This window comes from Anomaloglossus baeobatrachus, chromosome 1, assembly GCF_048569485.1.
Source record: "Anomaloglossus baeobatrachus isolate aAnoBae1 chromosome 1, aAnoBae1.hap1, whole genome shotgun sequence".
In the NCBI taxonomy this organism is placed as follows: domain Eukaryota; kingdom Metazoa; phylum Chordata; class Amphibia; order Anura; family Aromobatidae; genus Anomaloglossus; species Anomaloglossus baeobatrachus.
The window spans coordinates 746,859,537-747,003,715 of record NC_134353.1 but is presented as its reverse complement, the minus strand read 5'-3'; the positions used below and the strand labels follow the sequence as shown (position 1 = coordinate 747,003,715).

The following is a 144,179-nucleotide window of genomic DNA, read 5'->3' as shown; positions in this document are numbered from 1 at the left end:
GGGTGTTTTTTATGCACCCCGTTAATGCGATCGCCGGTATACACCGTATACCGGCGACAACATAAAAAAAAAAAAAAAAGGCTGGTAAAATCTATTTATTTCTCATCTGACGTGATCAAACATGTCAGATGAGAAATAAATGTGAACCCTTAGTGCCCCCAAAGCCCCCGGTACCGGAGAAATCCATCCAACCCCCCCCCCCCCCCCCCCCCGGAAAATCCAAGATGGCGCCGACGCGCGCTGAAAACTCCCGCCGCCGCCGGCTCTGCATTCATTTCCCTCCGATCTGAAATGATCAAACATTTCAGATCGGAGGGAAATGTCCCCCTCCTGACCTCTCCTCCGGTACACCGGAGCTCTTTGGTCCCTGGAGCCCCCTCCAGTTCTTCAGAGCCCCCCTCCGGAGCGTGCAAGATGGCGCCGACGCGCGCTGAAAACTGCCGCCGCCGGCTCTGCATTCATTTCCCTCCGATCTGAAATGATCAAACATTTCAGATCGGAGGGAAATGTCCTCCCCCTGACCCCTCCTCCGGTCCACCGGAGTCCTCTGGTCACCGGAGCCCCCTCCGGGTCTCCAGAGCCACCCCCCTCCCCCGCATTCATTCTGCTCTTTCTGCCGCATGTGACACGTCACATGCGGCAGAAAGGTGTCCCCAGGTCCCCCCAGGTCCCACTAGGTCACCCCCCATCACCCCCCCCAGCCCCCGGTCATACGTTACCTGTCTGGTGATCCGTCCCGCGATCACGCCGCCTCCTTCTTGAATGCTGACGGCGCATGCGCAGACAGCGGCTGTCAGCTGGATTCCTCCCCCGGTCCACAGTGGAGCAGCCTGTGCATCAGCGACGTCAGTCTTGCAGGGACGCTGACGTCGCTGATGCACAGGCTGCTCCACTGTGGACCGGGGGAGAGTGAGTGCAGTAATCAGCAGTCTCTCCATGTGAGGAGTGTGGTCCTCACATGGAGAGACTGCTGTTCCAGAAAATGGGGGGTACGTTCTGTGAGCGTGCCCCTCATATTCTGGAATGAGGTTACTGCAGGTCACTCTGCCCTAAGTTGGACCGGGGCAGTGTGAGTGCAGTATTCTCAGATTACTGCACCCACACTGCTCATGGAGAGCTTGCTCTTCCAGAAAATGGGGGATACGTTCCCTGAACGTGCCCCCCATATTCTAGAAGATCCAGAGTCGGCGTGGGACCTCACGGATTACAGCGGATTACAGCGACCGTAATTTCTTTATTTTCAATAAATTGGGGAAAGAGGAATGTTTCGGGGAGTTTTTTTTTCAAATAAATTTTTTTTTTGTCTTTTTTTTTTTGTCTATTACTTGACTGGGTTAGTGATGTCGGGTATCTGTTTAGATGCCGTGACATCACTAACCCCAGGGCTTGATGCCAGGTGACATTACAGCTGGTATCAACCCCATATATTACCCCGTCTGCCACCGCACCAGGGCGCGGGATGAGCTGGGGCAAAGCGCCAGGATTGGCGCATCTAATGGATGCGCCACTTCTGGGGCGGCTGCGGCCTGCTATTTTTAGGCTGGGAAGAGTCCAATAACCATGGCTCTTCCCACCCTGAGAATACCAGACCCCAGCTGTCCGCTTCACCTTGGCTGGTGATCTAATTTGGGGGGGACCCCACGTTTTTTTTTTTTTAAAAAAAACGCCTGGGGAGCCCTCCAAATTGATCACCAGCCAAGGTGAAGCTGTCAGCTGTGGTTTGCAGGCTACAGCTGTCTGCTTTACCCTAGCTGGCTATCAAAAATGGGGGGGACCCCACGTCGTTTATTTTAATTATTATTTTTTTGGGGGTCTAAATACAAGGCTAGGCACCCTTTAGTGCCACATGAAAGGCACTAAAGGGCGCCAGCTTAGAATATGCAGGGGGTGGGACGTTATATATGTTTGACATTTATCCATTCATCCATTGTAGCATTTTAGGCTGTGCGCCCACAATCGGGATTTGCAGCGTTTTGGGCGCAGAGTGTTTTCCCTGTGTCCATAACGCTGCATTGTGCAGTAGAAGCACAGTGGAAGGATTTTTAGAAATCCCATGCCCAATGTGCTTGCCCAATGTGCTTCTTTTCTCCGCCACATAAACTGACCTGTGGCGCAGCTTCCCGAGCCTCAGCATGTCAATTTATGCTGCGGAGATGAGTGTTCTCTGCAGGTAGCATAGAGCTCCACAGCGGCCTGAACCCAAATCGTGGGCATGGGCAGCTGCGTTCTCCTGTGGACAACACTCACATCTCTGCAGGAGGCTGACACTGTGTACTAGACGCCGTGTCACTGGCTCATGGCCACATAGCCTAAAAGTGAGACATTGGTTGCTACAGCAACATTTTTGTGAAGTACCTGTGGATTCAAAATGCTTATTATACTCCTGAATAAAATCCAGTTTCCAAAATGGGGTCACTTGTGGGGGTTTCTAATGTATAGGTACCCAAGGGGCCCTGCAAATGTGACATGGTGCCCGCAATTTATTTCAACTTTTCCAGAATTCAAATGGTGCTGCTTCCATTCCAAGCCCTCCCATTTATCCAAACAGAGGTTTTTGGCCACATGTGGGGTATCCCTGTGCTCATAAGACATTGGATAACAACCTGTTGGGTCCACGGTTTGTTGTTGTCTCTTGAAAAAGTGAGAAATTTGATGCTGAAGCAACATTTTTGTGAAAAAAATGAAAATTTTCAATATGGCAACCTAAGCTTATCAAATTCTGTGAAGTATTCGTGGATTCATACTGCTCACTATACACCTAGATAAAAGCCTTGAGGTGTCTTGTTTCCAGAATGGAGTCACTTGTGGGGGACCGCCACTGTTTAGGCACCTCAGGGGCTCTCCAAATGCAACCTGGCGTCCGCTATTGATTCCAGCCAATTTTGCAGTCAAATGGCACTCCTTCCCTTCCGAGCCCTGCCATGCGCCCAAACAGTTGATTTCCACCACATATAAGGTATCGCCAAACTCAGGAGAAATTGCACAATAAATGTTATGCTGAATTTTTTCCTTTTACTCTTGTAAAAAAAAAAGCTACCTGGTTGAAATAACAATTTTGTGGTAAAATTTTTTTTTTTTTTTTTTCATGGCTCAACGTTATAAAATTCTGTGAAGCACCTGGGGGTTCAGGGTACTCACCAAACATCTAGATAAATTCCTTGAGGGGCCTAGTTTCCAAAATGGGGTCACTTGTGTGGGGTTTCTGCTGTTTAGGTACCTTAGGGGTCCTCCAAATGTGACATGGTGCCCGCAATCTTTTTCAGCCAAATTTCCTTTCCAAAATTCAAATATTGCTCCTTTCGTTCCAAGCCCTCCCATTTGTCCAAACAAAGGTTTCAGACCACATGTGAGGTATCACCGCGCTCATAAAAAAGTGGTTAACAAACCTTGAGGTCAAATTTTTGGAATTACCTCTTGAAAAAGTGAGAAAATTGATGCTAAAGCAACATTTTTGAGAAAATTATTAAAATTTTCAATATGACAACGTAACGTTAACAAAATCTGTGAAGTACCTGTGGATCTAAAATGCTCACTATACCCCTAGATAGAAGCCTTGAGGGGTCTAGTTTCCAAAATGGTGTCACTTGTGAGGGGTTTCTTCTGTTTAGGTACCTTAGCGGACCTGTAAATGCAACATGGTGCCCGCAATCTATTTCAGCCAAATTTGCTTTCCAAAATTCAAATATTGCTCCTTCTGTTCCGAGCCCTCCCATTTGTCCAAACAGAGGTTTCTGACCACATGTGGGGTATCGGCGCACTCATAAGAAAGTGGGGAACAAGTTTTGGGGTCCATTTTGTTGTGTTAGGTCTTCTAAAAGTGAATAAATTTGGGTTAGAGCAACATTTTTAGGTAAAATTTAATTTTTGCTTTTTTTCATTCCACATTGCTTTTGTTCATGTGAAGCACCTGAAGGGTTAATAAACTTCTTGAATGTGGTTTTGAGTACTTTGGGGGGTGCAGTTTTTATAATGGTGTCACTTTTGGGTATTTTCTGTCATCTAGGCCTATTGAAGTCACTTCAAATGTGATGTGGTCCCTAAAAAAATGGTTTTGTAAATTTTGATGTAAAAATGAGAAATCGCTGATAAACTTTGAACCCCTCTAACTTCCTAACAAAAAAAATTTTGTTTCCAAAATTGTGCTGATGTAAAGTAGACATGTGGGAAATGTTATTTATTAACTATTTTGTGTCACAGAAATCTCTGGTTTAACGGTATAAAAATTCAAAAGTTGAAAATTGCTAAATTTTAAAAATTTTTGCCAATATTCAATTTTTTTCTTCAATAAACGCAAAAAATATTGTCCTAAATTTGGTACTAACATGAAGTCCAATATGTGACGAAAAAACAATCTCAGAATCACCGGGATCCGTTGAAGCGTTCCAGAGTTATAACCTCATGAAGTGACACTGGTCAGAATTGCAAAATTTGGTCTGGTCATTAAGGTGAAAATTAGCTCCGTCACTAAGGGGTTAAACATCCCATGTTTTGCTTTGTGAATGTTGATGAATATGCATTTATGAGACAGTTGAGTTTTTTTTACTCATTTTATTGCTACAATCTAGTGGAAATCAGTGTGTAAAGCACTAATAAATGCTAACAAAATAAATTAATTTTAGTTTTGCTGTTCTTGCTCTTTTTAAATCCTCTTCTTATTGATACCTGTAGGTGTCACTCTCTCCATAGTAATTGAGTTCTGTGATACATAGGTGAATTTAAGGTGCAATATCTTATTTACAACAGGCACCAAATATTTTATTAGATGGGTAAGTTCAGATGATGCCAGGAGGCACTAACTAGCCATAGGGAAATCACAACGAGACTTAGCATGCATTATACGTGTATCTACAATGCTTCAGGTGTCACACACGCTTCAGTGGAAAATTACTTGTCTAAAAAAAAATGACTGGAGAAAGCAGGCTTGTCATATCTTATATCATGATTGTATATTTTTAGACAGCGTGAAGGAATGTGTCAGGGTAAGATTTCCACCATCCAAGCTAAAGTCATGTATGTAAAACAACAGCTCCAGGAACTTCTGTATAAACCCTCTATTAAGAAACTTGAAAGAAAGCCCTTATCAGGATCAAGTAGTATATAACAAATGAGAAAAAAAAAGTCTCAATATCAAATCCTTCAAAGGCCACGTTCACATCAGGTTTTTGGTGAGTTTTTTACCTCAGTAGTTGTAAGCCAAAATCAGGAGTGGGACAATCAGAGGAAAAGTATAATACAAACTAGGGCATCACATATGCATTTATTACCCCCTCCTGGTTTTGGCTACAAATACTGATGTAAAAAAACTCACCAAATACTCAAGGTGTGGACATGTACTTACTAAGGGTATCTGCACACCACGTTTTTTTAGAAGGGTGAACCTACTGAGTTTCTGAAGCAGATGAATATTTAAGAAACGCTGTCAATTTTTGGTACAACTGTGCTCAAAAGTTTACATACCCAGGTAGATTTTAGCTTTCTTGGCCTTTTTTCAGAGAATATGAATGATAACACAAAATCTTTTTTTCCACTCATGGTTAATGGTTGGGTGAAGCCATTTATTGGCAAACTACTGTGTTTTCTCTTTTTAAATCGTAATGACAACAAAAAAAAATCCAAATGACCCTGATCAAAAGTTCACATACCCGAGTTCTTAATACTGTGTGTTGCCCCCTTTAACATCAATGACAGCTTGAAGTCTTTTGTGGTAGTTTTGAATGAGGCTCTTTATTTTCTCAGATGGTAAAGCTGCCCATTCATCTAGGCAAAAAGCCTCCAGTTCCTGTAAATTCCTGGGCTTTCTTGCATGAACTGCACGCTTGAGTTCTCCCCAGAGTTGCTCAATGATATTGAGGTCAGAAGACTGAGATGGCCACTCCAGAACCTTCATTTTGTTCTGTTGTAGCCAATGACAAGTTGACTTGGCCTTGTGTTTTGAACACAACTGTAATTTCCTGACAGCTTTTTCAATATTTTTGACTGTTTGTTTTGAGGGGTGCCTTTTTTACCATGCTTTTTTTTAACTGAAGTTAAAAACAAAGAAGTAGCAGTTGTTGAAGCAAGAGTGTTGGCAAAACGCTCAGATACCAAAGCATCTTTTTAGCCTTCCCATTGACAACTATTATAAAGTATAGATTATCTTCAGAGTGGAAAATACCTAACGGATGTGTGCCAGCCGGGCTGCTCGGATCCGGATCCGTGGTGGCTCGAAAGGGGTCTGGACCTGGGGGTCGTGCGGCCACTCAAATGAAGGGGGTATTTACAGGGGATTGTTTTAAAGTTCGTGACGCCACCCATGGTATGTGGTAATGTGGAGTACCACCGCTGCAGTTGGGAGTACCCGGGGCGATGGAGTGGGGTAGCCAGGTGTTAGAACCCTTCACGGGTAGGGGAAATGCCCGGGACTCGTTGATGGTGACTAGGAAGTGCCGTTGGGTGCGAAGGGGGTCACTTTCGTGCTCACTCAGTCCAGTAAACTGACACCGACAGCTGGATAAACCAAAGTTCTGGATACCGCTGCCGCTGAGGGGAGCTTAGTTCGGATTCCGTCCCCAATGGTGCTGTCTGGTGATCCGTGACCTTCCTCCTGGCACTGAGTTCACTTCTCTGTTGGTACGGGAGTATGGAACTATTCGGGTCTCACTCCCCAGTATGGCTAACTGTGGGAGTTTGCTCTCAGGGTTCACGCTTGGGATTTTCTGGTTCGTTTTTGTGGAAAGTCCTATCCCCCTCGTTGTGCTAGTACCCCGATTTTGGTGTGGGTGGAGAGCGGATCTTGAAGGCTCTGTTCTTGTCAGGTAAATTGTCAGATTGCCTGACCTAGGGTCCACGTACCCCGTCGTGCCCTGGTCCCAGCCCGGTGATAGTACAAGACCGCCGGCTGTCCTCCTCGACAGTTCCGTGGCCCTTGTCACGATTCCCTGCGACCGGGGGTCCAGCTCCTACCAGGTCCAGACCACTGTCTGCTAGCTAGGTGTCTCCAAGGAGCCCGGCTCCTGACCTCCTCTCTCCTTCACTTCCCACACTCCACTCTCTACTCTCTGACTGACACTTCTGACCTCCCCTTACCAACCCCCCAAGTGGGCGACCCTATTCCACTCAGGCCGTCCACTGGTATGTCTGGTGGGTGTGGTGCAGAGTGTACCTTGGAACTTTAATCAGCAGATGTAGGCAACACCATGTAGTTGGGGACCCACAACCAAGGAGGAGGCAGATATTGCACGGAAGGGCAGGTTGTGCAATACCCTGTGACGACCCGATAGTTCAGGGGCGTCACAGATGATCAGATCACTTATTTTAACCGCTTGGTCAGTGAGTCCACTCCATTGGATGAAAAGCAACCCCACACATGAATGGTCTCAGGATGCTTTACTGTTGGCTTGACAGAACTCATATTATTGCTCACTTGTTCTTCCTTGGGAAATCATTCTTTCTGATGTCCCAAACAGACATCACAAATAAAAACTTAACCCCAGTCCTCTGCAGTTCATTCTCTGTACTTCCTGAAAAATGTAAGTTTGTAAGAAGAACAGGAACTGGACTGCAGAGGACTGAAATTATGATTGTCAGAAGAGAAGGCGAGTGCTACCATGAGTCCTGTCAAGCAATCAGTAAAGCCTCCGGAGAACATTTTTGGCGCCCCTGAGGCTCAGTCGCCACAGGGTATTGCTTCTCACTTAAGGTGTAGTACTCATCCAGGGTAAGGAAGAGGTTAACCACTGACAACACACACACAGCCAGGTGCTTTCCCTCTGGAACTGAACTGGGCTAAAGGTGGTCACCATAACAAGGGGTTTTTCCCAGCCACCAGTGAGTCACCAGGAAGGTGGGGGCAGCACAGGGGAAGTGAGAGACTCAGAACAACACGGATGCTGTGGAGAGTGCTTTAGAGCTTCCACAGTTAGGACAGGGCAGACTGGAAGGAGCAGAGGATGACCAGTGGAGCTGTGGGACATAGGAGCAACAGGGTAGCTGGAGGTAGAGCTCAATAGTTCCCTCTGCACTGGCGCAGTTCAGGGTGCAGAGCCCTAGGGTGGCGTACACTCCATGTTGTGCCACCAGATTCTGCAGGACGGGGATTTCATATCTCTCTGGCCACCAAAGATCCCAAGGCACAGCAGCACAAAGAGTCAGGAGTCAGGACCACGGTCGGCCGACGTTTTATTCACGATGCCTGCGAATGGGACAGGAACTTTAACACCGATCAGGGGTCCCCAAGCACTTCAGGTCACGGGGATCCACACAGAAAGCGCAAGGAAGGAAGGTCTCACACTCCACACCGGTGGTGGCTTCTGAGGTACCCGGGATCAGCTGGGGCCCATTACAGCGGAAACCAGCACTCCAAGGGTGACAACTGAACTGTGAGTAAAAGATCTTGAACCGTAACCACTATGTCAGCCCATTATTGCCTCGATCATCATCCTCCCCGGGGCCTAGCTTCACCTGCGGGAAGCTGAACTATCCTAGCTGCGACACCATCCGCCCCAGAGGACAGCGACCGCGGCGGCGGCTAATCCCTGGCCGCATATCTCAGGTGGCGTCACAAGACAAGCACAACTCCTATCATCCTCATCATCACCTATCCTCATCCCATCTCCATCCCCCTTTTAGTGTACACCTCGGGGCCATGGAGCAGGGATCTCTAAACTGGCTCTCGGACTATGGACCCTGCTCTCTCCCTTATCACAGAGGTAGGCTTGATGGTAGTCAGGTCTGGACCGCCAGCGTGACACTAACTCCTGTCCGAACCCTGAACTAACACACCCTCTCTTCTACCCCAGGAGAGGGCCGGGACTGGAGAATCAAACCCCACAAATACCACAGACAGGGGAAAAACAAAACACATGCACAATGCAATCGACACAGGGGAGAGACAATACGAACCCAGGAGGAAATAAACTACAGGGAGGAAATAAACAGGAATATTTCCACACAAAACAAAGAAGCACACAATAGATCACCAGGTTCTGGATCACTGCAATGGGACCGGTATTCACTGCAGCAAAGTTGAACTATTATTGGCACTGAATAGCAGGTTCTGGGTTCTTGTATAGGAAGGAGAAGGCTGAGATTGGTAATTAGCAACCTGAGCTCCTAGCAGAGTTCCCCAGGTCAACAGGAATTAACTTTTTCACGACTGAGGAACAGTGCACATGAAACAGTCAACGCCAAACTCAGGCTGAACAACTAGGAGACATCAGGTTGCTTGTCAGACTTTGCAGTGTGAACAGAGCCTGATCCTGCCATGGCACCAAATGAATGTGGAACCGAACACTGCATGACAGGAGAATTTTGGTGATGAACAAGTGACTGCAGCTAATCTAAAGGGCCATTTACACGCTGCAACATCGCTAACGATATATCGTCGGGGTCACGGTGTTTGTGACGCACATCCGGCGTCGTTAGCGACATCACAGCGTGTGACAGGCTGGAGCGACCTTAAACAACCACAAAAGAGGCAAAAATTGTTTGTCTGTAAGAGGTCGTTTATTTACCAAAAATCGTTGTCTGGTCAGTAGCGGTGTTGTTCCTCGTTCCTGCGGCATCACACATCGCTATGTGTGACACCGCAGGAGCGATGAACATCTCCTTACCTCTGTCCACCAGCAATGAGAAAAGGAAGGAGGTGGGCGGTATGTTCCAGCCACTCATCTCCGCCCCTCCTCTGCTATTGGATGGCTGCTGTGTGACGTCGCTGTGACGCCGCACGAACCGCCCCCTTAGAAAGTAGGCGGTTCGCCGGCAACAGCGACGTCGCAGGGAAAGTAAGGGGTACTTTACACGCTGCGACATTGCTGCCGATATATCGTCGGGGTCACGTCGTTAGAGACGCACATCCGGCACCGGTAGCAACATCGCAGCGTGTAAAACAAATGACAAACGATCAACGAGCGCAAAAACGTGCAAAATCGTTGCTCGTTGACACGTCGTTCATTGCCATAGTATCGGTGCTGCTGCAGGTACGATGTTGTTTGTCGTTCCTACGGCAGCACACATCGCTATGTGTGATGCCGCTAGAACGACAAACATCTCCTTACCTCCGTCCACCAGAATAGGAGGAAGGAAGGAGGAGGGCGACATATTCCGGCCGCTCATCTCCTCCCCTCCTTTTCTATTGGGCGGCGGTTCAGTGACGCTACTGTGACGTCGCTGTGAGGCTGAACGAACCGCCACCTCAGAAAGGAGGTGGTTCGCCGGTCACAGCGACGTCGCAGAGCAGCTATGTGCGTGTGACGCTGCCGTAGTGATAATGTTCGCTACGGCAGCGATCACCACATATTGGCCGTGCGACGGGGCGGGTGCTATCGCGCTCAACATCGCTAGCTATTGCTAGCGATGTTGCAGTGTGTAAAGTACCCCTAAGTCCGTGTGACGGGTGTTAGCGATGTTGTGCGCCACGGGCAGCGATTTGCCCGTGATGCACAACCGACGGGGCCGGGTACGCTCGCTAGCGATATCTGTACCGATATCGCAGTGTGTAAAGTACCCTTTAGTCGATGCTGTTACTGGCAGATCCCATACAGCCGGTTTGTGAGACATGTGGAGTAAGTTCAGCTCCTGAGCAAGTCCATACATGTGGACCCTCATATGGACATGCAAGAAAATAAGGATTCCACAACTCCATTTAAAAACTTTATTTATGGAACTGTTTAGCCTACATTTTTCTAGTATGTACTGTTAATCATTGCCACAACTCTTACGGGTACTTTTGCACGCTGCGACATAGCTACTGCGATATCGTCGGGGTCAAATCGAAAGTGACGCACATCCGGCGCTGGTAACGACGTCGCAACGTGTAAAGCCTAGATGCGCTGATAAACGATCGCAAAAGCGTAGAAAATTGGTGATCTGTGTAGCGTCGGTCATTTTCATAATGTCGCACCAATAGGAGATACGATGTTGTTCTTTGTTCCTCGTTCCTGCGGCAGCACACATCGCTGTGTGTGAAGCCGCAGGAGCGAGGAACATCTCCTTACCTGCCTCCACCGGCTGTGCGGAAGGAAGGAGGTGGGCGGGATGTTTACGTCCCGCTCATCTCCGCCCCTCCGCTTCTATTGGCCGCCTGCCGTGTGACGTCGCTGTGATGCCGCACGACCCGCCCCCTTAGGAAGGAGGCGGGTCGCCGGCCAGAGCGACATCGCAGGGCAGGTAAGTGCGCTGGAAGCTGCCATAGTGATAATGTTCGCTACGGCAGCTATCACAAGATATCGCATGTGCGACGGGGGCGGGTACTATCGCGCTCGACATCGCTAGCCGATACTAGCGATGTCGCAACGTGCAAAGTACCCCTTACTGTATGGTAAAAACAATCTTATAACACATATCGCCCTCTGGGCTGGGACAATCAGTAAAAGACAGCACAGGTTAAAATCATTAATACATTAATCACATCTGCAAATGATAGACATAACATACTATAAATAAACTTTTTATTAAAGATCTATGAATCTACATATATATCTTTGTACTATAAACAATTACAGTATATAGCAGATAATGTCTGTAATTTAGTCAGGTGAATACAAAATAAACAGTATAGATAACTTACAGCAGGTAGTAGAGATGTATTTTGGAATCCAAGGCACTGAAACGCCTTTCAATTATCCCCAAAACTTTATTGATCCCAACATACAAAAAAAAAGTGCAGATAGCAACGTTTCAGGACATTTGTCAAGCCATTAAACAAATACATAAGGTCACAACTCAATATATGGTGCTTGATATGGGGGTTTGATTGTAGATCACTCAGTCAACCCTCCCACAGGGCTGGTCTCCGTATTCTTGACAACACTAGATACAAATTAAAATCACAATTAAAACATATTCAACATGCATGATGCAACACTGGCGCATCTTCAGAAATTACTTATATCATCGCACATCATATTCATCTTTTCCCACCCCACAATCTCCTTCCAACCAATAAGTCTCCATATTTGGATAGCCATACCCTTTAATATGTTAATAGCCCATGTGGGACATATTTTTCGGGGAGGGTTTTTGTTTTTTTTTCATTCTCTATTAGTGCATATATCAGCATATGCCTTCCGGATTAGGCCAGTCACAGGGCAGATGCGCCATCAAGCATACCTCCCAACCATCCCGGATACAGCGGGACAGGCCCGGTTTTATAGTCCAGTCCCGTTCTCACGCCCGGGAGCTCTGTAATCCCGCAGTGTAGTGAGAGGCAGCTGCCACGCCCCCGCACTCTGCCGACCACGCCCCCTCCGGATGCAGGCCACACTTTCTGGATGCCTTCCATGGCATCTATGCTGCTGGGCACGCCGCTTTGCTGTCGTCCACGCCCCCTCTGAATGCTGGACACATACACTCCTTGGGATGCCTTCCTTGTGCCCTCCTGCTGCTCGCTCTATGCTGGCCACGCCCCCTTTGCCTGCCTCTTCTGCCCAGGATTCTCACATGTGACCGGCTCTCCACAGCGGCTGCTTCATTTGTTCTGCAACTGAGGTAAGAGCAGCAGCAGGGAGAGAGCAGTGTGAGTGCAGGAGGACAGTGCAGAGTGAGTGCAGGAGGGGAGAGCAGAGTGAGTGCAGGAGGGGAGAGCAGAGTGAGTGCAGGAGGGGAGAGCAGAGTGAGTGCAGGAGGATAGTGCAGAGTGAGTGCAGGAGGACAGTGCAGAGTGAGTGCAGGAGGACAGTGCAGAGTGAGTGCAGGAGGACAGTGCAGAGTGAGTGCAGGAGGACAGTGCAGAGTGAGTGCAGGAGGACAGTGCAGAGTGAGTGTAGGAGGACAGTGCAGAGTGAGTGCAGGAGGGGGAGCAGTCTGCCTGCAGGAGGACAGTGCAGAGTGAGTGCAGGAGGAGGGAGCAGTGTGCCTGCAGGAGGACAGTGCAGAGTGAGTACAGAAGGGGGGAGCAGGGGAGAGTACAGCACTTGTCTTCTCAGGTCCCCCTGTACCTGCAATAGAAAAAAGCGAAACAGAGGGGACTCAGAGAAAGCAGCCAGAGGAGCCCTCAGTGCCCCCCCAGTGCTGCCATCCTGTGCCTTCAGTGCTGCCATCCTGTGCCCTCAGTTCCCCCCAGTGCTGCCAGCCTGTGCGCTCAACACCCTTCCCCCCAGTACTGCCAGCCTGTGCCCTCAGCGCCCCGCCGCAGTGCTGCCAGCCTGTGCCCTAAGCGCCCCCCCCGCAGTGCTACCAGCTTATGCCCTCAGCACCCTCCAGTGCTGCCAGCTTGGGCCCTGAGCGTCTTCCACCGCTGCCAGCCTGTGCCCTAAGCATCCCTAGGGCCAGTATGTATGCCCCACAGGCCACCACTGTCAGTATGTAGGCTCCACAGGCCCTAGTAATGTGTATGCCCCCCCACTGACCCCAGTAATGTTTATGCCCCTAGTAATGTGTATGCCCCCCCCACGGACCCCAGTAATATGTATGCCCCCTCCACTGACCCCAGTAATGTTTATTCCCCTAGTAATGTGTATGCCCCCCCCACAGACCCCAGTAATGTGTATGCCCCCCCCACAGACCCCAGTAATATGTATGCCCCCCCCCACTGACCCCAGTAATGTGTAGGCCACCCGAGTAACATGGATGCCCCCAGTGATGTCTATGCACCCCCAGTAATAATATGTATACCCCCTGGTGACCCCAGTAACATATATGCCCCACCCAATGCTGTCTATGCCCCCTGTGCTGTATTTGCCCCCAGCCATCACGCAGTGCGGCCTGCAGAGCCACATACCCTGGAGGAGCTGGACGGAGACAAGCGGGGGAGGTGAGTAAGGCTGCTGCCGACTTCCCCATATTAATACCTCTAATGTGTCTGTGTGTATGATGTGTGTATGACTGTGTGTAGATTTACGTCTGTTTATGTGAATTTTGTGAATTTTTCTTCAAATATATGTGTGTACTAGCTGTACTATCGTCGGTCGGTCTCCCCCCCTCTCTCATACTCACAGCTCACTGGCGTCTCGCTGCACAGCGTTCACACTGCTCCGGCGGCTTTTCCTCTTTTGAAAATGCCGGCCGCTCATTATTCCATCTCATATTCCCTGCTTTCCCCGCCCACCAGCACCTATGATTGGTTACAGTCAGACACGCCCCCACGCTGAGTGACAGCTGTCTCACTGCAACCAATTACAGCCGCCGGTGGGCAGGCCTATATTGTGGAGTAAAATAAATAAATAATTAAAAAAAACGGCGTGCGGTATCCCCCCCCAATTTTGATACCAGCCAGGGTAAAGCCACACGGCTCAAGGCTGGAATTCTCAGGATGGGGAGCTCCACGTTATGGGGAGCCCCCCAGCCTAACTATCAGCCAGCAGCCGCGCGGAATTGCCAAATCCATTAGATGTGCCAGTCCTGGGACTCTACCCGGCTCATCCCGAATTGACCTGGTGCGATGGCAATCGGGATAATAAGGAGTTAATGGCAGCCCATAGCTGCCACTAAGTCCTAGGTTAATCATGGCAGGCGTCTCCCTGAGATAACTTCCATGATTAACCTGGAAGTTAAAGAAAATAAACACACACATCCAAAAAATCCTTTTATTTGGAATAAAAGACAAAAAAAACCCACCCTCACCACTTTATTAATCCCCAAATACCCTCCAGGTCCGACGTAATCCACATGAGGTTCCGCGACGCATCCAGCTCTGCTACATGAAGCTGACAGGAGCGGCCACAGACCAGACCGCTCTCTATCAGCTCCACGCAGCAACTGAAGTGAGCCGCACGATCAGCGATGACGTCACTCAGGTTACCCGCGGCCACCGCTGGATCCTCCAACTGTTACAGCAAGTTGCCCGAGTGACTGAAGTGAGCAGCGCGATCAGCGATGACATCACGGGTGAGTTGCGGTCTCAGATGAAGGACTCCAGCTGGCCGCGGGTAACTTGAGTGATGGCACCGCTGATCGCGCTGCTCACTTCAGTCACTCAGGGGATTTGCGGTCACCGGTGAGTCCTTCACCGGTTGACCGCTAACCAGGACGCGACAGACAGAGCCGCGGGGTGACAATGAAGTCGGGTGAAGTTCATCCGAGTTCATTCTCATCGCGCGACTCTGTCTGTGTCTGCTGTCAGCGGGCATGTAGCAGAGCTGAAATGACGGGGGAACGCACTGCCAAAAATGCATGCAAATGCATCCAAAATGCATGCGTTTTGGATGCATTTTTTTTTTACAAATACAGTGTTTACATTTGTCCAGTCTGCCAGAGGGTGTGTTCTTTTCCGCACTGCGCACATACCAAGCTGAGGTCACACTGGCATATCACATGTGATGCGATATGCTAATGACCCTCGGCTCCTGCTGTGCTATGAGCGTGATCCATTACACTGTGATCTGATCCTGCCGTCGGATCACAGCTGAGGAGGAGAGGGAGGGATTAAGGATGTCAGGCGTTCAGTTGGGATGAGCCCTGGGCCTTGCTGTCTTTTTAAAGGCGACTGGATCAGCGGACGAGAGCACCCACTGACCCCTGTGCCTCTACAATTGGAACAATCAAAACAGTAAGTCGCCCATATTCACTAATTCCTCCCATTAACCAAAAGCACAGTATTACAGATATTTTATCTAATAGAGCGGATCTGTCATGAAGTCTGCATATTTGTACATGGGGCAGATTTAGGGAACAGATCTGCTTTAAAACAGAATTTTGTGGTCTAAAATATTCTAGTTTAATGTAACACGGCCAAGTTTGCATTTATATTTTCATTTACTACTTAGAAATAAATCTCTGTATATTTTTTTAATTATTGTTTCTAAAACAATGATTGTCATTGCTGACTGGGCGTGGTTATAGGCGTGGGCATGGGCGTGGCCTAAAAATTTGCCGCGGCGCGCTCTGCGCACCGCGTACTTTGTCCCTCTTTCTATTCTTTCAAAGTTGGGAGATATGCATCAAGTACTTCCTGGTCGCAGCCGTCATATGATCCAATGTAAGGTTGGCATGTCACCCGGTCATGTGAATACCAGCGTGTCATTACTTGACCACACCCCTTGCATCAGATGACGCAGGGAGCGTCACATAAACCACCTCACATAGTCGCGTTACCTCATTGCAGTAGTATCACGCGATCGGTCACGTGACAGCTGCATCATTGCGGATCGAAAAGTCACGTGAACACCACATCAAAATAGTCGGCCTAGCAACATTAATGCAGGATCGTCATGTGAGCAACGTCACCTGGCCGCACTAGTGTCATGTGACCGATCACCTGACAGCCACGCTGCCGCGGACCCATAAGTCACTTGACTGCCACATTATAATGATCAGAGGTCCTAATGGAATCCAGCGAGTCACATAACCGAGGCACAGGCAGAAATACAACAACACTCTGTTTACTGAAAGGTATGGGGGAAGGGTTCTAAGTTAATACATTGTGTTCAGCTACTTTCCCAAAACTACCACACCTATCATTCATATACACTGAACTGTACTCATGGATCAGTGTGTTAGTTCCAGAGTTCCTCCAAGGCATGTATTACAACCAACAGGAACAAATTTACCACCTGCACTAATCCTCTGACACAGGAGTAGATGAAGTGTAAATTACATGAATATATGTTCGTGAGAATGTAACGGGGTGCCAGGGGTGTCTCGGGGGTTGTAGTCGTGGCCCCTTCTGTTAGGCTTACCCCTGGTGCCGCCGTCACTTTGGGGACAGGAGATGACTTGGTGGGGCAGAGTGTGGTGGTGCAGATGCCGTCGTCAGTTGTACAGAGACTCTGCAGACATGGATCAATTGAACCAGCAGGCATTTTATTAAACACTTCTTCACAGAGGCACAACACTTCAGATAACTTCACACTTCTTGGCTGAGGGGAAAAAAACCTGTTCCTGACGTCTCCTCCAGTGGGGATGTGCCCAGCTAATCTACTTCACCTGGCTCCCACTACGGCTACCCACAGACCGGACCCACACCGGTACTGCTTCACACTTGAGGTTCCGCCTTCTCCTCTTCTCTCCGGCTTTCCTATTCACCCAGCTCCCACACTCTGCCCCTTCTCTGCTTCTTCTCTCCCGTCCCGGACACAACTGCCTTCTGGATCTAACTTTTTTCTTTACAACTCTCCTTCTCCCTCCCCTTTCTGCTGCCGGCTCCTCCTTTCCTCTGCCCTGTTTCTGTGGAGACAGCCGTCCCACCCGGCCACTAGGGGAACCCCTAAAAACAGTGCATAAAACAATAAAACATTTTTATTAAATAACATTAACATTCCGGGGAAACTGTACCTCATTGTAAGGGGTCTGCCCACCCCTTACAGGAATCTCAGGAGCTACGCACCAATTTACAACTTCATAGCTCTAACTTTACAAAGACATGTAAACTCAAGAGGTGTATATATACAGTGTGTCCACCCATATCCTGTCCACCGCCATTAACTTGAGAACGGCAGCAGCTATAGGCATAGAAGTGGTGTCCAGGTATAGTAAAGTAGCCATGCGCTACGCAATGAAACCACCTATAGCGCCACCTGGTAGAAAACAACAAAGTTAGCATTTTTTATCTTGAAAACGAAACGAGATAGAGAAAAAAAGTGAATTAAAAAATAGTAGGGCATCATCAATTCAATACGAATCGACACCTTGCATACAGAAATGCTATGATATGAAACCCATGACCCCCCCAAAACCTTGAATGCTGGTCACGCATATGGCGCTCATTTAACTTTGATGCTCAAAGTGGCCACCGTCAGCTGCAATACACATCTGGACTCTCTACAGCATACTGTATCTTGCTGCACGTTGTGCAATATGTTAGATGACACGTTTGCACAAGCATCTGTGATACGTCGTCGTAGGTCCTGCAATGTTGGTGGAGGGGTCGCATACACCTGCTGTTTGATGTCACCTCACAGAAAGAAGTCCAATGGGGTCAGGTCAACGTGGAGGCCACTCCACGCAGCCACCATACCCAATGACTTGTAGGAAGGTTTCCATGAAGTATCGCTTCACGTCTGCAGCCTTGTGAGTTTTACACGTTCTAATCATAGCATTTCTGTATGCAAGGTGTCGATTCGTATTGAATTGATGATTCCCTACAACTTTGTAATTCACTTTTTTCTCTATCTCGTTCCGTTTTCTAGATAAAAATGCTATATCCGTTGTTTTCCACCAAGTGGCGCAATAGGTGGTTTCATTGCGTAGCGCATGGCTACTTTACTATACCTAGACACCACTTCTATGGCTATAGATGACGCCGTTCTCAAGTTAATGGCAGTGGACAGGATATGGGTGGACACACTGTACATATATACACTTAAGCAGGGTGGATACCCAATATCTGAGGTAAAGGCATCATTGATTCTGTGACAGTTTATCACAGGCCTGTGGAGAGTCCCAACTGCAGCCACTTCCAGAATCTTCAGTGCCAAAAGAAAACAACATATACAAAAAGAGTCCGTTATTTATCTGCTGTAAGCTTCTTATAGCCCTCAGCCAAAAGATCACAAAACAGTTTTGCAGAGTTCAGGAATCAGAGTCCTTATGCCGAATGCCTTCTCCTCACAAGCCTGTAAAAAGTCCCTTCTTTGCCTGGCAAGAGTCCATCTGCTTCTTTCTAAGAGAGCTCCTGGCCACTCAGCATCCGACCTCCACCTCAGCTAGAAGAGATCTCCACAAAATCTTCAAGTCTTTGCAACACTCCAGGATGCTCTGCAGCTTCCCAGGCATTTCTTCTGCACAGCACCTCCCTCTGTCTGTGGTCCCCACCACTCTCTGGGAGAAAGCCTCTGGGTCCTAGTGCTCTCAGTGCCCTTTATACATACATAGTGTCACAGACAGGAAGAGGAGACATGTCAATAGCTGCAGAACCTTGCACACTCTTCCATGCCACCCCACTTGAGGTTGGCGCTCTCAACACACCTCCCCACTCAAAGTCATCTTGCGCATAGCACTGCGGCACTACTCCCACCATGGTCCAGATTGACCTCCTGGAGCCAGATACGGGATCGCCAGTCTTGAAGGCATCAGGATTTTCACTAGCGACTTCACCAGGAGGAGCCGATGAGGATGCTCCCTCCTGAGGTATCATACTCTAAGGTACATCATCCTGGTCGGACACCTATTATTGCTCAACGTTCCAAGAAGGAAGCATTGGGCATGCAACGTTTTCTCCACACGATGGCACACTTATTACGTGGGAAGGGTAGATGGGCACTGAGAAGGGCACCTCACACCACTCGATATCACTAGGGGGTCTCACCCCTTGAAAAATGGGCTCTGACCTCTTAAAACTGAGAACTGCATCCTCAAACGGACATCGCTGCAACCTGTTATGATGGAGATTACGGCTTTGCCCCCCAGTTTACAGTGGCTCTACTTCTCCAGGATTTCAGGACCTACATGAGTTTCCTCAACATACAGCGTTGCCTCCCACATGTCACTCAATTTGCCCGAACGCCGCTTGGCCCTCAATGCCAACAACATATATTTGGTAGTGACGTGTTCAGAAATACCAGATCAAAATATAAAATAAATTAATCTGATCGGTAGAGGGCATAACTAGAAAAAAATCAAAATGCCAGAATACAGTTATTTCGGTTATTGTTGATAGGTAAAAATGGTAAGGCACAAAAATGTGTCATTTTAGAAAACCTAATACAAGACTTTAGCTCAGGTCCATCTCCATAAAGCTTGTCGACAGAGGAAATCATGAAGTGCTCTAAACTTTCCTGGTAGACTGCTGTGCTGACTTTGGTCTTGATAAAACACAGTGGACTTACACCAGAAGATCACATGGCTCACCAAACCATCACTGATTTTGGAAACTTCACACTAGACCTCAAGCAGCTTGGATTGTGGCCTCTCCAATCTTCCTCCAGACTCTGTCATCTTGATTTCCAAATGAAATGCAAAATTTACTTTCATATAAAAATAAAACCTTGGACCACTGAGCAACAGTCCAGTTCTTTTTCTCCTTGGCCCAGGTAAGACGCTTCTGGCATTGTCTATTGGTCATGAGTGGCTTGACACAAGGAATGTGACACTTGTAGCCATGTCCTGGATATGTCACTGAGTGCTGGCTTCTGAATCACTGACTCCAGCAGCAGTCTACTCCTTGTGAATCTCCCCCCAATTTTTGAATGGCCTTTTCTTAACAATCCTATCAAGGCTGTGGTTATCCTGGTTGCTTGTGCACCTTTTTCTACCACACTTTTTCCTTCCACTCAATGTTCCATTAATATGCTTGTATACAGCACCCTAAACAGCCAGCTTCTTTAGCAATGACGTGTTGTGGCTTAACCTCCTTGTGTTGTGTCTAAATGACTGCCGTCTAGACATCTGTCAAGTCAGCAGTCTTCTCCATGATTGGGTAGCCTACTGAACCAAACAAAGGGACCATTTTAAATGGTTACGAAGCCTTTGCAGGAGTTTTGTGGTAATTATTCTAATTTTCTGATTGAATGACTTTTGGGTTTTCATTTGCTGTAAGCCATAATCATCAACATTAACAGAAATAAATACTTGAAATAGATTACTCTGTAATGGTGTTTCCCTTTTTGTATTGAATTATTGAAATAAATTAACTTTTTGATGATATTTATTGAGATGCACTTGTACTTTATGCTTACAATAGACTAAGGGTTAATCAGTATACAAATGTACAGTATATTTATTGGCAGCAGTGATTAACAAACTTGTTTAAAGAGAAGATACTCTCTGTTGCAGGATTGTTTGCAGTGTAAACAGCTACAGCAAAGAATTTATTATGCTTAAGCTGGGTTCACACATAGCGACAGCGACAACGACGTCGCTGTTACGTCACCATTTTCTTTGACGTAACAGCGACCTTGTATGTTGCTGTTATGATCGCTGCTTAGCTGTCAAACACAGCGACGCAGCAGCGATCATAATGTCTCTACATGTGCAGAGAGAAGGGAGCCACACACACTGCCTAGCGCTGGCTCCCTGCTCTCCTAGCTACAGTACACATCGGGTTAATTACCCGATGTGTACTGCCTGCAGCTACATGTGCAAAGAGCAGGGAGCCACGCACACTGCTTAGCGCTGGCTCCCTGCACTCCTAGCTACAGTACACATCGGGTTAATTAACCCGATGTGTACTACAGCTACATGTGCAGAGAGCAGGGAGCCAGCACTGGCAGCGTGAAAGCGGCGAAGGCTGGTAACGAAGGTAAATATCGGGTAACCACCTTGGTTACCCGATATTTACCCTGGTTACAGCTTACCGCAGCTGCCAGACACCGGCTCCTGCTCTCTGCTCGCTTCATTTCGTTGCTCTCTCGCTGTCACACACAGCGATCTGTGCGTCACAGCGGGAGAGCAACAATAAAAAATGAACCAGGGCTGTGTGTAACGAGCAGCGATCTCACAGCAGGGGCCAGATCGCTGCTCAGTGTCACACACAGCGAGATCGCTAATGAGGTCACTGCTGCGTCACAAAAACCGTGACTCAGCAGCGATCTCAGCAGCGATCTCGCTGTGTGTGAAGCACCCCTTACAGCAGATGGTTAGCTGCAGGTGTAAGCCTGTGAGTAAATGCAGATTGGATGCATTTTGCATGCATTTTTGACAGTGCGGTCTCACAGCAATTCAGCTCTGCTACATGCCCGCTGACAGCAGACACAGACAGAGTTGCGCGATGGGAATGAACTCAGATGAACTTCACCTGACTTCATTATCATCCCGCGGCTCTGTCTGTGTGTCGCGTCCTGATTAGCGGTCACCCGTGAAGTCCTCACGTGTGACCGCAAATCTCCTGAGTGACTGAAGTGAGCAGCGTGGTCAGCGGTGCCATCACTCAGGTTACCCACAGCCACGGCTGGAGCCCTCCACCTGAGAGCGGTGGCCGCGGATAACCTGAGTGACGTCTGTAGCCGCTCCTGTCAGCTTCATGTAGCAGAGCTGAAAGCGTTGTGGCACCTCGTGTGGATTACGTCGGACCTGGAGGGGTGTTTGGGGATTAATAAACTGTTGAAAGAGGGTGTTTTTTTTTGTCTTTTATTCCAAATAAAGGATTTTTTTGATGTGTGTGTTTATTTTCTTTAACTTACAGGTTAATCATGGAAGGTATCTCGAGGAGACGCCTACCATGATTAACCTAGGATTGAGTGGCAGCTATGGGCTGCCATTCACTCCTTATTACCCCGATTGCCACCGCACCAGGGCAATTCAGGATGAGCCGGGTAGAGTCCCGGGACTGTCGCATCTAATGGATGCAGCAATTCCAGGCGGGTGCTGGCTGATATTGTTAGGCTGGGGGGCTCCCCATAACGTGGAGCTCCCCATCCTGAGAATACCAGCCTTCAGCCGTGTGGCTTTACCTTGGCTGGTATCAAAATTGGGGGGGACCGCACGTCGTTTTTTTTAATTATTTATTTTACTGCACAATATAGACCCGCCTACCGTCGGCTGTGATTGGTTGCAGTGAGACAGCTGTCACTCAGCGTGGGGGCGTGTATGACTGCAACCAATCATAGGCGCCGGTGGGCGGTGAAAGCAGTGAATACGAGATGGAATAATGAGCGGCCAGCATTTTCAAAAGAGGAAAAGCCGCCGGAGCTTTGTGACAGCTGTGCAACGCCACGCAGGTGATCGGTGAGTATGAAAGAGAGAGGGAGAGACCGACCAACGGGCAGAGAGATAAACAGACAGAGCGACCAACTGACAGAGAAAGAGACCGACCAATAGACAGAGACAGATTGACCGACATCGATAGAGGGAGATTGACCTATATCGACAGAGAGAGACTGAAAGACCTGCATTTTGTTTGTCAAAAAAGCATGCGGAACGCAACAAAAATGCAGTCCAAGTGCATTTTGGTTGCGTTTTGACCCACATCATTGCTTTCAATGGGTGGAGAGCGCAGCTACAAAATAAGTGACATGCTATTTTTTTTCCGCATCAATTTTTGGCATCCAAAACGCTGCGTTTAAAAAAAGAAGAGTGCGCATTGAATTTTCAGACTTCTATAGACTTTGCTGGGGAAGCAGAACGCATGCAATTTGGCACTGAAACGCTGCAGGTTAAAACGCAGCGTTAACGCGGGGAAAAAATGCAACGTGCACACAAAGCCTACCTCCTGTGCCTTTCTTTTGCCGATTCATTGTACCGTCTATATTTAACTTGGCCTTAGAGACACACAGTCAGATTCAGGGACTTGTATGAGACTTTTGAAGTCGGTTATACGGGCATTGAGGATGTGATATCCGGATAGTTGCAGGATTCTTGGAGCACCTTAGCACACATCTGCTTACATCTCCCGGCTAGCCATCCCTCCTCCCATTGTGATATTTAATGACAACCGTGATCTCACTGCTGAGGATCCATTACTGTGAGCACAACAGAAATAGCTGTGATTACTCATACCCCAATGGAGATCAAAGCTTAAAGGTAAGTGGGCAGCACAACTGAGTTTAGAAATGTCACATTACAAACCCCTCTATCAGCTCTCTTCTCATAGCACTGTCACCTCTGCTGTACTGCTGCCCGCCCTGTTATGATCCGGAACCATGGAAGACCACCACAAATCATTGTCAAAAAGGTGACAAGAGCATTGGCAACTAATCTGGCCGCCATCCCCTTACTAACCAACACAACTAGAAGTAGCCGAGGGGTGAACTAACATCCTGTGCACCGCGAACCCAGCCGGAGAACTAACTATCCTAAAGGTAGGAAAGATGAATAACTCTCTGCCTCAGAAAATAGACAAGAATAGCAAGCCCCCCACATTCAAAGACTGCGGTGATATAGGAAAAACACAATACACAGGTAGATGACAGGATTAGCAAAAGGTGAGGCCCCCGCTGACTAAAATAGGAAAGGGCAGGAAAGGGACTGATGGTTGCCAGAGAAAAACCCTGCAAAATACCAACTTCCTGATAGTACAAAAAGGCCCTCAGATAGCTCGATCTGAACTCTGTCCTATACCAGGTGCCCATGTCATACCAATGAACAGAAAACAAGAATTATAACAAATTCAACAAGCCACAAACACATGGACCCAAAGGAGCTATACTCCACACAGAACTGCAGGGAGTTCCTCAACAATCCACTGAGGGAGAAAATCCCTGGAAGGAAATAAACTGAAACCAACCACAACAAATGACAAACCCAGATAAGCAAAAGAACCAGACAATAAATAAAGAGCAAGCACTTATCTGGAGTAGATATGGTGTAGAGCAGGATTAAGCAGGGTAGAGATAAGGTGGCTTTACACATTGCAACATCGCAAACGACATCGCTGTAACGTCACCGGTTTTGTGACGTAATAGCGACCTCCCCAGCGACATTGCAGTGTGTGAAACACATCAGCGACCTGGCCCCTGCTGTGAAGTTGCTGATCGCTACAAATCGTTCAGGACCATTCTTTGGTCCTTTGTTTCTCGCTGTGCAGCATGATCGCTAGAAAGTTTCAGTGTGTAAAGGGGACTTAAAACACTGGAAACGAGTGATGTGTCACAATATCTGTCAATCACTATTCTCTGTCAGTCGGTCTCTCCCTCACGGTCTCTATTCTCTCTCTGTCGGTCCGTCACTATCACTGTCCCTCTCTCACAGTCTGTCGGTCATTTTCCCCTCCTCTCTCATACTCACCGATCCTGCGGAGCTGCACGGCATTCACACTGCTGCAGCGGCTTTTACTATTTTGAAAAAGCCGGCCGCTCGTTAAACAATTTCGTATTCCCTACTTTCCCCGCCCACAGGCGCCTATGATTGGTTGCAGTGAGACACGCCCCCACGCTGAGTGACAGGTGTCTCACTGCACCCAATCATAGCAGCCGGTGGGCGGGTCTATACTGTGCAGTGAAATAAATAATTAAATAATTTAAAAAACCGGCGTGCCCCCCCCCCCATTTTAATACCAGCCAGATAAAGCCATACGGCTGAAGGCTGGTATTCTCAGGATGGGGAGCGCCACGTTATGGGGAGCCCCCCAGCCTAACAATATCAGTCAGCAGCCACCCAGAATTGCCGCATACATTATATGCGACAGTTCTGGGACTGTACCCGGCTCTTCCCGATTTGCCCTGGTGTGTTGGCAAATCGGGGTAATAAGGAGTTATTGGCAGCCCATAGCTGACAATAAGTCCTAGATTAATCATGTCAGGCGTCTCCCCGAGAAACCTTCCATGATTAATCTGTAAATTACAGTAAATAAACACACACACCCGAAAAAATCCTTTATTAGAAATAAAAAACACTAACAAATTCCCTCATCACCAATTTAATCAGCCCCAAAAAGCCCTCCTTGTCCGGCGTAATCCACGGACCTCCAGCGTCGCTTCCAGCTCAGCTGCATGCAGGTGACAGGAGCAGCAGAAGACACCACTGCTCCTGTCACCTCCACGCAGCTAATGAAGACAGTCGTGTGATCGGCTGAGCTGTCACTGAGGTTACCCGCTGTCACTGGATCCAGCGGTGGCCGCGAGTAACCTCAGTGACAGCTCAGCTGATCGCGCTACTCACCGCCGCTTCGGTCAGCTCCACGCAGCAACTGAGGTGAGTCGCGCGATCAGCTGAGCTGTCACTGAGGTTACCCGCGGCCACCGCTGGATCCAGTGACAGCGGGTAACCTCAGTGACAGCTCAGCCGATCGCGCGGCTGTCTTCATTAGCTGCGTGGAGGTGACAGGAGCGGCGGTGTCTTCTGCTGCTCCTGTCACCTGCATGCAACTGAGCTGGAAGCGACGCTGGAGGTCCGTGGATTACGCCGGACATGGAGGGCTTTTTGGGGCTGATTAAATTGGTGATGAGGGAATTTGTTTGTGTTTTTTATTTCTAATAAATGATTTTTTCAGTTGTGTGTGTTTATTTACTGTAATTTACAGATTAATCATGGAAGGTTTCTTGGGGAGACGCCTGACATGATTAATCTAGGACTTATTGGCAGCTATGGGCTGCCAATAACTCCTTATTACCCCGATTTGCCAACGCACCAGGGCAAATCGGGAAGAGCCGGGTACAGTCCCAGAACTGTCGCATATAATGTATGCGGCAATTCTGGGCGGCTGCTGACTGATTTTGTTAGGCTGGGGGGCTCCCCATAACGTGGCGCTCCCCATCCTGAGAATACCAGTCTTCAGCCGTATGGCTTTAACTGGCTGGTATTAAAATTGGGGGGGACCGCACGCCGTTTTTTTAAATTATTTAATTATTTATTTCACTGCACAGTATAGACCCGCCCACCGGCTGCTGTGATTGGGTGCAGTGAGACACCTGTCACTTAGCGTGGGGACGTGTCTCACTGCAACCAATCATAGGCGCCTGTGGGCAGGGAAAGTAGGGAATACAAAATTGTTTAATGAGCGGCCGGCTTTTTCAAAATAGTAAAAGCCGCCGCAGCAGTGTGAACGCCGTGCAGCACCGCGTCGGGGATTGGGGATCGGTGAGTATGAGAGAGGAGGGGAAAATGACCGACAGACTGTGAGAGAGGGACAGAGATAGTGACGGACCGACAGAGAGAGAATAGAGACCGAGAGGGAGAGACCGACTGACAGAGAATAGTGATTGACAGATATTGTGACACATCACTTGTTTCCAGTGTTTGACTAGCTAGGTCGTTCTGCAGGTCCGGATCGCTGTTGCGTCGTTGGCCAGGTTTGCCTGTTTGACAGCTCACCAGAGACTCACCATAGACTTTGTAGCGATCCCGGCCAGGTTGGGATCGCTGGTGGGATCGCTGAAAGTCTCAGTGTGTAAAGGGGCCTATACAAAGAACAACTGACATCCGGCCACAGCCTGCAATCAGACCAGGACTTAAATAAGCAGAGAGTTAGCAAAGGAAACACCCACTGCACAACACACCTGGTCTCTGTCCAAACCATTCCTGGCCACCAGAGGGAGCCTCCCAGCAGCCAAAACATAACTAACATTCACAACACCGCCCATTGCCTGTCTAGAGAAAAGACAAAGGGGTCAGTAATCACACTTACGTGTGCAACTTGCCCGATGTCCGTATTGACACCTTTCTCATCTCTGGTCAGGCAGTGTGGGAGAAGGGGCCTACAGAGTTTTCTCCTTTCCCCAGTGAAAACTCCCTGATAAAAATTAAATTCAAGTGGGCATTAACTCATTAGCTACCAAATACGTTGATTGCAAATATCTCCACAACTGACACAACACAACACATTTTATTCTGAACCCGCACACATCATGTGTGCAGATCAATATTAAAAATTTGGTGAAAGATCCTCCTTCTTGATGACAGGTTATATCTAATGCCTTGTAAATATTTTGTACCCTTCTCCTGGCTGACAACTTTCAACAATGAAATCCCTTTGCTGTCTTCTGTGAGGTTTATGGTCCATGACTTTTGCTGTAAAGTGCATCTAAAAAATGTTAAGAAAATCCTAATGACCGTTACATTGTATGTTTATCAGAATCACTATGAATATTGGCAGCTGTGTACTGACTACTATTTAACATAAGTGTTCAATCAACTCATCTCCTCCTCACATTACACCTCACCACTTGTGCATTTTACCCCATCCCATCTGCTCCCCAACGTCACCACCACGCTTATCCCGGCCCTAACCAATTTCTTCAACCTATTAACTCAGGTACCTTTCCTTCTGCTTTCAAACATGCCACAATCAGGCCAATCCTGAAAAAGCATTCACTCGACCAGAGTTCTACATCCAGCTATCGCCCCATGTTACTGCTCCTGTTCGCTTCCTTGAACAGCATGTCCATGCTGCACTTTCCTGCCACCTCCCATCCAATTCACGCTTTGACAACCTACAATTCACTAACTCTGCCCTGACCAAAATTACTAATGACTTACTTATTGCCAAAGCTAACAGACAATTCTTTAAACTCCTCGTTCTAGACCTGTTCTCTGCCTTCAACAGTCGATCACTCCCTCCAACTACAAATCCTCTCTTCCATTGGTATCAAAGACTCTTTCCTCTCCTGGGTCCTCTCATACCTTTCCAACTGCATATTTAGTATCTTCCATTCCCACACTACTGCCACATTCCGCCCTCTTTCTGTTGGTGTCCCTCAAGGTTCTATCTTAGAACTCCTACACTTCAGTACCATCTATACGCTCATGACACTCAGATGTACCTCTCTGGCCTAGACGTCACCTCTCTGCTGTCCAGGTTGTCTATCAGTAATATCGTCCTTCTCATCTTACTAAAGCTCAATGTTGTCAGAACTGAACTCATTATCTTTTCTCAATCTCACCCAATTAACCTACTCGAACTATCATAATAAACAACATCACGCTTTTCCCTGTATCAGAAATCCGATGCCTCAGAGTAATCCTCGACTCTGCCCTCGCCTTCAAACCATACATCCAAACTCATGCCACCTTCTTTTCCTCAACCCAGAATCTACTAAATGCTAGAGCATGCTCTCCATCTCCCGCTTCGACTACTGCAATATCCTCCTCTGTAGCCTTCTTGCTAACACTCTTGCACCTCTCCAGTCCATCTTTAAAGGTGTTGTCCACTACTAGGATAACACCTTCTGATTTCACTCGTTTGCCTAAGTTAAAATAAAAGACGCTCAAGCTTGTCAAACCACATTATGTTACATTTTGTTATTTTTAACAAATTTATTTCAGTCTGCATCACAATGAATTTGTACAGATTATGGGTGACATTAAAATGTGGAAGAAGTTCAGAAATTATACTTATGATTTTTTTTTACATGATATGGGATGTGTAGAAGTTTTATATCCACTGTATTTGTGGGCAAACTTGAATCTGTGGTCAACTCCATTCAGCATTGCGTTTAATTCTATAAGACATTGTTTTGTGCTAGAACCCAATTTTACTTCAAGACCGTATTTTCTATATCATGGAAGGCATAAACCACTCATAAAATGTCTCAGAGTCAGAATGAAAATGGTAAAATTACTTGACAATCTACAAAAGGTTATATTTTCAATCTCGTCATAAAAAATGTACAGCATGTAACCATGAAGATACTGGTGATGTTTTTGAATCCACCTCTAATGGCGCACAATACTAGATCAGGTCCATGATCAATTGTAACTCTACATATGAAATAACATGTCCTTTAAAAGAATAAAAATCTAAAAAAAACTTATCATGGAAGTAATAATTCTAACTCTAGTAATCCCTCAGCTGTTTTAAAACATTTTCTTTAGTAACATAAGGTGACACGTTGAGCTTCCATTAGACTGACATTGAAAGGGTTAGTTTTTCATTTAGAGGTGGAAGATAGAAAGCATTTTTTTGTAAAGTGAGACAGATTGCTGTTTTTTTTCTTTCTACGAATAGTTTCCAGCCCGTCAAAATAACAGCTATGACACTATTGGTGGTATGAAGTATATGCATTTATTCATAGCTTTTTTTATCAAGTTTTATTGGTTAAATAGTAGGTTATCTGCATAAATGAATATTGCATTAATGTTTTAACCTGTACACAATATTTTAGTAATTGATCCAGCCCAGGGTGTGATAGGTGTTATAAAAGGAGTTTTTTTCTCATAATGATTGGAGCCACGATTAAGAATATTTTATATTTATAAATGTTCCATGAATAAAGCTGCAAGTTTTTAAAGTTTGGAAACAGTGTTGGAATCTTTTTACTTTAAATACAAATGCAAGACCGGTGAGCTGGCAATATACTAATTTTTAACCTGGCATGGACACATACAGTGCCTACAAGTAGTATTCAACCCCCTGCAGATTTAGCAGGTTTGATAAGATGCAAATAAGTTAGAGCCTGCAAACTTCAAACAAGAGCAGGATTTATTAACAGATGCATAAATCTTACAAACCAACAAGTTATGTTGCTCAGTTAAATTTTAATAAATTTTCAACATAAAAGTGTGGGTCAATTATTATTCAACCCCTAGGTTTAATATTTTGTGGAATAACCCTTGTTTGCAATTACAGCTAATAATCGTCTTTTATAAGACCTGATCAGGCCGGCACAGGTTTCTGGAGTTATCTTGGCCCACTCCTCCATGCAGATCTTCTCCAAGTTATCTAGGTTCTTTGGGTGTCTCATGTGGACTTTAATCTTGAGCTCCTTCCACAAGTTTTCAATTGGGTTAAGGTCAGGAGACTGACTAGGCCACTGCAACACCTTGATTTTTTCCCTCTTGAACCAGGCCTTGGTTTTCTTGGCTGTGTGCTTTGGGTCGTTGTCTGTTGGAAGATGAAATGACGACCCATCTTAAGATCCTTGATGGAGGAGCGGAGGTTCTTGGCCAAAATCTCCAGGTAGGCCGTGCTATCCATCTTCCCATGGATGCGGACCAGATGGCCAGGCCCCTTGGCTGAGAAACAGCCCCACAGCATGATGCTGCCACCACCATGCTTGACGGTAGGGATGGTATTCTTGGGGTCGTATGCAGTGCCATCCAGTCTCCAAACGTCACGTGTGTGGTTGGCACCAAAGATCTCGATCTTGGTCTCATCAGACCAGAGAACCTTGAACCAGTCTGTCTCAGAGTCCTCCAAGTGATCATGAGCAAACTGTAGACGAGCCTTGACATGACGCTTTGAAAGTAAAGGTACCTTACGGGCTCGTCTGGAACGGAGTCCGTTGCGGTGGAGTACGTTACTTATGGTATTGACTGAAACCAATGTCCCCACTGCCATGAGATCTTCCCGGAGCTGCTTCCTTGTTGTCCTTGGGTTAGCCTTGACTCTTCGGACAAGCCTGGCCTCGGCACGGGAGGAAACTTTCAAAGGCTGTCCAGGCCGCGGAAGGCTAACAGTAGTTCCATAAGCCTTCCACTTCCGGATGATGCTCCCAACAGTGGAGACAGGTAGGCCCAACTCCTTGGAAAGGGTTTTGTACCCCTTGCCAGCCTTGTGACCCTCCACGATCTTGTCTCAGATGGCCTTGGAATGCTCCTTTGTCTTTCCCATGTTGACCATGTATGAGTGCTGTTCACAAGTTTGGGGAGGGTCTTAATTAGTCAGAAAAGGCTGGAAAAAGAGATAATTAATCCAAACATGTGAAGCTCATTGTTCTTTGTGCCTGAAATACTTCTTACTACTTTAGGGGAACCAAACAGAATTCTGGTGGTTTGAGGGGTTGAATAATAAATGACCCTCTGAATAAACTTTTCACAATTTAAAAAAAAAAAAAAAACAAAAAAAAAAAAAAAAAACAACATTCTTTTTTGCTGCAGTGCATTTCACACTTCCAGGCTGATCTACAGTCCAAATGTCACAATGCCAAGTTAATTCTGAATGTGTAAACCTGCTAAATCTGCAGGGGGTTGAATACTACTTGTAGGCACTGTAAATTGGACATAATTTCAAACAAAAACCCCAAAAATAGTCGGGGTAAAATTGTTGGCACATTTTCAAAATTGTGGGTAAAAAAAAACCTTTGTGTAAAGCATGTGATGCTAGTTCTAATTCACTTGTGGCAAGTAACAAGTTTGAGCAATATGAAAATAACACCTAAAACCAGATTAAAAGGGGAGAAGTTGACTCAATCTTTAAATTGTGTCTGTGTGTGCCACACTAAGCACAGAGAACAGAAAGAGAACTAAGGACCTGAGAACCCAAATTGTTGAAAAATTATCTATAATATCAAGGATATGTCCATTTCCAGAGATCTTGATGTTGCTATTTTATCCAGTGTGCAACATAATCAAGAAGTTTACCACCTAAGGTACTGTAGACAAATCTCAATGGATGTGGACGGCAGAGAAAAATTTAAGAATGGGTGCTGCCGCAGGATAGTCCGGATGGTGGAAAAGCAGTCTAAAGGCCCTGTCACACACAGATAAATCTGTGGTTGCAGTGAAATTGTGGACAATCAGTGCCAGGTTTGTGGCCGTGTACAAATGGAACAATATGTCCATGATTTCACTGCAACCACAGCTCTGCCAAAGATTTATCTCTGTGTGTGACGGGGCCTTAAGGGGTACTTCTCACATAGCGAGACCGCTGCTGACTCACAGGTTTTGTGACGTACCAGTGACCTCATCAGCGATCTCGCGGTGTGTGACACTAAGCTGTGACCTGGCCCCTGCTGTGAAATTGCTGATCGTTACACACTGTTCTGGTTCATTTTTTGCTCGTTGGTCTCCCGCTGTGCAGCACACATCGACGTGTTTGACTGCGGGAGACCAACGAGCACCGACTGTGTAAGCAGCGTACGCTGGTAACCAGGGTAAATATCGGGTAACTAAGCAAAGCGCTTTGCTTAGTAACCCGATGTGTACCCTAGCTACGTATACAGGGAGTCAGCGCTGGCAGCCTGTAAGCGGTATACGCTGGTAACCAGGGTAAATATCGGGTAACCAAGCAAAGCGCTTTGCTTAGTTACCCGATATTTACTCTGGTTACCAAGCGCAGCATCGTCACACGAGTCGCTGGTGGCTGGTCGCTGGTGAGATCTGCCTGATTGACAGCTCACCAGCGACCATGTAGCGACATACCAGCGATCCAGACCAGGTCGTATAGTGGTCGGAATCGCTGGTACGTAGTTTAGTGAGACGGTACCCTAAATCAAGTTCCAAAGAAATTCCAATTGTCCTGCAGGCTCGGCCATCAGTGTCAGCTCACATTATCCGTTGACATTTGAAGGAAACAAAATGCTACGGCAAGAGACCCAGGAGAATCCCACTGTTGAACGAGAGAAAAAAAAAAGCTAGACTGTAGTTTGCCAAAATGTATGCAAGTAAGCCAAAATCCTTCTGTGAAAGAGTTTTGTGGACAGATGAGACTAAGATGGAACTTTTTTGGTAAAATGCATTTTGCTGTTTTGTGAAAACAGCATGAGGCCTACAAAGAACAGAACACCGTTCCTGCAGTCAAATATAGTGAAGGTTCAAAAAGGTTTCAGGGTTGTTTTGTTGCCTCTGGCACTTGGTGACTTGACACTGGGCGAGTACTGTATTTTCCAGATAATAAGACACTTTTCCCCCCCAAAAACTAGGGGTGTGTCTTATAATCCGAATATGGCTTACCAGAACGGTGGTGGTGGAGTGGGGTCAGAGGAGGCAGGGTTGGCGATACTGAGGGCTCAAAGGAGGGGGTGTCACTGCAGTAGAGCAGCTCAGGAGGGTCACAGGATGGAGAGTCGGCAATGTGGCTGGTTCCATTGAATAGCCTGAGGTTGATGAGATGGACTTCAAGAAAATGGCTTTGGAGTCCATTTTCTTGAAATAAATCTCGTCAACTGCGGGCGATTCAATGGAGCCCACAGTGTCAAGGCAGATCAATGGCGCCTGCCACCATGACACCCCCAAGCCCGCAAAGTCAGAAAGCTAGGTTTGTATCCTAGGTCATGGGTCTTCAGGCAGGATAATGACCCAAAACACACTTCAAGAAGTCCCCAGAGATGGAAACAAAGTGCTGGAGAGTTCTGAAGTGACCAGCAACAGTTCTAAGTCACATTGTGCACATGTTTAGAGATCTTAAAATTGCTGTTGTGAGAAGGCAACTTCAAATATGAGAGACCTGGAGCTGTTTGCCGAAGGAGAGCGGTCCAAAATTCCAGTTGAGAAGTGTAAAAAGCTTGTTGATTATTATAGGAAGAAATTGATTGTAGTTATTTATTCAAAAAGGGTGTGCAACCAAATATTGAGTTGAGGGTGCCAACAATTTTGACTCCATTTTTGGAGTTTGGGTGACATTATGTCCATATTGCCTTTTTTTCAGGGTTTTTTTGTGTTGTTCCAAAACACACAAAGGAAATAAACGTGTATAACAAAACATGTGTAATTGCAATACATTTCTGGGAGAAATACTTCATTTTCTGGAACAATTTCATCAATGACACACCAAATTGTTTTACATGTAGATTTAGAAAAACATTTGCAAACAATTATAATAATGTATTAGGTTTGTAATTCACTTATTATGTTTTGTTTTTTTTAGTTTGTATGTAGCATTATCTGTAGTTTGTTTTATATTTTACTATAGTTTATTGAAACATCTGCCCTCATAAAAAAACCGCTACTGACGTGCATTTCTGAACAATGCTCACTATTTAAAAAAAAAAAAAACCAAAAACAATCGTCCCAAAAGGGGTTGTTCACATCTTTATAGATAGTTAATTGAGAAAGTCACTTGTTTTCACAAGCACTTTTAACCCCTTAAGGACGAAGCCAGTTTTGTACTTAATGACCAGGCCATTTTTTGCAATTCTGACCAGTGTCACTTTATGAGGTCATAACTCTGGAACGCTTCAACGGATCCCGGTGATTCTGACATTGTTTTTTCGTGACATATTGTACTTCATGATAGTTATAAATTTAGAACGATATTTTTTGCTTTTATTTGTGAAAAAATCGGAAATTTGATGAAAATTTTGAAAATTTTGCAATTTTCAAACTTTTAATTTTTATGCCCTTAACCCAGAGAGTTATGTCACACAAAACAGTTAATAAATAACATTTCCCACATGTCTACTTTACATTAGCGCAATTTCTGAAACAAAATGTTTTGGGGTTAGGAAGTTAGAAGGGGTCAAAGTTCATCAGCAATTTCCCATTTTTTCAACAAAATTCACAAAACCATTTTTTTAGGGACCACATCACATTTGAAGTGACTTTGAGAGGCCTAAGTGACAGAAAATACCTAAAAGTGACACCATTCTCAAAACAGCACGCCTCAAAGTACTCAAAACCACATCCAAGAAGTTTATTAACCCTTCAGGTGCTTCACAGGAACTAAAGCAAAGTGGAATGAAAAAAAGCAAAAAATAAAATTTTACCTAAAATGTTGCTATACCCCAAATTTATTCACTTTTAGAAGAAATAACACAACAAAATGAACCCCAAAACTTGTTACCCACTTTCTTATGAACGCGCCAATACCCCACATGTGGTCAGAAACCTTTGTTTGGACAAATGGGAGGGCTCGGAACAGAAGGAGCAATATTTGAATTTTGGAAAGCAAATTTGGCTGAAATAGATTGCGGGCACCATGTTGCATTTACATGTCCGCCAAGGTACCTAAACAGCAGAAACCCCTTACAAGTGACACTATTTTGGAAACTAGACCCCTTAAGGCTTCTATCTAGGGGTATAGTGAGCATTTTGGATCCACAGGTACTTCACAGATTTTGATAACGTTACGTTGTCACATTGAAAATTTTCATTTTTTTCTCAAAAATGTTGCTTTAGCATCAATTTTTTCACTTTTTCAAGAGGTAATTCCAAAAATGTGACCCCAATGTTTGTTACCCACTTTTTTATGAGCGCGGTGATACCTCACTTGTGGTCTGAAACCTTTGTTTGGAGAAATGGGAGGGCTTGGAACGGAAGGAGCAATATTTGAATTTTGGAAAGGAAATTTGGCTGAAAAAGATTGCGGGCACCATGTCGCATTTGGAGGACCCCTAAGGTACGTAAACAGCAAAAAAACACCACAAGTGACCCCATATTGGAAACTAGGCCCCTCAAGGAATTTATCTTGATGTTTGGTGAGTACCCTGAACCCCCAGGTGCTTTACAGAAGTTTATAACGTTGAGCCATGAAAATAAAAAAATAAAATTTAACCACAAAATTGTTACTTCAACCAGGTAGCTTTTTTTTTCACAAGGGTAACAGGAAAAAAATCACCATGAAATTTATTGCGCAATTTCTCCTGAGTTTGTTGATATCTTGTATGTGGTGGAAATCAACTGTTTGGGCACACTACAGGGCTCAGAAGAGAAGGAGTGCAGTTTGACTGCAAAATTGGCTGGAATCAATAGCGGACGCCATGTTGCATTAGGAGAACCCCTGAGGTGCCTAAGCAGTGGAGGTCCCCCACAAGTGACCCCATTCTGGAAATAAGACCCCTCAAGGCTTTAATCTAGGTGTATATTGAGCATTTTGAATCCACGAATACTTCACAGAATTTGATAAGCTTAGGTTGCCATATTGAAATTTTCATTTTTTTCACAAAAATGTTGATTTAGCGACACATTTTTCACTTTTTCAAGAGGCAACAACAAAATGTGTACCCCACAGGTTGTTATCTAATTTCTTGTGAGCGCAGGGATACCACACATGTGGCCAAAAACCTTTGTTTGGATAAATGGGAGGGCTTGGAATGGAAGGAGCACCATTTGAATTTTGGAAAAGTTGAAGTAAATTGCGCGCACCATGTCACATTAGCAGGGCCCCTTGGGCACCTATACATCAGAAACCCCCCACAAGTGACCTCATTTTGGAAACTGGACCCCTCAAGGATTTTATTCAGGAGTATAGTAAACATTTTGAATCCACAGGTACTTCACAAAACTGTTGCTGTAGCAAAAAATTTCTCACTGTTAAGGGGGCTTTACACGCTGCGACATCGCTAATGCGTAGTCGTTAGGGTCACGGAGTTGGTGACGCACATCCGGCCGCATTAGCGATGTTGCTGCGTGTGACACCGATGAGCGATTTTGCATCGTTGCAAAAACGTGCAAAATCGCTCATCGGTGACATGGGGGTCCATTCTCGATTATCGTTACTGCAGCAGTAACGATGTAGTTCGTCGCTCCTGCGGCAGCACACATCGCTATGTGTGACGCCGCAGGAACGAGGAAGCTCCCCTTACCTGCCTCCCGGCCGCTATGAGGAAGGAAGGAGGTGGGCAGGATGTTCCGGCCACTCATCTCCGCCCCTCCGCTTCTATTGGGCGGCCGCTCAGTGACGTCACTGTGACGCCACACGGACCGCCCCCTTAGAAAGGAGGCGGTTTGCCGGTCACAGCGACGTCGCCGGGCAGGTATGTGTGACGCATCTGCGCGATGTTGTGCGGCACGGGCAGCGATTGCCCGTGTCGCACAACAGATGGGGGCGGGTACCCACGCTAGCGATATCGGGACCGATATCGCAGCATGTAAAGTAGCCTTTAGGCTATGTGGCCATGATCCAGCGACACGGCGTCTAGTACCCAGTGTCAGCCTCCTGCAGAAATGTGAGTGTTGTCCACGGGAGAACGCAGCTGCCCATGCCCACGATTTGGGTTCAGGCTGCTGTGGACTTTAGTTCTATTCTACCTGCAAAGAACACTCATCTCCGCAGCATAAATTGACATCCTGAGGCTCGGGAAGCTGCGCCACAGGTCGATTTATGCTGCGGAGAAAAGAAACACAGTGGGCACGGGATTTCTAAAAATCCTGCCACTGTGCTTCTACTGCACAACGCAGCGTTATGGACGCAGGGAAAACACTCTGTGCCCAAAACGTTGCAAACCCTGATTGTGGGCACACAGCGTAAAATGCTACAATGGATGAATGGATAGATGTCAAACATATATAACATCCCACCCCCCTGCATATTCTAAGCTGGCGCCCTTTAGTGCCTGTCATGTGACACTAAAGGATGCCTAGCCTTGTATTTAGCCCAAAAAAAAAAAAAAAGAATTAAAATAAATGACGTGGGGTCCCCCCTATTTTTGATAGCCAGCTAGGGTAAAGCAGACAGCTGTAGCCTGCAAACCACAGCTGACAGCTTCATCTTGTCTGGTGATCAATTTGGAGGGCTCCCCAAGCTGTTTTTTTTTTTTAATTATTTATAAATAAATAATTAAAAAAAAAAAACAAACGTGGGGTCCCCCCAAATTAGATCACCAGCCAAGGTGAAGCTGACAGCTGGGATCTGGTATTCTCAGGATGGGAAGAGCCACGGTTATTGGACTCTTCCCAGCCTAAAAATAGCAGGCCGCAGCCGCCCCAGAAGTGGCGCATCCATTAGATGCGCCAATTCTGGCGCTTCGCCCCAGCTCATCCCGCGCCCTGGTGCGTTGGCTAACGGGGTAATGAATGAGGTTGATACCAGATGTGTAATGTCACCTGGCATCAAGCCCAGCAATTAGTTATGTCACGGCGTCTATCAGATACCCGACATAACTAATTGACAGTAATAAAAAAAAAATTGACAACAAAAAAAAATTTATTTGAAAAAACACTCCCCCAAACATTGCCTGATTGACCAATTTATTGAAAAGAAAAAAAAAAATCCACAATAATCCATTTGGATGTCCCACGTCGCCTCTGGACCTTCTAGAATATGGGGGACACGTTCAGGGAACGTATCCCCCATTTTCTAGGAGGGCAGACCCTCCATTTGAGGAGAGTGGGTGCAAAGAATCTGCACCCACCCTCCCTGGGTCACAGCTGCAGAGTGCGAGCAGCCAGCGTCCTGAACACAGGAAGCTGACAGCTGCGCTCTGCTCATGTGACCGGAGTCTGCTGTGAAGGAGCCGGAGGAGGGGGCCGCGGGGGATCAGAGCTGCGACAGGTATGTATGACACCGGGGGACACCAGGGGGGGGGTAGGGGGGGACCCGGCAGGGCCTGGGGAGCAGGTTTCTGTCGTATGTGTTATGGCACATACGACAGAAACCATAGGAACAGTGGAAATGCGGCCGGCGCGCTGCTGTGATCGCCGGTGCGCGCGGCCATCTTGGATTTTCGGGAGGGGGTTGGGGGTCGGGGGGGCACTTTGGGGACACCGGGGGACCGGAGGGAACCGGGAAAAAGATTTATCTCCCATCTGGCATGTTTGATCATGCCAGATGGGAGATAAATCATTTTTTACCGGCGCGGTCATTTACTATAACTTGATGATCGGTATACGGTGTATACCGGTCATCAGGTGAGCGGGGACCGGAAAAACCGGCCCGAATCATGATCTCCAGGGTCTCAGCTACCCCCGGCAGCTGAGACCCCGGAAATTTTCTGACTCTGGGGGGCGCTAGACCCTTTTTTCCGACCGCCGTTAAAAAGCGGCGGATCGGAAAAAGTACCCTTATTTACCGCCGTTAAAAGGCGTATCGGCGGTCGTAAAGGGGTTAAATTATGTGTGTTTCTAAAAATAGATCTCCTCCCTTCCCCTGAAAAAATAGGTGTTTTTCCCAAAATAGCTTTATGGTGCCAAGGGGACCAACCACTCATGCGTTCACCAAATTAGTGGCACCGTTTACCAGCTCTTTCCAATACTTATAAACTGCAATAGGCCTGATCAGGATTCCTGAAGCACGCTAATAGCTCCCAAACACGGCCAGTTCAGTGCAACTGCCTGCTGTATATCTTGGGATAGCGCACCGTTAGGACCACCAGCACAATGCCGCTGGACTGACCTGCTGCTCAAGCCGAGACGTGTCACTCTTCTACTTCAAAACATAATATTTTTAAATGTAATTGTAATAAATTAAAAAGAAGGAAGAATTGAAACTTTGGAAGAAATGAGGAGGAAAGAAAGGACAACTTTAATGCAGAGAGTAGGCTATAGATCATTTCCAGAAAGGAGAGTTTGCTGGCACCTGGGAACAAAAGGTGCTGGAGTGTTATAGTAGTAAATAACATACTTATATAGGATAAAAAAAAATAAAAATAAAAACAATATGCATCATTCATGCATGTTTGGTGTAAAAGATGTATAGCGCATGTATAGTTTCTACAAATCCTCAACGTTGTCAATCTGATAAAATAACGCAAAAGCGGACAATAACTATGTCCCCAAGTGACAGTACAAGTGTCTAATGAGTTTCTACGACAAGCTACCAGGAGCCTGAACATGACAGTTTAATGCCACAATTGGATTCTGGACGGTGCAGTATGGTGGACCACATGGGTCAATTGCAGGGTTGCCCGTCAAGAAGTCGTTGTCCAGTAAGTAAATAATGGAGTTTTTGAAGGTGAACTCCGTTTGAGTTTGGGCATCCTGGTGAGATTTTGTGTTTTCAGCTTCGTTTATGGCACCACTTTTGCTTCCCGTTTCACTTTCTGTAGATGCTGAGTCTATCGGCAAATCATCCAGAACTTCTGACTTAATTACCTTAACAATTATTTGGGATGACAAATCTTCAGTTTCTTCATCAATACTGCAGTTTTCATTTTCACTTTCAGTTGTAGTGTACAATGGAAAATCGCCCAGAACTTCTGACTTAATTGACAGTGGTAGTGATGGATATTGTGATGATACTACACAAAGCGAAGTTTTATCTTCTCTCTTCCTTTTGAAAGTTTTTCTTAGAGATAAATCTTCATTTACCTTTTCTGCATTAAATGGTACATTATCAAAAATGGTGGGCACAGCATTTGGACGTAGCGTTCGACCACATACATTGACGATAAAACTGTTATCAGAAAAGTGCAGAGAACACAGGCGAAACTTGTTGCATTTCCTTTGCTTGTTGTCCAAAATTTGTCTGGCGACGTTGTCGATGTCCTTGAAGTTTTGCCCCATTTCGAGAAGCCAATCTTTTATTCTTTGCAATGAATTTGGAAAAGAGTGTAGTTTGATCTCATGGCCGTTATGAACCCGTCCTGGGGTATATTTACAGCCTGTAATCCAACAAACCGGCATTTTGTATTGCCTGGAAAAGAAAAACAATGTTCAAACAAATGTACTGAAACAGGTGACCTGTAGGAATATGCTGTGGGGTTACCGAACCGAGGGCACAGTGCTCACTGTCTACCGGAAAAAAAATTATCAGGGCTGGGGACATGACTAGAAAAGGCTGGACCATACAGCAAATATCAGCGTGAAGCGTTACCAGACCTATGTGATGGTAAGAACAGGTCTGTCTGCATGTCACACACAAAAGAAAGACAACTAGACCAATTAGCGTGCCCCAACTCTTAGGGACTCAGATGAACTCACCTTTTCATCAGTTACTAAGCATTTAAATCAAAGTGTTCCCCTTGTTTCATTCACATCATATGACAGGCCTAGACGCTTTTATTATGGTTTTAACCAATTGTCACTTGGAGATGTGATCACATTGTACCAATTGGTAGTGACAGAGAGGCCCATTAGGCTGCAGCTTTTAGCTGTACACGGCTGGAAATAGAGACATTTTGATTGTAGCAGGATGTCGGCTCTTATTAACATTTAATGAATAGGGAAGTGAGGGCAGTCGGAGTGGAACAGGCTACCACAGGAGGTGGTGAGCTCTCCATCAATGGAAATCTTTAAGCGGAAACTGGTTAAATTTATAGCTGGGATGATTTAGGAAAGCCTGCACTTGCAGGGGGTTGGACCCGATGGCCCTTGAGGTCCCTTCCAACTCTACCATTCTATGAATGTGCGGGATGCCTCGGAGAAGTACTTGTCAATCATTCTAAGCTGATAAAGCAGTCAGTGATCCAGAGGTTCTGCAGCAGTAGCAACTATAGGTGTACTAATGATAAAGTAGGGAGGTGATAGGGTAAGTAGCAGACATGGAGGGGCAGAGGACTCTGGAAGATAACTGTGTTGGGTAAGATACACACAGGCACATAAGCACAGTTCCAGGGAGAGAAGTTAGAAGTCAATGGAGAAAGGGGTGTGATATCATAAGGTATGGAGTCATCCAGGACTGGTGATCCCCTTACCTCCAGGTCCCCCTCCTGTGACGCCTCCAGCAGGAGGCGGCCACAGCAGTGACTGAGCTTACACCTCCAGGTAATTAGCCCAATACTTGGCCATAGTTGCCACATTGAGCCTAGATTGCAGCCAGTGTGACACTGCTGAGCGGTTCCTAGTATGACTAGTATGTTTTTTCATTTATGCCTTTTTTTTGGGTTTGCCTATATTTTTTAATCATGTTCATTGTGGTCAGAGTTTTGGCTTATTCATCAATTGAATAAGCCAAAAATAACTGCCAAAGCATACTGTGGTTCGTGCTTGAAGTGAGATGATGTACTGCAGAAATATTTGCACAATTTTTTTAAAGTTTATAAAACCTGCAACTTTTTGAGTTATAAAAGGTTTGGAAGAGGCTAAAGACAGAATGAAATAGCATTTCTGAATGCACAAGATTCATAAGCCCAGAAGACGGCTATCTGCCCCGCGGGACGGCTCGCTATCCCGCGGGACGGCTCGATATCCCGCGGGACGGCTCGATATCCCGCGGGACGGCTCGATATCCCGCGGGACGGCTCGCTATGCAGGGATGTGGGGCTTTTTGGGCTAAAGGTTTGCAAAAAATGAGGCAAAAGACAAAATAAAGAGAATTTTTGGCTTACACATAATTCCTAAACCCAGGGGATGGCTGACTGCCCCAGGACAATGCCTCATACGTCTGCTGCTTGCCATGGACCTGCCATTACTTACCTATGTACTGGGCTGGAGCTAGTACTGCCCCTCTTTGGTGGCCAGTCCCCCTCTGCCCTGTGCTAGCCCCTGCGGACGGGCCCCGGGATCTCCCGTGTCCAGGCTGCCTGTGGCTCTCCACACGGATATCCGCTGACGGCGCTTAGTGAGATCTCGCGAGACAGTAGAAGGCACGTGACATCAGCTGGAGCCCTTCTGCCCTCGCTGATTGGGCAGCGTCACAGCGCCTCAGGTACCCGCCCAGTTATCAATCACCGATACAATGCGCGGATACAATGTGCAGTTCTGTAACTGAGGCGTAATAAGCCGGGCTCCTCGGAGCTGGGTCATTCACGGTTTCGGAGCCTCCGGTATGTCTCTGCATATGAGGCAGTAATAAACCCGCCAGAACCCCGCGCTGCCTGGAGATAACGAGCTCCGCGCACCCCCACCTTCCTGAGTTGCCGGCAAGGGCTCAGTGCGCATGCGAAGACTCCGCCTCTCATCCTCGGCAGCTGGGAGCCGGAGAGCTGACGTCAGGTGTGAGCGTGGCTGCGGAGGCCGGGACGCCGCTCTCTCCAACATGTCCTTGCACAAGTGCCAGGAAGAATGGGGGGCACTGGAGAAGGAATTCCGGCAGCTGCAGGTGAGAGGCGGAGAGCGGGGACTGTGCGGCGCTGTGCACACTGACCCCTGTGCAGCCGCTTTTGTGTTGGGTACGTCGGGTCTGCAGCAGTTACTATTGGTGTGTGATACTGCGCGATCCTCTGTGCTGCCGCTATGTGTGTAGTGCCCGCAGTAATGTGCTGCAGTCATTCATCCCTCTGCCCAGTCCTTCCATAGACTGAGCCCCAGACCTCGGCGGCCACGATGCAGATTACTTGCCCTCATTGAAGGGGATGGCCGGGATTAAACAGCAGGTTCCCAGCTGGGAGGCGATCCTGGCTGCTGAGGCTTGTCACATTTGCTGATTGTCCTTTGTTTTTTCATCCTCATTTTTCGGTGGATTTTACCAATTATATTTAATCTGTAAAATCCACATTTTAATTTGTCTGATCGTGCCTTTTAGGGGAATTATTTTATTTTTCCTACATCGCGACGTCAAACTAAAAGGCTCTTTACAGATATCGCCCCCGCCACTGTCCCCGGTGGGCTCACAGTCGCATCCATCTGATACTCATTAGATGAAGGCGGCTGAGCCCTTCTATGTGTGGCGTCCTCTAATGTGTGATGGGCTCCGGTGATGTGTGATGGGCTCCGGTGATGTGTGATGGGCTCCGGTGATGTGTGATGGGCTCCGGTGATGTGTGGCGTCCTCTAATATGTGTGATGGGCTCCGGTGATGTGTGGCATCCTCTAATATGTGTGCTGGGCTCTGGTGATGTGTGGCATCCTCTAATATGTGTGCTGGGCTCTGGTGATGTGTGGCATCCTCTAATATGTGTGCTGGGCTCCGGTGATGTGTGATGGGCTCCGGTGATGTGTGGCGCCCTGTAGTACGGGTGATGGGCTCTGGTGATGTGTGGCGTCCTCTAATACGCGTGATGGGCTCCGGTGATGTGTGATGGGCTCCGGTGATGTGTGATGGGCTCCGGTGATGTGTGATGGGCTCCGGTGATGTGTGATGGGCTCCGGTGATGTGTGATGGGCTCCGGTGATGTGTGGCGTCCTCTAATATGTGTGATGGGCTCCGGTGATGTGTGGCGTCCTCTAATATGTGTGATGGGCTCCGGTGATGTGTGGCGTCCTCTAATATGTGTGATGGGCTCCGGTGATGTGTGGCGCCCTGTAGTACGGGTGATGGGTTCCGGTGATGTGTGGCGCCCTGTAGTACGGGTGATGGGCTCCGGTGATGTGTGGCGCCCTGTAGTACGGGTGATGGGCTCCGGTGATGTGTGGCGCCCTGTAGTACGGGTGATGGGCTCCGGTGATGTGTGGCGCCCTGTAGTACGGGTGATGGGCTCCGGTGATGTGTGGCGTCCTCTAGTACGGGTGATGGGCTCCGGTGATGTGTGGCGTCCTCTAGTACGGGTGATGGGCTCCGGTGATGTGTGGCGTCCTCTAGTACGGGTGATGGGCTCCGGTGATGTGTGGCGTCCTCTAGTACGGGTGATGGGCTCCGGTGATGTGTGATGGGTTCCGGTGATGTGTGGCGTCCTCTAATATGTGTGATGGGCTCCGGTGATGTGTGGCGTCCTCTAGTACGGGTGATGGGCTCCGGTGATGTGTGGCGTCCTCTAGTACGGGTGATGGGCTCCGGTGATGTGTGGCGTCCTCTAGTACGGGTGATGGGCTCCGGTGATGTGTGGCGTCCTCTAGTACGGGTGATGGCCTCCGGTGATGTGTGGCGTCCTCTAGTACGGGTGATGGCCTCCGGTGATGTGTGGCGTCCTCTAGTACGGGTGATGGGCTCCGGTGATGTGTGGCGTCCTCTAGTATGGGTGATGGGCTCCCATCTCCCCACCATATCTCAGGACAGATAATTCCCAACCATCCTTTTGATGTGTTAATACGATTGTTGGATGTCAGGACTTTAGAGCAGCACAAGTCCCATTTATACAGAACCTTGTGCTTCCAAAAGCAATGGATTTTATAGGGGTCTTGTCCAGGCTTGGGACATAAGTGCCGTCAGTCTATGTGCCTGCTGTAACGTCGTGCAGCACAGTTCGGACACTTGCGGTCACGTATCGGCTGGACTCCCTGGATTCTCTCCATTCACTTGTGTTACGCAAAATCAAATTCGTCTAATCGACATGTGACCCCCGCCCCCCTGAAGTATTCCATTGGCATGCATGTGGTGATGTGATGGCCCACTGGGAATACCAAGGGATCATGGCAGTCTTTGGGGAGCAGTCACATACTGACTGCAGACATTTGTGCCCTGCCTGGAAAACCCCTTTACGTTTGCATAAAAATTATTTCACCAAATTGACAAGCAAAGTGCTCATTTATCAGGTGATTGCAGGCCGGAGTAGACAAGCCAATCAACGGGAAACGGGCATTCCTAGAAAGGGGCAATTTAGACTAATATTGAGCCAGCAATCCTAGGAGCACTCGTAGCCTGGGCCCTTACTCCACAAGAAGAATGAAGATAACCTCAATCTGAGTGCGCCTGTGTATGGAGGTGTCAGGAGAGCTAGTTACTGGCCCAGTGAATCCCAACAGTTATCTAATGTTTGGCCAGCTTAGTCTCCGTTCACACAAGTATCTTCATTTCTCAAGACAGTAAAATCCAATATTACGATCCTCGTAAAATCAGAATGGCCCCTACACAATGCGTGACGCTGTACACTCTGCACTCTAGGCCACCACAAGACCGAATATTAAATCAACGGAAGCCAGGTGTTGAATCCCACCAATCTGATATTAATTACCAATCCTAGGCCCACCCAAAATGGACTCCATTACACTTAATAGGGTCCACTTGGAGATGTTTGTGGTAGTCATACGACAAACCTGTTTGCAGAAAAAAACCCAACAAACTCCTAAGTCCTTCTGAGTCTGAACAGTCCAAGCTCCTAAGGTTCTCCAGGTTTGCTTGTTATTGTTATTATCTCCTCTGTGGACATTGCCCAGATAATAAAATTGCACCAACTCGAAAACATCCGTGTTTATGAAGGCTGTGAAGCTTGGATTGTTTTAAGCTGGGTTTACACACTGAGACTTTCTAGCGATCAACCTGCGATCTCAGCCTAGCCAGGATCGCTACAAAGTCTCCGGTGAGCTGTCAAACAGGCAGACCTGGCCAACGACCTAACAGCGATCCGGACCTGCAGAGCGACTAGCTGGTCGTTGGGGACGTGTCAAAAAAGCAGGTGAACTTCACCCGACTTCATTTAATGCCGCGCGGCTGTGTGCCGTCTAAATAAATAAATAATTAAAAAATCCGGCGTGCGGTCCCCCCCTATTTTAATATCAGCCAGATAAAGCCATACGGCTGAAGGCTGGTATTCTCAGGATGGGGAGCCCCACGTTATGGGGAGCCCCCCAGCCTAACAATATCAGCCAGCAGACGCCTAGAATTGCTGCATACATTAGATGCGACAGTTCTGGGACTGTACCCGGCTCTTCCCGATTTGCCCTGGTGCGTTGGCAAATCGGGGTAATAAGGAGTTATTGGCAGCCCATAGCTGCCAATAAGTCCAAGATTAATCATGTCAGGCGTCACCCCGAGATACCTTCCATGATTAATCTGTAAATTACAGTTAAAAAACACACACCCGAAAAATCCTTTATTAGAAATAAAAAACACTAACAAATTCCCTCATTACCAATTTATTACCCACAACAAAGCCCTCCTTGTCCAGCGTAATCCACGGTCCTCCAGCGTCGCATCCAGCTCTGCTGCATGCAGGTGACAGGAGCAGCAGAAGACACAGCCGCTCCTGTCACCTGCACGCAGCTAATGAAGAGAGCCGTGTGATCGGCTGAGCTGTCACTGAGGTTACCTGGATCCAGCGGTGGATGCAGCGGTGGCCGCGGGTAACCTCAGTGACAGCTCAGCTGATCGCGCTACTCACCTCATTTGCTGCGTGGAGCTGACCGGAGCGGCGGTGAGTAGCGCGATCAGCTGAGCTGTCACTGAGGTTACCCGTGGCCACCGCTGCATCCACCGCTGGATCCAGGTAACCTCAGTGACAGCTCAGCCGATCACACGGCTCTCTTCATTAGCTGCGTGGAGGTGATAGGAGCGGCGGTGTATTCTGCTGCTCCTGTCACCTGCATGCAGCAGAGCTGGATGCGACGCTGGAGGACCGTGGAGTACGCCGGACAAGGAGGGCTTTGTTGTGGGTAATAAATTGGTAATGAGGGAATTTGTTAGTGTTTTTTATTTCTAATAAAGGATTTTTCGGGTGTGTGTTTTTTAACTGTAATTTACAGATTAATCATGGAGGGTGTCACATAGACGCCTGACATGATTAATCTTGGACTTATTGGCAGCTATGGGCTGCCAATAACTCCTTTTTACCCCGATTTGCCAACGCACCAGGGTAAATCGGGAAGAGCCGGGTACAGTCCCAGAACTGTCGCATAAAATGTATGCTGCAATTCTGGGCGGCTGCTGACTGATATTGTTAGGCTGGGGGGCTCCCCATAACGTGGGGCTCCCCATCCTGAGAATACCAGCCTGCAGCCGTATGGCTTTATCTGGCTGGTATTAAAATAGGGGGAACCGCACGCCGGATTTTTTAATTATTTATTTTACTGCACAGTATAGACACGCCCACCGGCTGCTGTGATTGGGTGCAGTGACACAGCTGTCACTCAGCGTGTGGGCGTGTCTCACTGCAACCAATCATATTTGCCGGTGGGCGGGGAAAAGCAGGGAATACGAGATTGTTTAATGAGCGGCCGGCTTTTTCAAAAAAGGAAAAGCCGCTGGAGCAGAGTGAACGCCGTGCAGCGCCGGTGATCGGGGATCGGTGAGTATGAGAGAGGGGGGACACTTCAGTCAGTCGGGGGATTAGCGGTCACCGGTGAATCCTTCACCGGTGACCGCTAATCAGGACGCTACACAGACAGAGCCGTGGAGTCGCTGTAAAGTCCCCTTTACACACTGAAACTTGCTAGCGATGCATGCTGCACAGCGGGAAACAAAGGACCTAGGAATGGTCCTGAACGATATGTAGCGATCACAACTTCACAGCAGGGGCCAGGTCGCTGATAGGTTTCACACACTGCAATGTCGCTGGGGAGGTCGCTGTAACGTCACAAAACCGGTGACGTTACAGCGATGTCGTTTGCGATGTTGCAGTGTGTAAACCCAGCTTTAGACTCTTGACTCTGTAGGGGGCTTATAGCTTGTGTATCTGACCACTGAGGGATATATTGTGTACATACAGATTTTCTGGCATGTTGGAGCTAGCTGCTCACTAGCCGCCCCCAGGCACACTGTACAACTAGCAATTACTGTACGACTACTCCGACCTGGAATCCAGCTCCTGAGAAATGATTGGGTGTGATTACATCAGACCAACATTATTGTCACGGCATCTGTAAGGAGGCTTCGTTGCAAGACCCTAGCTTTACTAGGGGTGGGGGAGGGGAAGAGCGCAGCATTTTTTTTATTCCCGTTAAATTGATGGTTTCCCAAATGGAACCCATTTTCTATTCCTGTAACACTTGTGTGAATTGAGTCTAAGTGAGCAATGATTCTTACTATATAGTGTTTCTGCCTGGAGGAGGACAAGCTCTCTAATTTGTTTTTGCTCCTTCCCAGTTAATCATAATAAATTAATCATCATTTTCAGGCTTCCCTGTAAGAAGAGTTTATTGATAAAACTAGACTCTACCTGGAATTCTGCAGAGGCAGGTTTTGCTCTGGATTGTGTGATTGTGTGACTTGTGTGATTGTTTTTCTTTTTATTTGCTATTATCCCTTTACTTTTACTCCATTCACATTTTGTAGGGGTATATGCGCACGCTGCGTTCTTGGTTTGACAACAAAACTGCACCCTCTGGCAGACTTTGAGAACTGTAAACACTGCGTTTGACAAAACAAGGATATGTTTTTCCGTGTTTTTGTGATTTTTTTTTTTTATTTTTGATTTTTTTTTTTTAAAGGAGAAAAAAATTATAGGCTAGAATATTTGATAGAATAGAAAGAAATAAGAGAATAGCACAATAAAGGAATAGCTAGCTTGGCCAGCTGTTTTTTTATTTTTTGGTTAAAAAAAATGACGTGGGGTCCCCCCGTTTTTCATATCCAGCACAGAAACAGCAGCAGTAAGTACCTGTATGTAGGCTGCAACCCCCAGCTGTCTGCTGTACCTTGGCTGGATATGAAAATTAGTTCCCATGCTTTTTTTTTTTTTTTTTAATTAAAAAAATAAAAATAAAAAATCTGTATGTATGTAGACCACTGGGGGCTGATATTATTAGGGTCGGAAAAGCCGCCTTATTACCCCCATTGCCCTGATGCCGTGGCAGTCGGAGTTATAAGGAGTTAATAACAGCTCACACCTGCTACTAAGCCCAAGCTTAGTGATGGCAGGCATCTGAGACACCCCCATCACTAATCTCTAAGTGAAAGTAAATAAACACCCCAAAAATCCTTTATTTGAAATAAGACAGAAAAGCACCCTTTTTCACCACTTTATTAACCCCCCAAAACACCCCTGGAGGTCTGACTGAATCCACACGAGGTCCCACGATGTTGCTAGCACTGCTACATCTGACGCTCACAGCGAGCACCATAGAACATGACTGCCTGCTGTGAGCTCCATGCAGCAACTGAAGTGAGTCGAACCATCAGCGGTGACGTCACTCAGGTTAGCCACACCTGTGACATCAAATCACCTGAGTGACTGAAGTGAGCCATGCGGTCAGCAGTGGCATCACTCTGGTGAATCCTCCACCTGCGGCTCACTGCAATCAAGCCCTGATTTGCAATCACAGGTGGAGGACTGCAGCTGTGACCGGAAATCACCTGATCGTGCAGCTCACTTTGGTTATTTGAGTGATTTGCTGTCACAGGTGAGGTGGAGGACTCAAGCTGTGGCTAACCTGAGTGACGTCACCGCTGATAGCATGACTCGCTTCAGTTGCTGCGTGGAGCTCACAGTGGGCTGTCATGTTGTCTGTCATGTTGTCTGGCGCTCGCTCTGAGCATCAGAGGTAGCAGTGCTGGAAGTGTCGTGGGACCTCGTGTGGATTACGTCGGACCTGGAGGGTGTTGGGGGGGGGGGGGGTTGTAATAAAGTGGTAATAAAAGGATGCTTTTTTTGTCTTTTATTTCAAGTAATTTTTTGGTTGTTTATTTACTTTTCACTTGCAGATTAGTAATGGGGAGTGTCATAGTAACCTAGGGCTTAGTGGCAGCTATGGGCTTCCATTAACTCCTTATTACCCTGATTGCCACTGCACCAGGGTAATCACGAAGAGCCGGGTAAAGTCCTGGGACTGCCACATCTAATGGATGTGGAAATTCCAGGTGGCTGCTGGCTGATATTTTTGGCTGGGGGGGCTCCAAATAACATGGGTCTCCCCAGCTTGAGAATATCAGCCTTTAGCTGTGAGGCTTTATCTTGGCTGGGTATCAAAATTGGGAGGATCACACTCAGATTTTTTTAAAAAAATTATTTTATTGTACGCTATACCACCGAAGGCTGTGATAGGTTGCGGTCAGACAGCTTTCACTCAGCGTGGGGGCACGTCTGACTGCAACCAATCATAGACGCCGGTGGGCGTGAGGGTGAAGCAGTGAATATGTTAAAGCCTAATGAGCGGCAGCAGTGAATATGTATGAACCTAATGAGCCGCTGCGGGAGCAGTGTGACAGCCGCGCCGGTGATCAGTGAGTATGAAGCAGAGAGTGCGAGACTCCAGAAAAGGGAGCAATGTTAGAGACTTGCATTTTTACTGACAAAACCGGATGTACAATAGATACAAAATGCGACCAAGTTGGTATCATGCATTTTAACATCCCCTCATTGAATTCAATGGGTGACAAAAAAGCAAAGAGAATGATCATGCTGCTTTTTGTTTTTTTTTGGGGTTTTTTTGGCAAAGATTTTGACAAATATTTGACAAATAAAATGCTGACAAAAAAACCCCCTGCAACCTGCACATGGAAATTCAGATTTCTCATAGACTTTGCTGGGGATGCCAAAGCATGCAGTTTGTCATTAACACCGTGCAGTTTAAAATGCAAAAAACAGCGACGTGCACATTCAGCCTAGCACTAAGGGCCCGTGCCCATGATCAGTGTTAGCAGCGCTTTAGACTCAGCCTATGTTGTCTGCATCCAAATGACTGCATAGCACAGTGGATGGGAGTAATACAAATCTTATGGCCTCTGTGCTTCTTTAACTAAAAACTGACCTGGGGTGCGGGTTTGCTGTCACCAGCACGTCCATTTCTCCTGCGGAGACGCTTGAGCTCCTGGGTGAGAGGACACAGCAAAAATACACTGCGTCCAGAGCGCCACATAACTCTGACGTGGAGACGTACCTTAAGAGCCAGCACTATATACAGTAATTTATGCAGTTGAATAATCTGAGGGGTAAAGATGAAAGAAACTGATAACTGGCAGCCTGTAGGGCAGCAGGCACACATTTGTGAACTGGGCATTCGGCTTGGAAACTTGCATATCATGTTTGCCAAGTGTGAAGCCTGTGAGTCAAAGTGTGTCTACAAATAGACTAAAAGTGGCCATATATACACAGTGGGTAAAGTTAGTATTTGACATACTGTCAATTTTGCAAGTTTTCCCACCTACAAAGAATGAAGTCTAATTTTTATCATAGGTACACTTCAACTGTGACAGAATAAAAAAAATCCAGAAAATCACATTGCATGATTCTTAATTAATTAGCATTTTTTTTGCATGAAATAAGTATTTGATACAATAGAAAAACAGAGCTTATATTTGGTGCAGAGGTCGGAGGTTTCCTATAGTTGTTGACCAAGTTTGCACACTCCATACAGATCTTCCTCAGATCTGTCAGGTTTCGGGGCTGTCGCTGGACAACATTGAGTTTCAGCTCCCTCCAAAGATTTTCTATTTGATTCAGGTCTGGAAACTGGCTAGGCCACTCCAGGACCTTGAAATGCTTATAGAGCCACTCCTTAGTTGTCCTGGCTGTGTATTTTGCGTCATTGTCATGCTGAAATACACAGCCACAACTCTTCTTCAATGCTCTTACAGAGTGAAGGAGGTTGTTGGCCAAAATCTTGTGATACATGACCCTCTCCATCCTCCCTTCAATACAGTGTAGTCGTCCTGTCCCCTTTGCAGAAAAGCACCCCTAAAGTGTGATGTGTCCACCCCCATGCTTTACGGTTGGGATGGTGTTCTTTGTGTTGGAGTGCAGTTGATACCAAAAAGTTCTATTTTGGTCTCATCTGACCACTTGACCTTCTCCTATGCCTCCTGTGGATGATGCAGATGGTGATTGATGAACTTCAAACAGGCCTGGACATGTGCTGGCGTGTGCAGGGAGACCTTGCGTGCCCTGCAGGATTTGAATCCATGACGGCGTAGTGTATTACTAATTGTATTCTTTGAGACTGTGGTCCCAGTTCTCTTCATGTCATTGAATAGGTCCTCCTATGTAGTTCTGGGATGATTTCTGACCTTTCTTAGAATCATCTTTATCCCACAAGGCAAGATATTGCATGGAGCCTCAGACTGAGTAAGATTGACAGTTATCGTTTGTTTCTTCCATTTTCTAATAATTGCCCCAACAGTTGTTGCCTTCTCACCAAGCTGCTTGCCTATTGTCCTGTAGCCCATCCCAGCTTGTGCAGGTCTACAATTTTGTCCCTGGTATCCTTAGCTCCTTGGTCTTGGCCGTATTGGAAAGGTTGGAGTGTGATTGCGTGGACAGGTGTCTTTTATACAGCTAATGGCTTCAATCAGGTGGGTCATTCCGTGTCAAGTGGACCAGTTTTAAAAATCGTCCCCACTCGACGTTCTCAGATTTTGCTGAAAATTTATAAGGATGTACATGTATGTTTGAAAAGAGGTTCTGTAAATTTTTAGGGCCAGATCTCAAATATATTGGGCACTGTTGACCTTTCACTGGAGGCATCCCCCAAGGCTGCGGCTTCAGCTAAGAGGATTTTGCAAACTTTGGCACATAGCCATTAGAGTTCTATACTGGCTATGATGCTGAAATTTGGCATACTAGCTCAACTTTTGCTGCTAAACGCGATAAAATTATTACCGGCTATGACAAAACAATATTTCGGCCGCAATTTTGTGTCAAAGTAGCTTGCAAAACGCCTCGCATAAAATTTATGCCAAACTTTGCCCATATATAACTCAAGACCAAAAACCAATAGGAACTGGTGCTTTGCCCTGTACAACAAACATCTTCATGACTTTGCATTGCTGCAATATCACGGTCAAAGCACATGTATTTGTGGAAATATTCACACCCACATATGATGACAAACTTAAAAAAAACGAATTTTACCTATTTTTCGGTCAAATTTCCCAAAAAGGGTACCCCTAAAATATATTAATTCTGTTATCATTTGAAAGAGCACATTTTTCTCTACAAGGATCATTGGGGTTTTTTTTGGAGTCTCTCCATTTAAGAAAAGAAAAATGCCACTGAACATGGTGTTATTTATTAATACGCAATGAATGGTAACTGCACTATTCTAACCCTTGCGTTGGTCCATGGTGGTTATACCACAACCAATTCCCTAAGAATTGGTATTATAATCCTATTAAGAATTGTAATAATGCTGTCTTTCGAGAATTGGCAGCCCCATCGCCTAGGAGCCATGGCCGATAGCCGTGCAAGGCAAGTCGCCGGTGGTCTCTTTATCGCAGGTTCCAAAGCCTGAGGGTGGGTGTCTTTGCCTAGGATCCCAAGCCTAATATTGGGTATCTTTTGTTGGTTCCCAAGCCATAATGTTCAGTCTAAGTAAGTGGTCTGGAATTGTTGCTGAATTTGCAACATAATCGGTTCAGAGAAGCTGTATTGTCGGCCCATTGCTGTTGCAGCTGGTGCTGGAATTATTGCAATGATCGACTGCTCGGGAATCTAGCATGTATCATTTCTCACAGGCCAGTGAAAGAAGCTAGCTGCTCCATGAGGATGCATAAAATGTATTAATGCATCATGGTCGTCGACTGAAATTTCAGAAATATTTCCAATCCACCAGTTCCTATCGTAAATGCAGGCAATGTATTGCCCTGGCTGGAGGTTTGCAATTGGCACAAAAGGCATTTCTGATCTGACAGATCCATCTACATGGGCAATGAAAGATGAAGGGTCATTTGACACCCTTGAAATGCGAATCTTTTTGTCATCAATTTCATTCTCCATCACTAAAAAATAAATAATATATGCATTAAAATGTAACAATAGTCAATAGGTTTATAGGTTTTTGATTATAATAGACATTGCTAGCAACAATACAACTCTGTAACATGTGATAAGAATCTGAAAATCAAACCCAAAATCAATGCATTACGTGCATACATAACACCATGTTCAGTGGCATTTTTCTTTTCTTAAATGGAGAGACTCCCAAAAAAACCCCCAATGATCATTGTAGAGAAAAATGTGCTCTTTCAAATGATAACAGAATTAATATATTTTAGGGGTACCCTTTTTGGGAAATTTGACCTAAAAATAGGTAAAATTCATTTTTTTTTAAGTTTTTCATCATATGTGGGTGTGAATATTTCCACAAATACATATGCTTTGACCGTGATATTGCAGCAATGCAAAGTCATGAAGATGTTTGTTGTACAGGGTAAAGCACCAGTTCCAATTTGGTTTTTGGTGTTGTTATATATGGACAAAGTTTGGCATAAATTTTATGCGAGGCGTTTTGCAAGCTACTTTGACACAAAATTGCGGCCGAAATATTGTTTTGTCATAGCCGGTAATAATTTTATCACGTTTAGCAGCAAAAGTTGAGCTAGTATGCCAAATCTCAGCATCATAGCCAGTATAGAACTCTAATGGCTATGTGCCAAAGTGTGCACAATCCTCTTAGCTGAAGCCGCAGGCTTGGGGGGGGCCTCCAGTGAAAGGTCAACAGTGCCCAATATATTTGAGATCTGGCCCTAAAAATTTACAGAACCTCTTTTCAAACATACATGTACATCCTTATAAAATTTTCAGCAAAATCGGAGAACGTCGAGTGGGGACCACTGGTCCACTTGACACGGAATGACCCAGGTGCAATTAATACAGGTAATGAATGCAGAGTATTAAGGCTTCTTAAAGGAAAAAAGAACAGGTCTGTGAGTCAGAATTCTTGCTGATTGTTAGGTGATCAAATACATATTTCATGCAATAAAATGCAAATCCATTCTTTAAAAATCATGGGGTTTTTTTTTTCTGGATTTATTTTTTATTTTGTCTGTCACAGTTGAAGTGTACTCATGATAAGATTTACAAACCTCTCCATTCATTGTAGGTGGGAAACGTTGCAAAATCGTCAGTGTATCAAATATATTCCCCACTGTATATATATTTATATAGTTCTGACGACCATGCCTTCACTCTGTAGACTTTGTGGGAGAGGCATCCGAAAATTTTGTTTTGAGAGACAATAAGCAAAGAGCAAAGGTATCTGAGTGGCTTATTTCTCTCCACCTGTGCTAAGCAAAGCGTACATGTGTATAGGGGGCAGGAGGAATAGCTGTCTGCCCACCTATCTAAGGTACATGGCCACCTTTTTAAGGTTTTACACCCAGTGATTGGGGATTCAAGGGATGAAGGCTTCCATACACTTTTAATGTTTATGGGGCCCTTCGAGTCTCCCCCACCAGATGTCTGGAGAGTGCAGGTTCCAGTAGGTGGAATTTGTCCGCCTGATCCTTTGTCAGGTAAGATGAGCTGGTACACTGGGTCTAGCAGGGGATCTTTGCTCCCTCCACTTTGAAAACACATGAACGCTTGCACAAACATGTCAATGGGGGTATTGAGAGAAATGGTTGTTTTTGGGGTGTGTAAAAAAGCAGCGACACCCATCAGACTGGACTGCCCCCGTAGGTGAGTATTATAAAAGTGTTTTTTACGTTTTACACAGCGGCCTGGACTCTTTTATATAGAGTATTCTAGAATATTATATATGAAAGTGTTCACTGGTGGTGGCCACAGCTTATAGCTGGCAAATCTGGTGACAGGTTCCCTTTAACACGGCGCTGCTGTGGAGGAACAAAAATTTCAACGGTGCATTGAAGATCAAAAGGGATTTTTTTTTTTAATTTTTTTTTTTCCTTTCTTTACGTGTTCCGGAGCAGGAAAGCTCCTTCTTCAGGAATAAATCCCAGATATACAACAGTGATTTATTTCTGAAGGAGCTTTCCTGCTCCGAAACGCTTTGAATAAAAAAATCACTTTTGATCTTCAATGAACCTTTTTAAAGTTTTTTTTTTTTAAGTTTTCGTTCCCGCACAGCAGTGCAGTGTTAACCCTTTTATTTCCACAACTGATCCTAATGGATGGGATATGAATGAAAATTGGATGTGGGTTTTTTCATTTATTTTTTTTTTATTTAATTTAAAAAAAAAAAATTCTTATGCATATCTGACCCCAGCCTTTTGTGAGTGAATAACACAATGACACAAGGTATTGGTCTTACATTACTCATGTTTTAGATATTCCTTCTACATACATTGGATGGGTTCAACTGGTCCTCCGGTTTCCTCCCACACTCCAAAGACCTGGTGATAGGGAATTTAGATTGTGAGCCCCAATGGGGAGAGTGTTGCCAATATGTGTAAAGAGCTGTAGAATTAATGGCGCTATAGAAAGTGAATAAATATTAATATTATTATTAATAATATAATATTATTGTTCATGAAAGCTTTATGGTATTGATACAAGAGCTAAGTATTGCCCAAACACACGTTCATCCAACATATCTCCCGCCTCCCCCATACACATGAATGCAGGGCCGGCGTCAGCACCCGGCATACCCGGGCAAATGCCGGGGCCCTGGAGAGCCGGGGGGGCCCACTCGGCCTCGTCAGCTCTGGTGCACCTTGGCCGGGGCCCACTCTCCTTAGTTCTGCGGTCCCCGGGCCGAGTTCCGGGGACCGCAGTCCTCGGCAGGAATCTGCGGCGCCGTCTCTTTAAGGCGCGCAGACTTCCTGGTTTGAACTTCATCTGTGGGCGGAGCTACAGACCGGCATCCTGCTCAGTCCCACAGATGAGAGTTGCAGTGCCAGCCAGCGACCCCCAGCACAGCGTGTCCTCCGGCGCTGTGTGGGCCCCTTCTCCTCCGTGACCTGAGCGGTATGTGCCCTCCCCAACCCCGATTTATGCCCCCCCCCCCCCCCCCCCGGAGCCGCGCGTGTCTGTCTCTGTCTGTATGTAGCAGAGCTATGTGTGTATGTATATAGCAGAGCTATGTGTGCATGTATATAGCAGAGCTATGTGTGTATGTATATAGCAGAGCTATGTGTGTATGTATATAGCAGAGCTATGTGTGTATGTATATAGCAGAGCTAGGTGTGTATGTATATAGCAGAGCTATGTGTGCATGTATATAGCAGAGCTATGTGTGTATGTATATAGCAGAGCTATGTGTGTATGTATATAGCAGAGCTATGTGTGCATGTATATAGCAGAGCTATGTGTGCATGTATATAGCAGAGCTATGTGTATGTATATAGCAGAGCTATGTGTATGTATATAGCAGAGCTATGTGTGTATGTATATAGCAGAGCTATGTGTGTATGTATATAGCAGAGCTATGTGTGTATGTATATAGCAGAGCTAGGTGTGTATGTATATAGCAGAGCTAGGTGTGTATGTATATAGCAGAGCTAGGTGTGTATGTATATAGCAGAGCTAGGTGTGTATGTATATAGCAGAGCTATGTGTGTATGTATATAGCAGAGCTATGTGTGTATGTATATAGCAGAGCTATGTGTGTATGTATATAGCAGAGCTAGGTGTGTATGTATATAGCAGAGCTAGGTGTGTATGTATATAGCAGAGCTATGTGTGTATGTATATAGCAGAGCTATGTGTGCATGTATATAGCAGAGCTATGTGTGCATGTATATAGCAGAGCTATGTGTGTATGTATATAGCAGAGCTATGTGTGCATGTATATAGCAGAGCTATGTGTGCATGTATATAGCAGAGCTATGTGTGCATGTATATAGCAGAGCTAGGTGTGTATGTATATAGCAGAGCTAGGTGTGTATGTATATAGCAGAGCTAGGTGTGTATGTATATAGCAGAGCTATGTGTGCATGTATATAGCAGAGCTATGTGTGCATGTATATAGCAGAGCTATGTGTGCATGTATATAGCAGAGCTATGTGTGCATGTATATAGCAGAGCTATGTGTGCATGTATATAGCAGAGCTATGTGTGCATGTATATAGCAGAGCTATGTGTGCATGTATATAGCAGAGCTATGTGTGCATGTATATAGCAGAGCTATGTGTGCATGTATATAGCAGAGCTATGTGTGCATGTATATAGCAGAGCTAGGTGTGCATGTATATAGCAGAGCTATGTGTGTATGTATATAGCAGAGCTATGTGTGTAAGTATATAGCAGAGCTATGTGTGCATGTATATAGCAGAGCTATGTGTGCATGTATATAGCAGAGCTATGTGTGTATGTATATAGCAGAGCTATGTATGTATATAGCAGAGCTATGTGTGCATGTATATAGCAGAGCTATGTGTGCATGTATATAGCAGAGCTATGTGTGTATGTATATAGCAGAGCTATGTGTGTATGTATATAGCAGAGCTATGTGTGTATGTATATAGCAGAGCTATGTGTGTATGTAGCAGAGCTAGGTGTGTATGTATATAGCAGAGCTATGTGTGTATGTAGCAGAGCTATGTGTGTATGTATGTGGCAGAGCTATGTGTGTATGTAGCAGAGCTATGTGTGTATGTATATAGCAGAGCTATGTGTGTAAGTATATAGCAGAGCTATGTGTGCATGTGTGAAGCCCCGCAAACGCTGTGTCGGTGCATTACCTTCAGGGACTCCACGTAGCTGGATCTGGTCACAGGTAGGAGATCTTCTTCTTGTCGTGACGCCACTCTCAGTATTGCGGCCAGTAGGGACCGCCACTGCAGGTTGAGGGTCGCCTGGGGCTGATGGTATGTGCAGTTAGTTGGAATAGCCTCCTGAGAGTGAGGCAAGCCCCAGGGCCCGATGTAGGTGCGTAGTACCACAAGGCGCAGAATAACTCCACACAGGCAGAATGTCTTTCAGGGTTTTTACTCACTTCAGGTGGCAGGGTGAGTAACCCGGCGTAGCTGGGATGAACCAGGCGGGAACCAGGTGTCCTTCAGGCTGACTTGTGAGGGTGACTACTAACTCGCCTTCCTTAGCCCTTTTTGGTTTGGGGTGACTCCGACTTTGAGTCCCTATGGGGGTCACCCAGGGAAGTTGCTGAAGCCTCACTCCCCTTCGTTTGCCGTGTGCTTGTTGCCTGGGCCAGATCACTCCAGCTTCTTGCCTCCTGTGAGCTATGGGCCCTAACTGTGGCTACGTGGCTGCGGCTTTTGTGGTGTTGTGGCGTGGGCTTTGAGAGCCCCACACCGGCAGGTTAGCAAAAGAAAGCTGGATCTATCTCCGCTTCGGGATCTGCCGCCCGTTTGGGCCTGGTACTCTCTAGCAGTCTCCTTACTTCCCACTCCGTGCTCTCTCTTTAGCTGAAGATGGATTTCGGGTAGCACTCCTAGTTGACCGTTCTCCCCCGTCAGTAGCCACTGCGCGGGCGCTGTTAGACAGCAACAGCCCCACAGGTCTGCTCCTCACTGAGCCCTATGGAGTTCTGCTCTAACTGACTCACTGCCCCTCCTCTCCTGTTCTTGCCTACGCCACCTAGCAACCAGACTCTCTTACCACACCCCTTGAGAGGAGATGGAGGCTTTTGGCCCCCTCCACTATTCCAGTGAAGGTCAAGGCTTTTCCCCCTCCTGGGATCCCCAGGGGTCCTCTCATGGGTACATGTGTGAGAGCTGATTACTATGCGCCTGTGTACCACACCCCTGTCAGCCTTCTGGATTACCTGTATTGTACTGTCCCCAGCATGGGTGCAGTACTCAGTGGTGCCTGACCAGGTCAGGGGCGCCACATTCCCCCTTAGTTATCACCAGCACGTCCTCGGGCTGCAAGACAACATTTTAAAAATGCATAAAACATTAAAACATGTAAAACATTTTAAAAGCACCAGGTACCATACATCACCACCCTCCACCCACAAGTCCGTTAACCCACCCAAAACCCTTTCACGTTGGCCGCGACTTCAGCCACTTCTGGCAGGATGTAGAGGCGGCTTTCATGGGCTGGTGGTCTTCAGGGTATACCTGGCCTGGTGGATCCGCGCCTTCAGCCTCTTCTGGCAGGATGCAGAGGCGGCCTCCACAGTTGGTGCTGACCAGGTACCCTCTTTGTGGTGGAGAGCCAGGCCCCATAAACAGGCATGCTCTCTGGTCGCAGGTAAGCCAAGGCCCTATATACGGACGGGCTCCTCCTGGTTGCAGACGGGCCAAGCCCCTAAACAGGCTGACTCTGATGGTGGTGGTGCCCTCTGGTGTAACTATTTACACTGCGAGAGTTTGTGGCTATAGCCAGTTCATAGCCTTAAGGTTTATTTCTCACAATAGTTTTTGTGGGCACATACTTGAACTTTTAAAACGTTGCAAAACAAACTTTTCAAAACTTTAACTTTCTAACTGCTGAACTTCTTACTTTACTTTTCTCTACTCCTCCATACCAGGGCTTGGGCCTGTTGGGCTGCGGCACCTGCTGCTTTCTTGCTCTTTGTCGTCGTCGGAGGTAGTCTCATCTGTAGGTTCCTTGTCTTTTCTTTCTTGATCTTCATCTGTTTCCTTTGCTGCATCTGTTTCTTTATCTCTGTCTTTTCTTTCTTCTTTGGGACATGGTGCTACATCTAAGGCATACCAGCCTCTTTCTCCTTGGTGCATGGTGAACTGCACTGTGTCTCCCATCTTTAAGTTTCTGCCAGGGTGTCCTCTGGGCAAGTGGGCTCTCACATCCCTCCTATTAACGAAAATGCCCTCTTTCATACCCGGTGCCACAATAAAGCCGTATCCGCTTTTCAAGTTAAAGTCCTCCACAACTCCTCTGCAAAGGGGTCCTCTGACCTGGGCTTTGGCTCTTCTCAGGAACCTTTTCTCCTGTAGATCTCTGGCCGTGACTTCTCTCTGCTCTGGGGATGGCGGTGCAGGGGACAGCGTTGTTCTGTTGCGACGCCTTGTCTTGCGGGCTGGATTCTGCGAAGTGCAGCTTACAAGCTCCCAGGTGAGACTTTTAGGCAGATCTTCGTCAGCGGACGGTGTCAGGTCTTCCTCATCCCAACGGGAATAGGGCAACATCTCCGGCTCTGAGTATAGATCCACTGCTGGTGGCTCCAGAGTCGGCTCCTCAGCTTCCTGGCCTCCTCTCCCCCTTAGTTTTTCTTGGCACTCCTTTGGTGGCAGTGCTGGGGATGGGCTTTCTTCAACAGGCTCAGGCAGGGGACTCTTTGGCGTGGTTGCTGCAGGGGTTGCTGGAATCCTCTTGGGGGTGTGCGGAGGGAGCATGTATCTGTCCACCATCTCCTGTGGGAACTTGGCCTCCAGGTCAGCCTTCAGCTGCCAGTATGCGGAGTCTTCACCTATCAGGGATTTCCTAGTAGGGACTTCCTCAGACCGGGGAGCGGTATCTGCTCTGGCCTTGCAGGCCGGGGAAAATGATGAGGCAATCTTTCCTTGGCGGGCCGCGCCCTGTATGGCGGCGGCCTGGTCTTGGCGGGCCGCGCCTGGCATGGCGGCGGCCTGGTCTTGGCGGGCCGCGCCTGGCATGGCGGCGGCCTGGATCAGCGTCGCTGTTGCAGGGGGCTCTGTGCAGGCTGGGCTGGACGTCGCTGCAGCAGTCTGGACTTGGCGGGCCGCACCTGGCGGGGCTGCGGCCTGGTTCAGCACCTCACTTGCGGCGCGGACGAGCGTTGCTGCGGCGGTGGGGTCTTGGCGGGCCGGGCCTAGCAGGGCGGCGGCCTGGGTCAGCGTTACGCCTGCGGCGCGGATGAGGGTCGCGGTGGCAGCCGGTTCTTTGCGGGCCGAGCAGGGCATCGCTGCGGCGGGCTGGGCTTGGCGGGCCGCACCTGGCATGGCTGCGGCCTGGCTCAGCGTCGCCACACCGGGCGCCTCTTCAGGGACCGCGGGCGTGGCAGCAGGGGTCGGGGCATCCGGGCCGGCAGGGGCAACACTGGACTCACCCATCGGTAGCAGCATCGGGGTCTGAGTCGTCACCGCCCGGTCTGGCACTCGGTGCGCGTCTCTCTCCTCGTAGGCCCGAACCGCCGCGGTCATCCATAGAAACTCCTCGCGTCCCTCTCTGATCAGCCTTCCGACCCTGGCTTCCAGTTGATCGCAGAACTCGGCGAGCTCCCGACACCACCAGGCAGCGGAGCCTGGCTCTGGGTCTCTGCACTCAGACGCCATTTTCTCTAGCAAGCTGCTGGCTTCTCTCCTGCTCCGCCGTCTCTGGACGCTTCCGCTCTCTTCACAAGCGAGGTCCGAACTCTGCAGGGGATCTCTGGGTAGCCACACCTCTTCGTGGGCGGTAACTTCTTCCAGCGCGGGCTGCTGTTGTTTTTCAGCGCGCTTTTCATGGTGGCAATATGGCGGCGCTTCCAATTTTTCAAGCGGACCGCCCAGGCACATGGTCACCTGTCTGAACAGGTCTAGTCCTTATCCTGTTCGTGACGCCAGATGTGAAGCCCCGCAAACGCTGTGTCGGTGCATTACCTTCAGGGACTCCACGTAGCTGGATCTGGTCACAGGTAGGAGATCTTCTTCTTGTCGTGACGCCACTCTCAGTATTGCGGCCAGTAGGGACCGCCACTGCAGGTTGAGGGTCGCCTGGGGCTGATGGTATGTGCAGTTAGTTGGAATAGCCTCCTGAGAGTGAGGCAAGCCCCAGGGCCCGATGTAGGTGCGTAGTACCACAAGGCGCAGAATAACTCCACACAGGCAGAATGTCTTTCAGGGTTTTTACTCACTTCAGGTGGCAGGGTGAGTAACCCGGGCGTAGCTGGGATGAACCAGGCGGGAACCAGGTGTCCTTCAGGCTGACTTGTGAGGGTGACTACTAACTCGCCTTCCTTAGCCCTTGGTGGTTTGGGGTGACCCCGACTTTTAGTCCCTATGGGGGTCACCCAGGGAAGTTGCTGAAGCCTCACTCCCCTTCGTTTGCCGTGTGCTTGTTGCCTGGGCCAGATCACTCCAGCTTCTTGCCTCCTGTGAGCTATGGGCCCTAACTGTGGCTACGTGGCTGTGGCTTTTGTGGTGTTGTGGCGTGGGCTTTGAGAGCCCCACACCGGCAGGTTTAGCAAAAGAAAGCTGGATCTATCTCCGCTTCGGGATCTGCCGCCCGTTTGGGCCTGGTACTCTCTAGCAGTCTCCTTACTTCCCACTCCGTGCTCTCTCTTTAGCTGAAGATGGATTTCGGGTAGCACTCCTAGTTGACCGTTCTCCCCCGTCAGTAGCCACTGCGCGGGCGCTGTTAGACAGCAACAGCCCCACAGGTCTGCTCCTCACTGAGCCCTATGGAGTTCTGCTCTAACTGACTCACTGCCCCTCCTCTCCTGTTCTTGCCTACGCCACCTAGCAACCAGACTCTCTTACCACACCCCTTGAGAGGAGATGGAGGCTTTTGGCCCCCTCCACTATTCCAGTGAAGGTCAAGGCTTTTCCCCCTCCTGGGATCCCCAGGGGTCCTCTCATGGGTACATGTGTGAGAGCTGATTACTATGCGCCTGTGTACCACACCCCTGTCAGCCTTCTGGATTACCTGTATTGTACTGTCCCCAGCATGGGTGCAGTACTCAGTGGTGCCTGACCAGGTCAGGGGCGCCACACATGTATATAGCAGAGCTATGTGTGTATGTATATAGCAGAGCTATGTGTGTATGTATATAGCAGAGCTATGTGTGCATGTATATAGCAGAGCTATGTGTGTATGTATATAGCAGAGCTATGTGTGTATGTATATAGCAGAGCTATGTGTGTATGTATATAGCAGAGCTATGTGTGTATGTATATAGCAGAGCTATGTGTGTATGTATATAGCAGAGCTATGTGTGTATGTAGCAGAGCTAGGTGTGTATGTATATAGCAGAGCTATGTGTGTATGTAGCAGAGCTATGTGTGTATGTATGTGGCAGAGCTATGTGTGTATGTAGCAGAGCTATGTGTGTATGTATATAGCAGAGCTATGTGTGCATGTATATAGCAGAGCTATGTGTGTAAGTATATAGCAGAGCTATGTGTGTAAGTATATAGCAGAGCTATGTGTGTATGTATATAGCAGAGCTATGTGTGTATGTATATAGCAGAGCTATGTGTGTATGTATATAGCAGAGCTATGTGTGTATGTATATAGCAGAGCTATGTGTGTATGTATATAGCAGAGCTATGTGTGTATGTATATAGCAGAGCTATGTGTGTATGTATATAGCAGAGCTAGGTGTGTATGTATATAGCAGAGCTATGTGTATGTATATAGCAGAGCTAGGTGTGTATGTATATAGCAGAGCTAGGTGTGTATGTATATAGCAGAGCTATGTGTGTATGTATATAGCAGAGCTAGGTGTGTATGTATATAGCAGAGCTAGGTGTGTATGTATATAGCAGAGCTATGTGTGTATGTATATAGCAGAGCTATGTGTGCATGTATATAGCAGAGCTATGTGTATGTATATAGCAGAGCTATGTGTGCATGTATATAGCAGAGCTATGTGTGCATGTATATAGCAGAGCTATGTGTGTATGTATATAGCAGAGCTATGTGTGTATGTATATAGCAGAGCTAGGTGTGTATGTATATAGCAGAGCTATGTGTGTATGTATATAGCAGAGCTAGGTGTGTATGTATATAGCAGAGCTATGTGTGTATGTATATAGCAGAGCTATGTGTGTATGTATATAGCAGAGCTATGTGTGTATGTATATAGCAGAGCTATGTGTGTATGTATATAGCAGAGCTATGTGTGTATGTATATAGCAGAGCTATGTGTGTATGTATATAGCAGAGCTATGTGTGTATGTATATAGCAGAGCTAGGTGTGTATGTATATAGCAGAGCTAGGTGTGCATGTATATAGCAGAGCTATGTGTGCATGTATATAGCAGAGCTATGTGTGCATGTATATAGCAGAGCTATGTGTGCATGTATATAGCAGAGCTAGGTGTGTATGTATATAGCAGAGCTATGTGTGTATGTATATAGCAGAGCTATGTGTGCATGTATATAGCAGAGCTATGTGTGCATGTATATAGCAGAGCTATGTGTGCATGTATATAGCAGAGCTATGTGTGCATGTATATAGCAGAGCTATGTGTGCATGTATATAGCAGAGCTATGTGTGCATGTATATAGCAGAGCTAGGTGTGTATGTATATAGCAGAGCTATGTGTGTATGTATATAGCAGAGCTATGTGTGTATGTATATAGCAGAGCTATGTGTGCATGTATATAGCAGAGCTATGTGTGCATGTATATAGCAGAGCTAGGTGTGTATGTATATAGCAGAGCTATGTGTGTATGTATATAGCAGAGCTATGTGTGTATGTATATAGCAGAGCTATGTGTGTATGTATATAGCAGAGCTATGTGTGTATGTATATAGCAGAGCTATGTGTGTATGTATATAGCAGAGCTAGGTGTGTATGTATATAGCAGAGCTAGGTGTGTATGTATATAGCAGAGCTATGTGTGTATGTATATAGCAGAGCTATGTGTGTATGTATATAGCAGAGCTATGTGTGTATGTATATAGCAGAGCTATGTGTGCATGTATATAGCAGAGCTATGTGTGTATGTATATAGCAGAGCTATGTGTGTATGTAGCAGAGCTAGGTGTGTATGTATATAGCAGAGCTATGTGTGTATGTAGCAGAGCTATGTGTGTATGTATATAGCAGAGCTATGTATGTAGCAGAGCTATGTATGTAGCAGAGCTATGTGTGCATGTATATAGCAGAGCTATGTGTGTATGTATGTGGCAGAGCTATGTGTGTATGTATGTAGCAGCGCTGTGTCTGTATGTATGTATCCAGCAGAGCTATGTGTGTATGTATATAGCAGAGCTATGTGTGTATGTATGTAGCAGAGCTATGTGTGTATGTATCCAGCAGAGCTGTGTGTGTCTGTATGTATGTATCCAGCAGAGCTGTGTGTGTTTGTCTGTATGCATGTATGATGTGTATCTATGTATGTCAGTGTATATGACTGTATAGATGTGTCAGTTCTATATGTATTTTTGTGAGTTTGTCGTTAAATATGTATATGTATGTGTACGTATGTGTGTCTGCGTGTGGATGGGGCCCACTGGGACTCTTCCGCCCGGGGCCCACAAAAACCTGGAGCCGGCCCTGCATGAATGTTTGGTTTACTGAGTATTCATGTATTGTCCGTGTGGAAAGGAAAGTAACAAATGCCAGATACCGCTGGCAGAGGCTTATAACCATGGAGGACAGTGGGATTCGATCCTTGTCCTCTAAAATCATCTATCGGGAGTGACTCAGGAGGCTTCCCACACAAATGAGGTGGTCGGTGTGTTCGGCCACCTTTAATGCAATGTGTATTGTGGCCTTTAAATTCCCTTCCAAACCTATTTAATTTATTTCTTTATTAGGAAACGCACAAAATATACAAACAGAAGTTGGAAGAACTGAACAGTCTTCAGAGTGTGTGCACCGGCTCCATAAACAAGCATAAAAGGCGCTTGGCAGATTTAAAAGGCAGCCTAAAAATGTAAGATTGTCTGCTGATGATTTATATATATAATTTTTTTTTTTTTTATTCATTTTAAAATTGACATCAATGTTCTGCAAAATATTAATAAATTGGGTTGCCTTGTTTCATTTTTAAAAAGGACAATGAAATATAAAAGTATTAATCTGATTAGTTACTGTGGGGAAGTCCTCTACTGAAATGTCCCGAGCTCCAGATGTGATAATTCTGTTATGCTAATGGTGACTAGCATTTTACATAATATTAACCCACTTTTTAGAAAACCCGATAAAACCCGATCAATATTAGATTGTAGGGAGTCCAGCTCTGGCCACTATTGCCAATCAGCTGTATCCCGGCAATAGGCTATCCATTTTAACCCTTGCCTTGTACCATGGGGTCAATGTGACCCTATGAAGATTGGTACAACTAGTGAATTTTTTACCAGGTACCAGATAAGGGTTAAAGAACCAAATAACTCTTTTACTGTGTAAACAAAATATGTTTGTCTGTGACAAGCTTTTAGTTTTAGTGGAGAAAGCTACAGTACATCACCTTGTGCCTGTAACACTACTTACCTTTTGAAATCCAATATTTAGCTGGTATTGTAATGAAAAGAAATTACACAGTAATTTATACTTCTGTGTATTGCTTTTCTGTTTGCATCAGTTTGTCATGCTGCTACTTGTAGAATGAATTCTCTTGAGATATACAAGTATATTTCTGTTCTGATACAGCTTATGAGGCTCCAGCAGCTTCTGTGTGAGAGATGACGAGTATAGGGAATGTCACCAGGTTTTTGCTATGTAATCTGAGAGCAGCATGATGTAGGGACCAAGACACCACTGATTGGCAGCTTTTTCTGTAGTTTCAGAAAACTGCCTATGACTATGTGCACACGCTGCGTTTTTATGACGCCGCGTTTTTGTGACTTTTTGGCCGCTAAAAAAGCACTAAAACGCACCCGCGGCAAAAAACGCATGTGTTTTTACCGCTATTTGGTGCGTTTTTGGCTGCGTTTTGCTGCGAATGCATTGCATGAGGGGAAAACGCAGAAAAACGCAGGAAAGAATTGACATGTCCATTTTTTTTTTTTTTTTTTTTTTTTTTATTTAAAGCTAAAAAATGCAGCTTAAAAAAAAAAGTTGTGTGCGGACAGCAAAAATGAAAACTCATAGACTTTGCTGGGGAAGCAGTCATGCAGTTTTGAGGCCAAAAACTCACCCGAAAAACGAGCAAAAACGCCGCAAAAAGCGCACTGTGTGCACATAGCCTATTAATGCTAGCGGCATGGTTACACAAAGCATGAGTCCTATATGGTATGAGACAACTATAATCTCTTAATAAAACACTGATTTTATTGAAACCATAAACGGCCTAATAAGTGACAGATCATTGAAATCCGGGTCTCTGCCCCCACATCATGCTGCTGTCAGATTACATATCAAAAACCTACTGATAGATTACCTTTAATTAAAAAATGAGTATTTTGAGCACATGGTATTGATATAATCATGCTGCAAATAAGTAAAGAGGTGATGTCTGCGGACAATATACTAAAAGGCTAAGTGCCCATGTTGCTTTTTTGTGTGCTTCCTTTCTGCACACAAAAAAAGCATGTTTTGGCAGGAAAAAGGCAGCTGAAAAAATGCACATTTTTTGTGTTTTTTCACTAGCCGTTTTTCCTGCTTTGGTGCTTTTTTTTTTTTTCTTTAAGTCATGGCAATCACCAGGGTTCAGGCGCTGTATCCTCTTGATCGCCACTGGGTCTCCACCTGATGTTACGGCCTGGACGTGGCTCTCACTGCCCAGAGTGTTGCCCGCGCCGCTCCCGGCAGTTTAACCCCCTGATTGCTGAGATCAGTGCGATTCAGGTGGCAGGGAAGAGGGATTTCTTAGTCCCTGTAATCTGATCACAGGGACTCTATCACTGCCATGGTAAACCATTACGACCCTGGGTTACTGAGCTATGGAGAGCTTCACCAACCATGCTATATGCATGGTATGTGAGGCGAAGTGCTGCGATATAATCCCCTATAGTGATAAAGTATTGGAGGGGATTATAGAAACAAAGAAACAATTGACACGCAGCTTCTTTTTTCAGCAACAAAATCTGCAAAGAAAAAAGCAGCAGTGTGTGCACAAGTCACGATTCTCATAGACTTTGCTGGGAGGCTTTTCCCTTGCTGTTATTGATTAAACTAAGCAAGGAAAAACGCATGAAAAACACAAAAAAAAAAGTGAGCATAGCCTAAATCAGAATCTGTTTATAATGCTCTTGCAATAACAATCTAGTGCCTGTAATGTAACCACTATACGCTATGTTCAAGGGGTGTTCAGAAGATAATGAAACGAGCTCCGTGTGAATACATACTTGTGACAACGTCTCTCGCCGGTGACACTTTACAGCCAGTAAATTGCAGCAGGGCTTGAAAAGCTTTTACACTTGATTGAAGGAAAAAAAAGTGCAATAAAAAGTGCATAAACATAACCAGTTTATCATTGCTTAGTGTTTGTTTATATTTCATAAAAAAATGCTGTTTTATACTTTTAATTTGTTGTATTCCGTCAGCTTGCATGTTATCTTCCTATACTCATGTCTTTTTCCATCTAGACATAAACAGTCGGCAAGCCTTGGAGAGACCGACCTCATCCAACAAATAGATAGCACCATAAAAGAGAGGCACAATGTGTTTTTTGACATGGAGGCCTATTTGCCAAAGAAAAATGGGTAAGTTCGAATTATAGTTTGTATTTTATTAGTTTGAGAGCAAACTCCATTACAAAGCGTTACACTTGAGTACAAAGGACCCGCAGGACACTTGTTCAGCTTCCATGTCTGCAATCCATGGCCGATGGACCACAGCACTGTGAAATCTGTCCATCTGTCTCGTCTTTTTAGCAGGCCCAATGACATTAGTACGTTGTGATGGACACATGACACCGCCTACTAATCAGAAAAAGTGACAGATGCTGTGGTCCAGAGGCAACAAACTATTAGAGTAGCCACGGGACCAGGGTTCTGTGACTTTTTGCTCAACACTACACAGGTTATTGCCATCATACACTGTAATGGAATATAACTTGATTTGGCATAAAAGTGCAATTATTGGTATTCTAATTTTACCCTTAATGCTAAGTGGTCACTGAGCGCTTCTCGTGGCGTTTTTGCGCATTTTTCGGGTGCGTTTTTGTGCGATTTTTTTTTTTTGGGGCTCAAAACTGCATGACTTTTCTTCCCCAACAAAGTCTGACTTCTCATTTTTGCTGTCCGCACACAACTTTTTTTTTTTTTTTTTTTTTTTCAGCTGCGTTTTTGAGTTTTAAAAAAAAAAATAAATAAAAATGGACGTCAATTGTTTCCTGCGTTTTACTGCGTTTTTCACCCATGCAATGCATTGGAAAAACGAAGTGATCAAAAACGCATGCGTTTTTTACCTGTGCTTTTTTGCCGTTGGTGCATATTTTTGTGGTTTTCTGCGGCCAAAAATGCACAAGCGCAGCGTGAAAAAAACGCTGTGTGCGCACATAGCCTAACCCCTTCACCACCTGGCGATTTTTCGTTTTTATTGTTAGCCTTTCTTCCAAGAGCCATAACTTTTTTTTTTTTTTTTTTTCTTCCAATGTAGCAATATAAGGGCTTGTTTTATTGTGGGATAAGTTGTACTTTTGAATGTCACTATTCTGCCCCATATTGTACTAGAGAAGAGCAAATAATTCAAAGTGTGGTGAAATTGCTAAAAAAGTGCAATCTCACAATTTATTTTTTTTCATTTTTATTTACCATGTTCACTGGATGATTCAGCGCATGCCAGTACAGTGTATACAGTACAATGGCAGCATGACAAGCGTCGGTCACATGCTGTGATGGGACCAGAGCATGTGACCCGGAAGTTGCGGCGCTGCCATTGTACTGTATACACTGTACTGGTGTGCGCCGAATCCGGCAAACCGGCGAAAAGCCGGATGTGTGAAACCGACCTTAGCTGCACGTTGGCTGATCAGATCAGCCAACGTGCTGGGAAACATGCGTGCTCGCCATACAAGCTCGCATCCAAGGGAGGCAAACAACCCAAGGTTGTGAAGGGGTTAATGATTGGTTGGAAGCTCTGCACCATTCTGCTTTCATAGCTTCTTTTATTGAGAGGTTTAGAAAACATGCATTTACACACATAATTGGAGAAATGTGAATTCATAAATAATATAGTAACATATCATGTAGAGGACCTAGTGATTCTCTGCAGAATAAAAATAGGCCTGCTTCACTCATCCATAGTTTCACAGCTTATGTACAAACCCCTATTTCCATACTGGACTAAGACTATGTGCGCACACATTGTTTTTTTTTTGTTTTTGGCCGCAAAAAAACCTCACCCACCGCAAAAATGCATCGGTTAACGCATGCGTTTTTAATCACTGCGACTTGCTGCGTTTTTCCAATGCATTGCATAGGTGAAAAACGCAGGAAAGAATCGACATGTCCATTTTTTTTTTTTTTTTGCTCAAAAACGCAGCTAAAAAAAGTTGTGTGCGGACAGCAAAAATGAAAAGTCATAGACTTTGCTGGGGAAGCAAAGTCATGCAGCTTTGAGCCCAAAAACGCACCCTAAAAACTTGCAAAAACGCTCAGTGCGCACATAGCCTAACAATGCCTTGTGAAACTTTTGACCCCTCCCCAACACGCCTCTTGGCTTTTTGCCTATTTTGTTACATTACAACGTCTGTTTTAAATATTTTTGTAATCCGATTTGTGTGTGATGCATCAGCACTAAATAGTCTTAAGTTGGGGAAGTGAAGTGCGAAAAATAAGTAAAAATTAAATTTATGGTATAAAATAAATGAAAAATGCACATGTATTTATCCCTTTTGCAATGAAGCCCCTAAAAATTTCTGAAGCAAGCAATTGCCTTCATAAGTCACATGCTTAGTGAAAGGACATATGTGTGCAATCTAAAGCTGGGTTCACACATAGCGACAGCGACAACGACGTCACCATTTTCTGTGACGCAACAGCGACCTTGTAAGTCGCTGTTATGATCGCTGCTTAGCTGTCACACAGCAGAAGCAGCAGCGATCATAACGACACGCGTCGCTGTGCTACATGTGCAGAGAGCAGGGAGCCGCGCACACTGCTTAGCGCTGGCTCCCTGCTCTCCTAGCTACGGTACACATCGGGTTAATTACCCGATGTGTACTGCAGCTACATGTGCAGAGAGCAGGGAGCCGGCACTGGCAGCAAGAGCAGCGGAAGCTGGTAACGAAGGTAAATATCGGGTAACCAGGGAAAGGTCTTCCCTTGGTTACCCGATGTTTACCCTGGTTACAGCTTACCGCAGCTGCCAGATGCCGGCTCCTGCTCCCTGCTCGCTTCATTTCGTCGCTCTCTCGCTGTCACACACAGCTATGTTTGCGTCACAGCAGGAGAGCGACGACCAAAAAAAGTCTTTACACATATAGGAAAAAAATTGGAAAGCTCATTTAGAGTTTGCCAAAAGACATGTGTGAGACTCTCCAAATGTATGCAGGAACGTGTTGTGGTCAAATGAGACCAATATTGAACTTTTTGGCCACCAAAGTAAACGCCATGTCTGGTGCAAAACCAACCAACATAGCTCCTCACCCAAAGCACACCATCCCCACAGTGAAACATGGTGGTGGCAACATCAATGGTGTGGGGATGGTTTTTCAGCAACAGGGACAAGAAAAATTGTCTGAGTTGAGGGGAAGATGGATGATGAGAAATACAGATTTTCTTTAGCAAAAGCCTGTTTGTCAGTGGTTTGAAACTGGAACGAAGGTTCACCGTCCAACAAGACAATGACCCACAGCATACTGCTAATCTCACACTTGAGTGTTTAAAGGCGAATCGTGTAAATGTATTGGAGTGGCCTAATCAAAGCCAAGACCTTAATCCAATTGTATAATAGAATCTGTGGTCAGACTTGAAGATTGCTGTTCGCAGAAAATGTCATCTAACTTGAAGGAACTGGAGTAGATTTGCCTTGAGGAATGGGCAAAAATCCCAGTGGGAAGACGTGCAAAGCTCATAGACTTCTCCAAAGAGACCTGCAGCTGTAATTGCTGCAAAATAAGGCTCTACAAAGTACAGACTTTAGCTATGCACACTGAAGTTCTCAGTTATTTTGTTGTCTGCTTCACAATAACATGAAAACGAAATGTTCACAGTTGTAGTCATGTTCTTTACATGAACTGATGCAATAAAAAAACTGAAATTCCAGGTTGTGAGGTCTGAAAACACAAAAAATGCCAAGGGGGTAAATTCTTTCACAAGGCAATGTAGGCCTTTTGACCAACACTCATATACAACACGTGAAATAAGTATTGAACATGTCACAGATTTTAATTAAAAAAAAAAAAAATTCTAAAGGTTCTATGGAAATGAATTTCTCAGCAGATGTCAGTAATAACCCATCCAGGCAAAGAAGTCAGATCATGGATGTCCATAAATTTAGTGATGTGTGATAATGAGAAAGGACACTCGGCTCTGAAAAAGTGGCATTTAATTAATGATTAGCAGCCGCATTTGCTAGGTCATGAATCTTCCTTGAGCAGGATTCTAGCAAGGCAAACACAAAGGTGCACGCCAAGCGTCTGACAGTCCGCATGCCACTTCATTAATCCGGAGTTTCTGACTCCAGCACATCTCCTCATCAACACCGAAGAGAACAACTCCGGTTTTGATGAATTAGTCCAATTGGATAGAAAAATTAACTCCCCATTTCCGCTAGTTTTCATAAGGCTATGTTCACACACTGCATCTTTTCTAACCACAAAGATGCGTTTTTGGCCCCAAAAACCGCACCCATGGCAAAAATGCATGCGTTTTTACCACATTTTGCCCAATGCGTTTAAGTCAAAACTATTGACTAGAAGGGCTCAAAAACAGTGGAAAAACGCATAAAGGATTGACATGCTGCGTCTTCAAAAACGCAGCCATGATGCAGCCAACAAAAGATGCACAATATGTACAACAAAATGGAAATCTCATAGACCTTGCTGGGGGAAGGAAATGCATTCATTTAGGTGCATCTTTGTGACCTCAAAAATGCAGTAAAAGATGTAGTGTGTGAACATAGCCTAAATGTGTAAGTTCAAACCGTAATGAAGCCGCCAACTTATCCACACTTTGCTATTAGATCTTGGTTGGAGTTTGACTGTCAGTGACAATTCCGCACTTTGCAAATATGAAGCTTATCTAAGGTCAACGTTAAGTTCAGATAAACTGGGAGAATGTTTTCCGAATGTACCCAGTACAACAAGGCTTATGTAATATCATGGGTTTTATATCTTCTGAAATTGTAGATTATATAGTTGATGTACGTGTCAAAGATAAGAAACATCGTCCATGCTGACAATGGAGAGCTAGCTGACTGCTTATGTGCTGGCTCTCATTAATTTCTATGACTGCCCCCTCCTCCGCTCACAAGTATCTGGAAAGGTGGCTGCCTGCATATGGGGGCTTCCAACACTACCCCCAACAGTTTGAATTTTAAGTCAATGGACAGGATTTTCCGCCTATTCCTCAAACTTTTTTTTAAATTCGTGTTAATGTTTCTAACTTTAGTGTTCCTAAATACCAGGGCTGTGGAGTCGGTAAGCCAAACCTTCGACTCCGACTCCTCAAATTCTCTTGCTCCGACTCCGACTCTGGCTCCGACTCCGACTCCTACATATATTGCTTATAGTTAGGTGAAAAATTTATTGTAGTACATGAATATGTGTGTGTGAACATCAGACATTTAATAATTTTTATGATACAATAATCAAGATATTTGGATAGAACATAAAATATATTTATTGGAATACAACTTTAGAACACAAAAAACTAATAAATTGTAAATATGTAATATATATATATATATATATATATATATATATATATATTACATATTTACAATTTATTAGTTTTTTGTGTTCTAAAGTTGTATTCCAATAAATATTTTATGTTCTATCCAATTATCTTGATTATTGTATCATAAAAGCAATTAAATGTCTGATGTTCACATTGTACTACAATAAATTTTTCACTTAAATATAAGAATTATACTAAATGTTATTATTTAGTAAAATATTCAGCACATTCTGCATTGCACTCCTGTCCCCAATTTATTATATATTTTAGGAGTCGGAGTCGGTGCATTTTATACCGACTCCGACTCCACCAAAATGAGCTCCGACTCCGACTCCACGACTCCGACTCCACAGCCCTGCTAAATACTGGAAGTTATAAGCAGGTGAGTGAATAGGACTGCAGCCTTCAGACTCCATGGTCGTTCAATAATACTGTTAATGGAAAACCATCTTACATTTTTATATTCTATACAACACGTGTCCTAGTGAAGACAAGCGGTGTTTGTGTGTTCATTATTCCTGCTGCCAATTGTGTGTCTGCCCAGGACTGTGCCATACCGAGAAGGTGACCTTTGCAGAAAACTGTTTGCAGCAGTGAAGTCATTTAGGGGACATCAGTTCCTTGAGAGAAATGCTATAAAAAGTTCGTATAGGAAGCTGAAAGAAATGTGGAGTGTTTCGGTTAAGAAATGGGGGCTTGATCTGATATATATTTTGAGTTCAGAATAAAGTTTATATTAACCTCATAACGACGGCCGTACGACTTAAAGCGGCGGCAAAACAGGGTACTTATTCTGTTCCGCCGCTTTAAAGCGGCGGCCCGAAAAAACCCTCTAGCGCCCCCCAGCGACCGAAAATCTCGGGGGTTTCAGCTACCGGGGGTAGCTGAGACCCCCCAGATTATGAATCGGGGTGTTTTTTATGCACCCCGTTAATGCGATCGCCGGTATACACCGTATACCGGCGACAACATGAAAAAAAAAAAAATGGCTGGTAAAATTGATTTATTTCTCATCTGACGTGATCAAACATGTCAGATGAGAAATAAATGTTAGCCCTTAGTGCCCCCAAGGCCCCCGGTACCGGAGAAAGCCATACAACCCCCCCCCCCCCCGGAAAATCCAAGATGGCGCCGACGCGCGCTGAAAACTCCCGCCGGCGCCGGCTCTGCAGTCATTTCCCTCCGATCTGAAATGATCAAACATTTCAGATCGGAGGGAAATGTCCTCCCCCTGATCCCTCCTCCGGTCCACCGGAGCTGTCTGGTCACCGGAGCCCCCTCCGGTTCTCCAGACCTTGCAAGATGGCGCCGACGCGCGCTGAAAACTGCCGCCGCCGGTGCATTCATTTCCCTCCGATCTGAAATGATCAAACATTTCAGATCGGAGGGAAATGTCCTCCCCCTGACCTCTCCTCCGGTACACCGGAGCTCTTTGGACCCTGGAGCCCCCTCCGGTTCTTCAGAGCCCCCCTCCGGAGCGTGCAAGATGGCGCCGGCGCGCTGAAAACTGCTGCCGCCGGCTCTGCATTCATTTCCCTCCGATCTGAAATGATCAAACATTTCAGATCGGAGGGAAATGCCCCCCCCCCCCCTGACCTCTCCTCCGGTACACCGGAGCTCTCTGGTCCCCCGGAGCCCCGGACCAGAGAGAGGGATCTGGAGAACCGGAGTTCTCACCACCGTTCCCAGTCTCTCTCCCACCCGATCTGGGATCCCCCGTTCCCCCAATCCCCCAATCCCCTCCCCTGTACCTCAATAAAAAAAATCACCGGTCCCCCGGTCCCCCGCGGCCCCCCTTCTTCTCTTCTCCGGGAAAATGGCGGGCGCATGCGCAGTGTGCTTGCCATAATCTGCCTCCTGCACCCGGCAACAAAAAAAAAAATTCTGATTGGCTGTTTAGATTTGAATACTGTGATAGATCCTATCACAGTAGTCAAAATGCCAATATTTGATAAATATGGCAGCATTTAGGTCTGCCTTTCTCCTCTCTCCCTTGTAGTTTATCTGGGAGAGAAGAGAGAGAGACTACGTGCTGCCATATAGAGAGAAAAAGTTATCAATTCACAAAGATCATCATAAATCTATTCCCAATTTTTCTGATCACCCCCCTGTGATCATCCCCCCTCCATCATTCCGTCATCCCTCGCTGCGTCATTCCCCTAAATATTTTTTTTATAATCTTTATAAAAAAATTTAGGGTTTATATAAAAAAAAAAAAAAAAAAAATACTAGTGTTAGGTTTAGGTTTATTTTTTGTTAGCCAGGGATAAAAACAAAAACCATGGCCCGCAGGATGTTTACGGCAGAGCAAGCGTACTCGCTGCTTGCCTCCGGCAGTTCTGGGTCAGAGACCGAATCGGCCTCAGAAAGAGATTTTTCGGATAGCGGTGACGATTCGGCTTCCTCCACGGGGTCCCACACCCCGCCAGTCGCCACTGCTGAAGAGTCAGGGGCAGGACCTAGTTCTGCAGTCCCCCATGCTCTCTGGTACCCCAACCCGTCCTTTACCCCACAAATTCCCCCTTTCATAGGAGACCCTGGCATAAAAATAATTGTCACCAATTTTGCCCCACTGGATTTTTTCCAAATTTTTGTTAACCAACAAGTACTTGAGCTTATCACCCACCACACCAACTTGTACGCCCGCCAATATATTGCCCAAAAGCCAACATCTGTCCATTCCCGTTCCTGGATCCCCACAAGTGTCCCGGAAATCAAAAAATTTTTAGGCATTACCCTCAACATGGGTATAGTGAAAAAACCCAGTATCCGCTCCTACTGGGCAACCAAATCTGTCCACGCCACCCCTGTATTTGCAGCCATAATGCCCAGAACCCGATATGAGACCCTATTGCGATTCCTCCATTTTAGTGATAATTCCCAAGTCCCCCCAAGAACTGACCCCAATTATGACCGCCTTAATAAATTGAAACCCCTAATATCCCTCCTGAAAGAGTCCTTCCTAACTTCCTACAGCCCAGAGGAGAATGTTTCGGTTGACGAGTCCCTAATGAGCTATAAGGGCCGTCTCTCATTCCGTCAGTTTATTCCCTCCAAAAGAGCCAAGTATGGCATAAAATTATATAAAGTGTGCGAAAGCACCAGCGGGTACACATGTAACTTTATCATTTATGAGGGTAGGGACCGCCAAATAAGCCCACCCAACTGTCCCCAGACAATTGGCGTCCCAGGAAAAATTGTCTGGGAGCTAATGTCCCCATTTCTTGGTAAAGGTTACCATGTGTACACCGACAACTACTACACTAGTATCCCCCTATACCAATCCCTCCATGCTGCAAATACAGGGGCCTGTGGGACAATAAGGAAAAACCGTGTTGGTTTGCCGGCACAGTTAGTGTCCAGACGTGTAGAGAAGGGGGCGTCATTCGCACTGGCAAGTGACAAATTGCTTGCCGTAAAGTGGAATGACCGCAAGGACGTCTACATGCTCACCACCCTGCATGAGGACACCACTGTGTCGGTCAGAGAGAGGGGAGCCACCAGGGACAAACAGAAACCCTTCTGTGTGACCCAATACAACAGGTTTATGGGTGGCGTGGACCTGTCTGACCAGGTGCTCCAACCATACCTGGTAAAGCGGAAAACGAGGGCCTGGTACAAAAAGGTAGCAATCTACCTGATACAGATTGCTACCTACAACAGTTTTGTACTGTTTAAAAAATCACAAGGGGCCCTCACATTTCTGCAGTACCAGGAAAAAATTATTGAGTCCCTCATGTTTGACTCAGCGGCACCAGAGGCAGCCTTCGAGTCAGAGAATGCCCGGAGACTAACGGAACGGCATTTTATGCATCTCGTGCCTCCTACTCCCACCCAAAACCGTCCTAAAAAAAGGTGCCGGGTATGTCGCAAGCAGGGTAGGAGAAGCGACTCAAGATATTATTGTCCCATGTGCCCTTCCCAGCCAGGACTTTGTGTTACCCCCTGCTTCGAGATCTACCACACATCCCACAATTATTAGACGTCATACACTATTCCCAAATTGTGTGGTAGGGTTTTTCTTTCACGTTTATATTTTCTGTGTAGTGAGCCCCTGTGTTACTTGTCAAATAAAATTTACTATTTTCATCAGTAAAACACATTTTACCCCATTTCACAAATAATTCCAGGACTTGATCACTCACATACCGAAGTGTTATGCAGACAAATTCTCGTCATATGCCCACGTCTGCGTACTCCAGAATGTGGACCCCGCAAATGTTCTTGAAACATCTGATCATCTGACAAATAATTCCAAGATTTGATCACTCACAAAGTGTTAGCACCAGTCATCTTAGTCTGACTGCTATTACAACTATGTCTTGGTGATACGGGCATGATAATTTTATTGGAGGATCTGAAGCTGTTCTGTAATTTTACACCTTGGGCTTTACTGCATGGTTCTTGCCGAACCTCCTGCACTGGACAATACTTTTATAACCCTGTGGGGGACTGGTTGTTTTGTGCATATAGCGGTTCCGACCTTGGCAGGTAGGAGCCTGTTATGGTGTACCACGTCGGCTGGCACAATTGTCCCTCATATAGGGATTGATGGTGCTAAACAGACGTTGTACGACCAGTCTCTGAAAAATTAACGTGTCCTTCTAGCCCTCCTGGTGTTCCTTCATCTCTGGAACAAGCACAAGTCTGCCATATAATTGGCGGTATTTTCCTCCACATTTTGCCCTTCACTCCAAGATAAAATGTACAAAAAATCCATTTATGTGGGTTTTCAGTTGTTCTGATAACACATAGGCTCTGCAAATCAAATAATCCAAAATTTGAAAAGTGCACCTTCCCTTCCAAGTCCTGCCGTTTGCCCAAACAGACGTTTTTGACTACATGTTGGGTATCGCTGGACTCGTAAGAAAGTGGGTAACAAAATGAGGGGTCCACGTTTTGGTGTTACATCTTGTAAAAGTGGAAAATTTGGTGCTAAAGCATCACTTTTGTGAAAAAGAAGAACATTTTCAATATGACAACCTATTGTTATAAAATTCTGTGAAGTACCTGTGGGTTCAAAATGCACACTATACCCCTAGATAACATCCTTGAGGGGTATAGATTCCAGAATGGGGTCAGTTGTGGGGGAGCTCTACTGTTTAGCCACTTTAGGGGGTCTCCAAACACAACATGGCGTGCGCTAATGATTCCTGCCAATTTTGCAGTCAAATGGCGCTCCTTTCATTCCGCACCCTGCCGTGTACCCAGACAGTTGATTTCCGCCACATATGATGTATCGGCGAACTCAGGAGAAATTGCACAATACATTTTATGGTGTTTTTTTTCCTTTTACCCTTGTGAAAAAAAAAGCTACATGGTTGAAGTAACAATTTTGTGTTAAAATTTAATTTTTTTATTTTCATGGCTCAACGCTATAAAATTCTGTGAAGCACCTGGGGGTTCAGGGTACTCACCAAACATCTAAATAAATTCCTTGAGGGGTCTAGTTTCCAAAATGGGGTCAGTTGTGGGGGGTTTCTGCTGTTTAGGTACCTTAGGGGCCCTACAAATGCAACATGGTGCCCACAATCTATTTCAGCCAAATTTGCTTTCCAAACTTCAAATATTGCTCCTTGTGTTCCCAGCCCTCCCATTTGCCCAAACAGAGGTTTCTGACCACATATGGGGTATCACCGCGCTCATAAGAAAGTGGGTAATAAACGTTGGGGTCCAATTTTTGGAATTACCTCTTGAAAAAGTAAGAAAATTAATGCTAAAGCAACATTTTTGAGAAAAAAATGAAAATTTTCAATATGACAACGTGACGTTATCAAAATCTGTGAAGTACCTGTGGGTCCAAAATGCTCACTATACCCCTAGATAGAAGCCTTGAGGGGTCTAGTTTCCAGAATGGCGTCACTTGTGAGGGGTTTCTGCTGTTTAGGTACCTTAGCGGACATGTAAATGCAACATGGTGCCCACAATCTATTTCAGCCAAATTTGCTTTCCAAACTTCAAATATTGCTCCTTGTGTTCCGAGCCCTCCCATTTGTCCAAACAGAGGTTTCTGACCACTTATGGGATATCACCGCGCTCATAAAAAAGTGGGTAACAAGTTTTGGGGTCCATTTTGTTGTGTTATTTCTTCTAAAATTGATTACATTTGGGGTAAAGCAACATTTTTAGGTAAAATTTTATTTTTTGCTTTTTTCATTCCACATTGCTTTAGTTCCTGTGAAGCACCTAAAGGGTTAATAAACTTCTTGAATGTGGTTTTGAGTACTTTGAGGGGTGCAGTTTTTAGAATGGTGTCACTTTTGGGTATTTTCTGTCATCTAGGCCTCTCAAAATCACTTCAAATGTGATGTGGTCCCTAAAAAAATGGTTTTGTAAATTTTGATGTAAAAATGAGAAATTGCTCATAAACTTTGAACCCTTCTAACTTCCTAACAAAAAATTTTTTTTTTTCCAAACTTGTGCTGATGTAAAGTAGACAAGTGGGAAATGTTATTTATTAACTATTTTGTGTCACAGAACTCTCTGGTTTAACGGAAAAAAAATTCAAAAGTTGAAAATTTCAAAATTTTCAAAAATTTTGCCAAAATTCATATTTTTTCACAAATAAAATCAAAAAATTTTGTCCTAAATTTGGTACTAACATGAAGTCCAATATGTGACGAAAAAACAATCTCAGAATCACCGGGATCCGTTGAAGCGTTCTAGAGTTATAACCTCATGAAGTGACACTGGTCAGAATTGCAAAATTTGGTCTGGTCATTAAGGTGAAAATTAGCCCCGTCACTAAAGGGTTAAAGGGAGCCTGTCACCACTTTTTCGGCTTATAAGCTGCGGCCACCACCACCGGGCTCTTCTAAACAGCATTCTAACATGCTGTATATAAGAGCCCAAGCCGGGGGTATAACATAAAAAACACTTTATAATACTTGCCTAACGGTCTCGTTGTGGGCCTTTATGGGCATCTCCGTTGTCCAGTGCCTCCTCTTTTGGCCACCTTTTTGTTTTCCTTCTTCTCTAGTCGCGGTGCATGACGGGTCCGACGTCATACACACTCGCCGGCATTCAGGTCCTGAGCAGGGCAGATCAAAGTATTGTAGTGCGCCTGCGCAGGATCGGCGAGTGTGTACGACGTAGCCGTGTCATGCACACAGGCTTCAGAAAGAGGAAGAAGATGGCCGAAAGAGGATGCGCTGGCACCGGACAACGGAGACGTCCATAAGGCCCACAGCGCGACCGTTAGGCGAGTAGTATAAAGTGTTTTTTATGTTATACCCCCGGCCTGGGCTCTTATATACAGCATGTTAGAATGCTGTATATAAGAGCCCGGTGGTGATGGCCGCAGCTTATAGGCCGAAAAAGTGGTGACAGGTTCCCTTTAAAGTAACATGGCACTTCTGTCTTGGATACTGGGTGCTCTGGTAGGGTCCAGCCCCGTAAGTTTACAATGTAATAGAATCATGCACTCCGATGAGATAGTATAAGGAAAACTTTATTGTTGAAAGTAAAGCAGTTCAATCGCAGCAGACGTTTCGGTCAATTCAGTGACCTTCGTCAGTGGAACTCTAAGGGAGAAAAAAACCCTAACTTGTTAAACATGTAGGCAGATATCCCAGCGTTGTGTGGGGGGTCTGGTGGAGAATCCTAGATTAGAGAAAAATGCTGAGGAAAACACGCGGAGTCCACCGCTCGGGTATACCAATATCCTTGAGTTTAGTCAGTCGCACAGCTGTCACTTTAGCACCTTGTTAACACATTTGTATTCATCAGTAGAATCAATTGTCAGAGGAGCTATTAACCTTCCTGCACAAAATAAAAATGGAAATGCACAATTATAGCATGTATTTAATGTATTGTCCACATTGTAGTAAAATGGAGGCTGAAGTCATGGATTCATATTTCCCATTCATTCTACACCTGTACTTTTTACATATATACCTGCTATATAATCACCAGATAAGATAGTGAAGATAAGTGAAAGCAGAAACATATGGCCACAAGATATAGTACAGTATTAGAAGTGGTTCAATAATTTCATGGGAAAACGTTGTGAAATTACTTATATTATATATATTAATTATAGGTATTAGTTTTATGGTTCCCAGTATAAAGTAGATGAGATTGTGTTATTTAAAACATAAAAATATTTTCAGTATGGTGTCAATAACGGGATGCTGTAATTTCACCTAAAGGTATAAATCAGGATACAAAGCGGTGATCCATATACATCCTGTGAATATGCCGCGATATGACAGCCTTTCTTGTATCTAATAAATATTGAGTGTCTTGATCATGATGAGGACTGTCCATAAATAAGTTGTACAGATCAATTTTGTCTTCTTTTTTAGTTTATATCTAAACCTCGTGCTTGGAAATGTGAATGTCACTCTTCTTAGTAATCAAGCAAAGTAAGTAAACATCCAGTGCATGTGAATCCGGACCATTCAACACCACCTTCCATTGTTTTTGTCTTTTTTTACATGTTTGCTCCACTTAAATTTTCGTCATAATGTTTCCTGTGGCAGAAGCACGTCAATTTATATTTGTATATACACACTGATGGGCTGAACCTGTACTGTAACCTGGCTGCCCTAATCGGTGCCCAGTCTCTAAAACCTGTGAAGACTGGTAGATTTATCAGTACTGACTAATTCTTAAGATGGTGCAAACGTGGACTAGACAGTCTGAAAATGTGCCAGTGTTATCATATTGGTTCATGCTGTTAGATTAGACAGTCTTAAAAGATGCCAGATGTCAAAGTTTACATCAACTGTTGGCTTCTAGAAACCACATTCCTATAGAAACTAGGCACATAGTATATAAAACCGTAAATATGGTACAGGTCTTAAAAGAATGGTGGTGTTTTTTTTTTTTTTTTTTCATTTCACAAATTAGCTCAGAATTCTTGCACATTATGCTAGACAAATATGCTCCACAGTTTCTATATTGACTGTTTCTGAATGAGAAGCTGCCATTTCTGGTTTTGGGTGGTTGGGAAGGATTCTTGCGGCATCATTAATGACGTTCTAGGGATTCTTGGACACTCGCATAGAAGTTGCAGGCTTAGACACACAACCAAAGAAATAAGCTGGAGCATAAGTTGGTATATGTTCACACTGTGGCCATTCAGCAGACAAAACCTAAAATAGAAACAAACTGAGCACACACCCTGCAGATAGTAATAGTACATATCAATAACATAGGGTACTTAGTAATACTATTTTTGATACAAAAAGCATAAAAACCATCCCACCACGACAAGGTGTACCCCAATTGTGACTGTCCTAACCTCTATTAAAACCTCACCTTGTGTGGCTGCCCCTCTTTCAGCTAGGCATTTCATTTTTATAGCTTTCCATGGGCAGGTGTCTGAACTAGCCGGGCCCTGGTCCTGCTCTGCCCCCATCTACAATGAAGTAAATGCATACAAGGTGAGGTTTTTAAGGCTATATGCTCACGGTGCAGTTTTTTCTGCACATAAACTGCACCTTGTCAGAGAGCCTGGAAATGTAGAAACAACCGCTTGAAATGTAGGTGCGTTTTTGTTATTGCGTTTTTTTAAAAGGAGATATAAATATCGTAGGGTGCTATTTTTTTTTTTCTATGTACTATTTACTTACTGCAGGGAATAGGCTCATTTTGTTTCTATCTTAGGTTGTGTCTTAGACACATAAAAAAAACTTATAATAAGATTGCAAGCAAAAACAAGTAACATCTATCCTTGAATATGTCAGTCTTGTGTTTTAGCTCTGGTCCTCTTTTGTAGATGAGCCTGTTGTAATCTAGGCACGTGGTAAATATCCTTTTTAAACCATGTATGTACAGCGAGCGTTGGTTTTCCAATGTCTGTTATTGGAGTTACAATTAGTGTTGAGTGAACTGCTCAGTGCTTGAGTTCCCCATTGACTTCCATTATACTCTGTAAACTAGTACCAAGCACCCGAGCATCAAAATGCTCGTTACTGAGCACTTCACTCATCCCTCGTTACAATGCTTGTGACATCACGCTTTGGGTATTATTGATTACGCATTTGTTTTTTTGGTGTTTTTTTGGCTTATAGATTTGCTTACAAAGATGAATATGAAAAATTTAAGCTTTACTTGACAATTATTTTGCTACTTGGAGCCATCGCGTGTAGATTTGTGCTTCATTACAGGTAAGAAATCATTTTTTGTGGCTATAGATATTGAACTGAAATGTTGTTATACTTTTTCTCCACTTTTCCTGAGGAATTTATTGTATTCTATGAGAATTCATGTAATTATAAGATAAATTTGCAGTTTAACAGTAGAACACCAGACTGGTATTATCCCACCTTCCTGACTTAATATGGCTATCAATCATTATTTGGTAGCTCTCTGGCTTTGGGCAATTAGGGACTTTGTATCTATTGGTGTATATACCTATGACCTATTTGGTCGCTAATATTTATTGGGCTTTTGCTTTTTCCTATAGGGATCTATTTATTGGTTATATGTCCATTCATTTTGGATAAACGAATATCTATTTGTGTGTATATATGTATATGTGTATATATATATATATATATATATATATATATATATATATATATATATATATATATATATATATATATATATATATATATATATATATATATATATATATATATATATATATATATATATAACCTCTGTAACCTCATAGGTGAACATATTCTTCCCTATTTGAGATTTTACTTCTCGGAGTACCCTATTGTATATAACCAGCCTATCTTTGTTATCTATTAATATCCTATTAGGCGTTACCCATGTTCAATAAATATAGATCTCCCTGTATGAATTCAACCTTTTATTTATTATATTAGATTAATATGTACACTTATACCTTTAGGAAATGTTATATAATGTCTAGGGAGGAGCCTATTTTTTTTAAAGCATTAAAATAATTGCCATTTATCTGATACGAGGGACACTGGCACTTTAAGAAGTCCAGCAAGTTTATTTAAACAGGCACATAAACATCAAGCCTCGTCCAACTTAAAGGAACATACATGGTATTAAAGTCTGTTCAACTGTGGCATCCCCCACAGTGTATTGGATACAGTCATTAACATTAGTGTCCGACTGACCCCGGCCAATATTCACATACGGCTTTCAAGATCTTTACCTTGACCACAGGTTTCTTTCCAGGACAATGCAGTCTTCTATACACAGACTCTTGTCAGGTTACGTCCAGGATTTCTCTGAGGCTGCTTCCTTCAGCCCAACACTATCCCTACTGGCTCCAGCCTCTCTCCATACACTCAGTAATATCCGTCCACCCACCTCTCCATGAAGTGTCTTCATGGAAACCTGGCAGCTTCTGCACACTAACTCTTGTCAGCCTTACAATCACTCTGCCATGTGCCAAACAACAAACTCCATCAAGTCTTTCATGTGACCTGTCAGACACACCCATGGGTGGGGTATGTTGGTGGCAAGACCCACCCATCTCCAGCCACCTGTGATCCTCAGCCTGTGAATAATACAGCAAAACGCGGCACGAAAAGTACCAGCATTCCTGAGGATCACACCACTTATGTGGTACATACCGGCCATTAATAATGTAGCCGGTTGCCTTCTCACAATTATCTATCTATCTATCTATCTCTGCTAGGAATAGCAGAATTGAATCTGCCTGCAGCATTTAGCACTATAAAGTAAAGGCATTGCCATAATGGCTCTGTGATGCTGATTTAATTGATTTCTGCAGTGAGGGAATCCGATTTGTGGTTATTGAATAATCTTCCTCTAAAGTTTTCATACGACGTCTTCTATTGGTGTGCATCAGGTGGGACATGGGGGTAAGGGCATCTTCTTTTCTGCCTGTCTTCTGTTTCTCCTACAGGTCACTGATTTATGCATGTGCGCAGTCTGACTCTACAGACTGTCTTCAATAAAATCACGCCGGAGGCGGATTATTTGCAAATAGAGATTTTGACTTAATGAAGAGGTCATTGAGCTGAAATCTTGATCTGCGCATGCACCACCTCTAGCGCTATTTTATTGAAGACCTGCAGACTGCCCACAGAATCACATGACAGACACATTGCCCACCACATTATGGCGGCAGCAGTGCGCAACTTCAAAAAGGAGCCAGTTCAAATAATCAGTAACCTGTATAAGAAACAGAGAAGGCAGGCGGAAGGGGGAGAAGAAGATCCTACCCAAAGTCCTGCCCAGATGCACACCAATGCACTGAAAATCTCATTAGATGAAAGATTCTTCAACAACCACAGATCAGACTCCATTACAACAATTATCCATGTAATCAGCATCACAGCACCTGTATGGCCACGGCTTTACTTTATAGGGCTAACTCCTGCTGACAGGTTCTCTTCAAGCAAGGGATGTCTAGTCGTGGACAACTGCTTAATAAAAATAAAGATGTCCTCACAGCTCTCCTGCAATGAGTAACTCTTTCTGGATAGAGCTTGGTCACTTTGAACAAATAGCTTTTGAAATAATATTTGTCTCTTAGAATGTGACGGCACAAAAACTAAGAAATTATTATCATTTTCTAATTCAAAAGAGATTGTCCACATAATCGTTCTTCAGTGCAGTGTGCAGGGCAGGAAAAGAACTTGCCAATGTGAATTACTTGACTTGAATTATTCTTGTTCTACAAAATCTGAAATGAATTTCCTTCCAGAGTCACAGATGAAGTGTTCAACTTCTTACTGGTCTGGTACTTCTGCACATTGACTATAAGGGAAAGTATCCTCATAAGCAATGGATCAAGGTGAGTTTATATACAGTCATGATCTCTCCATTGTTCAGACATTTGCAGATCGGAAAACATTTGTTTTGGGAATAGAAGCATCACTGTTATATTTGCTGACACTTCATCCCTTTTTTGTACTGTGAATGTTTGGTTTCTCTTCTGCAGGATAAAAGGCTGGTGGGTTTCTCACCACTATGTATCCACATTTCTATCTGGGGTAATGCTCACATGGTAAGTCCAGTACACTCCAGTAGTATGGCAGCCTTACTGAATGCTGTTTATTATTTGTCGTATATATTGGCCCTATAACATGTAGAGTGTACCAAGTTCTGAAGTTTCTGTTCCGTCTTTTCATAGGCCAGATGGACTCATGTATCAGATGTTCCGCAATCAGTTTCTTGGATTTTCTATATATCAAAGTAAGAAAGAACATTGGTAATTGTCTGTGTGTCTATATGTAAATAAATACCACATGGCAGATAGTCACATTATTATAGAATTCAGCTTTTAAACAGGATCTGTCTGCTCTCCTGATATGTTTGTTTTAAAAAGTTCTTGCTTACCCAGTTTTCAAGACCTGTCGTCATTTTTCGATTCAGACTTGTATTGTTCTTTTTGGGGGGTTTTATTCTTTATTCCCTCCCCCCTTTTTTTTTAATATGAAGATTAGGGGGGTGGAGTTAGGGAAATTTTGGCATGTCTTTTTGCTCCCTGCCTACACCCAGTGATCATGTCAGCTAGGTCTGAAGGTGAATTTGCTGTCTGTGTTTCCCTTCACTGTATAAACCAGAGGTCTCAAACACATGGCCCGCGGGCCGCATTTGGCCCCTGAGGCTTCTTGTTGGGGCCCGCAGAATCCCTGATGATCGCGGCCCTATGCTGGGGGTCGGCGCAGGCAGGACTTCACTACAGTGGAATCATTTGCGGTACAGCGCTGAGGAGCTGTCTGCACTATACCAATGGCTGCCACCCGCCACTCAGATGCAAGGAGGTGACGTCACTCTATGATGCCACCTTCTTGCATCTGATTGGCAGGAGGCAGCCCTTGGTACAGCGCAGACAGCTCCTCTGCGCATTACTGCAAATGAGTCAACTGTAGTAAAGTCCTACCGGCGCTGACCCCCAGCATAGGGCCGCAACAAGCAAGTAAGCTATGTGCCCATGATCTGGACCCGCTGTGTCGTGGATAGCGAGTCCTGACCGGCGGGGCTGCAAGTCTGTCTCCTCGCTGTGTTCTCCCTAGGGAAGATGCATGTGGCTCTGCAGCAAAGAACTGACGTGCTGCGGCCTCTGAAAGCCACACCGCAGGTCAGTGTTTGCTGCGAGCCGAACATGCACAGTGGGTATCAGATTTCTAAAAATCCCATCCACTCTGCTTGTACTGTACATCGCAGTGTTTTGGTCACAGCTGAAACGCGCTGCCTCCAAAACACTGGTAATACTGATCGTGGGCATGTAGCCTTGGAACGGAGGAAAGGTGAGAAATATTTTAAATTTTTTTGCGTTAAGGATGGGCACAATACTACTGGGCACAATACCACAAGGATGAGCACAATACAAGGATGAGCACATTACTACTATACTACTGGGCACAAGGATGAGCACAATACTACAGGGATGGGGGACATTTCTACAGGACACAAAAATGGGGGACATTACTACAAGATGTTGGCTAAGATTACTATATGCTGCTAATTGTGAAACAATATTACAAGAAGGTGATAAAATGTAAAAAAAAATTCAAAATAAAGCATGACTTTTTTGCCATTAAAAATGCTTTTTTTATGTATAAACTTAACTAAACAAAGTGCAGGTTTATTATAATAAACAAACAAAAAAGTGATCCAAAAGGTGTGTAGAAAAAAACCATTGAATCATTAAAATTGTCACTTTGTCCTGCAAAGAATGCGGCCCCTCTGTTTTTTTCCTATTTGTGGCCCATATACCCAGCTGAGTTTGAGACCTTTGGTATAAACAGCAATTGTTCAGTGTTCTTTATACAGAGATCAGGAAGGCAGAGGTGGTAATAGACCAATGAACCCTCTGCATTCTTAATGGAGAGTCTGGCTGGGTCTGAAAGCAGCTTGCTCTTGCAGTTGCTCAACTGTGTAAGGAGATTACTTTGCATGACTGATTTAGAACCTCGTTCCAAATGAAGAGTTGATGTTTAAAGTCTATGCATGGTCTAGAAATAGTTACGACCGTTCTAAAGATTTTTTTTTTTTATCCAATTGCGCATTGTGCTATTCCCGTTATTCCTCTTAGAAACCTATCTATAAATTGACAACTTTAATAATTTTGGAGTGTCCCAGCACATTCAGTCATTGTCCAAGGGGAATAGTAACACCAATTTGTCAGTTTATTCATACTCTATAATTTCTATTAGAAATGTAACAGCAGGACTATGCATTATAAGAAAAAAAATTGTCCAGAATTTATTTCTCAGGGAATATAAGAATTTAATAAAATAGACATTCCTTTCTCGCCTTTTCATTGGGGGACACACACAGACAGTTGGTATTATGATGTCTCCAGGGAGGCGTGACACTAGATTTGCAAAAGTAATAGCTCCTGCCCCCCACAGCATATACCCTAGCTAGGCAGGAAACTAGCTCCGTTTTTTCTAGTGTCAGCAGGGAGGCTGACATGTCTGGACTGAGCTCCACCTGAGGTGCCTCAGGCCAGCTTATTTTGTTTTTATATTTACTTTTTATTTTGTTTTCTTTTACTTATTCATTTTACTTTTGATAGGGGCAATACCAGGGTGCCTTGCCACCCCCGTCCCCCCCCCCCCCCGTGTACGGGCAGAGGAAACCTGGCGTGCACAAGCCGTCAGTCTTCCCTCGCGCCCAAGTGGTCGGGTCTGCGTACCCCTCCAGGCTCCCTGGAAGCACCTCACACCAAGGTAGCTCCAGAGGGCTAAGCAGAGCAGAGGACCTGCTTCAGCCTTGAGCCGAAGATGCGTCCCTGAGATCCCCGCATCCATCACCGACGTGTCTTCAGACGGAGCCAGGAGCAGGTAGGGAGACGACGAGTCATCTGTCTCCTGCATCCATACCGCCGCCTGGAAAGGCGATGCAGGCCGTGATTCCGGGGAGCATCATTAATTTAGCCCCCGGCTTCGGCCTGCATTCTAGCAACGCCCCCTCTCACTGCTCTGGAAGCCGCTCCCTCACTCAGGAGAAGCTCCTTTCCGATTGGCCGTCACGCTTAGTCCCAGCCCTGAGACCAATCAGCCTCCGTGGGCCGTCTCTCTCCTCCATGCTGCCAGGAACACTGGACGCCATTTTCCACGTGGGGAGCAGACTTGGCTCTGCACTTCTGCAGCACTATATACCGCTCTGCTCAGCGGTATATCGCTGTCTCTCTAGCGGTGTGCGCCTACTGGCTAGCGGTGTATATCAGCTACTAGCGGTATATACTGGCTCTGCCTTCAGGTATATGCCGACTGTTTGACAGTATATGCCATTTTGCTATCGGTATATACCGGCTGTGCATAGCAGTCACTTTATAATACTGCTAGTGGCTCCTCACTCATACTAACAGCGGCATATCCCTATATTAGGCTGTAGGACTCTGTTGCTGACATGCGTAACCGCAAGGGTGATAAAGCTTCCCAGGCGTCCTCTACGGACCTGTAACTATGCTTGTACCACCTGTGGACGCTCGTTTTCTAATGGCCGAAGCTATCCACTATGCCGGGGCTGCGATGCCCCTACTACCGTGTCACAACAGACCCCGTTGCCGGACCAGGATGCCGTGCAGTCTCTGGATTCTGCTCCGGCCACCGGCCAGGCAGCACCCCTGTCTGATGACGTAATGCCTGCATGGGCTCTTCTAATGTCTAAAAGGTTAGATGACCTTGTCGCTCAGATATCCCAGCCGTCCTCCGGCTCCCACAGCCTTCCCCCGGCCCAGCTCCCTCAGAGGAGCCCGCCTGCTTCGTCTGGTCCCTCTTCCCCAGAACGTAAAAAGGCTGTTTCCAAAAGGCGCCATTGCGACCTCTACGCCTCTTCCGACTCGGACGATGGTCAGTCTGACCGAGGTTCCGTGACCTTTAGTAGTCACGATTCTCAAGACTCTAACTCTGATTCAGATGTCCTTTCTGAGTGTAGGCATATAGAAGACACACTAATTTCGGCTGTCAATCACTCTGTCGATCTCTGATCAGCCTCCTGACCCGACTTCTCAGTCGGCAATCAAGCGGGCCAAGAAGCCTCCTAAATCCTCTGCTCAGGATCCGGTTTTTCGGCAAATTATATCTAAACGGTGGGATCACCCTGATAGAAGGTTTAATAAAAAACCCTTCTCTTCATTCGCTTATCCCTTTTCCTCTGAAATGGTTAAGCCCTGGTCAGTACCCCCTGTTGTGGATCCGCCAGTATCCAGACTGGCTAAACACACGGTCATATCTGTTTCAAACAACGCGTCTCTCAAAGACTCGTCCGACCGCGCAGTTGATGCTGCGGTCAAATCTATTTTCCAGGCTTCGGGCTCCTCTCTTCGCCCCCTGTTTGCCTTAACATGGGTCACGAGAGCTATGGGGGTGTGGAGCAAGAACCTACGCAGGATGCTTCGCTCTTGTAATATTCCCTCGGCGGCTTTTGAGATGCTTGATTTATTTTCTCTCTAGCCTCTATTTTCTTCACAGCTCCCTAGATGCAGCTAGTTTGTCAGCCCTATCGGTGGCCAATGCTGTCTTTGCCCGCAGAGTCCTTTGGCTAAAAATATGGAATGCGGACAGTGCCTCCAAGAAATCCCTGTCCATATCTGAGACGACGAGTGGTAAAAGTACCATTCTCCCTCAAAAGCGGCCTGTATCCAGGAATTTAAAAAAATCTTCTTGGCGCAGCCAGTCCGTTCGGCCTGCCTCCAAAGGATCGTCCCAACGCTCAGATCGAGCATCCGGTCCCTAAAGGGGCTCTTCTTGGCATTCCCACTCCAAGCAACCTAAACCAAAGGACCTCGATCTGTACAGGCCCCCTCAGCATGACGCCAGCTATCCCTCAGATCCGACTCCTGTTGGAGGGCGGCCTCTGCTTTTTCGGGATATCTGGCTAGACCACACTAACGATGCTTGGGTTCGAGAAATCGTCACCTCAGGTTACAAGATCGATTTCCATTCCCTGCCGGCCAACAGGTTTCTGCGTTGTCGTCTTCCAAAGTCCAAAACGCAAACCCAGGCCTTATTTCAGGCCATAGCCTCTTTACAGAAAGCAAATGTTATCATTCCAGTGCCCCTGGAACAGCGCGGCAAAGGTTTCTATTCAAACCTTTTTGTCGTTCCCAAAAAAGATGGCTCTGTCTGCCCTATCTTGGACCTCAAACGGCTGAACAAATTCGTACGGATTCGAACTTTCCGAATGGAATCATAGAGAGCAGTGCTAGCCGCCATGGAACCTGGAGAATTCCTAGCTTCCATAGACGTTCAAGATGCTTATTTACACATTCCCATATGTGTGTCATCAACTGTTCCTTCGCTTTGCCGTAGGACACCGTCATTTCCAATTCAGGGCCCTCCCCTTTGGGCTGGCCACTGCGCCTCGGGTCTTCACAAAGGTCATGGCGGCTGTCATGTCCATTTTACACCCCAAAGGCATCCTGGTCGTTCCCTATTTGGACGACCTTCTTGTCAAAGGGAGCTCTCCAAGTTTGCTCAGAAAGCGTGCAGATTTGCCTAGACACGCTGTCAAGGCTAGGGTGGCTTATAAACTTCAACAAGTCATCCCTCATTCCTCATCAGCGCATCACCTTTTTAGGTATGCTGATAGACACGGCTCAGTCCTGGGTTTTTCTTCCAGAGGACAAGAGGTCTTCCCTGCTCCGGGCCGCCCAATCCCTCCGCTCTCGCCGTCACACATCCCTTCGGAATGGAATGAGAGTGTTAGGCAAGATGGTGGCGGTCATAGAAGCCGTGTCCTTTGCCCAATTCCATCTGCGCCCTCTACAACTGGATCTTCTATCCTCCTGGGACAAGAATCCAGCTTACCTAGACTGGTCAGTCCGCCTATCTGTCTGCGCTCAGCTCCCTCGTCTGGTGGACTCAAGCCTCATCCCTATCTCAAGGGAAGTCCTTCCGCCCGGTCCACTGGCAAGTAGTCACGACGGATGCCAGCCTGATAGGCTGGGGGCCAGTGTTTCTCCACCAGACTGTTCACGGACGCTGGTCTCCTTCCGAGCGCTCCCTGCACATCAATGTTCTGGAGATGAGAGCCATATTTTTGGCCCTTCAGAATTTTCAAGCCTTACTATTGGGCCTCCCTGTTCGGATCCAGTCAGACCATGCCACGGACGTGGCTTACATCAACCGTCAGGGAGGAACTCGCAGCAGGGCAGCGATGAAAGAAGTATCCAGGATTCTTCTTTGGGCAGAGATGCACATTCCCATTATTTCAGCTGTCCATATTCCGGGGGTAGACAACTGGGCCGCAGACTTTCTCAACAGGCAAGGTCTAGCGGCAGGGGAATGGTCCCTCCACGACGAAGTGTTCCATCAGATCACTCTTCGTTGGGGACTCCCAGATGTGGACCTCATGGCTTCTCGAATGAACGCCAAGATACATTCCTTCATATCCCAGTCGAGAGACCCGCTAGCGCTCGGCTCCGACGCTCTAGTCTTTCCGTGGTCGCAGTTTCGCCTACCCTCCATCTTCCCTCCGTTTCCTCTCATTCCGAGAGTAATCAAGAAAATCAAAGCGGAGGGAATTCCGGTGATCCTCATGGCCCCGGACTGGCCCAGGAGAGCCTGGTGCCCAGAGCTTCTCCAACTGCTCGGTGACACTCCCTGGCGTCTTCCCGACCGCCCGGATCTTCTGTCACAAGGTCCAATATTCCACCAGAATACAGCACAGCTGCATTTGATGGCGTGGCGTTTGCATCCTTGATTCTAGCAAAATCAGGTCTTTCTTCTAAGGTAGTTCATACCATGCTTAATGCTCGGAAGCCCTCCTCCGCCAGTATCTACCACAGGACCTGGAAGACCTATCTTTCCTGGTGTGACCGTCATAATCTGTCGCCCCTTACCTTTTCAATCCCTAATGTTCTTGCCTTTCTGCAAGACGGTCTGGACTCTGGTCTAGCTCTCAGCACCCTTAAAGGACAAGTTTCTGTCTTGTCAGTATTTTTCCAGAAGCGGCTGGCTTCTCGCCCTCAGGTCCATACCTTTCTTCAAGGGGTGGCGCATTTGGTCCCTCCTTATCGCCACCCCTTAGATCCCTGGGATCTGAATCTGGTTCTCGGAGCTCTTCAGCTTCCTCCCTTCAAACCTCTGAGAGAAATCTCACAACGACTGTCCTGGAAAGTTGCCTTTTTAGTCACCATTACCTCTATCAGGCGAGTGTCCGAACTGGTGGCCCTTTCCTGTCGCTCACCTTACCTGATTTTCCATCATAAGGTGGTCCTTCGGCCGTCCCCCGCTTTTCTCCCGAAGGTCTATCTTCTTTCCACTTAAACGAGGACATTGTGTTGCCGTCATTCTGCCCGGTCCCGATCCACTCTTTGAAAAAGCCCTTCACACTCGTAGATTCGCAGAGCCCTGACGAGATCTAATCTCCAGAACAGCGCCGTTGCGCAAGTCCGATGCCCTCTTCGTCCTCTCACAAGGGCACAAAAAGGGCGATCCGGCGTCTAAATCCACGATTTCTCGATGGATTAGGACTGACATCTGTGAGGCTTACAAAACACGAGGTGTTGTTCCTCCTCAATCTGTGCGGGCCCACTCTACGCGAGCAGTGGGTGCTTCCTGGGCTATCCGCCATCAGGCTTCGGCGGCCCAACTTTGCAAGGTCGTTACCTGGTCCAGTGTGCACACGTTTACAAAATTCTACAGAGTGCATACGCATGCTTCCGCAGATGCTGCTCTTGGAAGACAAGTCCTTCAGGCGGCAGTGGCCCATTTATGAGTGGCCACTGCTCGGTTTTTTGACAATGTTTTGATATATGTTCACTGCAGTTGCAGTCGTTAGTCAGCTCTTAGTCTGAGGTTATACACTGTTAATAGTTCAGTTCCCACCCAGGGACTGCTTTGGGACGCCCCACTGTCTGTGTCCCCCAATGAAAAGGCGAGAAAGGAAATGACATTTTTGTGTACTCACCGTAAAATGTCTTTCTTGGAGCCTTTCATTGGGCGACACAGCTCCCACCCTTGTGGTTTTGGTTGTCCTTCTCCTACTGCTTTACACCAAACTGAGCTTGTTTCCTGCCTAGCTAGGGTATATACTGTGGGGGGAGGAGCTAACACTTTTGCAAATCTAGTGTCACGCCTCCCTGGAGACATCATAATACCCACTGTCTGTGTCCCCTAATGAAAGGCTCCAAGAAAGACATTTTACGGTGAGTACACAAAAATGTCATTTTTCTGGTATACATTTTATTTTAGATGCAACTTGTACTTTTTGCCTTTGTTGAAATTCAATTTGTCATGATTGATGGCAATTATATTCTTGTCTGATGCTTGTCTCATTTCTGGGCACAGACAGAATGTTCCTAATGTCATATATATTTCTTTTCTTCTGTGATTTCTGCAGGCTGTGTACAATTTCTTCAATATTACTATCAAAGTGGGTGTCTATACAGATTACGTGCACTAGGAGAGCGAAACCATTTAGACCTTACAGTAGGTAAGTGAACAGAAGGGAGGATTTGATTATTCTATGTACTGGCATGGAATGCTTATTATACAGTATTTTTATTGCATGGGTTAATTTATGACAACTTCTCTTTTAATTGTAAGTGAGCACAGCAGTCAGCTGATCACTGTAGTTGGATTCTGTATTGTCAACGATCAATGGTATACATGATGGATAGTTGACCAGAATGAGAACCTTACTTACAAGCAATTCATGCCCTGGCACATAGAGGGAGTCTCATATCCTGATCGATAACATGTCTATAATCATCAGGTTCTTTTTAAATCACCTTGTGCAGCATTTTTTTTTTTTTTTTTAAATATCACTGCTGGAGTGGTGCTTTAAATTTAAGTCGCCTGCTCCCGGTATTATACTAATCTTCCTGCATCTTCATCTGTTTCCACAAATGCTTACGTTTGTCACAGTTAGGCCTAAGCCACACGGCATGAAAATCGGTGCGAGTGGCGTGCGATAAAAAATCGCATTCCACTCGGACCAATATTTACCTATGTGCCAGCACACATGAGCGATTATTTTCTCAGCCCTAATCGGACCGAGAACACAATCGCAGCATGCTGCGACTGTAATGCAATCATTGATTCTCTCGCACCCATTCAAGTGCATTCGCGGTGAAGTGCAGTGCGAGAATGGCAATAGCCAGCTACGGAGGAGAGAGGGAGAGAAATCCCTCCTTCCCCTCCGAAGCGCCGACCGTCCCCTCCTCAGTGCTGGGCCGCCGCAGCTGAGGTCCGCTGGCATGATCGGACCTCAGTCGCAGGGACACTCACATGACACTCGGCTCTGCTATACTGCCAGCGTGAGCCGAGTGTCATGTGAGGGGATCGCATTAATCCCCGTGTGGCCCCAGTCTTGGTGATCTGCTACCAGCTCTAGTGTTTCAGGGAGTGCGGCGAAAGTCACAACTTAATGCAAGTCTATGAGATTCTCGTTGTGGCGCTTATAGACTTGTATTCAGCATTTGTGATTTTAACTTCTGACTCTCGGACAGGCAGAAGTTACGGGCACCAAATGGCGCAGCGGGATTGGAGCGATACCGTAAAAGGTGAAAAAGAGGGCAAGTATCAGACATGGGGCAACAGACTTAAATTTAAAGCACCACTCCAGCTCTAAAAAAAACAAACCCCCAAACCCCAACAAACAACCAAAATAAAACACTGGAGTGTAGATTTAAAGATTTTCTTCACAAGTAGATCAGTGTCAAAGTTACAGAGAACTTGACAGTAATTTCCTTCTAGTTGCTAACCAACATGCGAAAAATTAGTTACTGATTGCATAAAATAATCTGTGTGCAAAGAGCAGTTTAATCTGAAGGGTAAAAATCTAATCTGAATCTCACATTTCTGTTAAAGCTTCTGTATGTTTCCAAAAATGCAGATTCTGTGGACATTGCCGCAAATTGTATTCATGTGACTCTCCCTTTGGCTGACTAGGTGGTTGTCAAGTTTTCTAAGATGGTAGTTGCTCTGTAACGGGGATGTGTCAGCAGTAGTTGTACTCTTTACATACACTCTGCATTGATTTGAAGAGTACATAATTTGAGAAAAGCCAGGTACAAAGAGAAGTGTCCAGTGGAGGTCTCTCTTCATGTACTCCACTCCCAGCTCTGAATGACTGTAAATGTCTTATAGTAATGGGAGGACCTGGCTTGTAAAAGAACCCCAGCATTGACCACGGGCCCTGAGTTCTCAGGGAACTCCAGGTAACTATCCGGGTCCAGCCACTCGTGTAATAAAAAGAAAATCAAAGAAAAAAGAACATAAGAATACCAGTCTCTGCGTAGCTGTACACTGCTCATTATCTTCATGAATATGCGCTGCTTCCCCCGCCCACTGGCAGTCCCAGCGTCTTGGGTTGCAGTCAGAAGCACCCCCATTCTGTGTGACAATCAGAGGCACTGCCTGCATCTAGATTGGTGTAAAATAAATAACAAAAAATTAGCGTGGGGTGCCCCTGTATATTGATACCAGCACAGATAACGCATACGGCTACAGCCTCCAGCTGTGCGTGTTATCTTGGCTTTGTCTCAAATTAAAAAGAACCGCGTGTGGCTTTTTTTTATTATTTAAATGAAATACAATACACCCTATTTCAACCCTTAATTAACCCCAATAACATCCAGGTCAGAAGTAATCCACACAAGGTCCTACAATGATTTCGGCTTTGCTACATCTGAAGTGACAGCGCTCGGATATAGAACATGACCGCCCGCTGTGAGCTTCAGGCAGAGAAAGACTGAGCCGCGCGATGAGAAGTGACGTCACTCAGATTATTAAATAATATAATATTTATTCACTTATATAGCGCTATTAATGCCACAGTGCTTTACATACATTAGCATCACTGTCCCGATTGGGGCTCACAATCTAAATTTCCTATGCGCATGTCTTTGGAGTGTGGGAGGAAATCTGAGAACCAGGAGGAAACACAGGGAGAACATACAAACTCCTTGCAGATGTTGTTCTTCGTGCGATTTGAACGCAGGAGCCCAGCGCTGTAAGACTGCAGTGCTAACCACTGTGCCACCCTGCGATTACAGCAGGCTGTTCCCATGGCCCTCCGCCTGTGAACGCAGGTAACCTGACCTCGGGACCTCATTGAACTGAGTGACTTCACCTGAGTTCTCTTTTTACACACAGATAGGGAAAAGAACCTGTCAATCAAAACTGAGTAAGGTTATGTGCCCACATGCAATAATGCTTTTTTTTTTTTCTGTACCAAAATACACAATAGCAATTAGCTCTGATTATTGCATTTTTGCTGCATTATATGGAAGTGATATTTCCATGTTTGATGTACTGTAAATAAGAAAAAAAAATGTAATTATTTTTTTCAGGCTCCTTTTTTTTAGAAGGAAAAAGTTTCACCACAAAAAATGCATGATTCAACATTGTCCCTAAATGAAGACTAGGCATGAGGTTTCATGAAATCACATCCACTTTGCTCTAACTGTTTAAAACTGTTTTTTGCCTAATAAAAGCAGAGGAGAGAACAGTGTTAAGATAAGTGGAAACTTGGCCATAAAGGGAATCTATCACCAGGTTTTTGCAACTTAAGCTAAGAGCAGTATAATGTAGAGACAGAGATCCTGATTCCAGTGATGTCTCACTGCTGCTTGCTTTTGTTTTGATAGAAATCAATATTATCACCAGAGGACTAGTAAACCTGCTGCCATGTAGTTCTCAATAGTCATGAGCTTATAAGTATAACCCTGCCCCAACACTAAGTGATTGGCAGCTTTCTACCTATGCACAGTGTATACAGAAAGCTGCCAATCGGTGATATGGGCAGAGTTATATGTACCGCCCCGGGACTCGGCCGCAGCTCAGCTGCTCGGATCCGGGCTCATCGGTGGGTGGCTCGAGCGCCTCCGGACCCGGGGGTCACGTCGCTCTGAAGGGAGGCTGGTGCTACATGAGGGGTTTCAGTGGGGAGGTCCACGGCCGGAACCGTGGTTTTGGGTTTAAGTTCGTGATGCCACCCACGGGTCGTGGTGAGTGTGGACGCCACCGCTGCCGTTTAGGCTCCCGGGGACGGTGTTGCGCAGCCAGGTGTTAACCCCTCCGTGGGTAGGGGGTTGATGGTCCCGGGGCCCGGTTGTTGGGGTTAGGATATGGGGGTGCGGGCGTGTTGGTACGATGCAGGGTGGTGCGCGGCCCGAGGGCACTGTTGTACTCACTATGACAGATACACCGAAGTCTCTGGTAAACTACAAAGATGGTGGTCGGTGCCCGCAGCCGGCTGCGTCTGGTCCCTCACCCGGTTTGGTGGCTCCCACCTTTCTCCTGCACCTCGTTTTTTTTTTTTTTACTTTGACTGCCTGCGCTTCCGTGACGGGAGTCCGCTCCCCGGCTTTGTGTGTGTGTTGGGAGATCCTGTTTGCCCGCAGACGCTGGCCCGTGGGATCTCTCTGCCTGAGCAATGGCTTTCTATCCCCCTCGTTGGGCTGTTGTCTTAAGTCGGGACTTGGGTGGGAAAGAACCTAAGGTCCAGACCCCAATCAGTGAATTTGACTCAGTCCAGTGGTTTCTGGGCCTCGTTCTGGGTCTGAGTAACCCTCCTGGTGCTCCGGTTTCCAGTTGGTTCCCCGGTTCGGTACCGGCGGGCCACTACCCTGTCGCGGTCCCTTACGGTTCCACCAGCCGTCTTCCCGGCTCCTGCAGGCGGCAACCACAGTCTGCCTCCTGGCCACAGGGTATCTGGGCTACGACCCAGATCCCCGACAGACGTTTTCTCTGTACTACTACTCTCCTCTCCTCCCTAACTTCATCTGCTTGCTTTTCCCGCCTCAGGCTATCCGAACTCCTTGGTGAGCGTGGCCCCCAGGTGTGAAAATCAAAGCCTGAGAGGGGAGACTCAGGGTTTTTAGGTTTGCTGGTGTTTGTGCAAGGGCCTGTCTGTGACTACCTGGCTAGTCCAGGACGTCACATATACAGAGAGCAGCATTCAGAGAACTGGTAGATCTGCAGCAGATAGTGATTTCATCAAAACTGCAACAAGCAGCCAGTAAGTGACACATCGCTGGAATCAGGGTTTCTACCCCTACATTATATGCCACACTTTTTTTTTCATACCAAATATGAAAAATGTCCCATGCTTCTGATCTCATTTGCTTTTGTTGATGCAATATTATTGCTGCTCACCAGTTTTTCCTTCATCATTTCGGTCTTAAGTTTTGCATCTTGATGATCTGTTTTCCTTGATGGAGACACTTTGTCCACCATTTTGGATATGGGCTTGTGGTAATACTTGGCGTTATTACTTGGTGCAGTCTGTATCGCATGCACTTACCTTTTTCTTACACTTTGTTGTTGTTCTGGACTGACGCTCCATTCTTTAATGTTGATGCTTCCCGCTTGTCTAGAGCTTTATACCGAGTAAACTATAGTTGACTGCAATGAAGACGGCCTGTCACAATTGTTGTCCTAACCACAGGCACAAGAAAATAATCTGCTGACAGGTTCACCTTTAAGGGAAATAACTGATGTTTCTTGAGTTATACTAGCAAACTCTGTTTTGTTGCCCTATATGTAGAAATGGTTAACTTCAAGATGAAATTATTGATAAAAGCACAATATTAATGACTTCAAAGATTTCTTAAATTTCTAAAACATTTTTTTTTTTTATCATTAATATTTCAGAAGGATTTCAGTCCTGGATGTGGAGAGGACTCACATTTCTACTTCCTTTTCTATTTTTTGGCCATGTAAGTGTTAAAAAAAAACAAAACAAAAACTAAATTACTTTATGTAAGGTGGGTAAGACAGCCAATAGACTCCCTCCTGTGCTTGGTTTCAGGGCTCGCGCACATGAGCGTATGTCACGGCTGAGTGCTTATCCCATGTTTATTCAGAAAGCACACAGCCCAGTCTTCTACTTTGTGGTAGTGCAGATCTGCAATTTTTTTTTTGTCTTTGCTGGTGTTTCTCATGCTGATTTGCCTCTGCAAATTTGATCATGCTCACCCATACAACTCTATGCATGTGTGTGACATCGGACTGCACTCGGATGACATCTGAGTGCAGGGCGACATATGCAGAGACAGACTAAGTTCTCCATCTTCTCTGCACCTGTGCTCCCATTGTCAGATGTGAGAGAATTGGAGCACAGTATAATGACTCTGCTCACACTTGCAGCTGATTTTGAGCCCAGTGTCATTTGCATGATACAATTATCGGATGCTATTCCTCAGTGTGAAATCCGGAACCGTATTTTCCAGACCTGTGTGGTATACTGATACATGAAGGTTAGAGATGATTGAATTGTTGGAAATGATACCATATTTTGGGGCTGATGTACACAGCAGTGCACGGAGGTTGTGCTGCTACCAGGTTTAGAGATGTGTGAGAAAACAAAAATGTTCTTTTACATATGGATATGTCCAATATTCAATATCGAAAGTCATCAATTATCTTCAACAGTTTTGTGTTTCTGTATACATATAATTTTTTTTTCTCATTTCTCTTATCAGAACAGCAGGGTGCAGCACTGAGTCACAAACCAAGCGCATTTATAGACTATCATTACTGTATGACTTATGTGTTCTTCACCTGCAATTACAGTTGTTGTTTTTCTCCCTAGTTTTGGCAGTTGTATAATTCGGTCACACTTTTTGAACTGTCTAGACACGAAGCGTGTAAAGAATGGCAGGTAATTTATAAACCTTTTTCATACAAATTAAAGGGTTTTTTTGGGGGACTTTTTTATTATTTTTCCCTATTGGGCTAAAAACTAATAGGAAGGTAGAAGCTAACTACCTGCCTGTTTTGCCCAGCTATTTCTGCTGGCTCAGATCAGTCATAGCCTGCTTCTGTGTGCAATTCCTCTTCTTCCATTGATGTGACAGAGCTGCTATCTTCTCTTCTGCTCTGCTCAGTTGACAAGGCATCTCTGCCGATGTCTTCCTGACTGACATTGTCACTCCGCTACCTAACTACAGGGAGTAGGCTGTCAATCAGGATGATGTCTAGAGTGATGCCTCGTCTACAGAACAGAGCAGAAGAGGAAGAGAGGTGAAATGAAGCTGGGGAATCGCCATATCAGCCTGCAGAGATCGTCGTCCTGCTGTACAGCCAGCTAGTTGGCAAATACCTCCTCTTAATTATTAGTCCCATAAAAAAAAATAAGTGCTGGATAACCCCCTTTTAACAAACTATGTAATTGATTGGGTTTTACAGGTGGGGGACTGTTTCTTTAGACGTACTTTTCTGTTAGTGTGTCGATGTATTGCCGCTTCCATACATCCCTGTGTCACAGTCTGCTCAGACCATGATGCACGGACTGCCCGTGGGTCTCTTCATCAGAATTTGATGACCTCATAGACGTATTGTGGATTTTGGTTCAGGAGACCCATCGCTCATCCGTGCTACACGGATTTGTGAAATGCAGCATAAGAGGAGGGAGCTGCAAGTGACGTCAGGTAGAAAGGTCACAACCTATTGCTGCCGTTTTCCCCTTGTAATATCTCTTACCACCTAAGGGGAGTATAGGAACTCTTCTTCAAGTTATCACCCCCTTTACCACGCTAGCTGTTCATGTGCTCTCCAGGCACACTTGCTGACAGCAGGTGTGGGTTGTCTTCTTTTTTTTTTTTTTTTCTTTTCTGCTACTAAAGAGATGAGAATGAGCAGTTGTACATGTAATCATCCTCTGTGTCTAATCCGGACACATGTTGACTGGTTCTGGTGCTTCTGTGAACAGATATGCATGTAGACTTATCTCATTTGGCATGTATGAACGTTGCAGATCTTGTACTTTTTTTTTAATTTGTAGGGAAATTTGTATGTCTTGGGCTCTGCTGATGTGAGTTTCATCCACAAATTTGATTTGTCTAGGAGCAAGTAGCAGTCTGCTCTTAGACCTCCATAGACTTTAGTGTACCCTGCAAGTGCATGGTGCTTTCCATTAAAGTATACAGCATGTTACTGTTTAGTGCCCTGAGTGATGATAAACACTCCTATACCTGTGTGGCTTGGCTGGGAGACAGTGTAACTGTGTATGTGCTTCATGATTTAAGCATGGAGCAACTGTATATTGATTTCGGCACAAAAGAATAAATGGGGAGATAGATCAGCTCTGCAAATGCCCAGTAAGATTATGATAGTTTTTGGGCAGGTATGTGACTTTATGTCACATCTAAACATGGATATGTGTGAATTAAAGCTTCCATTGTCCCTCATTTACCAACAGGGTTTACTCATATTCCTAATAAAGAACATTATAGACACTGATTCAGATGAGATGGTGGAAGTGATTTGTGGAATAAGATCTGGAAATCCCACCAGTATACAGTTCATTAATGGAGGGAAATTGTACAGCTGAGGTTGTCCCTGTTGACATGTATTATATTTTTACATTAGTTTTTTCCAATTGTACTTTAAACCTGCTGAAACATAAACCCCTTCCCCTCTAAGCCATTTATGAGACAATGTGGCCTTCTACAAGATAAGTCTGCGAGCAGTGCAGCAGCAAGAAATGGCATTCTGCTGGTTAGCTTACATGTATCTGAAAGTGCATTGGGTTGTGAGGTTGCACTTCCAGCTCCTCATCCTCCCGCTGTAGTCACTGCCCAACACACACTCCTCTAGATGATTGGTTCGTTGACTGGTCATTGGCCGTGTACTAAATTTAAAGTACGGTGACACTGGGCAGGGAGTACAGTGTGAGGCTGAGGAGCTGGAAGTGCAACGTCCCCCCCCCAATGCACTTAGACGTGTGTATACTGAACTTCAAAATGTGACTTCTCGCTTGTGGAAGTGATTTGGAGTCAAAGCAAGAACGGTAACTAATAATAATCTTTCTATAGCGCCAACATATTCCGCAGCGCTTTACAATTCAGTTTTGTTTTAAATTTCAAATAGTCATATAAATGATATGTGGAGTTGGTACGAGTTTGACAGGTTCCCTTTTAAGTAAATTATGATTTCACTTTTTGTAAAAAGAAGAAAAAATATTAAAAGAATAAAAATGCCAATAAACTCCAGAAATCTATTATGAAAGGCGAGAAGTGTGAGGACTCTGATTCCTCATAGTTCATATCCACTCCATTCAGCCATTGGATCCCATGAATCACTGTCACCTGGTTGTGCTGCAGCAGGTCTGGCGTCTGCTGATGAGTTTATCAAGGGTGGAGACGGCAGGGGCTCGATTATGAGAAGAGGTGCACGCCTAGCTAGTACAAACAATCAGGATGACACGGCTATTACAGCCGAGCGGGGGAAGCCTAGAAGCAGGTGTGTCTGGAAAGCACAGCTTCATGTTACCTGGATGAATAACTATACAAATTGGGTTTTTATTGTGAGCAGATTACATTTTAATCCAATGATGAAGGGTATTTTGTATGTTAGCAACTTTCTACATAACAGCAAATAGTTGCTTAGTATTTAATCTATTGTCCATATTTAGCACGGTGGGTAGAAGAATTTATTGGAGATTTTCAGTACAAACTCATGTAAGAGTATTTTAATAATCCAGTTGTAATAGATTATTTATTTTTTGTTAGGCCATGTGCACACACCGAGTATTTGGTGGGGTTTGCTTGTTTTTTTACCTCAGTATTTCTAAACCAAAACTAGAACTAAAAAAACAAAACAAAACAAAAAACAAAACAAAACAAAAACAAAACTAGAAGCTAGAACAGCTTGTCCCCCTGCCATAGAGATAGTTCTGTTTCATATAACTTGTTCTTTTTTTTTTTTTTTTTTTTTTTTTTTTACTGCACTATTCTAAGTCCTGTTGTGTATAAGTATGTGACTCTTCAGATTTTGTGTTATACCATGCCTGATGAAGAGACCTGAGTAGTCTCGAAAGCTTGCAATTATTACCATCTTTTCAGTTAGCCATTAAAAGGTATCAACCACTGAGGACTCTCTGTTCTTTTAAACAATTTTTTTAAACCAAAACCAGAAGTGCAATAATCAGAGGAAAGGTAGAATAGAAATACGTCACCACTTTTGTGTTTTTTACCCACTCCTGTTTTGGGTTTCACATACTGAGGTAAAAAATTCACCAAATACTCAGTGTACACGTGGCCTTATAGAGTAAACTAATGACTGAATTAATTTTTACAAGGAAATTGAAAAAAAAAAATTAAAAAATCACTAATTTGAGATGTCCTTTCTGTTTGCTTTTACTTAGAGAAGGTTTTCTGGGGACATTTCTGAACACAGCAATACCAAATGTTTTATTTTTTTTTTTATTGTATTTTCAGTGAGGCAAAAGGGTGTTGATTTAAACTTTTTTTTTTTTTTTTTAAATATTTTATAAAAGTTTTTATTGTATTTACTTAGGAGACTGGAATCTGCAATGGTCCAATCACTTCTACTATACAGAGCAGTGCATAAGTACTGCTCAGTACAGCAGAAATCACAATCTCCTATGAATGCCGTCTCACAGCCAGTATTCGCAGGAAGAGCGTCATCACAGATACGGGTCATCAGTTGACCCCTGGCTGTCATGACAGCCTATCGGCGGCCCCCTATGATGTCATGGGAGTACTGATGTGAGCGGGGAATGATGCACTCACCACCGGTGCATGTTACCGTATTTTTCGGACTATAAGACGCACCCTGGTTTTAGAGGCGGAAAATAGGAAAATAAAATTTTAACCAAAAAATGTGGTCATGACACACTTAAGGGGCGAGGATCTGCTGCTGACACTGTTATGGGGTAATGTCCTGCTCATATACTCCCCAGCCTGCTCATATACTCCCCAGCCTGCTCATATACTCCCCAGCCTGCTCATATACTCCCCAGCCTGCTCATAATATACTCCTATCCTGCTATATGCCCTCATCCTGTGGCACATAAAAAAAATAAACGTTCATACTCACCTCACCTCACTCCCTGCAGCATCGCTCCTCTTACCGTCTGTGTCAGCGGTAGCGCCGCTGAGTGGAGCAGTCCCCGTTTCCCCTTGCAGCATTGCGATGTCCTCCGGTGGTCTGTGCCGGCAGCTGCGTGTGGACACGTGCGCACAGCGATGTCGTCATCGCTGGGCGCGCCGCTAGTCTCCACGCAAGTCAGCTGACCGGCACAGACAGGAGATCGCGATGCTGCGGGGGAACGGTGAGTAATGTATACTGATTCACTGCACCCCGTGCTGATGATGATGTGCGGGGGGCAGTGAATACAGCCGCACATGATCACTCCAGGCTGCAGTTGCCATAGGTGATCATGTGGGCCGGCTGTTTATCCCTCGCCCATCACCCCGCCCACCTGTCAGCGCCGGGTTCAGCGCTGAGAGATGGGCGGGAGGATGGGCGTGCATATTAAATGAGTGGGCCCACGTGGTCACGGCAAGCTGCTACAGCCTGCTCGTGCCCCTGATGACCCGCTCCACCGCAGCACCCTCATTCCCCGCAGCCACAGTCAGACCATAAGACGCACCCCCCACTTTCCTCCAACATTTGGGGGGGGAAAAGTGCGTCTTATGGTCCGAAAAATACGGTAAATCCCGCTATCAGAGATTGACAGCAGGATTTAACTGGTTAACAGCCACAGGCAGATCTGTGATCCACCCACGGCTGTTTGTGAGCAGCTGATATGCAGGCTCGATGTGTAAGTCTGTATTAAATCAATTTACACGACCTAGAACGTACCACTACATCGTAAGCTGTGAAGGGGTTAAAGGAGACCGTCATCTTTAAAAGTCAATTTAAACTACTTATACAGTCCTAATAGGGTGCTTAGCCTCTATAAATCTCATACTTGCAGTACAAATTTTCCTTTTAATTCTTTAGAAAAACTGTTATTGCATATGTGAATGAGAGCTCGTTGGGGCTACAGTTAGATACAGAAATATTTGGACAGGGACTGAATATTTGTGATTTGGGGTCTGCATGGCACAATTTTTTATTTCAGATTAAACAACTGAGATGCAATTGCTGTGTAGATTTTCAGGTTTAAAGGGGCTGAACAAAAATATCCTGTGAAACATTTAGGAATTTCAAAGATTTTTCTACAAATCCTCCTCATTTCAGAGGCTCAAAAGTAGTTGGATAAATTTACTCTACCATAAATAAAATGTTCATTCTTAATACTTTGTAGAGAATCCTTTGCAGGCAATGACTGCCTGAAGTCTGGAAGCCATGGACATCACAAATGCTGGGTTTCCTCCTTTGTGATGCTTTATTACCAGGCCTTTTACTACAGCTAACTTCAGATATTGCTTGTTTGTGGGTGTTTTTGCCTGAATTTTTTTTTTTTTTGAGCGTATGAAATGTATGCTCGATGCGATCAAGATCTGGTGATTGACTTGGACATTACCGAATATTCTACTTCTTTGAAGCAAATTATCTGCAAAAGCAATCCAGGAGTTTAAGGCACGTTTTTTTGTTTTTTTTCTTCTGTGAAGCTCCATCCAACCAACCTTGCTGCATTTGGTTGCATCTAAGCAGAAAGTATAGCCCTGTACAGCTCAGAATTCCTCCGGCTACCTCTGTCTTCAGTCACATCTTCAATAAACACTAGTGATTCAGTGCCATTGGAAGCCATGCATGCCCGGCCTTGATGCTGCGTCCACGATGTTTTACAGAGGATGTGGTATGCTTTTGATCAGGAGCTTTTCTGAGCCTTCTTCATACCTTTTTCTTCCCATCATCCTGGTACAGGTTGATCTTAGTTTTATCTGTCCAAAGAATCCTTCTAAAGGACTGGTTGGCTTCTTTAGATGTTTTAGGCAAAGCCTAATCTGGCCTTTCTATTTGTAAGTTTGATTTGATTATTGGCTTACATCTTGTGGTGAACCCTCTGTGTTTGCTCTCATGAAGTCTTCTTTTTATGGTAGACTAAGACACTGAAACATCTACTTCCTGGAGTGTTCTTCATGTGGGTGGATGTCTGTACCAAACTGTTGATTTGGCTACTCCTAACACTTCTGCTATCTCTGATGGATTTTTTTTTCCCACAACCTAATGATGGTCTGTTAATCTTCCATTTAGAGATCCCTTGACTGCATGTTGTGGGTTCATAGTAACAGCTTCTAAATGCAAAGCCACATCTGGAATCAGCTCAAGACCCTTTACTTAATTGGAGTAATAAAGGAATAGTCCATGCAGCCAATTGAAGAGCTTTTGAGAGAATTGTCCAATTTGGTCCCTTGAAAAAGAGGCAACTACTTATTAAAGAGTTGTAATTCCTGAACACTTACTCCATTTAGGATGTTAATACCCTCAAATTTAAGTTGAGAGTCTGCATTTTAAAGGGAATCCTTCAACAGGTTTTTGCTATGTAAGCTGAGGCCAGCATGCTGTATGGGTAAAAAGCAAAGATCAACTATGCCTCTCATCAGGCTGTGTGCTGTTGTTTACTTACAGTAAAGTCTCTATCACCTAGTGATTAACATTCCAGGACTGGAAACCTGCATGCATGGTATTCTGGCCCCTGCTGTGATTGGCAGGACAGTCTATGTACAATCTCTATTGAAAGCCTGTTGTGGGCGGGGCAGCTCCCTGGGCTCAGCTACATACAATCAATGCATTTAGATTCTGTATCAGAAAAGATGCACCCAGTAATCTAAGTTAAACATCTTTGGATTCAGGCTCTCTGCCTACAACATTTTGGTCTCAGATCAGGTAGCAAAAACCTGCTGCCAGATTCCCTTTAAGCCCATACTGATTATATAACTATATCTTGAATATGTTTTAGTACACAGCTAAAATACCAAAATGTGTCACTGTCCAAATATTTCTGGCCCTAACAAAGTCCTTTTTAACCCCTTAGTGACCAGGCCAAATGTTTGAAATCTGACATGTTCCTTTTGTGTCTGTAACTGCAATGTTTTAACAGATTCCAGTGATTTTTAGATTTATTTATTTTTTTGTGAAATGGTGGAATGATGCTTTTAAACACCTTGAAAAATAATTGCAGCCTGTATTATGTTAAGTATTTGTTTTTGTTATGTATTTTGTATTAATTTGTTTTTCTTTGTGAACTATAGGTTTTTGTCCTGGCCCTCACTTTCCTGGTACTTTTCCTGGGGAATTTCTTGACAACTTTAAAGGTGGTCCATGCGAAGTTTCAGAAAAACAAATCGAAGAAACCTTGATGATTATGAGAACCTGGACTTGTTGACTGTTACTTTACCAATGAAATACACTACAAATGAAAGCGAGAAAAAAAAGGATGTGTGGGTGCCCCATTTCTTCTAGCCTCTACCTGTAACTGTAATCTTCCGGGGCTGCTCACTATTTCTCTGGAAGAGACACTGATTTTGATAAACTATAAAGTACCTTAAGCATTTACAGAAGTGTGATAACTCCTCATGTGCCATGAGGGACAGCAAGATGGATCAAGCCACTCGGTTACTACTCATGTCATAAGCTGCCTGCAGCGTTTACTGCACATAACTGACAACTCTGGGGAAATCTGACATGCCAGGCCACGTTATCTGGACAGGCAAAGAAGACAAGCGTAGCAAGTCCAACGACTTTTTGTGACTTCCTATGTGACCTTTAGGTGATCAGCCATATAGACAGCGGCCGCTTCTGCTTTGTTTTATTTGATTCCCCCCCCCTCCTTTTAAATTAAGTCCACTCACAATTTAAATACTTGACAAATTAATTTTTGTGGAAAATGTAAAAAGGGAAATGTCCTTCAGCGTGGCTGTGTACTCAGCGATAATGTTTACAGACCCATACAAGCGGGGCCGTATTTGGCGTTCATGCTGCTCAGGGCACTATAAGTCCTCACGCCCCATACTGGCAAATCAGACTAAGGTCTCCTTCAGATGCCCATGAGGCATGTACATGTTCTGTCTGCGTTTTTCATGGATACAACAGGTACCCTTTATGGTGCTGTTCACATGACTGTTTGTTTGTTTTTCACAGACAATGTGTCCGTGCAAAGCTTGGAGACATGTTCGTTTTTGGTGTTTTTTTTTTTTCGTTTTTTTTTTCTATATCACAGATGAAAGGTCCCAGACAAGTCTAGAGGTCCAGGAAAAAGCAAGTAAAGTACACGGATGGCATCCATGTGTGCCATCCGTGTGCTGTCCATATTTAACATTGCAAAGTATAGAAGAAGCTTTGTAACTAATCCATGAAAGTACACCAATGACACACTAATGGTAGAAATGGACACACGAGCCACACGCTGATGACACTGGTACCATTTTTTACACGTACATGTTTAAACACAGACTTGGGAGTGATTAATAAAATGTGCCCATACCCTATTAGTCTGATTTGTATGGGGGACTTTGACTACTAACATCGGTCCATCACACCAATATCTATGGGTTCCGATGACAGTCTAACACTAGATTCACACACCAGTGTATTACAATCTGAGGGAAACAGGCTGATATGTTTTTTTTTTCTTACTGTCATTTTAGTTGCCTCAAATTTCTCTCTTCTATTTTTTATTTGTGTTTTGTTGTTTTTTTGTTTTAGGTTTTTTATCTAAAGAGGTGCTCACTTCCATGCCAATACAAAACACTTGAATGTCACGTTTTTATTCAGCTTTATTACTAAGTAATAGATCCGTAAGACACTGAAGCCTTCCGATTTTGCATCTTTGTCTCACGGATCCCCACAGACTTGAATATTATCATCCGATCAGAATAGGACCTGCTCTGAGTCAAACTCATCTAAAACACAGATCTGTAATTTACCAGTTGTGTGAATACATCCATTCTATGTATCTGAGTGATGCCATAGGTGGGGGGAAATCAGAACATCGCTCGGATGTATCAATGCAGCCAGAGATTACGTTCCCACGATGACTGTTTGGGGAGTTTTTGATGCTGCAGATTTTCTGCACCTATTAAGTTACTTGATTTTTTTCTTTTATTGCATTTTTACTGGGGTTTTTTTTTACGTGTTATCCCGTATTTTTTCAGCTGCAGCTTTGTCTCTTGTTGGTATGCCATGTATCAAATAAAGCTGCTTTTGTTTTGGATACTTCCTATTTGGTTTTGATAAACTTCACTGACAGTCATGTGTGGATTACAATAGCTTTACAGATATGCATTTATGAAAATTCATTATCTCATTCAAATCCATGGGGAAATTCCACAAATAAAAAGCATAATTGCCACAAGAGAAATTGACCTGTGGATCTCAAATTTGCACGACAGGTCAGTTTATGCAGCGTAAAAAAAACATGAGACCTAAATCCCATCCACACTGCTGGAACTTTTAGTGCGTTGAGGTTTTTGTGAATGAAAATACGAAGCATAAAAAATGCACCAAATTCTCATCATGGGAACCTAGGGACTGTCGGAGGAGATAAGGATTTGACAGCAGTTGCTTTTGTTCTCTAAAGGGCTCTTTTCCACTTGTGCATAGCTTGTAATGTGAGCGCATCGCAAGTGATATGCCAATGACTCTCTGCTGTGGGTGTCAGCTGAGGGTCATGTGACTGTGATGCGATCTTCCGATCACATCACAAGTGCGGAGAAGATGGAGGGAGCACTTTCTCCCCATCTCCTCCGCTGTCTGTCTCTGCGTGCACCGCACTGCAGTCACATAACGTGCAGTGCGATGTTTCACACGCTGCCATAGGCATGTATGGAGGTGCGAGAGCCGAGAATCGCTGCTACACGCAGCATGCTGCGCTTGCACAGAGAGCACGATTCGTGTGGAGAAATAACAGGAAAGAGGACACTGCCTCATTGATTAACACTGGTGAGAGTGCAATCCGTTTTTTTTTTTAATCGGATTGCACTTGCACCAGAAAATCGCAAGTGGAAAAGAGCCCGAAGGGGCATTTACACTGGAAGATAGCTGAACGAGTCTTGAGAAAAAAAAAACCTCATTTCACCATTATCTTGGTATGTAAACAGGCTGCACATCAACCAATGAACAAGTAAACTGCTTGTTCATCGGGTGAAACTATATTTTGTGCAGCACAAAATATCATGGTTTCTGGTATCATCCTGTGGAAATAGGCTGCCATAGTTCTTGGCAAAGCCAATCCTATGTGGGCTGAACAATCACTCAGTACGCATCGTTTGCTTTGATCTGCCTGTGTAAACAGGCATTCAAACATATGCCGATTGGAAAAAGTGTACCGATCGGCAGTCGTGTTGTGCCATCGAACAGTCTGTGTAAATGGAACTTTAAAGATAGGTTGCTGCCAGACAAGTTTAGCATTGGCTCTCAGAGAACACAGGAGCATTTGGCAAACTTAAGCGCTCCTGTTTATGGGAGAGATGGCCGAGAGCTGTTGTCTGAAGTATGCTGCTGCTAAACTATTGTCTGACTAAAACCCCCATAAACTTTAGATTGGCTCAATCACTTGTTCGGCTGATATATACGGCCTCGCTAAAACTGCTGTATTTGTAAGGTACCGTCACACTAAGCAACATCGCTGCTGAGGCACAACTTGCTAGCGATGTTGCTGTGTGTGACATCCAGCAACTACCTGGCCCCTGCTGTGAGGTCGTTGGTTGTTGCTGAATGTCCTGGACAGTTTTTTAGTTGTTGCTCTCCCGCTGTGAAGCACACATCGCTGTGTGAGACAGAGCAACAACTGAGTGAGCAGGGAGCCGGCTTCTGCGGACGCTGGTAACCAATGTAAATATCGGGTAACCAAGAATCCCTTTCCTTGGTTACCCGATATTTACATTCGTTACCAGCGTCCGCCGCTCTCAGCTGTCAGTGCTGGCACCCTGCACACGTAGCCGGAGTACACATCGGGTAATTAACCCGATGTGTACTGTGGCTAGGAGTGCAGGGAACAGGAAGACGGCACTGGCAGTGTGAGAGCGGCGGACGCTGGTAACGAAGGTAAATATCGGGTAACCAAGGGAAGGGCTTCTTGGTTACCCAATGTTTACCAGCGTCCGCAGAAGCCGGCTCCCTGCACACGTAGCAGAGTACACGTCGGGTAATTAACCCGATGTGTACTGTGGCTAGGTGTGCAGGGAGCCAGCGCTAAGCGGTGTGCGTTGGTAACCAAGGTAAATATCAGGTTCGTTACCCGATATTTACCTTAGTTACCAAGCGCAGCATGCTTCCATGTGTAGCGACGCTCCGGCGATCCCTGCCAGGTCAGGTTGCTGGTGGGATCGCTAGAGCGTTGCTTAGTGTGACATCTCACCAGCGACTTCCTAGCAACTTACCAGCGGTCCCTATCAGGTTGTATCGTTGTTGGGATCGCTGGTAAGTTGTTTAGTGTGACTGGGTCCCTGTGCTATTGTACATGGACAACAAAGACTAAAGGCCCAATCTATTTTCAAGTTTAGTACAGGGAACAATTGCAATGGCAGGTCACCCTCCAACAAATACTTGTATCGCATGAACCTGCAACCCCCAGTGTGACCTTGTAAATGGTAAAGAAAGATGGAGTTGTTACCAGTCATTATTCAACTAAGGCCATACAGGAATCACAGCGGTGAGGACGTGCTGCAGCAGCACTACTAAACATTTAAAGAGCACTTGTAACATACATTGTTAGATTTTTTTTTTTATCTTTTTTATTAACTCCATCGATTTGCTCAGAATAAAAGCCATATAAAAGAAAAAAAATAAATAAAATCTCCCAAAAGTTTAGTAAGCCTATTTTCACATAGCATTTGAGCCTATGTTCATTGGCTCAATTGGGGCAAAATGGGATTCTGGAGAATGTGCTGACTGCATCATCATCATCATCATCATCATCATCATTATTATTATTATTATCATCATTATTATTATGAATACACCAGATGAAGTCATAGTGTGCTGTTTGATATTTTCCGTCATATACCCCTTGTTGAGATGGGCAGTATGACAGACTTTGACTGCAGCCTACTGAATCGTACAGCATGTGGTATGCACACTATCGTGATTCCATGGTATTTTCAGTGTAAGGGATGGTAATACGACCGTATGTATCGTGTGTCTTGGTAGACACGGCTGGAAATTCACTTTTAAGAGAAGCCAAACATATCTAGTTGGCACGTGACTTCATGTATGCAAATTGCCTGCATGAGTTCATGTGATCGCATAGCTTTCTTGCATCAGGGAATCGTAATAGCATGTTCACTGCAAGCTGTCTGAAGACTCTTGTTCCAAGCTTGGAAATTTTTTTCCCATGACATTGGCTCTAAATTTATTTTGCAGAAGAACGAGCTCAAACATAGTCAATCAGAAGTCTCCTTGATAGTCTTGCTCTCTATCCCCAGTAGGTGTATACGGCCAAAAACAATGTCTCACAGTGCACAGAGTGATTCAGTCTTCATCACTATAGGCCATGGATCTGTCAGCGCATACACCCAAATGCTGTTTTCAAGGGGTAATTGGGGAGGGTGTTGTTTCGGACATAGCAGTTCAGCATATATTCAGTGACTATGTGAATATACTTTGTCTTTAAGGCCTCATTCACACATCTGTATTTGTATGCCAAAAACCAGGAGTGAAACCTACAGAGAAAAACTATAATTGGATGATTGTGTTCTGTGTTTTGATGATACTCCAGGTTTTGGCATACACATACTAATCAAAAATACTGAGGTGAATGAGGCCTAAAGAGCATTTACACAAAACAGGCTCTGAATTATTCAGTGCACAAGCAAAGTGTTTGTCCACTGGGTGCAATAAGTGTCAAACTTTCTTAAATATTGTTCTCTGCAGCAGATAGCCCTGTATAAATGTGCTGCTGAGAATAATGCCATTACATGCACACAGAAGGATTATAGTAAAGGTGCTGTCATGTCATACAAGTGAACTGCACAAGGCCGTGCACATCTAGTCGGAATGTAGCCAGAAGTGTGCATACTTGTGGTCACATGATGGTCTGCTCTCACTGCCGGCATTAGAGAATTCGGACAGCGTGTAGTGTGCATGCTGTGAGAATTCAGAATTCTGAAGTCACAAGCTATTGACTGGCGATCGTCTTCATCTAACTGGTCAGTTGTCATTTAAAGGTGGCAATTGTCCACCCTCCGATACAGGTTGCTTATTGGGTGACCTCTTCTCTGACTGGAGGTTTTTTTTTTTTGTCTCTATCTTGTCTAAATGCCATGATGACTTTAGATATCCACAGCTTGTCTTTGCAGACTTCCCTCTTTCCTGTTCTGCAGTAGCACATCCCTTCACAATGCCTTTAAAAATAACAGCATCATTACTATTCTGCCTAATTAAAAAATATCTGCACATGCTGGGCACCTGAATAAATATTTGCCACACTATGTCCTGCTGTGCTCCCTGCCCAAAAAGTGACCCCCACACGGTCACTTTCTACAAAATACTGCCTTCACACCATCCCCTTATACTATTACCACTACACGAAACATCCCCCATAAACTATGGCCACTATCCTGTCCTTCCTTATGAAGCATATTCGTCCAATCATCCACCCTTATGAACATTGGCATCATGCTGTCCAAACTACTAATGTACCTGTAATATGAACTACGACCTCCACACTGTCCACATTCTTAGTGTCCCTTCTCATACTATTTTCCCCATTTTCACACTGTACAGCCTCCATATTATGTCCCCACGCTGTCCCTCGTATACTGCTTACCCCCATACGGTGCCCTCACACTCCTTATTTTTGTATACGGCCACTCATACGGTGCCCTCAATTTGTTTACTGAGTGACTATCCCACACTCTATAGTAAAATTTCCTCACATCTTCAGCTCCACTGTCGAGCACTTGCCTTCTCCCTCATCTTCACCTCCCTTGTGGTGCTCTATCACACACAGCCTGCACCCTTATATCCCACTCAACCTGTACTCCCATGCAATCTCGATCCCCCCGACAAAACCGCCTATACAACTCTATTCTCTACACAGCTGGTACCCTCCCCCCCTACAACCCTCTATCTCCAGCAGAGCCTCTATCCAATGGCCCCCCCATGCAACCCTTTATCCCCTACACACCCCGAAGCCCTCACCACCCCCTCAGTTTCATACACCCTGCACCCTTCATGTACCTATTTCCTCATTAGTTGTCACCAATGTTTGCATTTGCTCCACCTTCTCATGTGACATACTGAAACTGTGGTTTCTCCCACAGATGTTACATGGGCATGATGTCTTCTCAGGTCCTGCACCACGAGGATCTATTTTTTTGTCTGGGCAGGGAGCTGATTAGTGCTCCTGTGCCACTGCAGCGTGCGGACACCTAAAATCCCCCCACTCCCCTTAAACATATACTGGTTTGGGTTTTTTTTTTGGCCTGGTAAAGAGGGTAAAAACAAAACATTTTTTTGTAATTTTTTCTTCTTAATGAGGACACTGTCCCGGCAGCCTGCCACGCTAGACACCAGCCCTCCAGTGCCTAGTGGCTAATACGGCCCCACCAAGTGATGTTATTGAAATGTATGGGTTGTGACTGGAAAATGGTGAATAAATTTAAAATGATTTTTTGTTTGAGTTTTGGACTTTAAGAGCATAATTTAGAATTAAATGTTCCTGATCTTTTGTTGGAGCTTTATTCAGGGCTCAAGTTGTTTGCAGCTAGTTGGGAGATGCCACGGGAAGGTGGCGAGGTTGCTGATTGCAAATCAGAATGCATATGCTTCGGGGAAACTGAAAAATGAGAGCAAACACTCCACTTTTCATTCATTGATTTATCTTCCGCCTTGGATCGAGAAGCATCGATGACCAAGTGTGAATTCCCCTCTAAATTCTAGCTTGCAGCAGTTTACATGCATGTAAAGCTGCAAGAGCACACATCCCTACTATCCTGGCGGGGACACTCACACTAACTCTAATATAAACATAAATAAAAAATTACTTTCTTTTCCTAACAAGTATAAATAATGGTGTTGGCAATGTATCTGCAGTTTTACCAAAGCCATATTGCCTTCAAATATTTAACCCTTCTTATCCAAGGTTTAAAAAAAACAAAAAACTGGTGGGATGGGATGAGATGAGATGGATACAAAGACAATGTGTGGTAATCTAGCACCATGTATTAAAGTGCATAAAAAAAAAAAGTTAAAAGCACCAGCATTGCACCATGTAGGCAAATATCCAGATTCTTCCTCCACACATTCATAGATCTGGGGATGGTGATCTAACGTACTAGGTTTTGCTCAAATTCTATATAGCACCTTTCAGAAATATATTCAAGAGAACAAAAATAACTGCATTCACTAAAGAGATCATTTTCAATAGTTTTGCTTTGGTAAAAATAATTGCAATATCTATTCCTAGGAGAAGCAGCTGGTATGCAACCTTAGATGACTGCTGTTTCACGGCATTTGCCTTTCCAGGGGCCTCTTGCACTTTTAGTGGTCATAAATAGTGTAATGTGCACCTTGTATTCAAAGAGTTTCTGTCAGCACAGAATGACTGTTCAAACTAAGCACATGCCCTCTCTGCAGACTGATGTAGCCAAACATCTACACATCCTTTCCCAACTTCTTGTATCCACTTGTCTCTCATCTTTGATTGACAGCTCTGGTTTTATAGAGCCACAAAAGGGAGGAGAGAGATGGAAAACAAGCAGGTCGGAAGGGGCATTTAAAATGTTTAGCCCTGTACTTGATTTGACCAGTCATTCTGTGCTGACAGTCCCTTTAAGTACAACATTATACTGCAGCCATTGCAACAACCAATCATGCATAAAATGTTGCACTCGTATTGTTAGAACCACTTAGAATCACAGTATACTGCGATAGCTAGAATTACCACAGCATTGTAAGCATGCACCAGTTCCCATAGGCCTCCTGCAATAAAGGCCCTTGTTACCACCATCTTGGTACTTCTCTGAGCAGCTGAGCTTCATGGAATATGTTTAGCACTACAGAACGTCAATACTATGATATTAAGGTATACAATAGGTAGAACGTGCAAGCATTTGCTGGCCCTAGAGCAAGAATCCCTAACCTGTGACTTGTGTGCCATTACTGTGTGGCTTGCAGGATTCCACTGCCTCAACTGGTTAGTGCCAGGTATAGCATTAAACTATGATGCATGAGCACCTGTTGTTGGTTTGCACAATCATCCTGTGCTGACAGAGTACCTTTAAGGCCTGGTTCAGACGTCAGTGATTCTGGTACGTATGTGCTAGTTTTTATACGTACAAGAATCACAGACATACGCAGACCCATTATAATCAATGGGTCTGCGCACACATCAGTGATTTTTTTTTTTACTGACCGTGTCCGTGCGCTCCCCTCGGAGACATCTGTTTTTTTTTTTCTGGTATCACTGATGTCCCACGGACCACACTATGGTATGATCTGTGACACACGGACTAGAAAACCACAGACATTGAAAATAAAAAGCATTTTATACTCACCTTCTCCAGCGCTACTTTTCTCCGGCTTCTGCTGCCTCTACTTCAAAGCCGGCTCATTACTGGCTGCATATTCATGTATGCAGGCACAGCTGACCCGGAAGTAGCTGCAGCGGGGGCAGAAACACAGAGCCAAAGAGTTCAGCACCACGGACAGCAGGAGCGGGGACAGGCGAGTATACGTCCATGTGCAATCACAAAGTATGGAGCATGGACAATGCACGTGTGCCCTGAATCACGGCACGCGGAGGGACAGGCGTTTTTTAACAAGTCAGTGAAAAAAGTGTTTTTCACTGACGTGTGAAACAGGCCTAAATTGCAGGTTATTAGCATTCTGCGGCTGCTTTGACAGCCTGACTACTGGGCGGAAATCAACTTATGTTCTACCAGAAGCTTTGGGTTTCAGTCAGTGGTGCACAGCTTCCATCACCACTGGGGCTAGTGAGTGGTGGCTGAAACCACGTACCAATACTAAGTGACAACCGACTCATCATTACCTCAGTACAGAACTAAACCTAACAAAACCATAATAAACAAATGCCAGGTTCTAAGTACATAAATTGTAAATCTAAATAACATACTCTATTTACTATTTATTTACAATATGGTATGTGCTCAAATTAATTTTTAGCTTAGGTTTTGTCTGTTAAATGCCCACAGTCTGAACATGTGCTTACACTTTGCACATCTCAATATGCAGTGTGGTTCATTGCTTTGATTTCACTTTAATTTCTCAATCAGAGCATAGACTGGCCACAGGTCTTTTAACCCAAACCTGACACCTTCACATATGCACCAATTGACCCAGACCCAGCAGGACTGTCCTGAATTTTGAAAGCAGACTTCTGGAAATAAAAGTAAGGCCTGTCAGCTGCATCTGTGTACAGAGTAGACAGGTGCAGCAGAATATATAGTTACGTCCAGAAATATTTGGACAGTGACAAGTTTTGGCATTTTAGCAGTTTATATACCTGGATCTTGCATGTTTTGATAAGCAATATGGGCTCAATTTTAGTTTGAAGGTATGCAGATCCTAATTGAAGTAATGGTTTACTAATTACAGATCTTTAATATACAGTCTGTCCACCCATATCCTGTCTACCGCCATTAACTTGTGAACGGCAGCAGCTATAGGCATAGAAGTGGTGTCTAGGTATAGTAAAGTAGCCATGCGCTACGCAATGAAAGCACCTATAGCGCCACCTGGTGGAAAACAACAGTTAGCATTTTTATCTCAAACGGAATGCGATAGAGAAAAAAAGTGAATTACAAAGTTGTAGGGCATCATCAATTCAATACGAATCGACACCTTGCATACAAAAATGCTATGATTAGAATGTGTAAAGAGATACCTCATTCAGACCTTCCTACAAATCATTGGGTATGGTGGCTGGGTGGAATGGTCTCCACACTCACCTGACACCATTAAACTTCTGTGAGGTGACATCAAACAGCAGGTGTATGCGACCCCTCCACCAACACTGCAGGACCTACAACGACATATCACAGATGCTTGTGCAAACGTGTCACCTACCATATTGCACAACGTGCAGCAAGATACAGTATGCTGTAGAGTGTCCAGATGTGCATTGCAGCTGACGGTGGCCACTTTGAGCATCAAAGTTAATGAGCACCATATGAGTGACCAGCATTCAATGTTTTGAGGAGGGGGGGTCATGGGTTTCATATCATAGCATTTCTGTATGCAAGGTGTCAATTTGTATGGAATTGATGATGCCCTACAACTTTGTAATTCACTTTTTTTCTCTATCTCGTTCTATTTCCGAGAATTTTTTTTTTCCACCAGGTGGCGCTATAGGTGGTTCAATTGCGTAGCGCATCGCTACTTTACTATACCTAGACACCACTTCTATGCCTATAGCTGCCGCCATTCTCAAGTTAATGGCGGTGGACAGGATTTGGGTGGACACTCTGTATAGCTGCCTCTTCCTTCAAGCGACCAAGTGTAATTGGACAATTATCAAAAATGGTCTCCAATGGGCTGCATGGGTTAGTCCCACAATGATCCATCAAGCAGGTAAAATATATGGAGCTGATTTCAGGTGTGGCATTTGGAAGCTGTTAGTATAAACAACATGCGGGCAAAAGGTGCTTCCAATGCAAGAGAATTGGGCTGGGGAAAAAAAAAAATCCATCAGAGACACAGAAGTAATGGTAGGAGTGGCCAAATCAAGTTTGGTAGATTCGGGGCGGGGGGGGGGGGGGGAATCCAAAAGATGTGGATGGCTACGGAAGACAACAGTGATGGATGATTGCAGAATCCTTTCCCTGGTGAACAAAAACTATTTCTCAACATCCACCCAAGTGAGAGAGTTCAGCACAAGATTAATTAGCCTTAACCCCTTAAGGACGAAGCTAGTTCTGTACTTAATGCCCAGGCCATTTTTTGCAATTCTGACCTGTCACTTTCACAGGATATAACTAGAATGCTTTAGCGGATCCCGGTGATTCGGATCGGAGAGTTTGAGGTTTTTTGGGACATTTTGTAGTTTTGGATAGTTAAAGATTTAGTACTATATATTTTGTGGTTATTTGCAAAAAAAAAAAAAAACAGAAATGTCACGAAAATTTTGACATTTTCAAACTTTTCATTTTTATGCCCTTAAACTAGAGAGATATGTAACACAAAATGATTAATGAATAACATTTCCCACATATCAACTTTATATCAGCGCAATTTTTGAAACAATTTTTTTTGGGTTAGGAAGTTAGAAGGGTTCAAAGTTAATCAGCAATTTCTCATTTTTTTTCATCAAAATTTACAAAACCATTTTCTATCAGGGACCACATCACATTTAAACTGACTTTGAGAGATCTAGGTGACAGAATATTCCCAAAAGGGACACCATTCTAAAAACTTCAACCCTCAAAGTACTCAAAACCACATCCAAGAAGCTTATTAACCCTTCAGGTGCCTCACAGGAACTAAACCTATATGGAATGGAAAAAAAAATAAAAATGTACCTAAAAATGGTGCTCTTGCACCAATTTCTTCACTTTCAGAAAAAATAATGTTGAAGATGGGATACAAGTGATCCCTCGATCTGACCGTTGTTCCGAATTAAAATGTCGTTTGTGCACGGCGAAAAAGAATAATAATTAATTGGAATCAATTATAACTCTTCCTCTCACGACCAAGGCTGAGGCAAGACTGAAAATCTTTATTCTCGGACAATTAGACCACGAAGTAAAAGGGGTGTAAACAAAAGTTTTAGTCCAATCAAGTATCGTAGGTCAGGGCTTCATGACGTAGAGAGATCTGCATATCCTCCTTGGATTGGTCAGTCCAGGCTCCAGGAATTTCTTTTGTCCATCTGTCTTGGGTGCAGGACAGGAAATAGCAGCCATCTTCAAACTATATTATATTATATATATATATATATATATCCTAGTATATACTGAGTCTAAAGGAAAATACACTGAATATGCAATATACTTATATAAACGTATTAGTAAAAGAATAAAAGAGAACAAAGACATGCATAGATATGTGTGTTAGTTTACATCTTACTAAACTATATACCTGAGTCTATGAAATGGCTGAATTAAGTATTTTTGGATACTCAATTCTTTATCCTCAACAATAACACAACAAAATGGAAACCAAAATTTGTTCCCCAGTTTCTCCTGAGCGCACAGATACCCCACATGTGGTCACGAACCTCTGTTTGGACAAATGGGAGGGCCCAGAACAAAAGGAGCAATATTTGAAATTTGGATGTTCCATGTTCCATTTGAGGGTACCTATACAGCAGAAACTCCCACAAGTGACCCGATTTTGGAAACTAGACCCCCTCAAAGATTTTATGTTATAGTGAGCATTTTGAACCCATAGATACTTCACAGAATTTGATAACATTAGGCCGTCATATTGAAAATTTTTCATTTTTTTCACAAGAATTTTGCTTTAGCACCAAATTTCTCACTTTTTCAAGAGGTAACGCCAAAGAGTGGACCACACAGTTTGTTACCCACTTTCTTATCAGAGCGGTGATACCCCACAAGTAGTCAGAAACCTCTGTTTGGACAAATGGGAGATAACAGAGAGCACAAGAGAGTGGTGTTTTAATGCCGCGCCAATAGATCACTTCAGATGATGTTCAGACCAGTGTTACTTTATTGTTTTCCAGGTCAACGCGTTTCTGGGGCATCTGCCCCCTTCATCAGGACCACCAAAGAAACAGATAACATCCAATTGGATTGGATGTTATCTGTTTCTTTGGTGGTCCTGATGAAGGGGGCAGATGCCCCAGAAACGCGTTGACCTGGAAAACAATAAAGTAACACTGGTCTGAACATCATCTGAAGTGATCTATTGGCGCGGCATTAAAACACCACTCTCTTGTGCTCTCTGTTATCTACCGTTTTGGTGGCTGCAGCCTTGGATTGTGTGATACATGCGATTACAGTAGTTGTGGCTTCTCACAACTACATCTGGTGAGTAGTTTCACTCCCCCACCCCCACCCCTCACATATTGGGGTAAGACCCTATGCGCTTGTTTTTCCACAGCTTTTTCTCCGTGGACAAATGGGAGGGCTTGGAATGGAAGGAGCAATATTTGAATTGTGGAAAGCAAATTTGGCTGAAAAAAAAAAAAAATAAAGAAAAAAAGATTGCTGGTACCATGTTTAATTTGTACGGCCCCAAAAGTACACCTAGACAGCAGAGAGACACACACACACACACACACACACACACACACACACACACACACACACACACACAACCCCATTTTGGAAACTAGACCCATCAATTAATTTATTTAGTTGTTTGGTGAAAACTTTCAACCCCCGGGGGCTTCACAGACTTTTATAACGTTGAGCCGTGAAAATGAAAAGAAAAAAAAATAATTTTAACCACAAAATTGTTACTTCAACCAAGTACGTTTTTTCACAAGGTTATCAAGAAAAAAAAATGCAGCATAAAATGTATTGTGCAATTTCTCCTGAGTTCACCCATACCTGCTGGAAATCAACTGTTTGGGTGCACAGCAGAGCTCGGAAGGGAAGCAGCGCCATTTGACTGCAAAATTGACTGGAATCATTAGCGAACGCCATGTCCCGTTTAGGCACCTTAGGAGCTCTTTAAACAGTGGAGCTCCCCCACAAATGAACTCATTCTAGAAGCTAGACCGCTCAAGGATTTTATCCAGTGGTATAGTGAGCATTTTGAACCCACAGGTACTTCAAAGAATTTGATTACCTTAGGTCATCATATTGAAAATGTTCATTTTTTCACAAAAATGTTGCTTTAGCACCACATTTCTCAGTTTTTCAAGAGGCAAAACTGAAAAGTGGACCACACAGTTTGTTATCCAATTTCTTATGACCATAGGGATACCCCAGATGTGGGCAAAAATCTCCATTTGGACAAACAGAAGTGCTTGGAATGGAAAAAGCACCATTTGAATTTTGGAAAAGCTGAAATACATTGCATGTACCATGTCGCATTTCCAGAGCCCCTAGGGTACCTATACAGCAGAAACCTCCCACAAGTGACCCCAATTTGGAAACTACCCCTGAAAAAAAATCCTTGAGGGGTCTATAGTGAGCATTTTGAACCCCCAGGAGCATCACAAAAATGTTGCTCTAGCAGCAAATTTCTCACTGTTAGGTTATGTGCCCACGATCCGGCACCACTGAGTCTGTGGAGATGTGAGTGTTGTCCACAGGAGAATGCAGCTGCCTATGACCACGATCCAGGTTCGGGCCGCTGCTGACTTTAGGTCTATTCTCCCTGCGGAGAACAATAGTCTCCGCAGCATAAATGGACATTCTGCAGCACTGGAAAATAAGAAAATAAGCACAGTGGGCAGGAGATTTCTAAAAATCCTTCCACTGCGCTTCTACTGTACAATGCAGAGTTTTGAATGCAGCGAAAACAGCGTCCAAAACGCTTGAAACCCTAATCACGAGGACACAGCCTAAAAGGCTTGGACAGATTAGACATACCATGAAAGCAACCTCAAAAGGTTTTTTTTTTCTTTTTTATGGTAAAGAAGATGGTTGAATATTCTGCAATAGTAGAGTCAAACACCAGATCTCAACCCTATAAAGTATGCATAACACATGCTTAAGACAAAATTTAAGGTAAAAAGATCCACAAACAAGCAACAACTGAAGTCTAGGGGTGAGAAAACCTAAACTGTAAACTTCAGGGTCCGTAACCAAACACTGGGTGTCGGGGTCTCTAACTTTAAAATGGACATCTAGTTGGAAGCCCTGTTTGGGGTTGGGTTCACCAGCCAAAGAAAGCTTGTTGAAAGGTTGCAGAGCAGCCAATCAACAAGCTTTTAGGCTATCATCACTTCCACAGCCATAACAGCTATGCCAAGTATTAGCATGGCTGTAATTGGCTGGTGCACCACATGACCCGGCCTGTATAAAGATCGGATCATGCAGCCATTTTTTTTTTTTATCCAGGTGCAGGGAAGAGCGCACTAACACCAGCTGCTTTAATAAGCTCTAATAGCGCCTGGTGCAGCAAACTGCTTGAATACTTGAATATATTTGGTGCACTACTGCTCTAATACTGCTGTAATACCAGCTGGTTTAATCAGCTCAAATAGCACCTGGTGTAAACAGCTCAAATACAGGCTGGTGCAATACTGTCCTAATCTAGCATCGTGTTTAAAGTCCTAATACAGCCTTTTCTTTACTTTTTTGGGGGGTAAAACCATAAGGAGGGAATTAAATAGGGGAGGGTGTGGTGCGGCAAGTGTAGCTAGTGCAGGGAGAGGACATGCTCTGTGCCAGAATCAATTCTCTGGTGCACACAGGCCACAGGATGTTCCTCTGCACACTACAGGACTCATCCTTTCAACAACATGGTGGAAGAGTATGCGTCCTCATGTCTCCATGTACTGTGTGATGGCTCTTCCATATTTAGTACAAGTTCCTTCGCTTCGTCTTCCATCAGCGCCCCTATTAATCATGGCCCCAGTACAGACCACAAACAAAATAGAAACAGTTTTATTCTATTCCTTGCTGTATTATTCAGTCATGGCTGGCTGCTTTGAATAATTTTTTTTTCAAACCAAATGCTTCGGGCTTCTGGGCCTGTCTGTCATCAGCATCAGGGAGGCGCCTAAAAGCAAAGTGCCTGGGGCTGGCGTTAGGCCGGTTTCACATTTGCGTCGTTTTGATGGAAACGGAATCCAGCACAGATATAGTACAGTTCATTTATTTACAGTGGAAGCGTGACACTATGTGGACACATGCGGTTGTGTATGAAGCACACAACCGCATGGCGTCGCGCTTCCACTGTAAATGAATGTAACTGTACTGCATCTGTGCTGGATTCCATTTCAGTCAAAACGCCACACATGTGAAACCGGTCTTAGTAAGACTAGCTGGTAGATGGCCAGCTAGATCCCAAATCCAACTACAAGCTTTTTAACTGCAGCAGCTATAGTGTATGCTACTGGAGTTGAAATGTTGGCTCTGTAAGGGGAACTGTGAAAACAGGCTTGGTAGGGGTCTTTTTAAAATAATAAAACATTGTTGCTCCATGGGTGAGCCCAGCAAATTTTCAGATTTGACAAACACAGCAAAGATTGGCAGTTTCCACATAAAGCAATAAATTTAACAAAAAACATTGCCAATCTTGGCTGGGTGGGTCAACTGGGAAAACAGGCTCTGTTGGGGCCATTTTGAGAATTGTTGCTCTGCACAATTTCCCCAGACAAGTAAGATTAGCAATCAGTCTGTGGGGGACAGTCTTCATTTACTTCCTAGTTAACTAGGATTGCTATGGTGACAGAACCCATTTAAGTAATTTCTTTATCCACATTTGTTTGCAGGGCAATTGTCCTGCTCTTTCCCCCATTTTGCAGCCCCCTAGCCCTCACCAAGTCCATTTTACAGCACACAAGTGTGTGTGGGTCTCCATAAGGGGTCCCAATCCAAATTTTCTAAAGTCTGACCAACCTCGGCAAACCTGAACATCCACGGGTCCACTGATCACTACTAAAACCGAGCTGCAGTAGTCTGGCAAAGCATCACAAAGGAGAAAACCCAGCATTTGGCGACATGCTTGGCTTCCAGATTTCAGGTAATTATTACCTGCAAAAAAATTCTCCACAAAGTCTTAAGAATGGACACATTTACTGTACAGAAAAATGCAGGTGTTCAATTACTTTTGAGCCCCTGAAATGAGGAGGTTTTGAAAAAGAAAAAAAAAATCTAAAATATCTCTCCCTCTCTAATAACCCTCTCTATAATCTCATATTAATATATCTATATATATATCTATTTCTATCTCACACACACACCTCTGGCAAAAATTAAGAGAACACTGCACATTTTTTATAAAACTCAGCTCCTTTACATGTCTGACAACCATTCCTTCCATTCCAGTATCAGTTGAATTATAACCAAAGTACAGACCGACAGAGGGCGAAAGCGACTCTCCACTGACCAGGATGACCGTTATCTTATTCGAATGTCACTCAGCAACTGCAGAGGATGACATCAAGTGACCTACAAAAAGGAATGGGAAATGGCAGCTGGGGTGAAGTGCACGGGAAGAACCGTTCGTAACAGGCTCCTAGAGGCAGGGCTCAAGTCATGTTAAAGCTACAAAAAAAAAAAAAAAAAAAAAAGCCTTTCATCAATGAGAAGCAAAGGAGAGCCAGGCTGATATTTGCCAAAGACCATAAGGATTGGACCATAGAGGACTGGAGTAAGGTAATCTTTTCTGATGAGCAATTTTCAGCTTTGCCCAACACCTGGTCGTCTAATGGTTAGACGGAGACCTGGAGAGGCGTACAAGCCACAGTGTCTTGCACCCACTGTGAAATTTGGTGCAGGATTGGTGGCGATATGGGGATGCTTCAGCAAGGCTGGCATTGGGCAGATTAAACTTTGCAAAGGACGTATGAATCAAGCCTCATACAAGGTTATCCTTGAAAAACAGTTGCTTCCTTCTGCTCAGGCAATGTTCCCCAACTCTCAGGACTGGTTTTTCCAACAGAACAATGTGCCATGCCACACAGCTAGGTCAATCAATGTGTGGATGAAGGACCACCACATCAAAACCCTGTCATGGCCAGCCCAATCTCCAGACCTGAACCCCATTGAAAGACTCTGGAATGTAATCAAGAGGAAGATGGATAGTCACAAGCCATCAAACAAAGAACTGCTTACATTTATGCACCAGGAGTGGCATAATGTCACCCAAAAGCAGTGTGAAAGACTGGTTGAAAGCATGCCAAAATGCATAAAAGCTGTGATCAGAAATCAATATTTGTGGAATAAATCATGATTTTTAAACTCTCCCTGAGTTAAAAAAAAAATAGTTTTGTTGTTTCTGAATTATGAACTTGTTTTCTTTGCATTATTTGAGGTCTGAAAGCAATGCATTGTTTTGTTTTGTTATTTTGACCATTTCTTGTTTTCAGAAAATAAATACAAAATGTATTGCTTGAAAATTCTGAGAAATGTCAGTAGTTTATAGAATAAAAGAACAATTTACATTTCACTCAAAAAAAGAGAATTTTGTTTACTTACCGTAAATTCTTTTTCTTATAGTTCCGTATTGGGAGACCCAGACCATGGGTGTTTAGCTTCTGCCTCCGGAGGACACACAAAGTACTACACTTAAAAGTGTAGCTCCTCCCTCTGAGCTTATACACCCCCTGGTGAGCAGACCCAGCCAGTTTAGTGCAAAAGCTGAAGGAGAATAGCCACCCACAAGTAGAACAGAACAAGAGCCGGAACAACCGGAGACTCTGTCCACGACAACAGCCGGTGATAACACGCGGAACAAGAAATTGCCAACAGGCAACAGGGAGGGTGCTGGGTCTCTCAATACGGAACTATAAGAAAAGGAATTTACGGTAAGTAAACAAAATTCTCTTTTTCTTTATCGTTCCTTTGGGAGACCCACACCATGGGATGTTCCAAAGCAGTTCCTGGGTGGCAATAAACAGAAAAACTAAGAAGTAGGCAGAACCTAACTTCACAAATGGGCGACAGCCGCCTGAAGGATGCGTCTGCCCAAGCTCGCATCTGCCGAAGCATGAGCATGCACTTGGTAGTGCTTCGAGAAGGTATGCAGGCTAGTCCAAGTGGCAGCCTGACAGACTTGAGCCGTAGCCTGGTGCCTGAAAGCCCAAGAGGCACCGACAGCTCTGGTCGAATGTGCCTTGATCTCCGGCGGGGGAGGCACCTGAGTACTCTGGTAGGCGTCCGAAATGGTCGATCTAATCCAACGGGCTAAGGTCGGCTTAGAAGCAGGGAGGCCCTTGCGCCGACCTGTGGTTAGCACAAAAAGAGAGGTGCACCGCCTAAGCGCAGTGGTGCGAGACACATAGATCCGGAGAGCACGCACCAGATCCAGAGTATGCAGCGCTTTTTCAAAGCGATGAACAGGAGCCGGACAGAAGGAAGGTAGGGTAATGTCCTGGTTAAGGTGGAAAGGAGAGACCACCTTAGGAAGAAAGTCCGGAGTCGGATGGAGAACCACCTTGTCTTGATGAAAAACCAAAAAATGTGACTCCGAAGAGAGCGCAGCCAAATCAGAGACTCTCCTGAGGGAAGTTATGGCCACCAGAAAGGCCACCTTCTGAGAAAGACGATACAAAGAAACCTCCCTAAGAGGCTCAAAAGGGTGTTTCTGCAAAACCGTGAGAACCAAGTTAAGGTCCCAGGGATCCAAGGGCCGCCGGTAAGGCGGAATGATGTGAGACGCGCCTTGCATGAAGGTGCGGACCTGAGCCAGCCGAGCGAGACGCCGCTGGAACAGAACTGACAGAGCTGAGACTTGTCCCTTGAGAGAGTTGAGGGACAGTCCTAGCTGCAGACCGGACTGTAGAAAAGACAGAAGGGTCGGCAAGGAGAATGGCCAAGGAGGATGGTCGGTAGAGCGACACCAGGACAGGAAAATTTTCCAAGTCCTGTGATAGATCTTAGCGGAGGAAGACTTACGGGCCCGAGTCATAGTGGAGATGACTTCAGGAGGGATACCAGAAGCCGTCAAAATCCAGGACTCAAGAGCCACGCCGTCAATTTGAGAGCCGCAGAATTCGGGCGGAAAAACGGACCTTGCGAGAGTAGGTCTGGACGGTCCGGGAGATGCCACGGCATCTCTATGGACAGATGGAGCAGGTCTGAATATCAAGCTCGCCTGGGCCAGTCCGGTGCAATGAGGATGACTCGACAGCCCTCCATTCTGATCTTGCGCAGGACTCTGGGCAAGAGAGCTAGAGGGGGAAACACGTAGGACAGACGAAACTGGGACCAGTCTTGAACCAGAGCGTTCGCGGCGAATGCCTGAGGATCGTGGGAGCGAGCCACGTAAACAGGAACTTTGTTGTTGTGACGGGATGCCATTAGGTCCACGTGTGGAGTGCCCCATTTGCGGCAGATTGACAAACACTGCCGGGTGCTGGGACCACTCGCCACCGTCCACGGTTTGACGGCTGAGATAATCTGCCTCCCAGTTTTCCACGCCTGGGATGTGGACTGCAGATATGGTGGACTTGGAGTCCTCCGCCCATTGAAGGATGCGTTGTACCTCCATCATTGCCAGGCGGTTGCGTGTCCCGCCTTGGAAATTGATGTAGGCAACCGCTGTCGCGTTGTCTGACTGGACTCCAATGTGCCTGCCCGCCAACAGGTGGTGAAAAGCTAGGAGAGCTAGAAGCACGGCTCTGGTTTCCAGCACATTGATTGAAAGGGCTGACTCGGACGGAGTCCAAGTGCCCTGCGCTCTGTGGTGGAGACATACAGCTCCCCAGCCGGATAGACTGGCATCCGTGGTGAGTATCACCCAGGACGGGGCCAGGAAGGAGCACCCTTGGGACAGGGAGAGGGGCCGAAGCCACCACTTAAGAGAGCTCCTGGTCCGTGGCGACAGAGCCACTAACCTGTGTAAGGAGGGAGGCCGCTTGTCCCAACAGCGGAGAATGTCCAGCTGCAGGGGGCGCAGATGGAACTGGGCAAAGGGAACAGCCTCCATGGACGCCACCATTTGACCCAGCACCTGCATCAGACGCCTGAGGGTATAATGGCGGGGCCTCAGCAGAGAGCGTACCGCTAGCTGGAGTGACTGCTGTTTGACTAAGGGCAACTTCACAAGTGCCGGCAAAGTCTCAAACTGCATCCCTAGGTACGTGAGACTCTGGGTCGGAGTCAGAGTGGATTTGGGAAGATTGACAAGCCACCCGAATTGGGCTAGAGTGGCGAGAGTGAGCGAGACACTCCGCTGACAGTCTGCGCTGGATGAAGCCTTGATTAAAAGGTCGTCCAGGTAAGGAATCACTGCCAACCCCTGGAGGTGCAGAACCGCAATCACTGCTGCCATGACCTTGGTGAATACCCGAGGGGCCGTGGCTAACCCGAAGGGGAGAGCCACGAATTGGAAATTATCTTCTCCTATTGCAAAACGTAGCCAACGCTGGTGTGAAACTGCAATTGGCACATGTAGATAGGCATCTCTGATGTCGATGGATGCCAGGAAATCCCCTTGGGTCATTGAGGCAATGACTGATCGCAGAGACTCCATGCGAAAGTGCCGCACCTGAACATACTTGTTGAGAAGCTTGAGATCCAGGATGGGCCGGAAGGTACCGTCCTTTTTGGGAACTAGGAAGAGATTTGAGTAGAAACCTCTGAACCGTTCCCGAGCGGGAACTGGTACAATTACTCCGTTGGCCTGCAAGGCTGCCACGGCCTGTGAGAAGGCGGCGGCCTTGGAGCAAGGGGGAGTTGAGAGAAAAAAATCTGTTTGGCGGGCTGGAAGAGAATTCTATCCTGTAGCCGTGGGAGATGATATCTCTCACCCACTGATCGGAGACGTGTTGAAACCAAGCGTCGCCAAAGTGGGAGAGCCTGCCATTGACTAAGGACGTCGCCGGAGCGGGCAGAGAGTCACGAGGAGGCTGCCTTAGTGGCAGCACCTCCTGAGGTCTTCTGTGGACACCCTTTTGGGCGCCAGTTGGATTTCTGGTCCTTGGCTGAGTTAGCGGACGAGGCCGAGGGCTTAGAGGACGACCAGTTGGAGGAACGAAAGGAGCAAAACCTCGACTGATTCCTACCCTGGGCGGGTTTCCTGGTTTTGGTTTGTGGCATGGAAGTACTCTTCCCGCCAGTAGCTTCCTTAATAATTTCATCCAGCTGTTCTCCGAACAGCCGGGACCCAGCAAAAGAGAGCCCAGCAAGGTACTTCTTTGAAGAAGCATCTGCCTTCCACTCTCGAAGCCACAAGATCCTGCGGATAACGAGGGAATTAGCCGAAGCCACCGCCGTGCGGTGAGAAGCCTCCAGCATGGCAGACATGGCATAAGATGAAAAAGCTGAAGCTTGAGAAGTTAAGGCAACCATTTCGGGCATAGATTCCCTGGTGAGGGAATGCATCTCCACTAGAGAAGCAGAGATGGCTTTGAGAGCCCACACTGCTGCAAAAGTCGGGGAAAACGCGGCCCCCGCCGCTTCATACACGGATTTGGCCAGAAGGTCAATCTGACGGTCAGTGGAATCCTTAAGGGAGGTGCCATCAGCCACCGACACAACGGTCCGGGCTGAGAGGCTAGACACCGGAGGGTCTACCTTTGGGGAATGAGCCCACTCCTTGACCACCTCAGGTGGAAAGGGAAAACGGTCATCAGAACCACGCTTTGGGAAGCGCTTGTCAGGACAGGCCCTGGGCTTGGTCACAGCGGCCTGAAAACTGGAGTGGTTAAAGAACACACTCTTTGCTCTCTTAGGCGAGGTAAACTGGTGTTTTTCTGCCAGAGAGGGTTGCTCCTCTGATACTGGCGGATTGAGATCCAGTACAGAATTAATGGAAGCAATCAAGTCACTAAGATCTGAGTCACCCTCGGACAGATCAATGGGGTACATGGAGTTAGCCTCCGAGCCCCCTGTAAAGGCATCCTCCTCATCCTGCGAGTCAGCTCTTGAATCAGAGCCGCGGGAGGAGGAGGGAGAGGAAACCCTGAGTCTCCTCTTAGGAGGACGGGGTCTGGGCCCTGATGATGAATCCTCTGTGAGCTCCGGTCCTAAGGGACCCTTAGAAGTAGAGGCACCCTGTGAAGGGGGCTGATGCATATTCATCAACGTCCTGGACAGAAGTCCCATGGACTCAGCAAAAGACTGGGAGATAGACCTAGAAAAGGATTCTACCCAAGCCGGGGGTTCAGCCACAGGTGCAGGAGCAGCCTGGGAGACCACTGGGGGTGAGACTCCAGGCTGTGGCACCGCCAAGTTAGAGCAGACATCACAATGTGGATAGGTGCTCGGTTCAGGCAGCAGGAGCTTACATGCAGCGCATACAGTATAAAGCTTTGGAGCCTTGCTCCTCGTGTGAGACATGCTGCTGGAGTGGGGGCTCTGCAGGAGAATGAACCCCAGAGAGTATATACAGAAGTCCACAACCAGAGACCGGTTGTGGCTTACCAGACCGCTGGAGCGGTGTTGTGTGCCCTCCAGATCCCGAAGCCCGGACCCCCAAGCACAGCACCTCAGCAGGGATGCAGAGTGCAGACCAGCGCCGAATATAATAAATATAAATATGTGACTCTTCAGATTTTGTGTTATACCATGCCTGATGAAGAGACCTGAGTAGTCTCGAAAGCTTGCAATTATTACCATCTTTTCAGTTAGCCATTAAAAAGGTATCAACCACTGAGGACTTCAGTTCTTTTAAACAATTTTTTTTATCTCTACTGGCTAACACGGTACAAAGATATATTTTACTTGTAACAGATATGACTCAGCGTTTCATGATTAACCATAGGTGCTTGCTGAATGTTAAATAGCCTTGTGAGTTTTTTTTCTTTCACCACCTTCTCATCAGCACGGGGATTTATGCAGGTGCAAACCAGTGTGTTACTTGCACACTGATCGTAGCCTATTTAATAATGTACACATCATCTGGTGCTGATGGGCAGGTGTTATAATCTTTAACTTTCTTAGAAATAGCAGCACCTAAGCATTCATTTTCAATTATCTTGCCATCTACTGGCTGATACAGCAGTGATATTCTAAATTGGCTTATATATGCCTGAGGAGACTAAGGGGTGCTTCACACACAGCGAGCTCGCTGCCGAGATCGCTGCTGAGTCACGCTTTTTGTGACGCAGCAGTGACCTCATTAGCGATCTCGCTGTGTGTGACACTGAGCAGCGATCTGGCCCCTGCTGCGAGATCGCTGCTCGTTACACACAGCCCTGGTTCGTTTTCTTCAAAGCCGCTCTCCTGCTGTGACACACAGATCGCTGTGTGTGACAGCAAGAGAGCGAAAAATGAAGCGAGCAGGGAGCAGGAGCCGGCGTCTGACAGCTGAGGTAAGCTGTATCCAAGATAAACATCGGGTAACCAAGGTGGTTACCCGATATTTACCTTAGTTACCAGCCTCTGCAGCTCTCACGCTGCCTGTGCTGCCGGCTCCGGCTCTCTGCACATGTAGCTGCTGTACACATCGGGTTAATTAACACGATGTGTACAGCAGCTAGGAGAGCAAGGAGCCAGCGCTAAGCAGTGTGCGCGGCTCCCTGCTCTCTGCACATGTAGCTGCATTACACATCGGGTTAATTAACCCGATGTGTACTGTAGCTAGGAGAGCAAGGAGCCAGCGCTAAGCAGTGTGCGCGGCTCCCTGCTCTCTGCACATGTAGCTGCATTACACATCGGGTTAATTAACCCGATGTGTACTGTAGCTAGGAGAGCAAGGAGCCAGCGCTCAGTGTGCGCGGCTCCCTGCTCCCTGCTCACACTGGTAACTAATGTAAACATCGGGTAACCATACCCGATGTTTACCTTAGTTACCAGTCTCCGCAGCTTCCAGACGGCGGCTCCGTGCAAGCGCAGCGTCGCTTGCACGTCGCTGCTGGCTGGGGGCTGTTCACTGGTCGCTGGTGAGATCTGCCTGTTTGACAGCTCACCAGCGACCATGTAGCGATGCAGCAGCGATCCTGACCAGGTCAGATCGCTGGTCGGATCGCTGCTGCATCGCTAAGTGTGAAGGTACCCTAAGGGCTGGTTCACACTAAGCGACAGCGACAACGAGGTCGCTGTTACGTCACCATTTTCTGTGACGTAACAGCGACCTTGTAAGTCGCTGTTATGATCGCTGCTTAGCTGTCAAACACAGCAGCCGAAGCAGCGATCATAACCGCGAGAGCAGGGAGCCTGCTTAGCGCTGGCTCCTTGCTCTCCTAGCTACAGTACACATCGGGTTAATTAACCCGATGTGTACTTCAGCTACATGTGCAGAGAGCCGGAGCCGGCAGCACAGGCAGCGTGAGAGTTGCGGAGGCTGGTAACTAAGGTACCCTGGTTACAGCTTACCGCAGCTGCCAGATGCCGGCTCCTGCTCCCTGTTCGCTTAATTTCGTCGCTCTCTCGCTGTCACACACAGCGATCTGTGTGTCACAGCGGGAGAGCGCCTTTGAAGAAAACGAACCAGCACTGTGTGTAACGAGCAGCGATCTCGCAGCAGGGGCCAGATCGCTGCTCAGTGTCACACACAGCGAGATCGCTAATGAGGTCACTGTTGCGTCACCAAAACCGTGCCGTAGCAGCGATTTCAGTAGCGATCTCGCTATGTGTGAAGGACCCCTAATAGACTTCTGTTGTCTCTGTTATAAGTCATTATATATAGCCGCGGCTGGCTGATATCTGAGGATGTATCCTTGTATGTTTATTCTGAGGGTTATAAACTGGGGATGATGCGCTCCATTTTGAGGGTTTTTTCCTGTTTTATATTTGTGATTCTGTAATTAATAAAGTTTTTGTACTTTTAAAGAATTACTATGCATTCAGCTCCACTTATCTGAGAATTATAGTGCCCAGATTATTGTTATAGATCAGTATTTGAAGTGTGTTCATTAAGGACAATTGATATTTAAATAGTCCAAGTGGCAGCCTGACAGACTTGTTGAGCCGTAGCCTGGTGCCTGAAAGCCCAAGAGGCACCAACAGCTCTGGTCGAATGTGCCTTGATCCCCGGCGGGGGAGGCACCTGAGAACTCTGGTAGGAGTCCGAAATGGTCGATCTGATCCAACGGGCTAAGGTCGGCTTAGAAGCAGAGAGACCCTTGCGCCGACCTGCGGTTAGCACAAAAAGAGAGGTGCACCGCCTAAGAGCAGCGGTGCGAGACACATAGATCCGGAGCGCCCGCACCAGATCCAGAGTATGCAGCGCTTTTTCAAAGCGATGAACAGGAGCCGGACAAAAAGGAAGGTAGGGTAATGTCCTGGTTAAGGTGGAAAGGAGAGACCTTAGGAAGAAAGTCCGGAGCCGGACGGAGAACCACCTTGTCTTGATGAAACACTAAAAAAGGTGACTCCGAAGAGAGCGCGGCCAAATCAGAGACTCTCCTGAGGGAAGTTATGGCCACCAGAAAAATCACTTTGAGAAAGACGATGCAAAGAGACCTCCCTAAGAGGCTCAAAAAGGTGTTTCTGCAAAACCGTGAGAACCAAATTAAGGTCCCAGGGATCCAAGGCCCGCCAGTAAGGCGGAATGATGTGAGACGCGCCTTGCATGAAGGTGCGGACCTGAGCCAGCCGAGCGAGACGCCGCTGGAACAGTACTGACAGAGCCGAGACTTGTCGCTTGAGAGAGTTGAGGGACAGTCCTAGCTGCAGACCGGACTGTAGAAAAGACAGAAGGGTCGGCAAGGAGAATGGCCAAGGAGGATGGTCGGTAGAGCGACACCATGACAAGAAAATTTTCCAAGTCCTGTGATAGATCTTAGCGGAGGAAGACTTACGGGCCCGAGTCATAGTGGAGATGACTTCAGGAGGGATACCAGAAGCCGTCAAAATCCAGGACTCAAGAGCCACGCCGTCAATTTGAGAGCCGCAGAATTCAGGCGGAAAAACGGACCTTGTGAGAGAAGGTCTGGACGGTCCAGGAGATGCCACGGCATCTCTACGGACAGATGGAGCAGGTCTGGATACCAAGCTCGCCTGGGCCAGTCTGGTGCAATGAGGATGACTCGACGGCCCTCCATTCTGATCTTGCGCAGGACTCTGGGCAAGAGAGCTAGAGGGGGAAACACGTAGGACAGACGAAACTGGGACCAGTCTTGAACCAGTGCGTCCGCGGCGAATGCCTGAGGGTCGTGGGAGCGAGCCACGTAAACGGGAACCTTGTTGTTGAGACGGGATGCCATTAGATCCACGTCCGGAGTGCCCCACTTGCGGCAGATTGACTGGAACACTGCCGGGTGCAGGGACCACTCGCCACCGTCCACGGTTTGACGGCTGAGATAATCTGCCTCCCAGTTTTCCACGCCTGGGATGTGGACTGCAGATATGGTGGACTTGGAGTCCTCCGCCCATTGAAGGATGCGTTGTACCTCCATCATTGCCAGGCGGCTGCGTGTCCCGCCTTGGTGATTGATGTAGGCAACCGCTGTCGCGTTGTCTGACTGGACTCGAATGTGCCTTCCTGCCAACAGGTGATGAAAAGCTAGGAGAGCTAGAAGCACGGCTCTGGTTTCCAGCACATTGATTGAAAAGGGCTGACTCGGACGGAGTCCAAGTGCCCTGCGCTCTGTGGTGGAGATATACCGCTCCCCAGCCGGATAGACTGGCATCCATGGTGAGAATCACCCAGGACGGGGCCAGGAAGGAGCGCCCCTGGGACAGGGAGAGAGGCCGAAGCCACCACTGAAGAGCTCCTGGTTTGTGGCGACAGAGCCACTAACCTGTGTAAGGTGGAAGGCTGCTTGTCCCAACAGCGGAGAATGTCCAGCTGCAGGGGGCGCAGATGGAACTGGGCAAAGGGAACAGCCTCCATGGACGCCACCATTTGACCCAGCACCTGCATCAACCGCCTGAGGGTATAACAGCGGGGCCTCAGCAGAGAGCGCACCGCTAGCTGAAGGGACTGCTGTTTGACTAAGGGCAACTTCACAAGTGCCAACAAGGTCTCGAACTGCATCCCTAGGTACGTTAGACTCTGGGTCGGAGTCAGAGTGGATTTGGGTAGATGGACAAGCCACCCGAATTGAGCCAGAGTGGAGAGAGTGAGCGAGACACTCCGCTGACAATCTGCGCTGGATGAAGCCTTGACTAGAAGGTCGTCCAGGTAAGGAATTACTGCCAACCCCTGGAGGTGCAGAACTGCAATAACTGCTGCCATGACCTTAATGAAAACCCGAGGGGCGGTGGCCAACCCGAAGGGAAGAGCCACGAATTGGAAATGATCTTCTCCTACTGCAAAACATAGCCAACGCTGATGAGACACTGCAATTGGCACATGCAGATAGGCATCTCTGTCGTCGATGGATGCCAGGAAATCCCCTTGGGTCATTGAGGCAATGACTGATCGCAGAGACTCCATGCGAAAAGGCCTCACCTGAACATGCTTGTTGAGAAGCTTCAGATCCAGGATGGGCCGGAAGGTACCGTCCTTTTTGGGAACTAGGAAGAGATTTGAGTAGAAACCTCTGAACCGTTCCCGAGCGGGAACCGGTAAAAATCACTCAGTTTGCCTGTAAGGATGCCACGGCCTGTGAGAAGGCGGCGGCCTTGGAACAGGGAGGAGTTGAGAGAAAAAAAATCTGTTTGGCGGACTGGAAGAGAATTCTATCCTGTAGCCGTGGGAGATGATATCTCTCACCCACTGATCGGAGACGTGTTGAAACCAAGCGTCGCCAAAGTGGGAGAGCCTGCCACCGACTAAGGACGTCGCTGGAGCGGACAGATCGTCACGAGGAGGCTGCCTTGGTGGCAGCAGCTCCTGCGGTCTTCTGTGGACGCGCTTTAGGGCGCCAGTTGGATTTCTGGTCCTTGGCTGAGTTAGCGGACAAGGCCGAGGGCTTAGAGGATGACCAGTTGGAGGAACGAAAGGAGCGAAACCTCGACTGATTCCTACCCTGGGCAGGTTTCCTGGCTTTGGTTTGTGGCATGGAAGTACTCTTCCCGCCAGTTGCTTCCTTAATAATTTCATCCAGCTGTTCTCCGAACAGCCGGGACCCAGCAAAAAGGAGCCCAGCAAGGTACTTCTTTGAAGAAGCATCCACTCTCGAAGCCACAAGATTCTGCGGATAGCGAAGGAATTAGCCGAAGCCACCGCAGTGCGGTGAGAAGCCTCCTGCATGGCAGTCATGGCATAGGATAAAAAGGCCGAAGCTTGGGAAGCTAAGGCATCCATTTCGGGCATAGATTCCCTAGTGAGGGAATGCATCTCCTCTAGAGAAGCAGAGATGGCTTTGAGAGCCCACACTGCTGCAAAAAGTCGGAGAAAACGAGGCCCCCGCCGCTTCATATACTGATTTGGCCAGAAGGTCAATCTGGCGGTCAGTGGCATCCTTAAGGGAAGTGCCATCAGCCACCGACAACGGTCCGGGCTGCGAGCCTAGACACCGGAGGGTCTACCTTTGGGGAGTGAGCCCACTCCTTGACCACCTCAGGTGGAAAGGGGCAACGGTCATCTGAACCACGCTTTGGGAAGCGTTTGTCAGGACAGGCCCTGGGTTTGGTCACAGCGGCCTGAAAACTGGAGTGGTTAAGGAACACAATCTTTGCTCTCTTAGGCAAGGTAAACTGGTGCTTTTCTGCCATAGAAGGTTGCTCTTCTGGTACTGGCGGATTGAGATCCAGCACAGAATTAATAGAAGCAATCAAGTCACTAAGATCTGAGTCACTTTCGGACAGATCAATGGGGTACATGGAGTTAGCCTCCGAGCCCCCTGTAAAGGCATCCTCCTCATCCTGCGAGTCAGCTCTGGAATCAGAGCCACGGGAGGAGGAGGGAGAGGGAACCCTGCGTCTCTTCCCAGGAGGACGGGGTCTGGGCCCTGATTATGAATCCTCTGTGAGCTCCGGTCCTGAAAGAGCCCTAGCAGCAGGGGGCTGATGCATACTCAGCAAGGTCTTGGACAGAAGTCCCATGGACTCAGCGAAGGACTGGGAGATAGACCTAGAAAAAGATTCTACTCAAGCCGGGGGATCAGCCACAGAAGCAGGAGCAGCCTGGGAGACCACTGGGGGTGAGACTCCAGGCTGTGGCACCGCCAAGTGAGAGCAGGCATCACAATGTGGATAGGTGCTCAGTTCGGGCAGCAGGAGCTGACATGCAGTGCATACTGAATAAAGCTTTGGGGCCTTGCTCCTCGTGTCAGACATGCTGCTGGAGTGGGGGCTCTTCCAGAGAATGACCCCCAGAGTGTATATACAGAGGTCCACAACCGGAGACCGGTTGTAGCTTACCAGACCGCTGTGCAGTGCAGAGCGGTGTTATGTGCCCTCCAGATCCCGAAGCCCGGACCTCCAAGCACAGCACGTCAGCAGGGATGCTGCAGACCAGCGCTGCAAAGACTGAAGGCAGAGAGAACGCGGAGAAAATGGCCGCCGGAGCGAAGAGAGGGGGCGGGACTTGCTTGAGGAGCGGGATCTGGAGGGCCATAGAGACCTACAGGGGAGGGGACACACACTGCAGTGGGGAGTGTCCCTCCCCTGTACAGAATGGCCGCCGGGAGGAGCAGAGACTGTCCCTCTGCATGAGTGACATGCGAGGGCAGTGAAACCGAAACTAGGCCTCGGGAGAAGCCGGGGCCTAAATTTGAGCGGCGCGGCCGACGCGCAGGCACCATCGGCGCGGTTCTCAGGCAACCGCTAGAGAACCCGCCGGAAATGTCAGTAAATGCAATAAGCACACTCTCCCCCAACAATAAAGTACAGGGACCCCGAAATATAAACGTCTCAGGTACTTAGCTTCTGAGACGCAGGGCCAGGTCCCTGGGGATGAGTGCTCCTGTCCAGCAGGGTCCTGAAGGGCTGCGGATGGAGACCGGTCTCCTGCCAAGCATGGAGACCGTGTTGGCTCCCACTTCAAGCTAGAGCCCAGGAGGGATGGTGAAGGAGCACGGCATGTAAGGCTCCAGCCTAGGAATCAACCTTAACAAACACCGCCGACACAGTGGGGTGAGAAGGTACATGCCGGGGGTCCAGACGTGGACCCCACTCTTCAATCTCATTCCAAAAGGAAAAAAATCATATGAGAATGCATGTGTGGATGTATGCCTCCTGAACACAAAGCGATAAACTGGCTAGGTCTGCTCACCAGGGGGGTGTATAGGCTCAGGGGGAGGAGCTACACTTTTACGTGTAGTACTTTGTGTGTCCTCTAGAGGTAGAAGCTAAACACCCATGGTCTGGGTCTCCCATAGGAACGATGAAGAAAAATTATTTTAATTTTCTAAGATAATGACTTTTGGGTTTTCATTGGCTGTAAGCCATAATCAACATTAACAGAAATAAACACTTAAAATAGTTCGCTGTTTGTGAGATGCACTTGTATTTATAACCTACAAGTGAAAAGGTTTTGGTACCGTGTTAGCCAGTTGAAAAATTATTGAATGTTCTTACTGAGAGGAACAAAATTATAATCTTGTGATACCTTTTAACGGCTAACTAAAATAAAATAAAGTGATGTTACAAAGCAAGCTTTCGAGACATCTCAGGTCACCATGCCTGATGAAGGGACCTGAAATGTCTCGAAAGCTTGCTTTGTAACACTATTTTAGTTAGCCGTTAAAACGTATCACAAGATTATAATTTTGTTCCTCTCACTGAGAACATTCAATAATATTTATAATCTAATACTGGAGCAGGAGCCATCTCATCCCTCTTCCTGCATTCAGTCTAAGCAGGGACTGGAGATCCTGCCAGGACAATCTTGTACAGTTTGTTTTGTTGTGAGAAAAAAAAAGAAAAAAAATAATCTTAAAAATTGCTCACCGGTAATGATTTTTTCCAGAAGCCACGACAGTGCCACCAGAGAGATGGGCGGACCTCTCTCTCTGGTGGCGCTGTCGTGGTGAAGGGAAAAAAACCCAATACAAATGTTTGTTATGTGACATTTTCGCAGCTTAAAAAAACGTTATGGCAGAATGTCTAAACTGAACATTAGAGAAGTGATTCGGCACATATGTATTTTCTAAATATCAAACTACTTTTGTAATTACCTTTATTGTACAATTCCTTTCACTACCTTATCATCCCTAGAAGTGTTTTTTTCCCCCACAGCACTTCATGCGACGTTTTGTTTGAGAGAAGCCTCAAACCTGACATCAGGTCTGCACAGACTTCCTGCAGCGTCCATTACCCTTCCTAGAACAAAATGTCACCGGGGAAGGGGGGAGAGGGAGTGCTGCAGTTACTTATAACATTTTTTTGTATCACCGCCCCATCTGAAGAAGTCCTGTATCTGATCCTAGGTAATAACCACTATGGGCGAGGTCAGTGCAGCTTCTTTCCACTGCTGTGGTTCTTTGAAAAACATCAACAGGGGGCAGTGATAGAAGCATGGAGTGACACCATGACAACATTATCTGGGGTGGCGTTGGCACCACTCATCTCTTCTAGCTCTACCTTCAAACAAAATCAGCAGGGGACAGTGCTAGCATCAGCACAGCTTTTTAGACAGCACTAGAATAGAAATACAGTACAGACCAAAAGTTTGGACACACCTCATTCAAAGAGTTTTCTGCACACTCTTGGCATTCTCTTAATGAGCTTCAAGGAGGTAGTCACCGGAAATGGTTTTCCAACAGTCTTGGAGTTCCCAGAGATGCTTTGCACTTGTTGGCCCTTTTCCCTTTACTCTGCAGTCCAGCTCACCCCAAACCATCTTGATAGGGTTCAGGTCTGGTGACTGTGGCGGCCAGGTCATCTGGCGTAGAACCCCATCACTCTCCTTAGTCAAATAGCCCATACACAGCCTGGAGGTGTGTTTGGGGTCATTGTCCTGTTGAAAAATACTAAAACACAAACCGGATGGAATAGCACGCCGCTGCAAGATGCTGTGGTAGCCATGCTGGTTCATTATGCCTTCAATTTTAAATAAATCCCCAACAGTGTCACCAGCAAAGCACCCCCACACCATCACACCTCCTCCTCCATGCTTCATGGTGGGAACCAGGCATGTAGAGTCCATCCGTTCACCTTTTCTGCATTGCACAAAGACACGGTGGTTGGATCCAAAGATCTCAAATGTAGACTCCTCAGCCCAAAGCACAGATTTCCACTGGTCTAATGTCCATTCCTTGTGTGTTATTTAGCCATAACAAGTCTCTTCTTCTTGTTGCCTGTCCTTAGCAATGATTTCCTAGCAGCTATTTTACTATGAAGGCCTGCTGCACAAAGTCTCCTCTTAACAGTTGTTCTAGAGATGTGTCTGCTGCTAGTACTCTGGGTGGCATTGACCTGGTCTCTAATCTGAGCTGCTGTTAACCTGCAATTTCTGAGACTGATGACTCGGATAAACGTATCCTCCGCAGCAGAGGTGACTCCTGGTCTTCCTCTCCTGGGGCGGTCCTCATATGATCCAGTTTCTTTGTAGCACTTGATGGTTTTTGCCACTGCACTTGGGACACTTTCAAAGTTTTCCCAATTTTTCAGACTGACTGACCTTCATTTCTTAAAGTAATGATGGCCACTCGTTTTTCTTTACTTAGAATTTGTATTATCGCAAGAAAAAAAAAGCAGCTAACAGTCTATTCAGTAGGACCTTCAGCTGTGTATCAACCAGACTTCTGCACAACACAACTGATGGTCCCAACCCCATTTATAAAGGCAAGAAATCCCACTTATTAAACGTGACAGGGCACACCTGTGAAGTGAAAACCATTTCCAGTGACTACCTCTTGAAGCTCATCAAGAGAATGTCAGTGTGCAAAGCAGTAATCAAAGCAAAAAGGTGGCTACTTTGAAGAGCCTAGACTATAAGACAATTTCAGTTGTTTCACACTTTGTTACATATTTCATTCCACATGTGTAAATTCATAGTTTTGGATGCCTTCAATGTGAATCTACAATTTTCAGAGTCATGAAAATAAAAGAAAACTCTTTCAATGAAAAGGTGTGTCCAAACGATTGGCCTGTACTGTATATGGATACGGCTTAGGAAGTACAACAGAAAAGGAGTACATTTTTAGAATTCCTAATGGTACGTTTATATAGTAATCTCACAAAAAGTGAGTACACCTCATTTTTTGTAAATATAATCTATATTTTCATGGGACAACACTGAAGATATGACCCTTTGATACAATGTAAAGTAGTGCCCTCTAATGGCTGTGTGTTATTTAATGTCAAAACTGCTGGAAACTAAAGTGAGAACGCTCCTAAATGAAAATTGCCAAATTCTGCAGTTAGCTATTGCTCCTCCATGGTATCATGTGACTAATTAGTGTTACAAGGTCTCGGGTGTGACTGGGGAGCAGGTGTGTTACATTTGGTGCTATTGCTCATATACTCTCTTATATGTCACTGGATGTTAAACATGGCACCTCATTACAAAGAAATCTCTGATGATCACAAAAAAAAATAAAAAAATTTGTTGCTCCACAAAGAAGATCTAGGCTAAAAAATGTACCACCACCCTGAAACTGAGCTGCAGCATCATGGCCAAGACCATGCAGTGGTTTAACAAGACAGGTTCCACTCAGAGCAGGCTTTGCCATGCCATGGTCGACCATAGGTGGTGAGTGTACGTGCTCAGCCTCATATCCAGAGGTTGTCTTTTCAAACTAGACGTACGAGTGCTGCAGATATTAAAAGATCAGTCTGTCAGTGTTCAAACCATACGCCACACATTGCAGGCTTTCTTGTGACTCATCTTTAGGAGAGAATAATAGTTGCTTGGCTTCAGCAAACCGTTTGCATTAAATTGGTCTGCATGGCTAAGGACATGGAATACTAGAACCATGTCCTGTGATCTGATGAGACCAAGATAAACTTATTTAGTTCTGATGTTGTCAATCGTGTGGAGGTAACCAGGCAAGGAGTACAAAGACAAGTGTGTCTTGCCTACAGTCAACCATGGTGGTGGGAGTGTAATGGTTTGGGGCTGCATCAGTGCTGCTAGTGGTGGGGACCTACAGTTCCTGAAAGGAACCATGAATGCCAACATATCCTGTGACACACTAAAACAGAGCATGTTCCCCCTCCCCTCAACATAACCCCAAAACACACCTTCAAGGCAGCCACTGCCTTACTAAAAAAAAACTGAGTGTAAAGGTGCTGGACTGGACAAGCAGGTCTCCAGACCTAAACCCTAGTGAGCAGCTGTGAGGCCCCCCTCAAAACGGAAGGTGGAGGAGCACAAGGTCTCCAACATCCACCATCTCTTAGATGTCATGATGGAGGAATGGAAGAGGATTCCAGTGGCTCCTGTGAAGCTCTAGTGAACTCCATGTCCAAGAGTTAATGCAGTGCTTTGAAATAATGGTGG

General features: G+C 45.6%; 2 protein-coding genes across 2 annotated transcripts; one reads left to right on the top strand and one right to left on the bottom strand.

Moving 5' to 3' along the window:
- Positions 1-39,038: 39,038 nt before the first annotated feature.
- LOC142250966 (uncharacterized) lies at positions 39,039-42,318 on the bottom strand. The gene is made up of 2 exons (XM_075323413.1): positions 41,893-42,318; positions 39,039-40,171 (listed from the first exon to the last, which is right to left on the bottom strand). The coding sequence occupies exon 2, from the start codon at positions 40,159-40,161 to the stop codon at positions 39,343-39,345; it is 819 nt and encodes a 272-aa protein (XP_075179528.1). The 5' UTR covers positions 40,162-40,171; positions 41,893-42,318; the 3' UTR covers positions 39,039-39,342.
- Positions 42,126-112,221, top strand: TMEM120B (transmembrane protein 120B). Its single transcript, XM_075323398.1, has 12 exons — positions 42,126-42,517; positions 65,980-66,098; positions 68,692-68,808; positions 82,257-82,316; positions 83,970-84,065; positions 86,564-86,653; positions 86,801-86,866; positions 86,993-87,054; positions 95,161-95,253; positions 100,422-100,486; positions 101,362-101,430; positions 108,719-112,221. The coding sequence occupies exons 1-12, from the start codon at positions 42,356-42,358 to the stop codon at positions 108,824-108,826; spliced, it is 1,107 nt and encodes a 368-aa protein (XP_075179513.1). The 5' UTR covers positions 42,126-42,355; the 3' UTR covers positions 108,827-112,221.
- The last annotated feature ends 31,958 nt before the right edge of the window (positions 112,222-144,179 follow it).

What these genes read in the sequence shown, in the direction of transcription:
- LOC142250966 (XM_075323413.1), bottom strand. Translation starts at nt 40,161, where the DNA reads ATGCCGGTTTGTTGGATTACAGGCTGTAAATATACCCCAGGACGGGTT.
- TMEM120B (XM_075323398.1), top strand. Translation starts at nt 42,356, where the DNA reads ATGCGAAGACTCCGCCTCTCATCCTCGGCAGCTGGGAGCCGGAGAGCT. An exon ending in CCATTTAGACCTTACAGTAG is followed by an intron (nt 95,254 to 100,421) that starts GTAAGTGAACAG and finishes TTAATATTTCAG; the next exon opens with AAGGATTTCAGTCCTGGATG. An exon ending in AAGCGTGTAAAGAATGGCAG is followed by an intron (nt 101,431 to 108,718) that starts GTAATTTATAAA and finishes TGTGAACTATAG; the next exon opens with GTTTTTGTCCTGGCCCTCAC.